This window comes from Ranitomeya imitator, chromosome 1 (assembly GCF_032444005.1).
Source record: "Ranitomeya imitator isolate aRanImi1 chromosome 1, aRanImi1.pri, whole genome shotgun sequence".
Lineage (NCBI taxonomy): Eukaryota > Metazoa > Chordata > Amphibia > Anura > Dendrobatidae > Ranitomeya > Ranitomeya imitator.
The window spans coordinates 1201175127-1201319305 of record NC_091282.1 but is presented as its reverse complement, the minus strand read 5'-3'; the positions used below and the strand labels follow the sequence as shown (position 1 = coordinate 1201319305).

General features: G+C 43.1%; 2 protein-coding genes across 4 annotated transcripts; one reads left to right on the top strand and one right to left on the bottom strand.

Annotated features, from left to right (window-relative positions):
* Window positions 1–28420: 28420 nt before the first annotated feature.
* On the bottom strand, window positions 28421–116154 carry FAM53A (family with sequence similarity 53 member A). Of its 3 annotated transcripts, none has more exons than XM_069744900.1 (5): window positions 116076–116154; window positions 82903–83128; window positions 72571–72625; window positions 69137–69942; window positions 28421–30055 (listed from the first exon to the last, which is right to left on the bottom strand). In XM_069744900.1, exons 2-5 carry the CDS (start codon window positions 83017–83019, stop codon window positions 29777–29779), a joined length of 1257 nt encoding a protein of 418 aa, XP_069601001.1. In that variant the 5' UTR covers window positions 83020–83128; window positions 116076–116154; the 3' UTR covers window positions 28421–29776. The 3 variants fall into 3 exon arrangements, with proteins under 3 accessions (XP_069601001.1, XP_069601002.1, XP_069601000.1); XM_069744901.1 differs by lacking the exon at window positions 116076–116154 and adding an exon at window positions 108313–108381; XM_069744899.1 differs by lacking the exon at window positions 116076–116154 and adding an exon at window positions 97801–97884.
* On the top strand, window positions 104983–106222 carry LOC138657078 (uncharacterized; the record flags this gene model as incomplete). Its single annotated transcript, XM_069744600.1, has 2 exons — window positions 104983–105294; window positions 105932–106222. Coding segments are annotated over 2 exons (603 nt in total), but the record flags the coding sequence as incomplete, so codon positions are not given.
* Window positions 116155–144179: the final 28025 nt, after the last annotated feature.

The following is a 144179-nucleotide window of genomic DNA, read 5'->3' as shown; positions in this document are numbered from 1 at the left end:
CTTGGCTAAATTGCCTTCCTCCTCTGATTTGGTACCTTTGTTCTTTCAGCATGTGGTTCGGTTGCATGGCATTCCTGAGAATATTGTTTCTGACAGAGGTTCCCAGTTTGTTTCAAGGTTTTGGCGAGCCTTTTGTGGTAGGATGGGCATTGACCTATCCTTTTCCTCGGCTTTCCATCCTCAGACTAATGGCCAGACCGAACGAACCAATCAGACCTTGGAAACATATCTGAGATGTTTTGTTTCTGCAGACCAGGATGATTGGGTGTCCTTTTTGCCGTTGGCTGAGTTCGCCCTTAATAATCGGGCCAGCTCGGCTACCTTGGTTTCTCCATTTTTTTTGCAATTCTGGGTTCCATCCTCGTTTCTCTTCAGGACAGGTTGAGTCTTCGGACTGTCCTGGTGTGGATTCTGTGGTGGATAGGTTGCAGCAGATCTGGACTCAGGTAGTGGACAATTTGATCTTGTCCCAGGAGAAAGCTCAACTTTTCGCTAATCGCAGACGCCGTGTGGGTCCCCGACTTCGTGTTGGGGATCTGGTTTGGTTATCTTCTCGTCATATTCCTATGAAGGTTTCCTCTCCTAAATTTAAACCTCGTTTTATTGGTCCGTATAGGATTTCTGAGGTTCTCAATCCTGTGTCTTTTCGTTTGACCCTCCCAGACTCCTTTTCCATACATAATGTATTCCATAGGTCGTTGTTGCGGAGATACGTGGCACCTATGGTTCCATCTGTTGAGCCTCCTGCCCCGGTTTTGGTGGAGGGGGAATTGGAGTATATTGTGGAGAAGATTTTGGATTCTCGTGTTTCTAGACGGAAACTCCAGTATCTGGTTAAGTGGAAGGGTTATGCTCAAGAAGATAATTCCTGGGTTTTTGCCTCTGATGTTCATGCTTCCGATCTTGTTCGTGCCTTTCATGCGGCTCATCCTGGTCGGCCTGGGGGCTCTGGTGAGGGTTCGGTGACCCCTCCTCAAGGGGGGGGTACTGTTGTGAATTCTGTGGCTGAATTCACTCCTGTGGTCACAAGTGGTACTGCAGCTTCTGAGCTTCCTCCCTCAGGTGTTCTGGTGAGCTCGTTAACTGCTTCATTACTTAACTCCGCCTGGAGCTTCTCCTGATTGTTCCTGTGACCTGCTGCTCTGTATAGCTAAGTGCTTTTTGCTTTTTTGTTGCTTTTTTTCTGTCCAGCTTGTCTTTTGTTTTGCTGGAAGCTCTGAGACGCAAAGGGTGTACCGCCGTGCCGTTAGTTCGGCACGGTGGGTTTTTTTTGCCCCCTTTGCGTGGTTTTGCTTTAGGGTTTTTTGTAGACTGCAAAGTTCGCTTTACTGTCCTCGCTCTGTCCTAGAATATCGGGCCCCACTTTGCTGAATCTATTTCCTCCCTACGTTTTGTCTTTTTATCTTACTCACAGTCATTATATGTGGGGGGCTGCCTTTTCCTTTTGGGAATTTCTCTGGGGCAAGTCAGGCCTATTTTTCTATCTTCAGGCTAGCTAGTTTCTTAGGCTGTGCCGAGTTGCCTAGGTAGTTGTTAGGCGCAATCCACAGCCGCTTTTAGTTGTGTTTAGGATAGGATCAGGTGTGCAGTCTACAGAGTTTCCACGTCTCAGAGCTCGTTCTTGTATTTTTGGGTATTTGTCAGATCACTGTGTGCGCTCTGATCGCTAAGCACACTGTGTTTCTGGATTGCCTTCATAACACCTGTCATTAGCAAACATAACAGTAACGCACTCAGTTAACGCTGCTATTAACCCTGTGTGACCAACTTTTTACTATTGATGCTGCCTATGCAGCATCAATAGTAAAAAGATCTAATGTTACAAATAACCAAAAAAATAAAAAAATCGTTATATACTCAACATCCGTTGGCCCCCCGGATCAGGAAACGGCCATTCCCGCTCCTCGTGACACCCCGGTGACCGCTCCATGCATTGCGGTCTCACGAGATGATGACGTAGCGGACCGCAATGCACTCTTCAGACCGGAGCGCGCGAGGAGCGTCGGTAACCGCTTTGATCCGGGGGCCAACGGAGGGTGAATATATAACTATTTTTTATTTTAATTCTTTTTTTTTAACAGGGATATGGTGCCCACATTGGTATATACTGGGTGGGCTGTGCAATATATTACGTGGGCTGGGCAATATACTACGTGGGCTGTGCTACATACTGCGTGGGCTGTGCTATATACTACGTGGGCTGTGCTATACACTACGTGGCCTGTGTTATATACTGCGTTCGTGGTACTGCGCGGGCTGTGCAATATACTACACGGGCTGTACTATATACTCCTCGGGCTGCGCTATATACTCCGTGGGCTGTGCTATATACTATGTGGCTGTGCTATATACTACGTGGCTGTGCAATATACTACGTGGCTGTGCAATATACTACGTGGCTGTGCAATATACTACGTGGCCGGCCACGAACAATCAGCGACAGGCGCAGTCCGGCCGCGAATTGGCGCGGGATTTGAACCATGCTTCGCTAATTGGTCGCGCCCGGCCGGCCAAATCCTGTGTATCCAATGCATTATTCTAAAATCTTCATAAATAAACTACATACATATTCTAGAATACCCGATGCGTTAGAATCGGGCAATCGGGCTACCATCTAGCATATATACATATATATATATATTTAAATATATATATATATATATACTAGATGGTGGCCCGATTTTAACGCATCGGGTATTCTAGAATATGTATGTCCACGTAGTATATTGCCCAACCATGTAGTATATTGCCCAGTTACGTAGTATATTGCCCAGCGACGTAGTATATTGCCCAGCCACGTAGTATATTGCCCAGCCATGTAGTATATTGCCCAGCCACGTAGTATATTGCCCAGCCACGTAGTATATTGCCCAGCCACATAGTTCACGTATTATATTGCCCAGTGACATAGTATATTGCCCAGTCACATATAGTAGATAAGGAGTCTAAGGGGTTAATGGTGGGGCGGTGACATCAGAGGACAGGGCTGTGTGGCCGCCGCTCCTGTCTGTCTGGGATCATTGATGATTAGCCGCGGTCACGTGGTTACCTGGGGAGGAGGTGAAGTTCCGGCCAGCGCCGCTCACAGCCTGGATGTGGAAGTGTCGGACGGGCAGGGTGATGTCCGCCTGCAGCCCCGGCCCCCACACCAGGCTTCACTCCGGGCTCACAGCCTCCGGACACCCGGCAGCACGGAGGCTCCCTGCACAGAATAACAGGAGCAACGGCGTCATCCTCCTCCTGGTTGCATTGCGGTCTCGCGAGATGATGACTGTTGTGAATTCTGTGGCTGAATTCACTCCTGTGGTCACAAGTGGTACTGCAGCTTCTGAGCTTCCTCCCTCAGGTGTTCTGGTGAGCTCGTTAACTGCTTCATTACTTAACTCCGCCTGATGCTGCTATCCTTGCTCCTTGTCAATGTTTCAGTGTTGGATCTGAGCTTCTCCTGATTGTTCCTGTGACCTGCTGCTCTGTATAGCTAAGTGCTTTTTGCTTTTTTGTTGCTTTTTTTCTGTCCAGCTTGTCTTTTGTTTTGCTGGAAGCTCTGAGACGCAAAGGGTGTACCGCCGTGCCGTTAGTTCGGCACGGTGGGTTTTTTTTGCCCCCTTTGCGTGGTTTTGCTTTAGGGTTTTTTGTAGACTGCAAAGTTCGCTTTACTGTCCTCGCTCTGTCCTAGAATATCGGGCCCCACTTTGCTGAATCTATTTCATCCCTACGTTTTGTCTTTTCATCTTACTCACAGTCATTATATGTGGGGGGCTGCCTTTTCCTTTGGGGAATTTCTCTGGGGCAAGTCAGGCCTATTTTTCTATCTTCAGGCTAGCTAGTTTCTTAGGCTGTGCCGAGTTGCCTAGGTAGTTGTTAGGCGCAATCCACAGCCGCTTTTAGTTGTGTTTAGGATAGGATCAGGTGTGCAGTCTACAGAGTTTCCACGTCTCAGAGCTCGTTCTTGTATTTTTGGGTATTTGTCAGATCACTGTGTGCGCTCTGATCGCTAAGCACACTGTGTTTCTGGATTGCCTTCATAACACATGTCATTAGCAAACATAACAGTACAAGGAGCCTAACTAATGATTCTCAATAGAGGGAAAGAAAAAGTTCTGACATCATTTTTTTTTTTTCTTTTCCCCTAGACATTTGGGTGATTCTGGACACAGGTGTGGACATGGATATTCAGGGTCTGTGCTCTTCAATGGATAATCTCGTTATAAATGTACAAAAAATTCAAGATACTATTGATCAGAAATCTATGTTAGAACCAAGAATTCCTATTCCTGATTTGTTTTTTGGAGATAGAACTAAGTTTCTAAGTTTCAAAAATAATTGTAAGCTATTTCTGGCCTTGAAACCTCATTCTTCTGGTAATCCTATTCAACAGGTTTTGATTATTATTTCTTTTTTGCGCGGGGACCCTCAAGACTGGGCATTTTCTCTTGCGCCAGGAGACCCTGCATTGAGTAGTGTCGATGCGTTTTTCCTGGCGCTCGGATTGCTGTACGATGAGCCTAATTCAGTGGATCAGGCTGAGAAAAATTTGCTGGCTTTGTGCCAGGGTCAGGATGATATAGAAGTATATTGTCAGAAATTTAGGAAATGGTCAGTACTCACTCAGTGGAATGAATCTGCGCTGGCAGCTTTGTTCAGAAAGGGTCTCTCTGAGGCTCTTAAGGATGTCATGGTGGGATTTCCTATGCCTGCTGGTTTGAATGAGTCTTTGTCTTTGGCCATTCAGATCGGTCGACGCTTGCGCGAGCGTAAATCTGTGCACCATTTGGCGGTACTGCCTGAGGTTAAACCTGAGCCTATGCAGTGCGATAGGACTATGACTAGAGTTGAACGGCAGGAATACAGACGTCTGAATGGTCTGTGTTTCTACTGTGGTGATTCCACTCATGCAATTTCTGATTGTCCCAAACGCACTAAGCGATCCGCTAGGTCTGCCGTCATTGGTACTGTACAGTCCAAATTCCTTCTGTCCATTACCTTGATATGTTTTTTGTCGTCGTTCTCTGTCATGGCGTTTGTGAATTCGGGCGCTGCCCTGAATCTGATGGATTTGGATTATGCTAAACGTTGTGGGTTTTTCTTGGAGCCTTTGCGGTGTCCTATTCCATTGAGAGGAATTGATGCTACACCTTTGGCCAAGAATAAACCTCAATACTGGGCCCAGCTGACCATGTGCATAGCTCCTGCACATCAGGAAGTTATTCGCTTTCTGGTGTTGCATAATCTGCATGATGTGGTCGTGTTGGGGTTGCCATGGCTACAAACCCATAATCCAGTATTGGATTGGAATTCCATGTCGGTATCCAGCTGGGGTTGTCAGGGGGTACATGGTGATGTTCCATTTTTGTCGATTTCGTCATCCACCCCTTCTGAGGTCCCAGAGTTCTTGTCTGATTATCAGGATGTATTTGAAGAGCCCAAGTCCGATGCTCTACCTCCGCATAGGGATTGTGATTGTGCTATCAATTTGATTCCTGGTAGTAAATTCCCTAAAGGTCGATTATTTAATTTATCCGTGCCCGAACACGCCGCTATGCGCAGTTATGTGAAGGAATCCCTGGAGAAGGGACATATTCGCCCATCGTCATCACCACTGGGAGCAGGGTTCTTCTTTGTAGCCAAGAAGGATGGTTCGCTGAGACCGTGTATTGGTTACCACCTTCTTAATAAGATCACTGTTAAATTTCAGTATCCCTTGCCATTGTTATCTGACTTGTTTGCTCGGATTAAGGGGGCTAGTTGGTTCACTAAGATAGATCTTCGTGGTGCGTATAATCTTTTGAGAATCAGGCAAGGAGATGAATGGAAAACTGCATTCAATACGCCCGAGGGTCATTTTGAGTATCTAGTGATGCCGTTCGGACTTGTCAATGCTCCATCTGTGTTTCAGTCTTTTATGCATGACATCTTCCGTGAGTATCTGGATAAATTCCTGATTGTTTACTTGGATGACATTTTGATCTTCTCAGATGATTGGGAGTCTCATGTGAAGCAGGTCAGAATGGTTTTTCAGGTCCTGCGTGCTAACTCTTTGTTTGTGAAGGGATCAAAGTGTCTCTTCGGTGTGCAGAAAGTTTCATTTTTGGGGTTCATCTTTACCCCTTCTACTATCGAGATGGATCCAGTTAAGGTCCAAGCCATCCAGGATTGGATTCAGCCGACATCTCTGAAAAGTCTGCAAAAGTTCCTGGGCTTTGCTAATTTTTATCGTCGCTTCATCTGTAATTTTTCTAGCATTGCCAAACCATTGACCGATTTGACCAAGAAGGGTGCTGATTTGGTTAATTGGTCTCCTGCTGCTGTGGAAGCTTTTCAGGAGTTGAAGCGTCTTTTTGTTCTGCCCCTGTGTTGTGTCAGCCAGATGTTTCTCTTCCGTTCCAGGTCGAGGTTGATGCTTCTGAGATTGGAGCAGGGGCGGTTTTGTCACAGAGAGGTTCTGATTGCTCAGTGATGAAACCATGTGCTTTCTTTTCCAGGAAGTTTTCGCCCGCTGAGCGTAATTATGATGTGGGCAATCGAGAGTTGCTGGCCATGAAGTGGGCATTCGAGGAGTGGCGTCATTGGCTTGAAGGAGCTAAGCATCGCGTGGTGGTATTGACTGATCATAAGAACTTGACTTATCTCGAGTCTGCCAAGCGCTTGAATCCTAGACAGGCCCGTTGGTCGTTATTTTTTGCCCGCTTCGACTTTGTGATTTCGTACCTTCCGGGCTCTAAAAATGTGAAGGCGGATGCTCTGTCTAGGAGTTTTGTGCCCGACTCTCCGGGTTTATCTGAGCCAGCGGGTATCCTCAAGGAAGGAGTCATTGTGTCTGCCATCTCCTCTGATTTGCGGCGGGTGCTGCAAAAATTTCAGGCGAATAAACCTGATCGTTGTCCAGCAGAGAAACTGTTCGTCCCTGATAGGTGGACTAATAAACTTATCTCTGAACTTCATTGTTCGGTGTTGGCTGGTCATCCTGGAATCTTTGGTACCAGAGAGTTAGTGGCTAGATCCTTCTGGTGGCCATCTCTGTCACGGGATGTACGTACTTTTGTGCAGTCCTGTGGGATTTGTGCTAGGGCTAAGCCCTGCTGTTCTCGTGCCAGTGGGTTGCTTTTGCCCTTGCCGGTCCCAAAGAGGCCTTGGACACATATTTCGATGGATTTCATTTCTGACCTTCCCGTTTCTCAAAAGATGTCAGTCATTTGGGTGGTCTGTGATCGCTTTTCTAAAATGGTCCATCTGGTGCCCTTGGCTAAATTGCCTTCCTCCTCTGATTTGGTACCTTTGTTCTTTCAGCATGTGGTTCGGTTGCATGGCATTCCTGAGAATATTGTTTCTGACAGAGGTTCCCAGTTTGTTTCAAGGTTTTGGCGAGCCTTTTGTGGTAGGATGGGCATTGACCTATCCTTTTCCTCGGCTTTCCATCCTCAGACTAATGGCCAGACCGAATGAACCAATCAGACCTTGGAAACATATCTGAGATGTTTTGTTTCTGCAGACCAGGATGATTGGGTGTCCTTTTTGCCGTTGGCTGAGTTCGCCCTTAATAATCGGGCCAGCTCGGCTACCTTGGTTTCTCCATTTTTTTGCAATTCTGGGTTCCATCCTCGTTTCTCTTCAGGACAGGTTGAGTCTTCGGACTGTCCTGGTGTGGATTCTGTGGTGGATAGGTTGCAGCAGATCTGGACTCAGGTAGTGGACAATTTGATCTTGTCCCAGGAGAAAGCTCAACTTTTCGCTAATCGCAGACGCCGTGTGGGTCCCCGACTTCGTGTTGGGGATCTGGTTTGGTTATCTTCTCGTCATATTCCTATGAAGGTTTCCTCTCCTAAATTTAAACCTCGTTTTATTGGTCCGTATAGGATTTCTGAGGTTCTCAATCCTGTGTCTTTTCGTTTGACCCTCCCAGACTCCTTTTCCGTACATAATGTATTCCATAGGTCGTTGTTGCGGAGATACGTGGCACCTATGGTTCCATCTGTTGAGCCTCCTGCCCCGGTTTTGGTGGAGGGGGAATTGGAGTATATTGTGGAGAAGATTTTGGATTCTCGTGTTTCTAGACGGAAACTCCAGTATCTGGTTAAATGGAAGGGTTATGCTCAGGAAGATAATTCCTGGGTTTTTGCCTCTGATGTTCATGCTTCCGATCTTGTTCGTGCCTTTCATGCGGCTCATCCTGGTCGGCCTGGGGGCTCTGGTGAGGGTTCGGTGACCCCTCCTCAAGGGGGGGGTACTGTTGTGAATTCTGTGGCTGAATTCACTCCTGTGGTCACAAGTGGTACTGCAGCTTCTGAGCTTCCTCCCTCAGGTGTTCTGGTGAGCTCGTTAACTGCTTCATTACTTAACTCCGCCTGATGCTGCTATCCTTGCTCCTTGTCAATGTTTCAGTGTTGGATCTGAGCTTCTCCTGATTGTTCCTGTGACCTGCTGCTCTGTATAGCTAAGTGCTTTTTGCTTTTTTGTTGCTTTTTTTCTGTCCAGCTTGTCTTTTGTTTTGCTGGAAGCTCTGAGACGCAAAGGGTGTACCGCCGTGCCGTTAGTTCGGCACGGTGGGTTTTTTTTGCCCCCTTTGCGTGGTTTTGCTTTAGGGTTTTTTGTAGACTGCAAAGTTCGCTTTACTGTCCTCGCTCTGTCCTAGAATATCGGGCCCCACTTTGCTGAATCTATTTCATCCCTACGTTTTGTCTTTTCATCTTACTCACAGTCATTATATGTGGGGGGCTGCCTTTTCCTTTGGGGAATTTCTCTGGGGCAAGTCAGGCCTATTTTTCTATCTTCAGGCTAGCTAGTTTCTTAGGCTGTGCCGAGTTGCCTAGGTAGTTGTTAGGCGCAATCCACAGCCGCTTTTAGTTGTGTTTAGGATAGGATCAGGTGTGCAGTCTACAGAGTTTCCACGTCTCAGAGCTCGTTCTTGTATTTTTGGGTATTTGTCAGATCACTGTGTGCGCTCTGATCGCTAAGCACACTGTGTTTCTGGATTGCCTTCATAACACCTGTCATTAGCAAACATAACAGATGACATAACGGTCTCGCGAGACCGTACGTCATCATCTCGTGAGACTGCAATGCATGCAGCGGTCACCAGGGCGTCGCGCGGAGCAGGAAAGGCCGGTTCCTGATCCGGGGGGGCCACCGGAGGGTGAGTATGTAACAATTTTTTATTTTTTTAATTATTTTTAACATTAGATATTTTTACTATTCATGCTGCATAGGCAGCATGAATAGTAAAAAGGTGGTCACACAGGGTTAATAGCGGCGGTAACCGAGTGCGATACACCGCGGTCAACGCTGCCATTAACCCTGTGTGAACGCTGAACAGAGGGGAGTGTGCGGATGCCGGGCACTGACTGCGGGGAGGAAGGAGCGGCCATTTTCTTCCGAACTGTGCCCGTCGCTGATTGGTCGCAGCAGCCATGACAGGCAGCTGCCGAGACCAATCAGCGAATGAATAACCGTGACAGACAGAAGGACAGACAGACAGACGGAAGTGACCCTTAGACAATTATATAGTAGATATATACAGTACAGTTTAAAGATTTTTTTGCATTTTCATAACTATGAAAATTGTACATTCACACTGAAGGCATCGAAACTATAAATTAACACATGTGGAATTATATACTTAACAAAAAAGTGTGAAACAACTGAAATTATGTCTTATATTCTAGGTTCTTCAAAGTAGCCACCTTTTGCTTTGATGACTGCTTTGCACACTCTTGGCATTCTCTTGATGAGCTTCTAGAGGTAGTCCAAAGATGAATAAAGAACCAGCGCTCCATCCAGGTGTAGTATTCCAAAGTAGAAATTTATTGAGCCATGTTACAGCAACGTTTCGACCCGAAGGTCTTTTTCAAGCATAACAAACCATGTCAGGGGTCAGCTTTAAATAGCATCAATGCCACACAGTGCACCAATCGCAATCAAGCCACCTCCCACCATACAATATATCACAATTAAAATATAAAAACAAACATCAAATATACATATAATAAAAATCCACCACCGCAGATATAATCACCACATACAAAGTATGGAAAACATGTATATATACTTAAAGTTTCATAGGTTGTTTACATTTCTACTAGCCAATCAGCATAATGTGTCAGTCGTTACCATGAGAACAGTAGCCCAATCCAGAGAAAGCCATATACTATCTCATATGATGGATTAAGCCAATTGGTTACCTCCGAAAACGGCCCCTAAATGTACCTAATACCTATCAAAAGTCACATTACAACAATAGGTTCACAACCCAACCAATGAACCACAGTGTCTCATAACTCGCCACTCACGTCATATCCCTGCACTCAGGCTGCGTCATCCAACGCGGTCTAACATCCGCCTCCAGTCATGCAGACGTCACCGCAAGAGTGCGCACGCGCACAAACAGCCGGGAGAGAACACCGCTGTAAGCGGTGAAACCCAGCCGGCAGGAGTGCCCGCCCACACACACAGTGGCAGCATCACATGACCGTGGCCAGGAAGGGTTACCTAGGCGATACCAATAAACAAAAATCACTCTAGCTGCATCATCCAACGCAATTGGCTTCGAAACGTATATACAGTAAAGACCAAAAGTTTAGACACACCTTTCATTTAAAGATTTTTCTGTATTTTCAGGACTATGAAAATTGTAAAATCACACTGAAGGCATCAAAACTATGAATTAACACATGTGGAATTATATACGTAACAAAAAAGTGTGAAACAACTGAAAATATCTCTTATTTTCTAGGTTCTTCAAAGTAGCCACCTTTTGCTTTGATGACTGCTTTGCACACTCTTGGCATTCACTTGATGAGCTTCAAGAGGCAGTCACCGGGAATGGTCTTCCAACAATCTTGAAGGAGTTCCCAGAGATGCTTAGCACTTGGCCCTTTTGCCTTCACTCTGCGGTCCAGCTCACCCCAAACCATCTCGATTGGGTTCAGGTCTGGTGACTGTGGAGGCCAGGTCATCTAGCGTACACCCCATCACTCTCCTTCTTGGTCAAATAGCCCTTACACAGCCTGGAGGTGTGTTTGGGGTCATTGTCCTGTTGAAAAAAAAATAATGGTCCAACTAAACGCAAACCGGATGGAATAGCATGCCGCTGCAAGATGCTGTGGTAGCCATGCTGGTTCAGTATACCTTCAATTTTGAATAAATCCCCAACAGTGTCACCAGCAAAGCACCCCCAGACCATCACACCTACTCCTCCATGCTCCACGGTGGGAACCAGGCATGTAGTGTCCATCCGTTCACCTTTTCTGCGTCGCACAAAGACATGGTGGTTGGAACCAAAGATCTCAAATTTGGACTCATCAGACCAAAGCACAGATTTCCACCGGTCTAATGTCCATTCCTTGTGTTCTTTAGCCCAAACAAGTCTCTTCTGCTTGTTGCCTGTCCTTAGCAGTGGTTTCCTAGCAGCTATTTTACCATGAAGGTCTGCTGCACAAAGTCTCCTCTTAACAGTTGTTGTAGAGATGTGTCTGCTGCTAGAACTCTGTGTGGCATTGACCTGGTCTCTAATCTGAGCTGCTTTTAAACTGCGATTTCTGAAGCTGGTGACTTGGATAAACTTATCCTCAGAAGCAGAGGTGACTCTTGGTCTTCCTTTCCTGGGGCGGTCCTCATGTGAGCCAGTGACAGTGAACACCTGTGAAGTGAAAACCATTCCTGGTGACTACCTCTAGAAGCTCAAGAAAAAGAAAAAGACTGACAGCACTCACTTATTGGGGCGCCCGGAACAGATCCAGAGAACCTTACTGGATATTCCACATAGTCCAAAGATGAATAAAGAACCAGCGCTCCATCCAGGTGTAGTATTCCAAAGTAGAAATTTATTGAGCCATGTTACAGCAACGTTTTGAATCTCATCAAGAGAATGCCAAGAGTGTGCAAAGCCGTCATCAAAGCAAAAGGTGGCTCCTTTGAAGAACCTAGAATATAAGACATAATTTCAGTTCTTTCACATGTTCTTGTTAAGTATATAATTCCACATGTGTTAATTCATAGTTTTGATGCCTTCAGTGTGAATTTACAATTTTCATAGTCATGAAAATACAGAAAAATCTTTAAATGAGAAGGTGGGTCCAAACTTTTGGTCTGTACTGTACCAATCAGCCTAATATTGTAAACCTCCATGTGCCGCCAGAGCAACTCTAGTCATTTGCGGATTTGGCTGCCACGAAGAATGGTGTTGGGTTTGCACATATTTATGTAGGTGGTAAATGTCAGATTCACACTAATGCCAGGACTAAGGTTTCCCTGCAGGACATTGTCCCATCTCAATGCCTCCGTCAGTTTATCTTCTTTCTAATCTGGTGCCATCTATTTCCGGGGTAAGTGATGCACGTGCAGCCATCCACATGAAGTTAAAAAAATTTTTTTTAAATCATCGGAATATTTCTAGTTCTTTCCTAGCTCTATGTCCAGTTGTGATTCGCACGTGTCCATTGCAGGTACTTTCGGGGATGGAAATGGTCAACATGGACATTCCGAACATTGGTCTATACACAGCAATCCTCAGTTCGTCCACAGAATTTCTTTTATAGCCAGTATTTTCTATTTCAGGAATTTTCGTGGCATACAGCCTAGCTTTCTCCATATTAATGAGCCTGAAGCATCCATGACCCTGTCGCTATCTCACCACTATTCCCTTCTTGGACCACTTTTGGTAGGTACAACAACAAACTAAGAACACCCCAAAATACATGCCATTTTGGACACTCCGCTATTGTCGAAGTCGTTCAGGTCCTGTGATCCATCATTGTTCTGCCTCCAACACAACAACTTCAAAAACTGTTTACATGCTTCCTAATATATACCACCCCTGGTGGATGCCATTGTCGCAAGATATGGATTTATTAAAGGGAATCTGTCAGTAGAGTTTCACTCGCTCCAAACTATTTATATGTGCATGTAGCTCTTTCATAGACAAGTCCAGCAATACCTTTACATGGTCAGTCTGTTCTTCCGATACTGAGAAATCAGCGTTTCAATTAATATGCAAATAAGTATGAGAGACTATAGTAGATCTGAAGCCTCTGTCACTCCAGCTCTAGTCCCCACCCAACAACACCTCTTCCTGCTTGATTGACAGCTCCTTTGCCTGAAGTCACACAGCAAAGAGACTGTCAGTCAAGCAGGAGGAGTCGGCACTGGGAAGGGAATAGAGCTGGAGTGACAGAGGCTTCAGATCTACAAACAGCTCTTCAGCCTCAATTTGCAGCTCAATTCAAACGCTGATTTCTCACTTACAGAGGAATGGACAGTGGACTTGTCTTTGAAAAAGCTGCGTGTGTATATAAATAGTTTGGAGGGTAAAGTCCTGCTGACAGATTCCCTTTAAGAAAGTATAAGTGTTTTCATTCTTTGATGCCAATTTCTACATTAGTTCCAGTTTCTTTATCCCTTAGAAACCTCCTTTAAATTTAGTATTGAGAGCAGAAAATCACTTTTTAATTCAAGCAACGGCACTCATTGCACTCTTGATGTGGCTAAGTAGTAAAGTGCATGTTACATACAGAGGGCTCACTCAGTGAGGCAAATCCTCTAAGGTCTGGGTGGGAACACGGGGCTCGGAGAAGCAGCCAGATGGTCCACGTGGAACACAGACACATAGAATACAAACGAGAAGATTAACAAAATCCTGGAAACCACAAGCGGACAGGAGATATCCTGAAACCACAGGCGGACACAAAAAAGGCAAACTAAAAGTCCGCATAAAGTACTGGAAACCAGAAAGTAGCAGGCAGAGTGGAAGACATCCAGGAGACCACAGGTAAGCAGGCAGGATCCTGGCAACCTCTGGCAGGCATGAGACATCCAGGAAACCAGAGACAAGTAGGCGAGATGCTGGAAACTGCTGGCAGGCAGGAGACATCTAAGAGACCACAGGCAAGAAACAGATGGTAAGCAGACAGGATGCTGGAAACTGCTGGGAAGCAGTGGACATCCAGGAGATCCAGGCAAATAGTAGAGTTACTGAAGACCTCGAACAGATAGCGGAGTAAATGAACAACGTTGGCAAACAGGAGGTGTTATGGAGATGCAGACAGGTAGCAGACAAAACTCCAGAGAATCAAAAAAGTCTAATACCATGGAAGCAACAGAAAGCCAAGAAGACATCCTGAATACCGCAGGTGGACACATAGAAGAGGTCCTAGAAGAAAGGAGACAGAAAGAAGACAGAGTATAAGAGAGAAACCGTAAAGTCTGAATACCTTGGAAGCTGCACACAGCCAGGATACTGGAAACTGTAGACAAATAGTTAGCAATACTGGAAACCGCAGGCAGGTAGGTAACTGGAACTGGAAGACATCCTAGAATCAGCAGGCAGATTGATCAGAGTTACTGAAGAATGTAGGCAGACAGGAGGCATCATTGAAATGCAGAAATGTAGTAGACTAAACAGGCAAAAAAAAGTCTAATATTATGGAAGTCGCACATAGCGAGGAAACATCCTGAAAACCACAAGCAGGCACACAGAAGAGTTCCAAGAAGACAAGGGACAGGTAGCAGACAAAACTCCGAAGTGACAAAACATTCTAATATAGAAGCCACAGACAGCCAGGAAGACATCCTGGAGACCACAGGCAGATGGATACTGGAAACCCAAACAAGTAGGTTAGCACTACTGGAAACAACAGGCAGGTAGGTGACTGGAACTGGAAGCAGTAGACAGCCAGTCAGATGTCCTGGAAACCACAGGCAGGTTGATACTGGATGCCGCAGGCAAGTAGGAATCAATACTGGAAACTGCAGACAAGCAGGTGAAGTCCTTTACTGACAGGTAACAATATTACTGGAAACCACAAACAAGCAGATGAAGTCCTCCATTGACTGATATGTTACTGGAAACTGCAGACAAGTAACTCTGGAACTGGAAACCACAGACAAGCAGGAGACATCCTGATGACTGTTGACTGGAACTGCGCACAGAAAACTGAAAGAGTTACTAGCAAGTTGTAGAGCAATACCAAGATACAGGTGTGAGCAGTGTCGCATTGGGGTGCCAAGGGCCCACCACTAACTGACTTCAGGGCCCCACTTTTCACTTACATGCAAACGTGACATCATCCTCAATCACAAATTTATATGAAAATAAATTGGGTAGATTTTTAAATGAATAAGATGCTGCCTTTGTCTATACATAGTGATTAGTGATGAGCGAGTAAACTCATTGCTCGGGTTTTCACGAGCACGCTCGGGTGGTCTCCGAGTATTTATGACTGCTTGGAGATTTAGTTTTCCTTATCGCAGCTGGATGATTTACGGCTACTAGCCAGCCTGAGTACATGTGGGGGTTGCCTGGTTACTAGGGAGTCCCCACATGTAATCATGCTGCCTAGTAGCAGCAAATCATCTAGCTGCGGCAAGGAAAACTAAATCTCCGAGCAGTCATAAATACTCGGAGACCACCCGAGCGTGATACAAGTATATTGCGCCAAGTACTGCTCATATAAGAGGGTGGTGACCCACTCCTGCACCGGAGGATTCTCCTGTTCTCCTGTGGGCCATTCCAAGCCTAGATGTGAATCTAGGGAGTCTTAAATCACAGAGTGATCTATTTCAAGTGTTTATTTCTGTTAATGTCGATGATTATCGCATACAGCCAATGAAAACCCAAAAGTCATTATCTCAGTAAATTAGAATAATTAACAAAAAACACCTGCAAAGGCTTCCTAAGCATTTAAAAAGGTCCCTTAGTCTGTTTCAGTAGCTCCACAATCATGTGGAAGACTTCCGACTTGACAGATGTCCAGAAGGCGGTCATTGACACGCTGCACAAGGAGGGGAAGCCTCAAAAGGTCATTGCTAAAGAAGCTGGCTGTTCACAGAGTGCTGTATCCAAGCATATTAACGGAGAGTTGAGTGGAAGGAAAAAATGTGGTAGAAAAGGGTGCACAAGCAACCGGGATAACCACAGCCTTGAAAGGATTGTTAAGATTAGGCAATTTAGAAATTTGAGGGAGATTCACAAGGAGTGGACTTCTGCTGGAGTCATTGCTTCAAGAGCCACCACACACAGACGTATCCAGGACATGGACTACAAGTGTCACACTCCTTGTGTCAAGCCACTCATGACCAATAGACAACGCCAGAAGCGTCTTACCTGGGACAAGGAGAAAAAGAACTGGACTGTCGTCAGTGGTCCAAGGTGATGAAAGTAAATTTTCCATTTCATTTGGAAATCAAGGTCCCAGAGTCTGGTGCAAGAGTGGAGAGGCCACAATCCAAGCAGCTTGAGGTCTAGTGTGAAGTCTCCACAATCAGTGATGGTTTGGGGAGCCATGTCATCTGCTGGTGTAGGTCCTCTGTGTTTTATCGCGACCAATGTCAGCTCAGCCATCTACCAGGAAATTTTAGAGCACTTCTTGCGTCCCTCTGCCGAAAAGCTTTTTGGAGATGGAAATGTCATTCTCCAGCAGGACTTGGCCCCTGTCCACACTGCCAAAAGTACCAATACCTGGTTTACAGACAACAGTATCATTGTGCTTGATTGGCAGCAAACTCGCCTGACCTTAACCCCATAGAGAATCTATTGTCAAGAGGAAGATGAGAGATACCAGACCCAACAATGCAGAAGAGCTGAAGGCTGCTATCAAAGCAACCTGGGCTTCCATAACCCCTCAGCAGTGCCACAGGTTGATCACCTCCATGCACCCCGCAATGTTGCAGTAATTGATGCGAAAAGAGCCCCAACCAAGTATTGAGTGCATTTACTTTTTGTATTCGAGAACTGAAGTGAAATAACTTTTTGATGATATTCTAATTTAGTGAGAATCACTTTTAGGCCGGGATCACACATGCGAGAAATACGTTGGAGTCTTGCATGGTAATACCCGGCATTGCCGCCGTCACTCAGGAGCGGAGAGTGCGGCCACATATCAATACATGCGGCCTCACGCTCCGCTACTGAGTGACAGCGGCAATGCCGGGTATTGCCATGCGAGACTCGGACGTATTTCTCGCATGTGTGATCCCGGCCGTATACTTGTTCTCCTTTTCCTTGATTGACAACTATGACTTTATAGGGGTCAGAGGATGGTGGAGAAAGAGGGAAAACAATTAGGTGACAAAGTTGTACATGCCAAGGGTACAGCGAGTGCACGTGCTTGGTTTGAACAGTCATTTTGTTCTGACAGACTCCCATTCATTTTTTACGGTGGAGCTTCTTGTCCTGTCACTTGAAAAGTGAACTACTGCCAAACATTTTAGAGCGGACATCAACATTACGCTCTTCCTATGCGTTTGTTTCCTAATGTGAATCAAGATATTGCTGAGGAAGTTCATGAATTCGTCAGTGGTTGATTCATGACGAGTCCACCCGATTGTCACTTTCATATTCTACAAGGGCAATGCTCACATTTCTTTCTTTTACTATTTAGTGCAAATCAGTGTTTTTAAAATATTCCTAATGTTCTTAACTTTTCCGCTTGTCGTCACAAGCAACACCCAAGGAGGACATTTTCTTGGAAGGAATGTGCCCATTGTGACAATAGGAAGTCAACCTACAAGTATGTTTTTGGATTTAAAGACAAAGCCCCTATAAGGGTCAGCAGAGAAATAACGAGGGGCCCCAGTGAGAAAAATGATAAAGATTCTGGTGGGATCCTGTGGAGCCTTGATTTGTAGACAGTATCTTTATTAAAGAGGACCTGTCACCACTACTCCTCCTTGAGTATTTTTTTTTATTCAGTTATATGCTTCTAGAACTATGGGTCTAATTATTTAGTGCTCATTTTTATGGTCTTTACTAGAGGGGAGCGGATCGCTTCATGGGACTACAGCCCAGTGTCCAGCTCAGTGATATCTGTTAGCAATGTACGGTAAGTAGTGTGTGAAAAAAAATGAAAATAAACTTAAAATCAGAGTTTTAAGAAATAAAAGATAAAAAAACAAAAACAAACACAAACTACATGTACAGTTATATGAAAAAGTTTGGGCACCCCTATTAATCTTAAGCTTAATGTTTTATAAAAATTGTTTTTTTTGCAACAACTATTTCAGTTTCATATATATAACTGTTGGACACAGTAATGTTTCTGCCTTGAAATGAGGTTTATTGTACTAACAGAAAATGTGCAATCTGCATTCAAACAAAATTTGACAGGTGCATAAGTATGGGCACCCTTATCATTTTATTGTTTTAAATACTCCTTCCTACTTTTTACTGACTTACTAAAACTCTTTTTTTGGTTTTCTAACCTCATTGAGCTTTGAACTTCATAGCCAGGAGTATGCAATCATGAGAAAAGCTACTTAAAGTGGCCACTTGCAAGTTGTTCTCCTGTTTGAATCTCCTCTGAAGAGTGGCATCATGGGCTCCTCAAAACAACTGTCTAATGATCTGAAAACAAAGATTATTCAACATAGTTGTTCAGGGGAAGGATACAAAAAGCTGTCTCAGAGATTTAACCTGTCAATTTCCACTGTGCGGAACATAGTAAGGAAATGGAAGAACACAGGTACAGTTCTTGTTAAGGCCAGAAGTGGCAGGCCAAGAAAAACATCAGAAAGGCAGAGAAGAAGAATGGTGAGATCAGTCAAGGACAATCCTCAGACCACCTCCAGAGAGCTGCAGCATCAACTTGCTGCAGATGGTGTCACTGTGCATCGGTCAACTATACAACGCACTTTGCACAAGGAGAAGCTGTATGGGAGAGTGATGCGAAAGAAGCCGTTTCTGCAAGCACGCCACAAACCGAGTCGGCTGAGGTATGCAAAAGCACATTTGGAGAAGCCAATTACTTTTTGGAAGAAGGTCCTGTGGACTGATGAAACCAAGATTGAGTTGTTTGGTCATACAAAAAGGCATTATGCATGGCGGCCAAAAAACACAGCAATCCAAGAAAAACACTTGCTACCCACAGTAAAATTTGGTGGAGATTCCATCATGCTTTAGGGCTGTGTGGCCAATGCCGGCACCGGGAATCTTGTTAAAGTTGAGGGAAGCATGGATTCCTCTCAGTATCAGCAGATTCTTGACAATAATGTTCATGAATCAGTGACAAAGTTGAAGTTACACAGGGGATGGATCTTTCAGCAAGACAATGATCCAAAACACCGCTCCAAATCTACTCAGGCATTCATGCAGAGGAACAATTACACTGTTCTGGAATGGCCATCCCAGTCCCCAGACCTGAATATCATTGAACATCTGTGGGATCATTTGAAGAGGGCTGTCCATGCTCAGCGACCATCAAACTTAACTGAACTGGAATTGTTTTGTAAAGAGGAATGGTCAAAAATACCTTCATCCAGGATCCAGGAACTCATTAAAAGCTACAGGAAGCGACTAGAGGCTGTTATTTTTGCAAAAGGAGGATCTACTAAATATTAATGTCACTTTTCTGGTGGGGTGCCCATACTTATGCACCTGTCAAATTTTGTTTGAATGCAGATTGCACATTTTCTGTTAGTACAATAAACCTCATTTCAAGGCAGAAACATTACTGTGTCCAACAGTTATTAGATATATGAAACTGAAATAGCTGTTGCCAAAAAAACAATTTTTATAAAACATTAAGCTTAAGATTAATAGGGGTGCCCAAACTTTTTCATATATTTGTATTTGACATTCCCTCATTCGTAACGACCCTTTCTATAAAGCTATATCATTTTTAATCACGTACCGTAAATTCCGTAAAAAAAAAAAAAAATTATCAAACACTTTACCATAATTGTCATTTTTTTCTGTTAACCTTGGCTCAAAAAAAAAATATTCATGTGTTCCAAAATGTTACCAATAAAAACTGCAGCTCTTATGGAAAAATTTTTTTTTTAAAAAATCCACATACAGTTCTGTAAACAGAAAAATGAAAAAGTCCGATCTCTTACTATATGATGACCAAAAAAACTCAATTTTTTATTTAAAAAAAGTTATTTTTGTGACAAAGTAGTTAAATGTAAATAATGTATAAATTGGATATCGACCCACATAAACTCTGTAAAAAATGAAATGTAAAAACAATGACATATTTACTGCTTTTTTTTTTATCAACCTCCCTGCCACAAAAAGTTAAACAGTGATCGAAAAGTTGGATGTCAATCAAAAATGGTTCCAGTAAAATCTGCAACTAACCCCACAAAAAAAAACAAGCCCTCATACAGGTCCGTCTATGGGAAAAAAAGAAATAAAAAAGTTATGGGTGTCAGAATATAGTGACAAAAATAATTTTACTTTAAAAGTCTTGGGTAAAAGTAGCAAAACATAAAAAAAAAACATGTAAAACATAAAAAAACAAAAAATAAAAATAAAATATAAAACAGTTTTTATTGTTTTTTCCTCCCTAAGAGTAAATAAAAAGTGATCATAAAGTCACAGGTAGCACAAAGTGGGACCACTAAAAATTGCAGCTTGTTGCGCACAAATAAGTCCACGTCCAGCTCCTCTGGTAAAAAATTGTGAAACTTACGTCTTTGTGAATACAACGACCCGAGGACAATTTTTTTTTTTTTTTCAAAAAATCTATCAATTGTACCAAAGTAATAAAACATATATAAAACTATATCCACAAAATAATAGCGCAAACTTTAAAACACAAAAAATGACTTGTAGCAGAATTATTTTGTTTATATTACTTTCCATGATGAGTTAATAAGTTTGGGAAAATGAAGCCATGGACTAACAGAACTTGTACCCCCCCCCCCCCCCCCAAAAAAAAAAAGTTAAATAAAAAAGTTATGGCTCTTGGAAAGTTACAATTAAAAAGTGGAAAAAATAAACTGTGATAAAAGTCAAAACTGGCTATGATGCCAAAAGGGTTAGAGGCCCTTCTTATTCGTGTACGAGTCATTTTATATTTTTACAGCCAGATAAAGGTGTTCGGACCGGAGATGAGAGCGATCTTCTAGCCATATAAGACAGGCGATACCATAAAAACAAAAAGTGCATTCCGAAAAAAAAATTAAACTTTCATATTACTCCATAAAGTTGTATAAAAGTTTATAAACTTTTATGTAACTTTTTTCATAACGTCACCATTAACCCTTCAGTGGATGATATGTCAGACGGGGTACACTGAATTCTCAGCTCCACAATTTTTTTTTTTTTCTTTTTTTTTCTCTGACCTTGCTTTGCGAGGATTTTTTTTTTTAATCTGAGGTGCATCTTTTTTTTTTAAACCCCTTAATCCCCGGGCAATTTTCCATTTTTGTTTTTTTTTGCTCCACTTCTTCCCAGAGTCATAACTTTTTTATTTTTCAGTCAATATGACCATGTGAGGATTTTTTTCTTTGCAAAACAAGTTGTACTTTTGAACGACAACATTGGTTTTAATATATCATGCACTGGAAAATGGGAAAAAAAAATCCAGGTGCGGTGAGATTGCCCAAAATGTGCAATTTCACAGTCGTTGTTTTTGGTTTTTTTTTTACCGTGTTCACTAAATGCTAAAACTGAAGCGCAATTATGATTCTCCAGGTCATTACGAGTTCACAGACACCAAACATGTCTAGATTCTTTTTTATTTAAATGGTGAAAGAAAATTCCAAAATTTGTTTTAAAAAAAAAAAAAAAAAAAAATTACCGAGACACATAGCATCTCCATTTTTTGTGATCTGGGGCTGGGAGAGGGTTTATTTTTTGCGCACCAGACTGATGGGGTTTTTTTTTTTACAATTTTGGTGTACATACTGTACAATGTTTTTATTTCCTGTTATTGCATTTTAATGCAATGTTACGGCGACCAAAAAAAACGTAATTCTGGGGTTTTGAATTTTTTTCTCATTACGCCGTTTAGCGATCGGGTTAATTCTTTTTTATATTGATAGATCGGGCGGTTCCAAATATGTTTACTGTATTTTCTGGCGTATAAGATTACTTTTTAACCCCTGAAAATCTTCTCAAAAGTCGGGTGTCGTCTTATACGCCAGGTGTCGTCTTATAGGGCAGATGCAGAGTAATCTGCGGTCGCCGCATATTGTGGGGGGAGTGGTCCCAATGACGAGGTGAGGGGGCACCTCACCGGGAAGGTGTAAGTGAAGCAGAGGCAGAGAAGGAGATAATAGGATACAAGGGTGAGCCAGATTAGTGAAAGAGGAGTGTTTTTCTAGGCACAGCACCGCTCTCTCTCTTTTTTGCATACCCCTGGCATCCCAGACGCTGACAGTTTGCTTCACTTACACCTTCCTGGTGAGGCGCTCCCTCACCTCGTCATCAGGACTACTCCCCCCCACTATATACGTCGACCGCAGATTGCTTCGCACCCACCCTATAAGACCACACCCGGTATTATAAGACAACCCCCGACTTTTAAGAAAATTTTATATTTTAACTGGAAAAGTTGGGGGTCGTCTTATACGCCGGAAAATACGGTATATATTTTTTTATTTACTGTCCCCATACCCCAGTCTCAATACATCATCTTTTACTCCCTCCACCCTCAAAATTCATCGTCATTTGCATTCCCCCAGTCCAAAAGTCATCATTTACAGTCCCCCTTCCACCACTTCATCATTTACAGTCCCCCTACCACCACTTCATCATTTACAGTCCCCCTCCCCTCCCTTACTTCATGTGTAGTCACCCTTCCCCCCACTCACTTCATCATTTGCATTCTCCCTCCCCCATTTAATTCATTTTATAAAGAAAAGGGGAAAAAAACAAAACTTTTTCATACTTATCTGACGATCTCCTGCAGTCGCAGCTCTGCTTCTGGTGTCCTCGTACACGTCGTCACCTGACCGCAAATCTAGAGGTGGCAGGAGTTGGATCTGCACAGCCGTTGAGGTTAGTCGGTCGTGCAGCTGCGGGAAAGCTCCCAGCGCCGAGGTGTGCACCACCCACAGCACTTTATTACACGATGGGGCCCGGTGAGCAGAAGGACAAGGGGTGGGGCTCGGGCCCCCCTCTGTACTGCTGCTCACCAGGCCCCATACAGCAGTAAGGCCAGTAATGCCCCGATGGTGGCCCTGGATAAACATGCAAATTAGGAAGGGAGCAAACACTTTTTCACAACTGTATATGTAGGCTTTGTATTAGGCAGCTTTCAAGACATACATCAGGGTATGCTCCTGCAAGAACTAACACAGGACAGTCTTGGGGACCTGTGATAGAATCCAAGGTTGTTTGTTATAATTGTTTGCTATTGATTGTGGTCCAAAAAGGAATAAACAGCCACTCCCTCTGTTGTAGGTGATAGCAACAAGCGCACCAACAGCTCCTCCAAATCACAGTACCAAAATGCATATTGCTGATTCTCGGAGACGTACATTTAGAGTGTTTGGCGCCAAATGGGTATAAAAACTTCCCTTGTGACATCTCTACTGCATAGGGGGCAGGACTGCAATCCTGGATCCTTGTGTCATGCACCGCCCCTTCGGCTTTGCACTCGTACGCTATGCCGTAATAACTGGAACCATCTGTTGTGTTCGGTGACATAAATACAGTAACATTTAGTGCAGTGTCAGACTTTTACTGTAAGAGCACTGGGGACATTCAGGGTTTGCAGAGAAGTCGCTCTGGTTCCAGCCGCTGGTTTCCTGTTTGGGATATTTGCATACATTTTACTATTGCTGACTGGAACCAGATGTTTGTTATACGTTACATGGGAAAAAGTAAGGAACCATTACAGAACGTAGGAGTTAAATGTATCCAAAAGGTGTATGAAATAAAAAAAAAACTATACTAGGGGCCCTCGTTGGTGCAATGATTTGTAGGATCTAAACCAAGTATAGAAGTAAATACAAGTGATCGATTGAATTACCCTTGATTGCCATTCATTTATCACCACCCTGCACAAGATGCCGATTTCCCATCTCGATTTCCATCTGTGGCCGGACTTTGCAACCACTTTGTGGCCTTCTAGAAAAAAAAAAAAGCCTACCCAGAAAAGCCCCACCACCACACATAAATGTGAAGATTAGTGTAGTGTACCCAGTCCCAGACCCTTGGTGCGCCTAATCCCACCATGTCAATCTTTAGCTCTTTCTCTTTCAGCAGATTCCATTTCCACCACTAGATAAACACACAACCCCATTTTCTTCGGCTCAGCATTCCGCATCTACACACCATATGCTCGTTAGTTCTTGCGGTTCAGACTCTTTCAAGGGACTTTTAACATTTTCAGCAAATTTTGCAATATTTTTACAAATCACATAATTCTCTTGCACAAATACTATATAATGGTGGTGGGGCAAGTAAATAGGGTCTATAATAGTAAAAGATATCCCTTTGGGGTGCTTTCAGACTGCGATTTTTGTCCTAGATTCGTAGATCCCGTCAGGACTTATGTCCAAACTCCCCCGCAGAACCAGAATAGGGCATATGCGCCGATGGGGCCATTGACTATTACCGCGTTCTCTGATGTGCTTCATTTTTGCTTGTGTATGACTACTGAAGGAAGATACCCAAAAGCAGTCTACTATGTCCGAGTGTTCGTCTCCAGTAGGGGTACATGCCTCAAAAATGATGCACAACAGAGCACACAGTGACTCCGACCATTATAGTCAATGGTCCCATTAGCGCACATGCCCAAAAACAGTTGATGGGACCAACGAACTTGTCGAAGAACGCATTGAGAAAAGACCCTTAGTGTTCGCTCGCACTTTGTATTCCATACCTATAAGATCAAAGGCAAGTCAAAATCGTTCTCCATAGTTATTTCAGAACGTAAGCCTTGTTAAGCCCAGGAAGACTGAAAAAAGGTAAATTGAAAAACTAGTTTCGTTTAATTTCCTTGAGACCCCTCTCCACCCTCTGAGCATCTACTACTTTTGGGTCTACACTCAAAGTGAAACTCAGCTTTGACTCCTCCATTTGCGATTAATAGATGTGATTTCTTAAAAGGTGACTGATCGCAAAATTTGGGCCTTTTTGCTTTAACAACTTAGTAGTTAAAGAGGATTTTTCACCAAATATTTCTTGCTGAACTGGACACGTCTTAAAAAAATTTCCCCTCTCTGTTGGGAAGATATTCGCAATGAAAGCATTTGATAACTAATGAGTTCTTTTTTGTTAAGTCCATGACGGCTCAACAGAATTTTCAATGGGGGGGGCGTTACCTTTTCTCCTGTATGATGTTGACCAATCATAAGCAGGCAGTAACACACAGGAGAAAGAACACAACTCCACCATTGCTTAGAGCTGGCTACTCCTGTGTGAGACATATCACAGAAAGGCCGGCTTCACACTTGCGAGTTTTACGGACGTAAGAGCGCAGAAACTACGTCCGTAAAACTCGCAAAAAATACGGCACAATTATTCTCTATGCCCCTGCTCCTATCTGCCGTATTTTACTGATCAGTATTATACGGCTTTCTACGGCCGTAGAAAATCGCAGCATGCTGCGTTTGTCACCGTACTGCGCAAGAAATACGCCAATGAAAGTCTATGGAAGCGTGAAAAATACGGATTACACACGGACAAGCAGTGTGACTTGCGAGAAATACGCAGCGGTGTTAGAGAGAAAAGCCGGCAATTCAGTGCGGTGTACAGTAAAATCACACTGACAGCTTCCAGTCCAATAGGTAGAATAAATGTGAACACATAGAATAGATATATATATATATATATATGTCAGTGAGACACATATATGTATATATATTAATATTTATTCCAGCGCTATACAGCTTGAAAGCCAGTAATTCAATTACCGGCTTTTTCTTTCTCCTTCCTAAACCCGACATGATTTGAGACCTGGTTTACATACAGTAAACCATGTCTTCTCTCCATTTTTTTTGCAGATTCCACACTACTAATGTCAGTAGTGTGTATCTGCAAAATTTGGCCGTTCTATCTACTAAATTAAAGGGTTAAATGGTGGAAAAAATTGGCGTGGGCTCCCGCACAATTTTCTCCGCCAGAGTAGTAAAGCCAGTGACTGAGGGCAGATATTAATAGCCTGGAGAGGGTCCATGGTTATTGGCCCCCCCCTGGCTAAAAACACCTGCCCCCAGCCACCCCAGAAAAGGCACATCTGGAAGATGCGCCTATTCTGGCACTTGGCCACTCTCTTCCCATTCCCGTGTAGCGGTGGGATATGGGGTAATGAAGGGTTAATGCCACCTTGCTATTGTAAGGTGACATTAAGCCTAATTAATAATGGAGAGGCGTCAATTATGACACCTATCCATTATTAATCCAATTGAATGAAAGGGTTAAAAAACACACACACATTATTAAAAATTATTTTAATGAAATAAAAACAAAGGTTGTTGTAATATTTTATTTAACGCCCAATCCAATCACTGAAGACCCTCGTTCTGTAAAAGAAAAAACATAATAAACCAACAATATACTTACCTTCCGCAGATCTGTAAAGTCCAACGATGTAAAGCCTGCGAGAAAACCACGCAGTACGGATGCCATACGGATTACATACGGAGGATGCCATGCGCAAAAAACGCTGACACACCCTGCCTACGGAGGAGCTACGGACCACTATTTTCGGGACTTTTCAGCGTATTACGGCCGTAATATACGGACCGTATTTTCATACGCTGAGTGTGAAGCCGGCCAAAGGCTGATCTCGCTGCAGAGGGATGACAAGCTTGTGTGAGCACAGCAAACCTGTGATTACTAACACTTGAGCTTTCATATGGCAGTCTGGGTGGGGGTTGGAACAAAACAGCTGAGTTTAGCTGTGTCAAATTATAAACACTCCTATCAGCACTGTCATCTTTGCTAATATGCAGGTCATCATCCGACATCTCAGCAGAAGCAGATGCGGTTGATATAGCATACAGGCACGAGGGTGGTCCTACACAGTACTGAGTCACATTATGAGTTGAACTACTGAAATTCATGCAAACTGGATCCACCTGTAATTTAAACTTTCACCGCTTTTTGGGGGGTGGTTTGGAACCCAGCTCAGTAGGTTAATTAATCTTCTTTCCATTGACCATCGATATGTCTTTTTTCATCTTGAATCTTTTGTTCACGATCCGATGTGTGTTTTCAAAGTTCCTTTAATTTTTTTGAGAACTCTATTTGTGGAAGAACTTTTATTTTTTACTTTTGAAAGTGGAACAAAATAGAAAAATAGTAAAAAAAAACTCCACCATTGATTTTTGGGTTTGTTTCTCCAACATTCACAGGTAAGTGTGTATGATAATTTAATCAGGATGATAATGAAAGCCAATTTGGCTATAAAAAATGTATTTATTTTTTTTTTTTTTTTTTTTTTTACATTTTATTGCCTTTATTTACATCTTTTTTTATGTTTCCATTTTGTGAGAACCAGAACACTTGTTTATTTGCATGACTAGTTTTATTTTTTACTGGTACAATTTGGGTGTGCATCAGACATTTTCGGCAATTCCGCCGTGTATGGGATAAATTTTGCTTTCAGTTTATGGGTTAACAGTACTGATGAGCGAATATACCCGTTACTCGAGATTTCCTGAGCACGCTCGGGTGACCTCCGAGTATTTTTTAGTGCTCGGAGATTTAGTTTTCTTCGCCGCAGCTGAATGATTTACAGCTACTTGCCTGCTTGATTACATGTGGGGATTCCCTAGCCACCAGGCAACCCCCACATGTACTTACCCTGGCTAATAGCTGTAAATCATTCAGCTGAGGCGAAGAAAATCTCCGAGCACTAAAAAATACTCGAAGGTCACCCGAGCGTGCTCGAGAAATCTCGAACAACAAGTATATTCGCTCATCATCACTAGTTAGCAGCATGGTGGCTCAGTGCTGTGGTCCTGGGTTCAAATCCCAGCAAGAACAACATCTGCAAGGAGTTTGTATGTTTTCCCCATATTTGTGTGGTTTCCTCCCACACTCCAAAGAAATAATGGTAGGGAATCAAGATTGCGAGCCCAAATTGGGATGGTGATGACCCCACAAAGAAAGGTAGCATCAGATGTGCACACTCAACACCATTCACTTCAATGAAACTGAACTGTAATTATAGACAACTTATGGATTGGGGGTGGCACTGTATTTGGAACAAGTCAGCCATGTTTTTCTCCCCCTAGACAACTCCTCTAAGCTAGTGGTTAACTTGTAAACGTCACCCAATCTTCTCAGCATTCTTACTTTTTTTTTTTTGAACCACTGTTTCTTTAAAGGGTATGGAAATCTTCAGGTCTATTTCCCCCAAGAATACATGAATTTTGCGCTAAAAATCATTTCTGCATTAGGATTTACGAAAAATTTCACAGTTTGGCTTTTTACGTGCGGTTTTGTTTCCCAGCACAATGTGTTAACTAAGAATCAGTCTCTCCGCTCATCCTGACAGGACATTTGTAACCCTCTGACCTGTCTTTTTCTGAGCTCCTCTCAGCTGATCTATGGCCACATGGAAGTTGAATTTACATGTAAAGCGCCATGGAATAAATGGCGCTAGAATGATAAATAATAATAATAATTATTCAACTTTGTGGTCAGAAATCAATAGAGGGGAGCTAAGAAAAAAATAAAGATAATTTCTAATTTTTTTAGAAAACCTGTAATTTCTGGAATGAAAAAACAAAAATCAGACAAAGGAGATGCAATGCAAATTCATTTTTTTTTATTTATTAAAGGACAAAATGCCTTCTATTGCTGAGGGTGTGACCTTTTCCTGTGGAATTGATCATTACTTTACAAAGTCCCTGTCTAAAGTTCAAGTGCTCCAATACATTCTTTTTCCTTTGAACATAAAAAAAAAAAAAAAAAAAAAAAAAAAGAACAACAAAAAAAAACGTAGTAATGACCTACGAGGCATGTAACTACTCGTACTTATAAATGCGCACAATGCAAAAAAAAAAATCATTGCTTTGTTCAAAGGTAAAAAAAAAATAAAAATAAAATACCCAATTAAAGAAGCCAAGTTTGCAGGGAGCTTTTCTTTCCCTCATTAACCCTTTAAGGTCACTAGGTACATCTTTATTAACGTACATAAAAAAACGGAAAAAGTTGTACATAGTTCTGTAACCGCATTATTTATATATATATATATATATATATATATATATATATATATATATATATATATATATATATATATATATATATATATATATATTGCAGTTAGTTTTGGTATTTTGGACCAAGTGTAAATGCTAGACGACATCTTAAGTCGACTATTTTGTCTTTTTTTTTTTTCTTTTTTATTATTTTTCCTGTAGAACTTTAAGTTCTTTTTTCTTTTTTTTTTTTCAAATATAGATCATATACCTGCACCCGAATCACGGCAGACAGATTGTATATTATAGAATGCCCTTCTGAAAAATTCATTCAAAATAGAGATGCCTTTTATTTTTTCCAGAACTGTAAAAGCCATAGAAATGCAAAAAAATACCTATTTTTTTAATTATTTTTAATTTATTTTTTGTAATTTTTTTTTTTTTATAAATGTTTCCTTGAAACGCTTCTGCTGTCTTCTCTGACATATAGCAACCTAGTATGTGCGACGTGCGCAAAAGTAAACAAATTGTACTCACTGAGACTAACACACCCCGCAAAAAGTGAGGTTGTATAATTACGAAACTAGCTTAAAATAGTAGTCTCCTTTCCCTCCCGCCCCTCACCCTACCCTATGTATTGAGCAAAAAAAATATATTTAGGCACTCGCTGTCAGCACTTGTAAATACAATTTCCCTTCCCCTCCTTTCTATAGGAAACCTGTTGAGTACATTCACATCTATTTAGCTTTGTACGGATAGCCCCACATACTAGGCCGCGCAGCAAATACAGCCAAGGTTGAAACTTTTTAATGCTCAGTCTTTATCTTTGTCCGTTTTATGAACTAAACAGGTGAACTAAGCCGCAACTCTTTCCACTGGGCTCCTCAAAAGAGGGCAATGGCAACAGAAGGCACGCATCTACCAGGGAGGACACCTTGTCCTACTGAGGCAAAGAGATTCAGTTGTTCTCTATTTCTTCCAGATCCAGCTCCTCGCAATCTATAGGAAATGTGGCGCTCTCACAGTCACTTAGGTCTTCCTCGCTTTCGCTCACGGTCGCCTCCCTCGAGCAGCCGATGAGGCAGGTTCCTCTTCCGTCTGGGGTCTCCTTGATGGGGCTGGAGCCAGGAGTGATGATATTCATATGGTCGTTGGAATCACATGGGGAGGAGACGATGGTTTTGAGGTGGGGATCATCTTCATCTTCATAGTCCAAAGAGCACAGGCTTTTCGAAGTCTATAAAGAGAATAGAAAGGAACATTAATACAAAATGTCCATAGACTTGAGCTTAATTGATTCTGCCAATAAGTTCTGGGAAGTCGGAAGGTCACATCTAAAATTCAAGCATAGATAAATCACCATTCCACTTGATTTACAGTCTTTGGTCCAGCAGAAGAAAACTGGGCACTGATCAAAGTGTGTGAACAGCAGCTCATGGTCTGGAACTTTTTGCTGGAGGGGAACAAAGGTCTACCCATTGTAAAATATGGTGGAAGATCCAACATTAACAACCACGAAGATCAAATACCTTTCTGATAATTAGAAATGGGAGAATCGATTTGCAGGACTCCGTTCCATCAGCCAGGTCAGTAGTGGGAGGCCTACAAATCGACTTACCTTCTTAGCTTTACATTTGATTTGCCGGGTTGGTATGATGTGTGTACGTCATGCCACAGTAATGCAATGCCAGTCCGGCTAATCAAAAGAAGAGCAGGTAAGACCCGGAAGTAAGGAAATTTACAGGCTTTCCCTTCAGTGGTCACAAATTACTGACCTGGACGATGGACCTGAGTCCTGCAAATCAACTCTCTTTAGAGAGTTTAGAAAATGAAAAGCTAAATGGGTTTGGAGTTTGACAACTTTCTTTTCTAAATCAGAAATATGCTTAGAGCAGTTGTCACTTTTGTTCCGGCACCACATAAGGGGGCCATGATGACTTTTGAGGGTACAACACATACGTGGTACGTAAGATGCCACTACTACTACTAAGGGTATCACTTACTTCTTGATTTCCACAGACCTTGTATAACAGTATTATTCCGACAACGTATAACATTGGCATTAGCGTACATTTGTGGCGCTATCACTTTATCGCTGTATGTCGTCATTCTGTGCCACTTTGATTTATGCACTGTACAGTATATTTTTGTAGTAGTTTAGAAGCGTTATAATTTTCCTTCCACCTGCTGACGCTTTCTATAGAAGGGCATTTAGGTTCATGTTTATTCTCCTCATATGTAGACGGTAGCTGGCATCGGCATCCTTAAAGGCTGTTGTTGCCATTTTAGCCTAAATTAGCTTATAACGTTTACATTGAAGACAGAATTAATTAATTTCCAGATTAATTCTAACCAACTTTTATTTGATGTGCTGCCAGATTTGCTGAAATGGTGGAGCTTTTCAAGGGAATTCTTATAAAGCGCAAAAAAATTGAATGACTTGCCGGCCAACTCGAAACATAAAAAAAGATTTAGTACTTGTACAAGTGCTTCTGTCAAATTATGCGTTCACGTATATATATCTTGTGTGCATGTTAAAACTGAAAATTTTGACAAAACGGTGCTTAAACAAAAATACTATCACACTCTCTCAAAGATCATGACGTCCAAACACTCATACAGACATCTTTGCAAATCGGTTCAATCTCAGACCACAATGCATGGACCAGAGTGTGAAAGTCTCATAGAAATACAAGAAGAGGTCATGCTCCGGTCAGGAGACTCGCAGCCAGTCCATGCATTAGCGGTCCGAGACCAAACAGAGATCCACAGACATCTGAAAGAGCCCTAATCTCTTCTAACTGCCCCATACACATGGACATTCGACTTGACCGAGCATTCATGTATTTTCACTGTGGAGAAAGCTGCTGCTAGACATATCTCGTTGTGGTTACCTCCTGGTAGAACAAAAAGATCAGGTGCCCAACTCTAAACTGCCTGATCCTCATCAGACGTCTCATACAAACTAGATGATCAGTGGATTCTGCCAACCTTCAAGTGTCTAGGGGCCAATAGGCAGCCCGTAAATATTCAAAAATCGCATTTTCACATTGTAGAGACTCTATCATCAGTTTATATTCATGTGGTTTAACTGTGAGTAGTAGACATCCTTTGGAGTAAAATTAAGTGTGGTGAGCTGCCAGAGAAATGAAACTAGATGGACATAAGTCCATCTAAAGTTTTTGTTCAAAACATGAACCTCTTGCGTAAAGGTAGCCCAAAGACAAGCAGATAGCTCACCAACAATCTTCTGTATCTAGTAAGACACTGGCTCAGGCTTAGCCCAGGGAATTAACTAAATCTTCAAGAAAGATGATACACCATCGAATGTGTCGTCTACTGTCGAAAGCCCAGGTGATTTGCCCTCACACTACTGTCCATTCTAAAGTTAACATTCGGCTGGGTATTGATGTTGCCGTTGTCTCCGAATAAGTAAACTTTTTGTGGTGTGATTTATCCACTCTAGAAACACCAAGGTCTGATGTTGCTATTGCTCTACCTCTCATCTTGAAAGATGTGGTCAACAGGTGGAGAGCCACGTTCGCAGCAAACTACGGTTATCTTTAACTTTTTACTGCACACAATAAGACAATGTTGGAACAAATCTCTCTAAACAGAACATCTAAACAAGCTGGGCATGTACCAACAAGAACACAACATAGCTAATGTAAAGCAGAGCAGGCCAAACCAAAGAAACAAAAGCCGACAAGTATCGGGAAGAAATGTGCTGAACTGGCATTTTCTTCTGAAGTACTCAGTTAAGTGTGTTCAACACATTAGGATATAGTAGATCTATCCCATTTAAAGGGAGCCTGTCAGCAAAAGATAGAGCTGTCAATCAAGGAAGACGTAGGAGATAGACGAAACAAGTAGGTTGGAAGGCACACTGGAGTTTTTGGAAAGGGGTGCACCTGTGCTTGGGTTGAAAAGTGTTTTTTTCCCTTAACTCTAAGATGGACTCTTAATTTCTTCCCACTTTTGCTCCTCCTGACTCCTCACAGCAATTTCCAAAATAAAATAAAAAGTCCATAATGAATTTTAGGGGGCTAAGAAGTTTTCTTAACAGTTGTAAAGAACGGTCGGAGAAAGGGGAACTAAAATTCAAGTATATGCCTTGATAACCTAAATATAAAAGGTGGAATCTGACTTTAGAGACTTAAAATTAATTCTTAAAACGCTTTTTGCTACATCTCAAACAGAATGGACAACTTTATGATCCTCGCCGGACTGGGTAGCGCTTCAACATTTCGTCCTGCATCGGATCACACAAAAATAAATACTTGTTCAGAAGGGAAGAATTTAACAAAAAAACAACAACCTTGCAGTGAGTTCAAGACCAGCTGGGTGTGGTAGCGATGTCTGGGTTATTTTTCACTTTATCGGTGACTGTCTATCTCTACCATAGTCAATGTTGTATGGTGTATGTTTTCTATTCATTCTTCATGTCCCACCAGACTAAAGTCCTAGTCCATTGTCAAGTTAAGCTTCCTGAAGCTGGAGAAAACCATTCTTTACAGTCAATAAGATGATGAACTTTTTTGGTCTATGAGTGATGTTGGCAGCCTGCACACAAAATAAACATAGTGCTCCCCAGGTCTACACAACAGAAGAGAGCCCCAGACTCTATTCAGCTCGGAGGAACTGCAGTCTCCACTGCAACTGCAAGCCGAGGCAAGACACAGTCTAAAGACCGCAGGCATATTAGTCTTCGACAGCCAAACAGCATTTTATCAATAGGCCCGGATTACATTCTTCATCGTGACAGCGAGTTACAAGTGCATCTACTGTTGGCTTTTTAGTGGAATGTCTGGGTTAAAGTGCAAGTCAGAGAAGATAGATTGAATGTGCTAAAAAATTTTTTTGCAAAGCCAGCTGTTATGACTTCTTAAGGAAAATGACTGTTCTAGAAAGCTGAGAAAGCAGAACCAGCATGTTCTTATATATTAACTGCTTGATTATTTAAAGGGCGTGCTCCGATCTGGTCGATTGTTATATTTTTGAAGAGTTCCTTCACAAGAAAACTTTAACATTTTTATCTTTCTGGAACTTCCATCTGGAACCAATTGTACTCTATGAGGACACTTGCTAGTAAGTGATCCATTTCCCTGCAGCACTCCCAGAGGTCAAGTTAAGCATTACAGCGCTAATTAAAGTCAGGTCCTCCAACACAAAAGGATGCTTTATGTCAGGGGTCCCCAACTCTAGTCCTCAAGGCCCACCAACAGGTCATGTTTTCAGGATTTCCTTTGCATTGCACAGGTGATGCAATTATTACCTGGGCAAGACTAAGGAAATCCTGAAAACATGACATGTTGGTGGGCCTTGAGGACTGGAGTTGGGGACCCCTGCTCTATGTGACCACATTTCTCTCAGGTCAAATGAGGATGCTGAACGATGGACCCATTCCATTTATTAACATATACTTGCCTATAAATGGGTTCTCTAAATTAAAATGCTTTAATGAAGAAATTCCATTTCCTAACCATTAAAATTTACATAATACATCAGGTCTTCATTAGAGTAGAGGTGGTCATTTGTTTGTGCCACTGTACAATTTTCTCATTAGCTATTGCAGGTCTACAAAAAATTAAGGAGGTATGTCACCAAATCATAAGTGGTCATTTTTTTTACTCTATTTTATCCTCATTGTTCTCTTGAGTATTTTTTTTTTCCAACACACGATTATAGAGAAGTGGGACTTTTGATTCGGTGATCAATTTTATGGTCTTTGCCAAGGGGGGCAGGGCTCTCAGGATTCCCCGGAGGCGTCTTTAAGCTGCTATTCATTATTACACTGTGAGTGATGCCCACTTGCTAAGACCATAAAAATTAGCATGAAATAAAAAGGCTCATAACTCAGGAAATGTATGGCGGTTCAGGGTAGCTGTCGGAAATAAAGCATAAAAATTAAGTGTACATATTGTTTCCCGATTAGGAGTCCACTTTAAGACCCTTTCAAAAAAGGCCAATAACGCTTGTTTCCCAACAAACATATTGAAAAAGAATCTTTTTGCAAAAGATTCTTTTTGCAAAAGATTCTTTTTTCAACGCTGGTTGGTGGGTTTATTAAAGATTTATTATTAAAATTATTTATTACACGGATATACACTGTAGGATTGAAAAAAAACAACAACAATTGGCCGAGAGAGCAAAGTCTAACGGGATTGAATACAGGAGCAAATTTGCCTTTTTTTTTTTTTTTTTTTTTTTTTAATTATGCTGAAAAGTTTCAGAAACAGATATATTAGATAACCACTTTCCAAGCATGTACAAGCCACCAACCATAAAACATCTACTCACCTATATTAGAAAATAAATAAAAACATTTTTTTACCCAATATAACAAAGATGGACTAAATTATTAGTCCATCTTTATTATATTGGGTACTTTTTTTTTATAATTCTTTGGCCTTTTTGAACATTTTGAAAAAGCAAAACTGTTGGCAACATGTTATGTTAATGGCTAAATTAAATTCCAAAAAAGAAAAATGAGAAGCTCATTTTGGGTTTATCAAGTCTAAAGGTATTGTCTGAAAAGAAAAATCTAAAGTTTGCGCATATAAAAAAAAATAAATAAAAAATCTCCAGATGGAAGAAGTCCAACCTTCACGGCACACAAAAAAAACGTTCTTTGCTTGTATGGAAAGAAAAAAAAAAAAAATGAGACATCTAATGAGATGTATTTTCTTGTGCAAACCCCAGAAGCTCTCACCCTGGAGCCTTTCATTTACTGTGAACACACAAAAAAAAAAAAAGTACAGAGCACAGAGGCTCACTTCATTAAATGCCATTTTGGGCCTAATTTCACATTGTGATCTCCTCCTCTGCTGTTTCTAAAGGCTACGGAGCAGCAGATGCTCGATGTGGATGCCACCTCCAGAAGCGGTTTTTATTCAATGTTCCGCAAAGAAAGAGGCTTCAAGCTTTCATTCAGAGCTAAGTGCCCCCAGTGTGTTTGTTCCTGTCAGAGCACAAAGTGCTGGCTTGTCTACAGATCACTTTTGATTCCCGATTATTATCTCCGAGACCGGCCATAGTGCTATCGGCTTTCGGGGTTTTTTTTTTTCTCTCCAAAGCCTGCTGGAATTTGAACTCCAAATGGGTATCCCTCCTAGGCAACAATAGATAAAAAGGAGGCCTTTGACTGTTTATGCGTTGCCAAAAAGAATGGGCCCGAGTCTATCCTAGCAGGGACCTGTCAAGCACAGCACACTTCTCGTTTCGGCATGTCCCCATTGCAAAATAGCCACTTATTCAACATGGACAGCGTCTACTTGGCCTTTCGAGAAATAAAAATAAAAGTGGGGGTGTGAAAGGATTCTATCGGTTGCTGCGAATGGATAGGCTTACTAAACCACTAAATAGCACTAGGGGCCCTCGAAGCCTTGGAGGGATTTATGAGGCTTTTTTCTATTCAAAGAATGGAGAATAAACATTAACATTCGGACCCGCGCTCGGCATAATTATTGGCACATGCCATCTGTGTTCCAGTTTGACGTGCTTTGTGTAAAGGGGCAGGAACCGGAACAACCCATACTATCCCTCCTCTGCCGCCATCCTTGTTCAGTCAGGGTAATGATGCAGATATAACCGTGAACTTCATTGATAGATGCTCCCGACCGTATAGCATCTCAAATGCTTATCAAAAGGACTGACTGCCCCATTACTAGTAAGCTGTCCAAACTCGGAAAGCCAAAATAATCTAAAATGGCCTGCGGCAAACCAGAAAAACTTTGCAGAATTTTACGGATAGGCTTGGGTACTACTTTATCATGTGTGTAGGTCTTCCCGACTCTACCTCCGACAAATAGTTTCAGGAAAATAGAAGGATCGGACATGCTAAACTTGAATGCCCGACTAGGCTTTTGTTCTCGAAGAGGGTAATCAATTATCTGGCAGCAGCTTAACGCCCCATTTTCCCCCTTGCAACCCATGCACACTCAAGCCTACTCGAGGGTGCATATGTATAAAAATGGAGCAGCAAATAGATGTCAGCCCATACCAAACCCACAAGAATGGCTTTTAAAGTGGTCAACTTATGAAAACATGTTCTAAGAAAAGTTTTTATGGGTTCTGAGCCTCCCTGAGCAGAGAAAGTGTGTTTATTACTAGGGCTTGTCGATATATCCAACGGATGGTCATGCATTTTAAAGGCTGCCATGTAAAACTATACACCCTCCCCCAGTAGTGGACATGTGAATAAAGTTAACAAGGATCAATTGATGGACAGCTTCAGCTTCCAAATGAAAAAGGGACTGTTCATGGTGAAACACCCCCAATAAATACGGTCTTATCCACTACTTTTTATTACTTGAAAAGTAAGCCCATGGTGGTCCTAAAAAAAAAATATAAAAAATACATTTATCTTCTAGGCTCCCACCACCTTTTCTGAACTGCTGGCTGTGTCTCCCGCTAGCCTCCTAGCTTCCTTTGCCAGCGGAATGCCATCACATGACCGCTGCAGCCAATCAGCAGCCTCGTGCCGTAGGAGCCTAATAAGAGATAAACTTTCTTCCCTTTTAAGCTGAACATTGGCATTGGTAGTTTACTGCGTAATCCTAAAGATTGTGGGAGGGAGCCCATCGTTCCTCATTTTAGGTCTGATGTCAGGTCTTTTTATTGTTTTTTTTCCTAACACTACCTTTGTGGAAAACTTAATAATTTGTTTTCATATTATAATATTTATATTATTTTATTAATTAATAGGACCATTATTATTTCCAAGTACCCCAAAGAAATTTGGGGAACTGGCCAGAGAAGAAAAAAAAAATATCTAGGCCTTGAAATAATGTCCATGCAAGAACATTATTAAAAACTTTTAATGTTCACTTTAGAAAACATTTTCTAATACTGACGGGGTTATTTCAGAACAATGAATATTCAATTCAGAGACACAAGCAAGAAAAAAAAAAAAAATAAGAAATTTCCAACAAATGATACAGTCCCCCCCTGGAAGGGAACGCGCCAAGTTTCCCCCTCATTAAACCCATAGATATTTTGTAACAAGCGCACTCTGTCAGGCCACACCACTTTTCTATAGGGGATGTGACAAGTGTCGGCAGCTGCTAGATCAGGCACTTTGCTGCACAAGAGGTGAGATGAAAGGACAGCTGCTGTCCGGGGAAAGGAACGCCCCTCCCCCCCCCAAAAAAAAAAGTTAAAATAAAAAAAATTAAAATCGTCAAATTAACTCTTCAAGCACGCATTAATATTCTGCTCTTGGCAGGAGACCCAATACTGGTGGCGGCGGCCCCCTCCCCTCAGCGCGACAAGAGGACAATGAATGAGGAGACGGCAGGTCTTTTCAATTCTGCTTGGAGTATCGCTTTGATTACTGGCATACTAATTAAAAAAGACGGCGGACAAAGCAGAAAAAAAAAATGGAAAGTGGAATTGTGACAATTGGCATTAAAAAAAAAACCCCGCAAGATTCGAGGGTTAACACGGGTCCACAGCTGGAGGATGGACAAAAGTTTAATACAAACTTTATAAACTTTCTAAGCCCAAATCTGCTTCTGACCTGATCGATCGTTTGAGGAACCATAATTAGTAGCGATACTCTCATCGCTCTGTCACCGAGTCCCTGAGGCTTCATAGAAATGCATCGTTCCTCTATATAAAGTTTGACAAGTCTAAAATGAAGATTTAGAAGGAGGAGAGAACGCTCCTTCTAAGTCTTCATTTTTAGACTTGTCGAACTTTATATATATTCCTTAACCCCTTCACCCCAAAGCCTGTTTTCACCTAAGTGACAGGGCCAATTTTTACAATTCTGACCACTGTCACTTTATGAGGTCATAACTCTGAAACGCTTCAACGGATCCCGGTGATTCTGACATTGTTTTCTCGTGACATATTGTACTTCATGATAGTGGTAAAACTTCTTTGATATGACTTGCATTTATTTGTGAAAAAAACAAAAATTTGTCGGAAATTATGAAAATTTAGCAATTTTCAAACTCTTAGTTTTTATGCCCTTAAATTAGAGAGTTATATCACATAATATAGTTAATAAACAACATTTCCCACATGTCTGCTTTACATCAGCACAATTTTGGAAACATAGTTTTTTTTTGTTAGGACGTTATAAGGGTTAAAAGTTGACCAGCGATTTCTCATTTTTGCAACAAAATTTGCAAAACCATTTTTTTACGGACCACCTCACACTTGAAGTGACTTTGAGGGGTCTATATGACAGAAAATGCCCAAAAGTGACACCATTCTAAAAACTGCACCCCTCAAGGTACTCAAAACCACATTCAAAAAGTTTATTAACCCTTCAGGTGCTTCACAGGAATTTTTTGAATGTTTAAAAAAATTGAACATTTAACTTTTTTTTCACAAAATTTTTACTTCAGGTCCAATTTGTTTCATTTTACCAAGGGTAACAGGAGAAATTGGACCACAAAAGTCGTTGTACAATTTGTCCTGAGTACGCCGATACCCCATATGTGGGGGTAAACCACTGTTTGGGCACATGGCAGAGCTCGGAAGGGAAGGAGCGCCATTTGACTTTTCAATGCAAGATTTGCTGGAATTGAGATCGGAGCCCATGTCACGATTGGAGAGCCCCTGATGTGCCTAAACAGTGGAAACCCCCCACAAGTGACACCATTTTGGAAAGTAGACCCCTTAAGGAACTAATCTAGATGTGTGGTGAGCATTTTTAACCCCCAATTGTTTCACTAAAGTTTAGAATGTAGCATTGTGAAAATAAAAAAATCATTTTTTCTTTCCACAAAATGATGTTTTAGCCCGCAATTTTTTTTTTCCCAAGGGTAACAGGAGAAATTGGACCATAAATGTTATTGTCCAATTTGTCCTGAGTACGCTGATACCCCACATGTGGGGGGGAACCACCGTTTGAGTGCATGGCAGAGCTCGGAAGGGAAGGAGCACCGTTTGAAATGCAGACTTAGATGGAATGGACTGCAGGTGTCATGTTGCATTTGCAGAGCCCCTGATGTACCTAAACAGTAGAAACCCACCACAAGTGACCCCATATTGGAAACTAGACCCCCCAAGGAACTTATCTAGATGTGTTGTGAGAGCTTTGAACCAACAAGTGTTTCACTACAGTTTATAACGCAGAGCCGTGAAAATAAAAAATATTGTTTTTTCCACGAAAATGATATTTTATCCCCTATGTTTTTATTTTCCCAAGGGTAACAGGACAAATTGGACCCCAAAAGTTGTTGTCCAACTTGTCCTGAGAACGCTGATACCCCATATGTTGGGGGGAACCACTGTTTGGGCACACAGGAGAACTCGGAAGGGAAGGAGCACTGTTTTACTTTTTCAAAGCAGAATTGGCTGGAATTGAGATCTGACGCCCCCTGATGTGCCTAAACAGTGGAAACCCCCAATTATAACTGAAACCCTAACCCCAACCCCAACCCTAGCACTAATGGGAAAATGGAAATAAATACATTTTTTTACATTTTATTATTTTTCCCTAACTAAGGGGGTGATGAAGGGGGGTTTGATTTACTTTTATATCGTTTTTTTGGCGGATTTTTATGATTGGCAGCTGTCACACACTAAAAGACGCTTTTTATTGCAAAAAATTGTTTTTGCATCACCACATTTTGAGAGCTATAATTTATCCATATTTTGGCCCACAGAGTCATATGAGGTCTTGTTTTTTGCGGGACGAGTTGACGTTTTTATTGGTAACATTTTCGGGCAGATGACATTTTTTGATCGCTTTTTATTCCGATTTTTGGGAGGCGGAATGAACAAAAACCAGCAATTCCTGAATTTCTTTTGGGGGAGGCGTTTATACCGTTCCACGTGTGGTAAAATGGATAAAGCAGTTTTATTCTTCGGGTCAGTACGATTACAGCGATACCTCATTTATGTAATTTTTTTTATGTTTTGGCGCTTTTACACAAAAAAAACTATTTTATATAAAAAAATAATTGTTTTTGCATCGCATTATTCTGAGAGCTATAACTTTTTTATTTTTCTGCTGATGATGCTGTATGGCGGCTTTTTTTTTGCGGGACAAGATGACGTTTTCAGCGGTACCATGGTTATTTATATCCGTCGTTTTGATCGCGTGTTATTCCACTTTTTGTTCGCCTGTATGATAATAAAGCGTTGTTTTTTGCCTTTTTTTTTTTTTTTGCGGTGTTCACTGAAGGGGTTAACTAGTGGGATAGTTTTATAGAGCGGGTCGTTACGGACGCGGCGATACCAAATATGTGTACATTTATTGTTTTGTTTTTTTTACATAAATAAATGGATTTATTGGGAAATGTTTTTTTTTTTTAATTTGGGGATTTTTTTTATTTTTTTTTACACATTCTATTTTTTTTTTTTTTTACCTTCTAACATTGTCCCAGGGTGGGACATCTCTGTATTAGATCAGATCGTTGATCTGACAGTGTGCATAGCACACTGTCAGATCAACGATCTGACAGGCAGCTTAGCTGGCTCTCCAGCGCCTGCTCTCAGCAGGCGCCGGCTAGCCAGGTCACTTCATGACCCGGAAGGAGTCCGGCGGCCATCTTGGATCCGGGGACTCCTTCCGGGTCACCGGAGCAACGCGATCTCATTGCGTTGCTCCGGTGGGAGAGCGCAGGGAGCCCCCGTCCCTGCGCGATCCCCCTCTATGCCGCTGTCACTACTGACAGCGGCATCAGAGGGGTTAAATGCCCGCGATCGGCGATAGCGCCGATCGTGGGCATTGCTGCGGGGTGTCAGCTGTCGTATACAGCTGACACCCGCACCCGATCACCGCGGCGCTCAGCGCGAGACCGCGGTGATCGGTGCGCCGTACTAGTACTGCTGCTGGCACTAATGCAGTGCCGGCAGCGCAATACTAGTACGGCGCATGTCGCGAAGGGGTTAAAGCGTGACCTTCGCTTTATTTTTTATATCATACATCAATTGCATACGTGAAAATATGCAATTTTGTAATATATCTTTATCGTAGAAATCGGCTTCTTTCTCCTCCTGGGCTGATCCTTCTTTCTCAAAATCATATAAAATCTGTCGTCGGTGAAGACAGATTATCCCATTCCTGAGATAGGAGATGACAGCTGGTGCTCATAAAGTTCTATGGAAGTAGAGGAGACAGAGGCCGACACAGACATTCTGCTGCAAGTTCTCCTGAAATGGAACTTTATGATCAACTGTCATCTCCTATCTCAGCAATGGTAAAAAAAAAAATCTGTCTTCACCGAAGACAGATTTTACATGTGAATTTGAAGATTTTGAGAATGAAGGATCAGTCCAGGAGAAAATGGTGGACTGAAATTTTTTTCTCTTATCCAAAAATAAAACTGACGTTTGAATGAAGATTGAAAGAATAATCATTAAAACTTTTATCCTTTTTTCATAGATAAATAGTACACGTGAAAATAAGAACATTTATAGTATTTTTTTTTAGACAAGTCCACCATTTTCTCCTCCTGGACTCATCATTCATTCTCAAACTCTTCAAATTCACATGTAAAATCTGTATTCAGTGAAGACACATTTTTTTTACCATTGCTGAGATAGGAGATGACAGTTGATCATAAAGTTCCATTTCAAGAGAACTTGCAGCAGAATGTCTGTGTCGGCCTCTATCTCCTCTACTTCCATAGAACTTTATGAGCACCAGCTGTCATCTCCTATCTCAGGAATGGGAAAATCTGTTTTGCTTCAGGGTTAAAATAAAACAAAAATTACATATAAAACTGCTCAGATATACTAAAAAAGAAAAGAATGATATTGAATGAAAAATGATACTCACTGGCACCTCCCTTTCTGGCGCTTACCCGGCCCATGCTGATTTATGCTTCCTGGCACCGCCCTCAACACACAGCCAATCACTGACTGAGGTGAGCCACTGCCGTAGGCAATGATTGGCTTAGCAGACATTACTGATGTGTCGAGGACATGACCAGAAAGCAGGGACCAAAGGGGACTACATATGAGAAAGAACAGTAGATGCAGGGGGAGTATCATTTTATAATTCGTCTGAATCCTATCCCAAAAAAAAATATATATAAATATATTGTAGTGAATGGAAAGCCCCTTTAGGTATGTTGACCAGACATGGACTGTAAAAGCAAACTAGGGCAGGTCAAATTAGTTTCCGAATTAAAAAAAAAATAGTGGCAAATTAAAGAATAGAATTTGCTGCAGTTACGGAGCTAAATAATAGATCTTGAGGACATTAGTGAAGGAGACTTAGCATGTAAGTATAGGAAGTGCCCATGACCCTGCCCGAGCTTGAGATGCTATAGTTTGGCATGAGCTCAAGACAGAAAAATCGGTCCACGTAAAAACAAGGGACGTTTACACACTAATCGGTTTTACACAATATTCCTGGGGACGGAGTCATCTCAACGCTCTGCTGTACGTGAAAACTCAGCATTTTCAGCTCCTCCAGAGGGCTGCATTTTGCAAAGTCTGGTATTTTTGTGCAAAATGCACTGGGATAGCATCTAAAGGTTGTAATCGCACTCATTTCCTGAAAACAAAATAGTAACTTGCACAGAGGCCTCGTAAAATCGATATCCAGATAACACGTGTTACAGGCGCAGCAGGGCTCAGCTGCTTCTTAAAAGTGTTTACTACTTGCCCTAAATGAGTGCTTCCCCCCCCCTTTCTTACCAAGGGTTCTGGGAACTTATAATAGGCTTCTATTTCCCCTCTTCACTACGTGTAAGAAATTCACCACCGACGCATCCCTCTAAATTGAGCTCTGGGTAATAAAGAAAAACACAGGCCGCCCTGTCAATATAATACTGGGCTTGGAGGTGTTCCTGTCAGGAAGGTTTGTTATGGTCACTGTTATGGCAACGGGCTTTCCTTCCAAGGTCTCCAGTGAGAGATCCTGTGACTGACATCTTGCTTCATCTGGTCGTTAATGCTTGTTATTACTATTGCGTTTCTGTGTAGTCATGATAAATTAAATAGAAGGCTGTCAGGGCTGTGAAACCGGAGCGGATCAAGTCCTAGCAGAGGAGATGGGTGGCATCCATCTGCTAAGACGGGCGACACATTCTCAGCTTCCACGTGTCGTCTCGCGGCCATGATCGGACCCTCCTGAGGAGCATCAATTCGCTGCTGCAAGACAATATCCTCTTCGTCTATCATCCATATGTGAAGCATACGTAGATGCTTAATACCGTGAGAAGGTGCCCATAGCAAAAAGGGGTATCCCACTGTGGTGGCCTCTTCACCGCACAAACCTTCATTTTAAGGCCATGAGCTACTAAACTTTCCTCCTCATCTCCTTTGAACTTTTTGTAATCATAGATGGAAGGCATGACTGATCCAGCCCCGAAGAAAATTGAGACAAGCAAAGCTGGGCATCTACTTGCAATGGGTCCCGTACCACCACATTATCAAATTAGGATATGAAATGGAATAAAACCGGGCACCCAATTCCCTCTCAAAAAAGCTGTTCTATCTGGATTCTAAGGTGATAAGAACTTATTTCCCCATATAAAAGCTGACCATAAACATGAGAACTCTCCGACAACTGACAGCCATCTTTTTATCTTACTTGACTTCCCCCTCAAACACTTCAGTTGATTAAGTCTTTTCAAAAAGGAAAAAGCAAAAACTCCCGCCATGCTTCCCTGGCAGCGGCTTATCTACCCTGGAAACTAAACGTGTTGAAGTTCCAACTGCTCAATCTTTTGCTTCCCCAACATCAGCTGTTTGGGGAGAGTGGAAAGGCCCCCCATATATCAGGTTGGGCAAAACTCATCTAATATGTATGGGAGCCTTAAAGGGTTATTACCAACATATAGTTATCCACTAACTTATTCATAGCTAAGGAAATAATACTCTCCACCCCCAATTCCAAGCTTGGGGTTCCGGAACATGGCAGAGATCTTCGCTCCATTCACCATCTAATGGAGAAAATCGAGCTCAACCCCACAAAAATAAGTACCTTTCAATAGCAGTCATAATTCTGCACTAGGGCATGGGTCTGTGCCTAAATAAGATAAAAATGGTCCGATTACAGTAAATACTGTACTATGACTACCAATCTGGGCGAACACATGGTTCTCCAGCCTGGGTCCAGCTGCAGAACCCGGGTATAGGGCAGAACAGAAGGCAGGGCATTAGGCAGGGGGTAAATCAATTTTGTTATTCACATTTCGGTTCACAAATCTGACCATGCAGGGGTTGACATTTGGTATAAAATAAGCAAAGAAGGTGGTGTTAATGATGAAGCACGTTTCTCATTGCCAGACTATGGCAAGCGGGACACAAACTAAACTTAGAAGTTTCCTTCAAAAGCTGGAAGTCCATGTTTTCAGCATAGATACAATAGAATTGCAGACAGCAGACCGTGCATGTCAGAGATCAGGAAACGAGGGGCGAAGCACTGTCCGTGCCAACAACCTGTCAACAGCATCTATAGTGTTTAACTCTTTGGATGAATTTATTTGAAAAAAAGAATGGCTGTAATGGTAGAAGCGACAGCCAGGCTCCGAAATGTGTTGGCTACCTGGAGAATGCCACGCCATTGCTCTTCAAGTCGGGGGTCTGTAATGTCTGTTTAAACCAAGCAGGGCAACCTTGGGACGGTCGAACAGTTCAGCGCCCCTGCATCATCCTATCTACTCACTTCTGTCTGCTAAAAAACCAGTGCGGTCAATGGAAGAATTGGGCAGAGACAGATTGAAAACATGGAGGTGGAAAGGTGTCCTAATCTGTTCGGCCACAACAAGGGTGTTCAGAGCGCCGATGCTTGGTTTGAACAGTTATTTTGTGCCTCCAGAGTCCTTTCTAAGAAAATTCTGAGAGGTTTATTTCATCAGATTTAAACAGTGTTGGCGAACATATAGTGTAACTTGGCCCTGAAACGCGTGCACCGTACTGAAAAGCCGTTTAGCCTGAAATCCACCATGATTAATGAATTTTGGCAAAATCTACAACAATTGCAAATGTTTCACACAGATCAAATGCAAACGTTGCTCAACCCCATCACCCACCAGCTTCAAAAACAGAGCAGCAGGTGTGAGAAGCAAGCACTTAAAATGCGTTTCCACCTTACATCAAATATTCCTTCAGCCATGACAGCCTTCATTCCTTAGTCGGTTTCTCGAAGAGTTAGGGACACTGTATTAGTGTCTAGAAAAACTGCTTGACACCTCCTACAGAATATGCGATGGCAGCCACATGTTTTTTTCCCCAGGTTTTCCAGAAATAACTGGAAGACGACTTTTCAACTTAATTTGAGATTTTTTTAATTGATTCAATTTTTGAAAGCCCAGTATGCTCCAGGCGAAGCTAACACTTTATCATCTCAGTGGTTTAAATTGATGGACTTTATGCCACTTCCAGAATGGGCTCATTGTTTACGCTCGACAGGCTAGAGCATTCAGAACAAAAACTATGGAAAATCACAAGATCGACTGCGCCAGTAATCTTATTTGTTTATCACTGTCAGAAATAGAGATACAAGGACATGGCGGAGGTGGTGGTGGAGGGGGGACACTTAACACTGTAGTTGTTGCTGGAACAAAAGCAGGAATAGTGAAGAAAACGTCAGCTGGGTCACGGCCATGAGCATGCTCTGACCTGGGTCACCACAGCATATGGTGTGGATCTGTGCCTTTCCACAGTTAAATGGGAAGATCATCTTAATGAGGTTGTCCAGTGAGGAGGAATCATCTATCCACATGATCTGATGAGGTCCGACCAAAGGAATCCCCACCGATCCGCAAAATGAGGCACTTTTATCCCCGTGTTAGAACACGCATTGCCCCACCACGCTCCATACATTCTCTATGGGGTTGCTGAGCTCTGCACTCAGGCAGCCCCATAGGTAAAGAAATGGAGCGGCGTTCATGAGCACTGCTGCTCCTTTCTAATTGGGATAAGATTACCAATCCCAGCGGTCGGACCCCCACCAATCCATAAATTACCAGCTATGCTCTGCATAGGCATATACTTATTTTCACAGGCTAACCAGTGGTCTTACGAAACATTCTTAGGAAATAACCAATATCTGCTAGATGCAGGTCTCACATTTGCTTCCTATATTGGGTGCCCCCAGCCCGATTTCTCTTCGGGCTTCGTCCAGCCAGCAGTGAGTGATTGTGTGCTCACCTGTATTCAGATCTCACGTATCAATGAATGGAGGGAGACGGCAGATGGCCACCTCTCTGTGACTGCTAGTCGGCTGCCATCTGGAAAAGTGGATCAGGGGAACCCCATTTATGAAAAAAGGGGTGGAACAGTTGACAGACCATTATCAATGGATAAACCATGAATATCTCTCATAAAAACTCATTTTATGCTGTCTGTACAGTTTAAAGCAGTTGTCCAGATTTAGAAAAACATGGAAAAAAAAAGAACTTTATGAAGCAGTAGGTCCAGTTATAAGGTTCTTCTTACAGTTATTAGATTCTTTAGAAGGACATAGATCTGGGGCTTTAGTCTGACGGAATATAAGCTGAACTGGATGGACAAATGTATTTTTTCGGCCTTGCTAACTTTGTTACTATGTAGGTCAGGACAGTCTAATTGGGTTAAAGATCTTTCCACGTGAGTGTCCTTCAACTGGGATATTGAGATTCAACATGTAAGACTCAGTAGGTTTGAAATATATACACAATAGATAGCTGTAGGCCAAATGATTGTTTGGCCGACAGCTGACTCCTCTATACACAGGAGCGCCCAACTCTGCCCTTTTTAACGAGACAGCTTATCTCTCTGAGAACAAAAGGTTAGTCAGACCGAAAGTGGACATGCTGGATACTTACCACTCCTCAACATCGTGTCGTGGGAGAGACAGGAGGCCCTCATTCACATAAGGGTACCGTCACACTATACGATTTACCAACGATCACGACCAGCGATACGACCTGGCCGTGATCGTTGGTAAGTCGTTGTGTGGTCGCTGGAGAGCTGTCACACAGACAGCTCTCCAGCGACCAACGATGCCGAGGTCCCCGGGTAACCAGGGTAAACATCGGGTTACTAAGCGCAGGGCCGCGCTTAGTAACCCGATGTTTACCCTGGTTACCAGCGTAAAAAAAAACAAACAGTACATACTTACATTCCGGTGTCTGTCCCTTGCCGTCTGCTTCCCGCACTCACTGACTGCCGGCCGTAAAGTGAAAGCACAGCACAGCGGTGACGTCACCGCTGTGCTCTGCTTTCACTTTACGGCCGGCAGTCAGTCAGTGCAGGAAGCAGACGGCAAGGGACCTGACGGACACCGGAATGTAAGTATGTACTGTTTGTTTTTTTTTACATTTACGCTGGTAACCAGGGTAAACATCGGGTTACTAAGCGCGGCCCTGCGCTTAGTAACCCGATGTTTACCCTGGTTACAAGCGAATGCATCGCTAGATCGGTGTCACACACACCGATCCAGCGATGACAGCGGGAGATCCAGCGACGAAAGAATGTTCCAAACGATCTGCTACGACGTACGATTCTCAGCAGGATCCCTGATCGCTGCTGCGTGTCAGACTCAGCGATATTGTATGGATATCGCTGGAACGTCACGGATCGTACCGTCGTAGCGACAAAAGTGCCACTGTGTGACGGTACCCTTAGACTGTTGTCCCAGCCAGTCTATAACGGAGGATTCAGCCATTGTTAGTGGGAGATGTAGATTTGTTGACCTACTCCTTTAAGAAATGGAACAAATAGAGCAGAATGGAGGCTCTGTGGTTAGCACTGTTGCGTTGCAGGGCTGAGGTCCTCGGTTCAAATCCCACCAAGGACAACATTTGTAAGGAGTTTGTTCGCCCATTGTTTGCGTGGGTTTCCTTCGGGGTCTCAAGTTTCCTCACACTCCGAAGACATACTGATAGGGAACGTAGATTGTGAGAGCTGTAAAGTGCTTTGGAATATGATGGTGCTATGTAATCAATGCATAATAAATAATCTCCTCTTTGAACCAGTAGGTCATGATAGTCTAGTTGGGTGAGAGATCTTACCACATGGGAGTCCTTGAACTGGGATCTACATATTCATGATGCAACCCATGAGGAAATTATGGCGGTTTAGACTGTCAAGTCATCGGTTGTATATACAACTATGTTGGTTCCATCGCCTAGAAAATGGCTAAAGGTACAATATTCGGAAGCGAGGAATGTTGATTTTGTCGACCCCTGACTTACTCGGTTTTGCTGTGCCTACAAAGTACAGGAAGAGGATGATCAGCGATTATATAATGAACAGAAAGGAAATTGGCCTCTGACACATCTGACTCACATTTTAGATATTTTTACAAAGTCTGTAAAATTTCCAAACTGGAGAAAGCAAGCGCTCGACTCTTCTTTCCTGGCACAAACTATCCCAATATGAAACACAGGCATCTTACACACGCCACCTGGCTCTGCCGTGACAAAGCCCCGGCCAAGGCTACTACTCTTTCAGTGCAGAGAAGTTTAAAGGCCAAGAAGCAGAGTCGTGTTACACCTGTCTATGTACTCAAGACAAGCTCTGCAGTTACAGGGCCAGATGAGGTTTGCGTATGGAGAGTTGAAGGCAGATCTGCATGTCTCAGATCTGAAGACTGGAGGGGTGAAGGCATGCCAGAAAATACTCTGGACATGTACTCATTTTACTGGGGGAGGAAAGAACATAAACAGTTATGGTTTGGATTACCAACACTCGTTAAACCTAAGGAGTCATGACTCCTGCCATTACTACAGAACATTAAAGGGCAATTCTGGTTACTATCGATATTCACGTCAATGATGCACGAAAAGCTGATCAGATTTCCAAAAAACAGATTTAACAAAAGGCAATTTTTAAAACGTGAATGTTGCTGCATTTATACCTGAAGAGGAGGGGAGGAGCTTTCTGCCATGCCCTTTGAGGATCCATGTTGAGTAAATATTTGGGAAGGAACCTTTTTTTTAGGGTCAGTGGTTGTCACATTCAAAACCCTATTAAACATTGATCTGGTGAATACTACCCCCCCCCCTACGGTCAGAAAAGAGATAGAGGGGGAAGGAGCTTGCAAAAAGTCGAAAAAGTGGCATACACTAATTCCTTAAAGGGTTTCTCCACTACTTTGTGACAATCTTCATGGACCATCCTGTTGGGAGGCATCACATGCTGGCTGCTGCATTGATATTAAGCCTGAGTAGAAGAAGATAGTGTGGTGGATTGTGAAGGCTGCAGCCAATCATCACCTGCTGCCTCATACCAGCAGGGGGGACACAGCACAAGAATGTAGAGGAGACGCGCCAATCCCAGTAAGGAGTATAGACTTTATTCACTTTCCTACTTCAAACTGGACCGATCAAATTATATGGTGGATTAGAACCACTTTAAAACAAAGCTCAATTTTAAAAAGGTGCAAGGAACGGCCATTTAGTATGGTCAACACTTTCTCAAGTAATTTTTTTTTTTTTTTAAATACCAGTGGTTTATGTTGTGGGTGTATTCCTGATGTATACCTCTGATGGAAGCTATAAAAAATTATATGTGAACAGAGCCTTATATGGGCTGAGCGCCACTAAGAGAGAAGTGCTCATTCATACAGACCTCATTAGGAATCACCTGTAGGAAAACGTTATTTAGAGGTAATGGCGTTTATCGCTTTAAAGTGGTATAATAACAGGGCAATAATCTGCAAAGTCAAAGGAAATCATTTCAGGAAATGCGCAATCTGGTGCCCTAGATCTCTCCTTACAACTAAGGTGTGTGTGTGTGTGTACTGATCAAAGGGAAGCCGGAGATAAAGACGCAGCAGCTGCTTCACTGAAGAAAAGGCAGGTGTGTTCACGTACAACTTTTAACCCCCTCGAGTCAAAATACCCAGTGTCTTTACACTTGTAAGATAAAAATTATTTAAAAAAAACCCAAATTTTACACTATCCTTAAATATATTTAAAAAAAAAAATGAGATATCTTCCCTGGTACCATGGAAATCTATATAAATATAACAGAATATCAATATTTTACCATCCAGTTGGGACACAAAATGGTGATGGGTATCAGATCGCTCAGCCAAGAACTACCCTTCTCTGACACTAAATATCTCTACTGACCGCTAAAATGGTGGAACCAAAGAGTTCAGGCGAGAATGGCCCTTTTCTCAGACTAAAGAGATCTGTACTAACCGCTAAAATGATTGAACCAAAGCGCTAAGTTGAGAACCGCCCTGTTCCAAGACTAAAGAGATCTCTATTGATCAGTAAACCTATGGAACAGAAGAGGTTAGCCAAAATCTGCCCTTCTCCGAGACTAAATAGATCTCTACTGATCGCCAAAATGATGGAACCAAAGCTCTCAGCCAAGAACTGCCCTTCTCCAAGAATAAAGATACTTCTACTGATTGCTAAAATGATGGAACAGAAACTCTTAGCTGAGAACTGTTGTTCTCTGAGACTAAAAACATTTTTACGGATTGCAAAAATGATTTAACAGAAGAGCTCACCCAAGCACTACTCTTCTCCCAAGACTAACATTGGCTTCTGAATTTCACAGTCCATGTCCATATGGCTGTTGAACTTGGGTCTGGTGAGTCAGACAATGACACTCAAGATATTTAAGGTCAGCCTTAGACAAAATCTTCAGCCAGTCTTCAGTCTCGATGAAAGGGATGAGAGCTGTTGCTTTAGCAAATCTTCAAAAGGTTTCACACCACTGTTGGAAAATCACAACTTGTAGGCATTTCTAACAAAAGAAAAGGTAATCATTTCAGGATTCAATGTCTTTGAAACACCAGTTTCAAAGAACTAGGAGGCAACCTAAATTTGAGAGGCCGGAGCAGTTTCATTGGTATCTATGGAATGTTTTTTTGTGGCGGTGAAAAGTGGTACTGCAAATGAAAATTAATGTAAATTGTATTTCCAATATATTCTGAGATACGATTTCTGCTTTAAGTAATGCCTAACCCACAAATAGACTTTCCTTACATCTGCACAACATTATCTACGATATTGTAGATGATTCAACGTTGTGCAACACTAAATGGTTTTGCGTTTATGAATTCCATAACCATGTACAGTCCGATCCGACTATTTAAGCCTTGCGTCAAATGGGGCTTAGACCGATGCTATATGTAGTTTGATTTAATTCCATGCAAAACTTAAACTTCTCACCCACTAAAGACAGTGTTTGGACTGTGCTCGTCATTACAAAAATACTGCTACGAGGACTGTCTCTGTATTATAAACACAGACATTTGCTCTGTGAAAGCATAAAAAGGAAATCTCACATGTTCGGGGTCACAGACATCGCAGCATTTCCTTCATGGAGTCTAAACATGAAGCTGATGCATGAGGAGAAGAATTAGGTAATGCAACAAAGAAAAGTCAAGCGAGTTCATCTGATCAGATGCCAAAAAAAAAGTTCTTATAGGACTGAAGAACTTTACATTTCACCCTATAGATGCACGACCCTTACCAAACATGGAAGAGAACCCATGGATTTGGCTGCTAGTTGGAGCAAAGTGACTATATGGACAATAAGAGTGGCCTACTCATTACGCGAGAGAGTCCTCTGACCCTAGGAAAGAACTCCTCATACATGATCTTAGTGACAACCAAAAATTTCGTAAAAGAAAAAAAAAAAAATTGTGGCACCTCCTTCCAATCCTAAACAGGGTGTGATGGGAAAACTATTAGCAAAATGAGCTGGATCACTACCAAAAATCCAGATACCAGCTGCTTTTTTGGGTGGTGGCAACTTTTCATGGTGGTAACAAGTCATGATCAGAAAAATACAGGACCAGCAAGAGCCTGAGGGGTTTGACCAGATAGATAGATAGATATTTTTGCTTTCCCAGTTTGGTTTTAATTTTATAGCCCACCACTGAAAAGGAGAAAAAAAAACATGGATTACATAGTCAATGGCTTATGTAATACATGGGACTTTTATGAAAATTATCAAACCTATAAATATTCTTATATCATGCATTGTAAGATTTCTGGTTAATTTGTGCAATTTTCTTGAAACAATCGCTCACTTTGGATCCATAGTAGAAAAGGAATAAACGCACAGCTGTGGGGAAAATTGCAGAATAAGCTAAGAATTTGTCAGTGAGCGCCTTCTGACCAACAGCTCCACTTTCTTTTTTTACTGAATGCTTCTGTGCCGATTTAAGACCACATCAAAGTTCATCTCAACATTAATGTAGAATAAAATCATAAATGAGGACTTTTTTCTGCACTACTCTGTGCTGATTTAAGACCACATCAAAGTTCATCTCAACATTTATGTAGAATAAAATCATAAATGAGGACTTTTTCTGAACTCCTCTGTGCTGATTCATGACCACATCAAAGTTCATCTCAACTTTTATGTAGATTGAAATCATAACCGAGGACATAGGAGTTAAGTAAAACATTGATAAACGAGTTAACTAAGAATCCATCAGTTCTGACAGAGTTTAAATAATTCTCTGCACAATGCCAGCAACAGAATGAGTTAACGCAGAATCCAGTTGAGGCAAATAACTTAAGGGTAGGTTCACACGACCAATTTGACCACATAAATGAAAAATTGATGATTCTGATCATCGTTTGACCAAAGTTGCATCAGTTTTTCTCATATATGAAGAGGGGGAAAAAAAAAAAAAAAGATTCTACGCTCTTCTGAAAGCCCATGAAAATTGGACCCATAGACTTGCATCACCAATTTTGATCCAAACGTTTGGATCAAAATCAGACAGGTCTCAAAATTCTTTCCACACACCTCTTGGTCGGAGGAAAAAAATCAGACAAGTGCACAGCCCAATAGAATCTCACAGGCACGAGTGCTTCACCATGGATAGCTCTCGTATGAGAAAATCAGTCATGTGAAGAGCCTTCACTCTTATCTTTTACTTAACTGCTGTCCCCTCATTCATGACCACATCAAAGTTGAGCTGAACTTAGATGTGGTCATAAATTAATACAGTAGTTCAGAAAAAGAATATAGAGAAGCTGACTAACCGATTCTTCGTTAATTCATTCTGCAGGCTGTAAGAGGCAAATAGTGCAAAAATTTTTAATGAAACCAAATTTAAAATGTTACATAGATGTATTATTGGGCTAGAGTTAAGTAAAAGGAAACTTTCCCCGAGGGTGTGGATTTCCTTTAAAGGAATCTAACTTTTTTTTTCTCTATGAAGTAACTTATTACATGCACACTATAACGAAACCTAAGCTACTATAGCAACATATTACTGTTTTTTTCTACGCTGGTGTTTTGCAAATCAGAGATGAAGAGGAAGTAAGGTTTAGTGGTTAGAGCTCTCCGAGCCATGATGCGTTTACAGCCAAATAAACAGCCTCTGGATTAAGACCCACATTCCCTTACAGGGTGGCAGAAAATAAACATATTGCGGTAAGAGAGTAAAGTTTCATTTTTAAAGTCCAGCGCTCGTTTTTGGCAACCTGTTCAAGCCCATAGAAGAGCTACTAGAGTTGGTATTGATAGTCTTTGGGGAGAGTTTTTGTTTCGACTAAAGGGATGGTCTTCACAAAAAAAAAATATATATATATATATTGCGTGAATGGCTGTTTGAAGACTTGGCTTATTGCAGAATTCACCTAAATAAGCCAATATAGGAAAAATGTAGTGCGACGAGCCGACCACTTAAATGTTAATGTCGCTTCTCTTCTAAGTGGAGGGTTTCTAATTGTAGACGTCTTATCTCCATATATATGCCCATTAGTAGTAGTGGCATTCTTTCACTATTTTTAACCCCTTCATGACCCAGCCTATTTTTACCTTAAAGACCTTGCCGTTTTTTGCAATTCTGACCAGTGTCCCTTTATGAGGTAATAACTCAGGAACGCTTCAACGGATCCTAGCGGTTCTGAGACTGTTTTTTCGTGACATATTGGGCTTCATGTTAGTGGTAAATTTAGGTCAATAAATTCTGCGTTTACTTGTGATAAAAACGGAAATTTGGCGAAAATTTTGAAAATTTCGCAATTTTCACATTTTGAATTTTTATTCTGTCAAACTAGAGAGTTATGTGACACAAAATAGTTAATAAATAACATTTCCCACATGTATACTTTACATCAGCACAATTTTGGAAATAAAATTTTTTTTTGCTAGGAAGTTATAAGGGTTAAAATTTGACCAGCGATTTCTCATTTTTACAACGAAATTTACAAAACCATTTTTTTAGGGACCACCTCACATTTGAAGTCAGTTTGAGGGGTCTATATGGCTGAAAATACCCAAAAGTGACACCATTCTAAAAACTGCACCCCTCAAGGTACTCAAAACCACATTCAAGAAGTTTATTAACCCTTCAGGTGCTTCACAGCAGCAGAAGCAACATGGAAGGAAAAAATGAACATTTAACTTTTTAGTCACAAAAATGATCTTTTAGCAACAATTTTTTTATTTTCCCAATGGTAAAAGGAGAAACAACCACGAAAGTTGTTGTTCAATTTGTCCTGAGTACGCCGATACCTCATATGTGGGGGTAAACCACTGTTTGGGCGCACGGCAGGGCTTGGAAGGGAAGGAGCGCCATTTGACTTTTTGAATAAAAAATTGGCTCCACTCTTTAGCGGACACCATGTCACGTTTGGAGAACCCCCGTGTGCCTAAAAATTGGAGCTCCCCCACAAGTGACCCCATTTTGGAAACTAGACGCCCCAAGGAACTTATCTAGATGCATAGTGAGCACTTTGAACCCCCAGGTGCTTCACAAATTGATCCGTAAAAATGAAAAAGTACATTTTTTTCACAAAAAAATTCTTTTAGCCTCAATTTTTTCATTTTCACATGGGCAACAGGATAAAATGGATCCTAAAATTTGTTGGGCAATTTCTCCTGAGTACACCAATACCTCAACATGTGGGGGTAAACCACTGTTTGGGCACATGGTAAGGCTCGGAAGGGAAGGAGCGCCATTTGACTTTTTGAATGGAAAATTAGCTCCAATTGTTAGCGGACACCATGTCGCGTTTGGAGAGCCCCTGTGTGCCTAAACATTGGAGATCCCCCACAAGTGACCCCATTTTGGAAACTAGACCCCCCAAGGAACTTATCTAGATGCATATTGAGCACTTTAAACCCCCAGGTGCTTCACAGAAGTTTATAACGCAGAGCCATGAAAATAAAAAATAATTTTTCTTTCCTCAAAAATGATTTTTTAGCCTGGAATTTCCTATTTTGCCAAAGGTAATAGGAGAAATTGGACCCCAAATGTTGTTGTCCAGTTTGTCCTGAGTACGCTGATACCCCATATGTGGGGGTAAACCACTGTTTAGGCGCACGGCAGGGCTCGGAAGGGAAGGCACGCCATTTGGCTTTTTAAATGGAAAATTGGCTCCAATCATTGGCGGACACCATGTCACGTTTGGAGAGCCCCTGTGTGCCTAAACATTGGAGATCCCCCAGAAATGACCCCATTTTGGAAACTAGACCCCCAAAGGAACTAATCTAGATGTGTGGTGAGGACTTTGAACCCCCAAGTGCTTCACAGAAGTTTATAACGCAGAGCCATGAAAAAAAAAAAAAAAAAATTATTTTCTCAAAAATGATCTTTTAGCCTGCAATTTTTTATTTTCCCAAGGGTAACAGGAGAAATTTGACCCCAAAAGTTGTTGTTCAGTTTCTTCTGAGTACGCTGATACCCCATATGTGGGGGTAAACCACTGTTTGGGCACATGCCGGGGCTCGGAAGTGAAGTAGTGACGTTTTGAAATGCAGACTTTGATTGAATGCTCTGTGGGCGTCACGTTGCGTTTGCAGAGCCCCTGATATGGCTTAACAGTAGAAACCCCCCACAAGTGACCCCATTTTGGAAACTAGACCCCGAAAGGAACTTATCTAGATGTGTGGTGAGCACTTTGAACCCCCAAGTGCTTCACAGAAGTTTATAATGCAGAGCCGTGAAAATAATAAATACGTTTTCTTTCCTCAAAAATAATTATTTAGCCCAGAATTTTTTAATTTTCCCAAGGGTAACAGGAGAAATTTGACCCCAATATTTGTTTTCCAGTTTCTCCTGAGTACGGTGATACCCCATATGTGGGGGTAAACTATTGTTTGGGCACATGCCGGGGCTCGGAATTGAAGTAGTGACGTTTTGAAATGCAGACTTTGATGGAATGCTCTGCGGGCGTCACGTTGCGTTTGCAGAGCCCCTGATGTGGCTAAACAGTAGAAACCCCCCACAAGTGACCCCATTTTAGAAACTAGACCCCGAAAGGAACTTATCTAGATGTGTGGTGAGCACTTTGAACCCCCAAGTGCTTCATAGAAGTTTATAATGCAGAACCGTGAAAATAATAAATACGTTTTCTTTCCTCAAAAATAATTATTTAGCCCAGAATTTTTTATTTTCCCAAGGGTTACAGGAGAAATTGGACCCCAATAGTTGTTGTCCAGTTTCTCCTGAGTACGCTGATACCCCATGTGTGGGGGTAAACCACTGTTTGGGCACACGTCGGGGCTCAGAAGGGAAGTAGTGACTTTTGAAATGCAGAATTTGATGGAATGGTCTGCGGGCGTCACGTTGCGTTTGCAGAGCCCGGGGAGCACGGGGAGGGTGATTGGAGCACGGGGGTGAGCGGACAAGAGCACGGGGGGGGAGCGGAGCACAGGACGGAGGGGAGCGGGGCAGTGTACCGGGCAGATCGGAGGGCTGTGGGGGCGATCGGTGGGGTGGGGTGGGAGCACATTAGTATTTCCAGCCATGGCCGATGATATTTCAGCATCGGCCATGGCTGGATTGTAATATTTCACCCGTTATAATAGGTGAAATATTACAAATCGCTCTGATTGGCAGTTTCACTTTCAACAGCCAATCAGAGCGATCGTAGCCACGGGGGGTGAAGCCACCCCCCCTGGGCTAAACTACCACTCCCCCTGTCCCTGCAGATCGGGTGAAATGGGAGTTAACCCTTTCACCGGATCTGCAGAGACGCGATCTTTCTGTGACACAGCATATGCGTCACAAGTCGGATTGGCACCGACTTTCATGACGCATACGCTGTGTCACAGGTCGGGAAGGGGTTAAGGGGCGATAGAAAATATATCTGCCAACTTTAGCCAATTGGCATCACAAGTACTAGATATCAACGGTATGCAAGGTGTTCAGACAAAAAAGTTTTGGCTAAAGTTCCACCCCACTTACAATCATTCCCCACCCATTTTCTGCCCAGGATCCCTCGAAGCAACATAGCACTGGAAACCTTCAAAGATGGTTGAGTTTCCGAAAATTTCAACAGGGAGAACTTTGCCGATACTTCCTAGAGGTCTCAAGTATGATGAAAATTTCACAAGTCTTACAAAAATAAAATTCTTGGCCATTGAACAGTATGGGGAAGAGTTATACGGTTCTATATCCTAGCTTCGGTGTGGCAAATTATTTACTAAGCCACTGGTTTCATCTAAAGTCCATCGTCTCTTACAATAATCGGACATTATATGATTTCCAGTAAACCATCATAGAAAAGATAACGTAGAACGACTCTCAAAGCTATTCGCATGACGTCAAGGTGAAAGTCCACATTCCTCAGGATGATCCTACCGAAAGAAACGTTAATATAAACCACCCTGTAGTCACGATGGCAAGAGTGGCAACCGGTTCAAGGAAAATGGATTACAGACGCCTCTTTCTTTGTATCACATTGTGAAAGTTGAGCTCCTCCAATAGTTGTGCAAGTTGCCAAGGATCTCTAAAAGTCAGCCAGGGTGATTCATTGTCTTCTCAGTCTGATAGTAGACCACTAATTTATGTAAATTAGTTTGCAGAGAGTTGAGGGTAGTCACATTTTTGGAGTGTAAAATTGAAAAAGGCAATACTCACTAAATAAACTACCTGAAGTTAAGATGTTCAGTGCAGGTGAAAAAGGAGGTGAAGAATTTCTCCAGGACCCTTCTTAGAATCTGGTCTTCATTGGTGCAGATGAAATATAGCATTCACCTAAAAATATTTTAGTTGTTTACACTCCTATAAAGTATTTTAAGGTCACCGTAACAATGTCATGGAGGCCATCCTTAGGCTATACTACATATTTTCGACAGGTATGTAACACATTGTCATGCTCGTCAGCCAAAACACTTAAACAACCAGGACCTGGACTGAGATGCACCAGACAGGGTTATGTAAAGTGTGATTAAGCCTACGCCAGCCACGTCACATCTACAGAAGTTTATCGGTTGGATCAGTTATGACAGTGACAAACTAAGTGACCCTGTTCTTAAACACTTCAAAGCCTTTCCAAAGCTATGAACACCTTTCTGACCCACCTGTCTAAGTGGATAAAAAAGAACAGAATTGTGACCAGAGTCACATAATTGAGTTTGAAATGAAGATGAAGATGATGAAGCCACCACTACTTGGCCAAAGGTTAATACCCAGCTGCATTGAAAGCTTGGCAATTCATAAGTGAAGCGGTGTGTCGTTTGCTTGAGTCCCCCTCCTACCGCCTTCCTATGTAACAAATGAGTGTTGTCATTGATGGACTGGCCCAAAGAGAGAGGATCCCCCACTCAGGATTTATTTTTCTGACCAAGAATGAAGTCCTACTTTTGTTGACTCAATCCATAGAATCATAGAATGTTAGACTTGGAAGGGACCTCCGGGTCATCGTGTCCAACCCTCTGCTCAATGCAGGATTCACTAAACCATCTCAGACAGATGTTACATAGATAACTATAGTCGTTTGAATGTCCACCATATACTACCCCTTCTTAATATCGGACCGAGAGCCGGGTATAAAAAAAAAAAAAAAAAAAAACAAGACAGAGCTGGCTGCCTAAAGGTTCTCTCAGATGTTCCCATTCAATAAAAGCAACTCCGCACCTTCAATCACAAAAACAGGGATCCGTCCCATGGTTCACAGTAAGTATGAAGCAACACTGCACATGTATGATCACTCGTTTGTTAACGGTTTGTAGTAGTGGTTGCTGGTCGCACAAGCTCACTGTAGCTTCCATTCACGCAGGGGACTCTGGGCCCTCAGGATCAGTGGGGCTCTCGGTAGCGAGACACCCAGCATCATACAATTGGTAACAAATGTTGCTTATGGGACAACCCCTTTAGGTAGGCGACGGTGAACTTAAGTATTAATAGGTCATGTGAGCCAAAAATGGGGGCTTACCAAGGTTTAAAGTTATCATCTAGCAGAGCCCCATTCTACGGATCGTTAGGAGTCCCAGCAGTTGGACCAAGAGCAATCAGCAAGTATGAACATGTGGTGACTAAGGCTTGATCTTTTTTGCCAACTTCGGCCATGAATCAGGTGGTGCTTCCAAAGATATGCCACTGCTAAATAGCAGCATAATGCAGGAGAATGATGCAAGTTGAAAAAAAGTTAAAAGCCGTTAGATTCTTTGCAAATTGCTCTTGGCATTAGCTTGAGATCTTATTCACTTGCGCTATGCCTTCAATGTAGCGGCGGCAGCAATCTGTCAACTTCGGCTACGCGGCCTGTGTCACAGCCCAAGTCAACGTGTAGCCCTAGCCTAAAACTTGGTACAACACTTCAATAATTGTAGGTGTAGGACACGGGACTCTCTGCATATGGACCCCAGTACATGAACTATGGCCTGCAGTTATAACCACCATTTATCTTTCCAATCATGCCATGCCTAAATGATGCCCCAATTTAAAGGGGTAACATTTTAATTCATCTGCTGCCAGTGTTTCGGGAGAGACCAGGGCAATGCATGCTGCTGAACACAGCTGACAGACTTGGTATTCTTGCGTTACAAGCCGATGTCATATTCAAGTGACCACAACCGTGCTGTCATCGGTCACTCATTCTGGAAAGGAGTCACAAGGAACCATATCTAGGTCTCCTCTGCTCTGTACATTTTCTATGGCGGAAGAGTCATTTCCATCATTGATCTCTGGGTTTAATAACCAAATATTACATATACATGATGCCGGGCAAGAATAAGAGCTTAAAAGACAGCACAGAACTTTGTTCCGAGTGACGACTAATATGGTTGACCAAGTTACGAGACGAGAGAGCTTGTTCCGCAAAACTTTTTTTTTTAATAACTATTTAATAAAGGTAGAAGAGGTTTCACCTTCCACATTATCCGCTTTTTACGAGAGAACGTGTGTGTGTAGATGTCTATATATATCCAACTCCGGGTCAAAGATCTTTTACTATACACTATGGTAACGCACTTATCTCAGTTCACACACGTCTCACCCAAGTAAAGGGAATGAAGGCATAAGGACGCCAGAGGGGCTCACTGTATGCCGAAAAAAAGCGCCAACAAACATTAGTATATTCACGTCTAATAACTGTATTTTATCAATTCGCTAGACAAATTTGCCCGAACCCAACCAATTACTCAACCTTCAGTAAAAAAAAATAATAAATAAATAAACATTTTCCCCAATTTTTTGGGATTGTTGGGTGCAGCTTAGAATTCAACAAGCCAATGAAACACAAGCTATGTGAGAATTCAAGGGGCTGTTCGCTACTTTCGTCATTAAGATAATGTTGCTTATAAAAAAACAGGTCTTGCTGCGTTTTTTTGTCCCTTTAAGAGGGCCTGTTACTTCCTATAAATGGGTATTTTTATCGCCTGCTGTAAGAGCAGCTATTCTCCTGAACCAAGTGTGGTTTTTCTTTTTTTTTTCTGCGCCTCTGCATTCTTGAGATATGGCCCCCTCTGTTCTGTATATATATCTTGACTTGCTAGTCAAGTAGGTGTGGTCTTTAACTCTTCTCTGTGAGAGTCTTTTCAGGACCTGGCCTAGTTGGCTAAAAGACTAAATTTAAAGATGGTGAAGAGAGGCCGACATCTCAGGAACGGAGAGGCGCAGAAACAAAAGAAAAACGGTACCGAATTCAGGAGAACGGCGGCATTTACACCAGGCAAAAAAATATATATATTTATGGCAAACGACAAATCAATTCCGCTTTAAAGAGGTATAGGATATCCAATGCCAAATATATACAGCAGAGTATGCCGCAGTTATGTTTTGATTCAATAGGAGCCGATGATTGTGAACATGATTTTCTGAGCCCTATATATAAAAAATCTGATAGAAAAAAGATCCAGCTCCTTCTGGTCGCCACCATCTTAGGCTGTAGATTTGTAGATTGGGTAGAGCTTTACGTAAAGGGTCAGGATTAGATTTTTGAGGTTTCCACCGCAGACCAATCAGAGAAATCTCTGCTCCATTCCAAATCATGATCGGAGTGACGTAATATGAAAAGTAAATCAAAAAGTTATGACTATTAAGACGAGAAAGCAAGAATGATCTGTGCTAGGAAAGAAGAACTCGAGAACAGGATATTTACTTTTCCCATGTGGAGAGATAAGTTCTCCGATTCTGTAAAACAGTGGTGAACATCAGAAAGGGCGGAACGTGAACCGTCTCCGTCTGTAAGACCATTCATGCATGAGCTGCCATGCTTATAAAAAAACAAAAAACAAAAAAGCATTAGCTTTTCAGAGGGTGAAACTTCTCAAACCTTCAGAAATGTTGTATAACAGGACAAATCCCAAGGGAAGTGCCACATTTTCCGGAGAGGTCGAACAGCTGTCTAAAAAATTAGCAGAATATTTTTTTTTCACTAAACCATTAGCTGGGGAAAGTATGAACGTCTTTCATTCACAGGGTCGTGTTTGCCTGAAACCCGATCCGCACCTTGGCTGACATTTCGCTGAAGATACAGGTGGCAAGTACCAACTGCAAAAACCCTCACATTTTCCTACACAAAGTAGAATTTTACTCACGTCACGTAGGCAAATCTGTGAAGAACTCAACAACGGCTGTTAACCCCCTCACCTCATGTATCAAGCTCCGAAACAAATTCCAACAAAGGGACATTTACATTACTAGTGAAAGAGCCTAAGTCGGCGTTCACGTAGTGAATGGTAATAGGAAAAACATGTCTCTTTTCTTACAAAAACAGCCGAATCCGGCCACAGGTTGTGTCAGGTATTGCGGCTCCATTCCATCTACATCAAATATACGGTAACCATAAAAGTCACAATCAAATGGCAGGTGTGGCACTTTGTGGCGAATTCTAGGGAAAGACCTCACTGGAGGAGAACAATCCTGTAATGGTGCTAAGATAGTACAGATATGTAAAAAGATTTGCAGGACCCTGGTCCAGTGGCCATGTCAGTGGATCGTGGCTGATGGACCAGAGCTTTGCGAAACTCCTTTTACTTTCCGGCAATCCTGGTGCCTCTTCTGATTAGTAGGCCAGCAGGACATCAACAATGCCAAGACATTGTGCCAAGGCTAAAGGACACCGGCAAGTAGAAGGTGGTTTGCAGGGCTCTCATCAGTCGGCCACAGACTACAGAGGTACCTACAAATCTTCCTGTTCAACTCTACCATGCAATAAATATAATTTAATTTGATCTATGGTTATCTCTCAGGCTACATCTTACCTGGAGAAAATCAAAATTACCACTCTTCCTGAGAGAGCTGACTTACTTCAGAATTTCTAGATCAATACATAGCATGCTGAAGATTTTTGATTCAATTAAACAAATCTACAATTATTTTTTTTCCCCAAGATGCCAAACAACTGTCGGCTAACAGATTGTTGGCCGCTCCTGTCAAAATCGGATGGTAGTAGCCTAAAAGCTGACCATACACGAAACAGCTGACGGACAAATTTTCATTCGGTTGATCGATATATCTTCCGATTGGTCTATATATGTGAGCACTCAGATGAGTGTTCATATGTTTTCAATGCCGGGTGGAAGAATAGAAAGCCACTGCCAAACTCCTCTGGTGGCAGCATATCTCCTCAGAGGGAAAAAACAAGGATTGGACATTGAACGTCCATCAGCCCAATTCTACTATTATACTACATCATCTGTCAGGGGCGAGTTGAGAGGTCCCCATACACATCAGATGGTTTGTTGGTTCGGTTGACTCGTGTTGTGTCTCTAGAGATCTAATAAGTGTTCAGGAGAGACCTCATTGGTAGACCCCCTCTACTACCCTTGGAAGTTCCAAGAGGCCATATGAAAACTGCTGTATTATACTGACTTCCAATTGACCAAGTTCCAACCACGGCAATAAATGGGTGCACGCCACTGCCACTAACAAGCTCGAAAAACTTACTTTGACTTAGTTTTTTGCTCCCCCTCCCCAACTTTTATATGTACCGTATATACTCGAGTATAAGCCGACCCGAGTATAAGCCGACCCCCCTAATTTTGCCACAAAAAACTGGGAAAACTTATTGACTCGAGTATAAGCCTAGGGTGGAAATGCAGCATTTACCGGTGAATTTCAAAAATAAAAATAGATCGTTATTTCCCCATAGCTGTGCCATATAGTGCTCTGCACCGTTCATATTGCCCCATATCTGTGCCCCATATATGCTCTGCACCGTTCATTTTTGCCCAATATCTGTGCCCCATACAGTGCTCTGCACCGTTCATATTGCCCCATAGATGCTGCACAGATGCCCCATACAGTGCTCTGCACCGTTCATATTGCCCCATAGATGCTGCACAGATGCCCCATGTATTGCTCTGCACCGTTCATACTGCGCCATAGATGCTCCACATAAATCTGTGCTGCTGCTGCTGCAATAAAAAAAAACAAAAACACATACTCACCTCTCTTGATTGCAGCTCCCGGCGTCCGGTCCCGGCGCCTCCATCTTCCCGGCGTCTCTGCTCTGACTGATCAGGCAGAGAGCGCAGCGCACACTATATGCGTCATCGCGCCCTCTGCCTGAACAGTCAGAGCACAGACGCCGGGAAGATGGAGGCGCCGGGAAGATGGAGCGACGCCCGGCGGCTGGAACGTGGACAGGTAAATATGCCATACTTACCTAGTCCTAGCGATCCTGGCGCTCCCCGCCTTCCTCCCCGTCTTCTGTGCTGCAGCCTCTTCCTGTCAGCGGTCACCGGCACCGCTGATTAGAGAAATGAATAGGCGGCTCCATCCCTATGGGAGGTGGAGCCGCCTATTCATTTCTGTAATGAGCGGTCCCACGTGACCGCTGAAGAGGGGAAGAAGCTGCAGCACAGAAGACCGTGGGACGGCAGAGGGAGCGTCAGGATCGCTGGGACTAGGTAAGTATACCTCAGCGCCCTCACCCGCCGACCCCACCGCTACCGTGACTCGAGTATAAGCCGAGAGGGGCACTTTCAGCCCAAAAATTTGGGCTGAAAATCTCGGCTTATACTCGAGTATATACGGTATTTCTAGAACCGAAAACAATATGGCCAAATCAGAAGCATTGGCTACGAGTTCCCTGTAAATCTGCATGTTGCTTCACCTCTGAGACTTGGTGACCGTTTTTAGATATTGGAGCAGTGATGGGAACGCTGACGCACGAGAACCAATGCCAGCTTCCAGACTTAGAAAGCGTATCACTCACTGTCCCAGGACTGACAAAGGGACTCCATGTTGCTATAAAGTGAATAGAATGATGCCTCCTCAAACACTTACTGTGAATGGGGACAACATGTAATCCCTACGCAAGGCCAACAACAATTTAAACTGCCTTGTAGATTGTGAGCCCTCGCGGGCAGGGTCCTCTCTCCTTATGTACCAGTCGTGACTTGTATTGATTAAGATTATTGTACTTGTCTTTTATTATGTAAACCCCTCCTCACATGTAAAGCGCTATGGAATAAATGGCGCTATAATAATAAATAATAACAATAAACTACAAAAATTTGGAAGGTCTTAAAAACAAAAAAAAAAAGTTTTGTGAGCCAAGGAGTTCGACCAGAGCTAAGAAACAATGACCAATCCTTATAACAGGTCATCAATATCAGACTGGTGGGGGATCAGACACAGGTCATCCTTACAATCATGTTTGGAGTGCACAGTGTATGGAGCGAGCACCGCACACTGTGTAAGGGCAGTTCTCAGGTACTGACGCTTTGCTCCCTTCCATTCAATAGGAACCGACCTGTAGGGACCAAGAACAGTTCTGGAGATCTGCGGTTCCAGCTCCATATACTCCATGTACATCCAGCCATGGTAGGACCTGTACACAGTGGCTCCAAGTAACCCACCCCCTCTGATCTGATATTGATAACCAATCATAATGATACAGCAGGCCAATTAGTCCTGGAAAATCCCTTTTATAGGCTACCGTTACAGTGAGAAGGGGTTAACTTGTAGTAAAAAAGTGCCATATCAATCCATCAACCTGCGCCGCTGATAAATTTGGCACGTCTTCAGCCTGCCTACCCCCAAGTTTACGCTAAGAGGTTGCGTTAATAAATGTTGGCCATTATTTTGTGTAGTAAACAAGATAGAGGTTACGTAAAGGAAAATCTAATTTAATACTGGTCAAGTTTCGACAAGTTCAGAGCTGAGAAACTCAGAAACCTCTGCCACATTACAGAGAAGACTCGGACCGGATGGGATAAAGTAAAGGAGACTCGTGGGTGAGCTATGCGACTCTTGGCACGCTGCTCTACTGCATGAGAAAGGGACTTTCCTATTTAATCACTATTCTCAGAGTGGAACTCGCCGAACGTGTCTCCGAGGGGTAGAGAAATGGATTCATTCTCAAGTTCTGTGAGGACACTGTATGAGCTCATGACAGAAGTTTCCACTTATATCTGCAACTGTTTAGGGGCAGGTTTTCCAGCGAGGATCAGAAACCGTAGATTGCTACGAACACCCTATAAGCAAATCCCCATGTTAGGTACTTAAAAGAAGGCGACCTTGTTAACCATACAAGGGCATAATCAGCCAAAAAGGTCCTACAGTATTCTAGGGAACCTGGTCTATAAATATTCCTTAGGTGGCATACACTTTAGATCAATTTTGACCAAAACTGCAAATTTAAGTAGGCTAAGCATACCATGTTGTGTATGAGGATGTCCTAAGACAGGGGTCCCCAACCTGTAGCTCGGGAGCCACATGTGGCTCGCGGTCCCATGAATTGTGGCTCGCGGCTGTCTGCCAGCTTGGTGCATTAGCTCCAGATATAGTAAACTGGTATGAAGAGCACATCTCAAAATGGTGAACTTTGTGAGTAGCCGTGCACAGAAGGGCAGATTTGGGTACACTTCTACTGGTCTTGGGGGTTTAGAGATAATTTACGGTAAGTATGGTATGCTGGGGACAGGATGATACTACCGGTCAGAGGAGGTGCTTGAAGATGGATGTGACTGTGTTGGGAGTGCGTGATGGGAAAATGCTGAATGTGGTGGGAACCCCTGGATCTTGGTATATTGCTTCGGGGTGATTTGTGTGGAAAAGCTTTAGTTATCATTGAACCCGTAATAGGGGCTTTGGTTGCCACAACTGTGAGGGGGGACAGGAGCTGGACGTGGCTCGCGACCCTCTTGGAGAGCTGAATGTGGCTCTCAAGGTCAGAAAGGTTGGAGATCACTGTCCTAATATTTCTTTTTTTTTCTCATTTTTTTCAGTGGCTTTCTCGCTCCTGTACGGAACATGTTCCAACCCGACCATACAAGTGTACTGTAGGTGATCGCAAGGAAAAGTTTCTGGCTAAACGAGCATTTAGGTAACCATTACCTAACGTGAAAGACCACTTACGAAGAGACAATAATTGGAAAATGAGGATCAAAAAGAAAGCCCTTTCCTGATCATTGCCTCATTTAAACATGCTGCTAATCAGCTGACAAAGGAGCAAAACACTATTTTGTCTGCTGATGTGTTAATTGATGCCTGCATAAAAATTAACACTGACGGCAGTACATTGCCTCTAGTAAATAACAGATGTGATGCTGACAACATGGGGTAAAACCGATGGCTCTGTCACCATACAGTTTTGTCTGTCCATGTGAAGAAAGTCATAAAATAGTATATAGCTGATCGGCGCTCATTTATGGGCAGAAATGGGTCTTAAGGCTATATAATACAAATATCAATTCAACCGAGAGCCTCATCCAAATGGAGGTAAAAAAGTAAATTGTTAAAGAGGACTTCTCACCAGCTCACAAAACTTGCAATAAAATACCTTGTACAAATCCTTAAGCTCCCCTGATTCTGCAGCTCTTTTCCGTTTTACTCTGCGTGGCTCCATTGCAGAGATAATCACATTTGATGCTGTTGGAGGGCAGTATTTGAAATCTCTGATTTTAACTGGGCGTTTCTTCAGAGTCTTCTCTGGGGGGGCGTGATGCTCAACAGCTGATCTCGCAGACTATCAATCTCAGACACAGCTGAGCTGTGACTGGCAGTGTCTGGGAGAGAGAGGTGAAAACACCCCCAGGGAAGACTGACGGCAAGGCCAGTTGGTCTGCAAGCTGAGATTTCACATAGTTCCCTTCAGAAGAAACAAATGTGAATATCTCTGCAATGGAGTGACGCAAAGCAAAACAGAAAAGAGCGTCAGAATCAGGGGAGCTAGAGGATTTTTACAACTATATTTTTGAACAAGTGACAGGTCCTCTTTAAACAGGAAGGACCACCACTATAATATAGGTGTTGGTCAAAGTTTATTTATATGCAGATATAAATAAAGTACACCACCCCATGGTTTATAAGTTCTTCATTCAGTCATGGGAATAACCAGGGAACCAAACTTATTTTTACAGACCTTTCCCCACATGGTGTTCAAACCGTACTGTGATTAATATGACCCTTTGCAAATTAGAAACTAGGGGGACTCAACTGCTGCCATCTTCCTACAGTTAGAGCTCCCAAGTCATGGTGGACAATATTTCAAGACCATCTCATTGCACAATTAGTGCATGGTTGTCCATGAGTGTCCATCATGTGGTAAAAAGTGTACAGAGTGGATAACTCCATAAGAACTTCCCCGTAGCTCACAGAAATGCAATTATAACAGGGATTTGCTATTTTTGCAGTAGCCTGATGTTCTACAAGTTTCTTTAAGTGTGGACTTTCCATCTAAGAGTTCAAAACATCTACTGAAAAAATAACCTTTTTTTGGTTTGAGAAAAAACTTTAAGATAGAGCTGACTTGTGCATCCGTCCTAAGCTTGCTTTCGTTTCCTGAACTGAGCGTTATGAATGGCAAAGCTTCCCATCTTCCCACAGCTCCACCTTAGACCGAGATAAAATGGACAAAAGAAAAGGAAAACTCCATAACAATGTGGACATATCTTCCCACCAGGTTGGAACAAACAGAACTACTAGTATCCCGATCGTATCATTACCATTTCCACTCAGGACGTACAAACATAGAAGATGGTTCTAATAAAGAACGGGTGAGAAGTCATGGACTACAGGGAGATATAAGGTAAACACCATTTAAGACAGAATTAAATTAACTCAATTTTACATCTTGGGTTGGGGCTACATGGCGGCTTTGGTCAGGGCCACAGATCGCATTATCGCTAAATAATTAAAGCGGGTGTGGTCCCGTTGCGGCCGCCAAGACACTTGAAGTCAAGCAGGTGTGTCGTAATAAGACAACATTCAATTACATTTTGGCCCATGTGGCATCGAGAATATTCAATGTCATGGCCAAAATTGCCGTGTAGCCCTGGTCTGGCGACAAGCACTTACCCGTGTCATTTTAAAGAAATCTAGAGATGGACGATTCCACCGGACGTCTTCGTCGCGCCTCCGCTTTAGTCGCGTTTTCCTCTCGTTTAACACACATGGCTGGGATCGGCACCTTAGCAATCCTTGGCGCCTTCTCAGCTCCGGGGTAGAGGTTGGAGTGCTGTTCGCAGAAGGCAATACATCTCCTGGTTCTGTGATGTGCTCCTGAGACAGAGATAGGCGCCTTCTTGGGTCGAAGTCGCAAGAACCTCCCGAGTTCCAGCGGATGCAGGAGTTTGTGCTTCCTTCACTACTGTCCACAAAGCCGCTGCTGGCAGAAGAAGGCCTTGGGATGGGGGACGTGTTACAGGTGGGGATTGTGAAGATATTGTTGTTTATAGATGGGGCATTCTGAGGCAGGCTGACGCTTGTGCTTCTCTGCAAGGTGGTGCTGCCGTGACTGTTACAGCGCTGTAAAGTGGCGCTGCCACCGCTGTTGCATCGTCTTTTTGACACGGGAGTCCAGACTTTGGAATTGCCTGGTTTCCAGGGGGATCGACAGCGAGACAGTTCATCTGGCTCAGACAATGACCTGCAATGTCTTTTCGTAGGGGGAGCCAGCGGCTGGCCAAGGCTATCATTGAGGTTAAGTTTGTTTATCAAACCAGATACCAACGCCCGATTTGAGGATTCGTTCTGCCATTGAAGATTAAAACTGCCGGGAGTGCCACCGGTGAAGGGGCACATGGGGAAAGCGAAAAACGTATTCTTGTTCAGTTCTGCCTGGACTGGACAAGCCCTGTCGATCACTTTCCAGCGACTGTGCTCTGTTAGGAAAAAGAAAAAGGAGAAGAGAGGGGGACAAAAAAAAAAAGAGAAAAAAAAAAGATTAAAACAATAGTCTCATTCTGAAAATGTCATATGTTACATAAAATAAAGCTCTCGGGGAGGAACTGACAGGTAATGGCACAGTCATATCAGTAGAGTCAGGTTTATTTTTAGTGATGGGAAACTGCCGAGCAGACAGATAACACTCCGCACGGGTCTACTCAAATAACACAAGAGGCTGAAAAAAGGGGAATTCTCAAAAGAATAGTTTGCCCTGTGAAACTATTATTTTTGGCTTCGTTAAACCATCATGTTGTAAGAGAAAACCATTCTCCCCTCAGTATTCTGTTTTGTATAGATGGAAATAAATCTCAAAGGACCAAGTAACTTTAACTTCCAAAATGATTTAAGAACAAAGATTTCTGGAATTTAAAGAAAAAAAAGTACAGGATAAATTTGTAGTTTGGGGGAGGCCTTGCGCAGTGGGTCACATCCCGGGGAGCCCGCGCCCAGTGGGTCACATCCCGGGGAGCCCGCGCCCAGTGGGTCACATCCCGGGGAGCCCGCGCCCAGTGGGTCACATCCCGGGGAGCCCGCGCCCAGTGGGTCACATCCCGGGGAGCCCGCGCCCAGTGGGTCACATCCCGGGGAGCCCGCGCCCAGTGGGTCACATCCCGGGGAGCCCGCGCCCAGTGGGTCACATCCCGGGGAGCCCGCGCCCAGTGGGTCACATCCCGGGGAGCCCGCGCCCAGTGGGTCACATCCCGGGGAGCCTGCGCCCAGTGGGTCACATCCCGGGGAGCCCGCGCCCAGTGGGTCACATCCCGGGGAGCCCACGCCCAGTGGGTCACATCCCGGGGAGCCCACGCCCAGTGGGTCACATCCCGGGGAGCCCGCGCCCAGTGGGTCACATCCCGGGGAGCCCGCGCCCAGTGGGTCACATCCCGGGGAGCCCGCGCCCAGTGGGTCACATCCCGGGGAGCCCTTACCCAGTGGGTCACATCCCGGGGAGCCCTTACCCAGTGGGTCACATCCAGGGGAGCCCTTGCCCAGTGGGTCACATCCAGGGGAGCCCTTGCCCAGTGGGTCACATCCAGGGGAGCCCTTGCCCAGTGGGTCACATCCAGGGGAGCCCTTGCCCAGTGGGTCACATCCAGGGGAACCCTTGCCCAGTGGGTCACATCCAGGGGAGCCCTTGCCCAGTGGGTCACATCCAGGGGAGCCCTTGCCCAGTGGGTCACATCCAGGGGAGCCCTTGCCCAGTGGGTCACATCCAGGGGAGCCCTTGCCCAGTGGGTCACATCCAGGGGAGCCCTTGCCCAGTGGGTCACATCCAGGGGAGCCCTTGCCCAGTGGGTCACATCCAGGGGGAGCCCTTGCCCAGTGGGTCACATCCAGGGGAGCCCTTGCCCAGTGGGTCACATCCAGGGGAGCCCTTGCCCAGTGGGTCACATCCAGGGGAGCCCTTGCCCAGTGGGTCACATCCAGGGGAGCCCTTGCCCAGTGGGTCACATCCAGGGGAGCCCTTGCCCAGTGGGTCACATCCAGGGGAGCCCTTGCCCAGTGGGTCACATCCAGGGGAGCCCTTGCCCAGTGGGTCACATCCAGGGGAGCCCTTGCCCAGTGGGTCACATCCAGAGGAGCCCTCACCCAGTGGGTCACATCCTGGGGAGCCCTCACCCAGTGGGTCACATCCTGGGAAGCTCGCACCCAGTGGGTCACATCCCGAGGAGCCTGCACCCAGTGGGTCACATCCCGGGGAGCCCGCACCCAGAGGGTCACATCCAGGGGAGCCTGCACCTAGTTCTTCACATCCCGGGGAGCCCATACCCAGTGGGTCACATCCCGGGGAGCCCATACCCAGTGGGTCACGTCCCAGGGAGCCCGCACCCAGTGAGTCACATCCCGGGGAGCCCGCAACCCGTGGGTCATATCCCAGGGAGCCCGCACCCAGTGGGTCATATGCCGGAGACCCCAAAACCCGTGAGTCATATCCCAGGGAGCCCGCACCCAGTAGGACATCTAGGGGCTCAAACATCTACGGGCATGTATGGGTATCATAAATAGAATAAGTCATGCTCATTTTCATACACTTTCTATCACTGCAGTATCTGTTCTCTCGTATACCGCAAATTTGTGGCCATTATTAGTATGACCAAAAGAAAAATAACACTTAAAAACTTCCTCAAACAAAGAAAAAATACTTAATAGGGAAGTAGATTTCATCATTTACGGGCAGTATCTGAACATTAAGAAGGGATTTCACTTTTTGTCTGGGAGTCTCGGCTGACACTTGCTGGTCCATTGAAACATCAGACGGATGGGACAAAATCTGCCGTCCGTCTCTACCAGCCAATGATTTAGACCCGGATTTATTATGCAAAGCCCTTTACAGGCATAAAATCACCATCAGCCCTGGATTCGAGGACATTGTTCTAGGACCAGTTTGAGCCAGCGGGTTCTCGAGCCACATTTTCAAGCCTATTTCTAACCTTGCATCTGTTTTGCAACAGAAAAGGATTCTTCTCTTTATCAGACACCTTGCTTTTTTGGAATTTAAAAAAAAAAAAAACCCTAAAGCAAAAAAAAACCGCTGCTTACGTTTCTTTTAAAAAAACAAAACTTACCATTGATTTCGTAAGGGAACAAGCTGCCTTCATTGTTCAGCTTCTCAGATGAGCGCTGAAATTAACCAAAGGGAAAGAAACTTCAACACCATACAACAAAGCACATGGTGTGAAAATATATAACATAAATCATAAATGTGAGTAGTAGGGATTATATATAAAAAAAAATATTCACTGGTATATGACTGTCCATTTCTAAGGGTAAAACTCCACAATTGCGGTATCCCAAATATTGGGGTAACATATCACACTCGTATAACAACATAACATTACAGAAGTAATAGATTCTTATATACACATTTCTAGAAAAATCAATCTGTATTATTAATCAGATTTTTCCCAAAAATACATAAAGAAAGAACTATGAAGGAAATTGAAATTATTGGGTCGTAGTTATCCTTTAGGTTGAGTCATGAAATGTTATCAGTCTGTAAATTAATCAAGAAATGTCATCAAACACCAGAAATCAACATTCATTACAAAACATTTTGTATTAAATGCTCCCCTTTGCTATTAAAAATCATACTATTTTGTGTATACAGCTCCCATGCAGAGTTATGTGTCGTCAGTGTTCATGCTACTCAGTTCCTTCTCCAACAGCTTCATGCTAACCCACATCGTAGAAAAAGGCAGAGAGAGCGAGGAGTAACATGGATCTGACTACACAGGGTTCGTCTGTAGTCTGTAACCATGGATACGAAACAGCAGTTTTTTAATCGACACTGATTGCAAAGACACTTTTTTTCATATGCTTCGAAGGAATACATTCATTTAGTTAGCGTATACATGACCTACACATTTCAAAATAATTCTTAAGGTCGTGGTGTAATAAGTATGAATATTTATCAGATTTAGAAGAGATGAAGGGGTTGTCCGGTAAAAAGACATCACCTATCCACGGTCTGACCGCAGGGACCTGCACCGATTGGCAGGACGGGGAACTTTCCTCCCGGTAAGTATAAAGCGGCAGTGCGCATGCGCAACCTCAGCTCCGCCCAATCTTTAAGGAGCTGCCGGGCGCTGTACTACGCTTTTTTTTTTTTTATGGCAGCCCAATTGGGACTGAATGAAGTGGCAGATAGGAGTCCGATCTGCTGCGCCATCTTGTAACGGGGACAAAAGCTCCCAGATCTGCCAAATCGGTGAGGAACTCAGCAGTGGCACACCCAACAATCAGCAAGTTATCACCTATTCGGCAGATAGGCGATAACTTGTTTTAACTTGACAACCCGTTAAAAAAAAAAATAACAGTGGTCTAGAGATGGCTCCTCTGAACAGACTCTCATCCAATCTGTCACTTCATGTGATCCCTTTCAACACAGCCGAGTGGCCAAGGTGGCAAATATAAGGGATGGACTTTTGATCTTTGCTGGTCTATACGTTTGAAGGCAAAATGTAAGGTCTGGGGCCCCAATGCAAAATTAGGCAAGATGGTTCCCATGCACCATTTGTCATTTATAATACTGGCACCTTCATGTGTGGCTTTACGCCTTGGTGTGCCCTCAGGAGCCTCTGCAACCTCCTAGAGCTACCGCTCCGCTCGGCACTGTCGAGTCCCCTACAATTGTGCCGTTTAGCTTGAATTTACAAGCGTTTGAGTCTATATTGATTTATGCAACAGAGCGAAACGTGCTTGATTAACAAACGTCCTTGCTCAGATGCCTTCTGGTTTCTGATTTACTCTTTGCTCCGCAAAAAAGATACCATTGTTCAGATGCTTCCTCTGAAATGATAGGAGAATTGTATTTTTTCTCCGCTGTGAACGTAAACATCCTTAAATACACTCTTTCGGCACTTAAAGGTCAGGGAGGAACCACAGAGTGTTCAGAGGTGGCCCTACCCATTGTACAAATTAACAAAAACATGGGGCAATAAGGCCCTAGGCATCCAACTATTCTGCCTAACCTTTGTCCTGGCCTTGATTGTCTCCAATAAATTATATAGTAATAAACACATTGTTCTGAACTCATGGGCCCTGATTCATTTTTGCCTTTGCCCCTGTTTTTTGTCTAGTTTTGTGCCTTTCAACTCGTTTGCACTCAAATATTCTGTTTTCGCATTTAAGTCTATTTCACACGTGTTCGCCATTTTTCTTGTTGTTTTTCGCTTTGTGGTCAGAGTTTAGCATTTCCCGATGTTTTTGGCCGACTTGCCGAATTTGGTGCAGGTCCACTGCAGTTTCACCCCCCCCCCCCCTCCCTTCCCAGGTGTATTTTTGAGTACGCCAGAATTTCAGCTCAATTTTTGTGCCCTTTGGTGTGATGAAATACTTTTGATCGCTAAAAACAGTTCAAGACAGAAAGAAAAGACCACTTCTTACTTTGCGACAAATTCATGAATCACATGCACCATTTTGAAATTATTGGCGTCGAAAACGTCATCTGATACTACAAAGACAAAAAAGGAAAGTGACTTCTAAAAAAACCAAAACACTAATGACAAATTGGGGCCATGGAGTTCATGAATATGATTTCCCCCGATTGTAGGATGATGACCCATTTTCACCTAGGTCGAATTCAGACATCTGTAGATCATGGTCCAAGTATGTTCCGTAATGCATGGAGCAACCACACGTCTCCTGACCCAAACACGACAACCTCATAGGCATATGGCAAGCTGTCGGATTCAACGACCAGTCCCGTACTTGGACTTTGATGTCTGAATTTGGGCCTGACCGTAAAAGCCCATTGGGTACATCAACAATAAATTGCCTAATTGGACTTTCTTGTCTATGAGCGATTCATGATCATTATTAGTGATGAGTGAACGGGTTGGGATAAGGTGTTATCCTCCATGATCGGGTGCTAACCGAGTGTCTTCGGCGTGCTCGAAAATCCCTGCATGTGTTGCAGCGGTTGAACAGCCTTGAGACATGCAGGCACGGGGACTCAAACTTAATCGAACCCGCCGAAGACAAACGGATAGCACCCGATCATGGCGGATAACACCTTATCCGACCACGTTCGCTCATCACTAATCATTACCCATGATACACATGACAGCGGAGGGAACAACAGGACAAAAGTTTGCTAATTTGCCATAGACCGCAGCAAAAAATGTAATTATTCAAGTCCCAAAAGAAACTTTTTGAAATTGAAATCATAAATTAAAGATTAATGTTTCCATTGTCTTTTTGCCAAAAAACATTTACACGCCTAATGGGATGTATAATTTTATTAGGAGAAAGTCATGAAAAAAGTTTCACATGTAAAACTGTGAGTGAGGAAGATAGTAAAGAGTGAAGATAATTATAAAAAAAAAGTCTCCTGCCTAAGCAGCGAACGTTCCCACGTAGGTAAGAACCGCATTGTTTTCAGATACTTTGCTACGAGGTGAATTAAAAAAGGGACACAAATTGCAGTCTGGCCTCGTTTTGCAATAGAGTGCATGCTATTGTTCTTTGTTACCAGCCGCAGCATAGGGGCGAGGCTCACTGGAGTATTTCTCAACGTCAAAAAATCTCAAGTCAAAAAACATTATATATAACTAGCTGTTGGCACTAGATTGTACCATCAAAGGGTGACCAGCATGGACCTATGTGTGGTACAGATGAGTAGGATTACCTGCTAGGTTATAAAATGTCTAGTAGTGCCATAGGGACACCTCAGTCCAATATTGTGGCCTACTAATACAGGGGTGTTAGCAGTCGGACCCATGGCTACCACTTTTGGCAGATGATGACCATTTTTCAACCAAAGTCAAAACCACTGAAGGTAAAGATGGCCATACACATGGGATAGCGGTCAGGCAAATGTTTGTTCGACAGGTAGCCCTCTCTCCGCACCTTGCCATATACAAGAGCTTGGCATAGCAAATAACCGTAGGTCACCCCATGCTGGCTACCTCATCTTCCCTGAAAGCAAAAATGTAGGGCGATTAAATTTCTTTTCCTCCATGTCGGGGAAGAATCAGGAGAAACTGATACACACTGGTTGGTCAACCGGTCCAAGCCAAAATCAGAGGTTTTGATCAACTTGTCCTGTGAAAAGAAGTTATCACCTTATAGGTAAGTAGGGGGGGATACAACTGCTGGGACCCCCCACCAAAGAGAATGGGTCACATATCACTGATAGAAAGGGTTGGGAGTCGCTCAGCCGATAGCCATCTCCGCAGACTCTGGTGTACACGATAGTGCTCGTTCAGTTGAGTGTTCCAGTGTTCTCTATGAGAAAGCCACCGACTGACATGTCGGCCAGTGACTTATCTCAGGAGAACAATGCAATCAACATCTCTTCCGACCATTAGTCAGCCGGCAACCCCCTACACGAGACCATAGTCCAAGCTAGTTGATATTGGCCGGTTCAGATGTCTAATGTTTATGGGCAGCTTAAGGGACTGTCGAATGCTTTGCTCGGGGTCATCCGGCAGCACCATATAGGATGAATAGAGCGGTACTCCAATATATGTGCTGATAAAAGTGCCCCGATCGGCCAGTCGGTGCGCGTCCCAGTGGTCAGACCCTCACCAATGTACCGTGAGGATCTGTCATTACTTCTTTACACTGGACAACTACTTTAAGGCTTTCCTAAGATTTAAAGATGAAGCCCCCTATAGAACACATGTCTAAGAAAAAACTGCAAGTATGTAAAAGGATCCAGAAAACTCTCGATCTTGTGAGCATTACCACAAACATAAAGGCAAAAAAAATAACAAAAATCAACAACCTATGTAGTGCATGCAAGATAAACGCTGTAAAGATCGGCGGGACCACGGCTCAGCGTCATCACAACAGGCTGGGAGTTGTAGTTATGCAGCTAGGAAGAAACAGGTTGCACACTACGGTTTTAACAGAGGAAAAGCGCCGTAGCTAGAGGCAAAGGGTTTTTAACAGTAGGACTATTCAGAACATATAGGATCCTCCCTATACGTTCATAGCGTCTCCACCGCACCCATCATATCACCATCCTGCAGACTCCCGAAGGGCAAGGTCACTGCAGTGAGTGCTGTTAACCAGTTCAGAACCAAAGCAATGACAAGCGTTCAAGCTTGTATGGTGGGGTGTCGTAACAATAAATAAAACCGTTATAATAAGACGCTACTATTTCCAGTGTGTATAGCTTCACTTTTATTGAAGACGGGCTGGTACTACAAAGTAGCCAGGCATTTTCAGGACTTTTTTTGTTGCTTCCAAAATAATACTATGCATAATAATAATATGCAGTATTCATCCAGTTCACTCCCTAAGAGAACCTGCATAATACTGCAATGATTTGCTGATATAATACAGCTATACAAAACTCATTTCAGTATTAATTTCTATTGTTGGGCAGAGATGTCAATTTATATGTGGGCTCTACTGGCCATGTAATGACAAATTCTATACACTATTCATAAACTTATCTCTTTACAGTCCACATAATACTGCCATATAGTTTCTAAATAGCGCTATACAATACTTAATTCCAATCTTGGATTGAACATAGTGATCAGTGTAAATTAATGTTTTTCCGGCCTCCTAACCACCACAATACGCAGTAGCCACATAATTATCTCTGAACCCACATAATGGTACTGCCATATAGTTTCTACATAATATTGCAAATATATGCTCAAATAATACCGCCATACAACATTAATTTCAATCTTTTGGCGGGCAGAGTTATCAGTTTAAATGACCACTTATGTCATTCTCCTAATTCCACTAAATATAAAAATATGCAATCACCATTATAGTTCCAAATGTGCAGTATTCTTATAGTACTCGCTTGAAGAGCTCACATAATACTGCCATACAGTTTCCGAATCATCCCGCAATTCTAGAGTTAATTTCAACCTATTTTTGATTACAAGGTCCGACTGGGAAATGGAATGTTTTTCCGCTCTACTCACATGGGTCCAAAACTTGGCAACCCCCATAGGAAACGGGAACCCTGGGCAAGTGCCCAGCTTGCCACACCATGAACTGGCCCTAGTATACATGGACTCAAGCTTATTTTAGCAGAGGGTCCTCATTACTTACATCTAATAGCTAGAGGGTCATTTAGGGTGAGGGAGTCAGTTTGGGCAACACCACCGCAGAAGGCTAATTTCTGACTGATAAAGGGACTGTACAGAAGTTTACAAGTTTAAAGACGTCTGGACGATGTGATCTTGACAAGATACCAAGAAAAAAAAAAAAAAAAAAGAACTTGAAATGTCCCCAAATTTCATGTGCAAGTCAGACACACAGTGTTCCCATTTATTAAACGATCTCGTCTGATTATCTCAATAGACGTGACCTCATGGCATGGAGTCCAGGGAGCTCATCTCACCGGGTATTACTGAGCCTTCTAATCCTATCCACCTAAAAAAATTGCAATGACTTGTAAATTAGGTCACTTGAGATCATCAGCTTGCCAATAAATCCCTAAACTGATGCTACTTCAGGAAAAACAATGGGTGGGACCAGTTATAATTTATATATTATAAAAGCTGATTAGCATAGGACACCAACCAGGCAGAACCCAGAGACTTCACAGGTGGTTACGTTCCCGGCAAAAGCTGCACCCCTGGGCTAATGAGATAATGATCGCTGACTGAAAACTAGATGGGGGAAAAAAATAACTTATTTTCCCATAAAGATGAATGTTAAAGCAACGCTCCAGCCTTGGGTTATTGTAGATAAATCTTAAAAACGAGTGGGGAAAAAAAGACCTTGCTTCAGGGGCCACATCTGTAGTCCATGGCTGCTGGATTGGAGCATTACATACCACCTCCGACCTGATGAAATCCTTGGCGCCTCTTCTGATTTGTAGGCCCAGCGTGACATCATGTGCGCAGAGCATGAGATCGCAGTGAGCCTACTACTTGGAAGTGAAGCAAGTGAGTAGGAGATGGTTCATAGGTTTCCCATCCGATGGTCAAAGATGACTAAAATGGTCACTGGATGGGAGATCCAGGAACAGTCTCCGAGCTGCTGGAATCCACGGAACGTCTTCTGATTTGTAGGCCCAGCATGACATCATGTGTGCAGAGCATGAGATAACAGTGAGCCTACTACTTGGAAGTGAAGCAAGTGAGTAGGAGATGGTTTATAGGTTTCCCATACGATGGTCAAAGATGACTAAAATGGTCACTGGATTTGAGATCCAGGAACCGTCTCCGAGCTGCTAGAATCCACGGAACGTCTTCTGATTTGTACGCCAAGTGCGACGACTTGTATGCATGACACTGTACCGAGCCTACTATTCAAAAAAGAAGGTGGTCTCCCAACTGGTGGTCAGACTGTAAAGGGAGTTAGTGGACAATATTCTGCGCTGCCAACAGAATGGAGACGTATATCCCAGTAAGTACAGTAAGGTGGTGGTGGTTTATTTCAACGCGTTCCGAAGTATAGAACTTCTTCAGGAAAAACCACATGTATCATACATGTGGCTTTTCCTGAAGAAAAAGTTCTATTCTTCAAAACGCGTTGAAATAAACCACCACCTTACTGTTCCATACTGGGATATACGTCTCCATTCTGTTGGCAGAACGGAATATTGGCCACTAACTCCCTTTAAAGTCTGACGCCTGATGGTCGCTTGCTGACCCGTGGATCTGCTGCGGATGATTTTCTACTTTATATGCGTTTTTAACAGATTGAATAAGTGAGTTTAATCTGAGTGCTAAACTAACTATTTCTCGGATAAGACCATATTTGAGGTGATCTCTCCTACAGTTTCTTGGTTTACTGGTGGTCAGGGAATACGGACATGGCCTCTGGACAAAAGCTCTACAAACCGCCTCAAACCTGCTAGAATTACCAGGGTCTCTTCTGGTTTGTAGGCCCAGTGCAACGTTGTGGCGTGATGCATCCAAAACGTTTAACCTGGGCTCGGAAGCGATGTCAACGAGTAGTTGGTGGTTTGCAGGGCTAATAACCGATGGACACAATACTGATGTGGCTACTGGACGGGAGCCCTACGAATCACTTTCGACCTGCCGGATTCCCTCACGTGTCTTCTGATTTGTAGGCCCAGGGTGAAGTCATTCTTAAAGCATCAAGTATTCATGAGGAGGCAAGGATGCCAGTAAAAAGTAGGCAGCTCACAAGACTCGCGTCTAGCGATCACAGACCACCTTGACCGCTGGACAGAGATCCTGGAAATCAATTACCGTATATACTTGAGTATAAGCCGAGATTTTTAGCCCATTTTTTGGGGCTCAAAGTCCCCCTCTCGGCTTATACTCAAGTCATACCCAGGGGTCGGCAGGGGAGGGGGAGCGGGGGGCTGTCTAATTATTCTCACCTGCTCCTGGCACGATCACTGCAGGTCCTTGGTTCCCTGGCGCCGCAGCTTCTTCCTGTACTTAGCGGTCACATGGCACCGCTCATTACAGTAACGAATATGCGGCTCCACCTCCCATAGGGGTGGAGCCGCATATTCATTACTGTAATGAGCGGTAACGGTGACCGCTCGATACAGGAAGAAGCTGCGGAGGTGGGGAACCAGGGACCTGCAGGGATCGCGCCAGGAGCAGGTGAGTATAATGGGGAGCACGATAGTCACCTTTCCTCGTTCCGGTGCCGCTCAGTCTTCAGCATCTTCTGCAGTGACGCTCAGGTCAGAGGGCACGGTGACGTGGTTAGTGCGTGCCCTCGGCCTGAACGTCAGTGCAGAAGACGCTGAAGACGGAGCGGCACCGGAACGAGGAAAGGTGAATATAGCAAGTGCCTGGGGGCCTGAGCGACGAGAGGTGAGTATGTGATTTTTTTTTTTTATCGCAGCAACAGCAAATGGGGCAAGTGTCTGTATGGAGCATCTTATGGGGCCATAATTAACATTTGTGCAGCACTGTATGGGGCAAGTGTCTATATAGAGCATCTTATGGGGCCATAATTAACGTTTGTGCAGCACTGTATGGGGCAACTGTCTGTATGGAGCATCTTATGGGGCCATAATCAACGTTTGGGCAGCACTATATGGGGCAAATGTGTCTATGGAGCATCTTATGGGGCCATTATTAACCTTTATGCAGGATTATATGGGGCATATTTTAATATGGAGCATCTTATGGGGGCCATCATAAACTTTATGGAGCATTATATGGGGCTCTTGATTCAATGTCAATATTCAAAAACACTTAACCTACTGATGTCTCAATTAATTTTTACTTTTATTGGTATCTATTTTTACTTTTGACATTTACCGGTAGCTGCTGCATTTCCCACCCCAGGCTTATACTCGAGTCATTAAGTTTTCCCAGTTTTTTGTGGCAAAATTAGGGGGGTCGGCTTATACTCGGGTCAGCTTATACTTGAGTATATACGGTAGATTAAGTCTAATATATTCTTGTGTATATCATGGAAGATACTCGCAGAACAGTAGATGCTCAGGATCAAAAGACAATAATGCCGGATTCAGGAGAACAGAGGAATTTACACCAGGGAAATAAAATATTACTTATGGCAAGTGACAGGTTCTCTTTAACTTAAAGGATTAGTTTGAAAAACATCACCTATATTGACCATGCTAACTATGAATGCACAATTTACCTTAGTAATTTGCTAGAAAACTGACCTGCAAACCACTAAGTGTAGATATTTTGTACTGCTGTTACTTTCATTATCTTTTTTTATTACATTACATTTTAATGACTATGAAATCATCTGATGGGATCCTTCTAGTCAAGCCAAAATCCAGGACTGCTTCACTAATCCTAAACAATGCCTACTCACAAGAAGTTGTTTGCCGAGTTAGAAGTCTCAATTACTTCCACGATGGCCACACACTCACATACTCCCATAATGCAGTGTAGTCCATTGAAAAAGCACTAGCTCATTTACTTTATTAAGGGGCTGTCCTTTAATCCTTTAAGAACAAACCCGTTCCCTATGCCCAATAATGGCATACTGATATCAGAGGAAGGATCCCAAACTTAGGACTCGGCACTATGTACCATAAAAAGTCACAAAAAAAGCCAATGTGTTACTTTGATCTGAAGGTCTTCCTGGGAATCGCTCCAATTGGGAAAACTCAAGACACTCAACAAGACTTATTCGACAACCTTTTAGGGTCAGCTTCCGACTACGAAAATTGGTCAACTGTTTTCCAAAAAGTTTTACGTGTAATTTCAATGAGGAATATTTAACCCAAGAACACTACTCCCACCAAAACCAACAAATGGCCAGAAACATGGAAATTTTCCCATCTGGAAACTTCCAGTGACCACTTCAGAACACATAGCTATAGGTCAAGAAAAAGTAGTCAACACATCTGGAAGAACCATAAGCCAGGTAAGTACAAGAGAAAAACATAAAAAAATAAAAATAAATGAATGGCTTTAAAATATGTAAACATAAAAATGTTTAACACAACACTCATTGTGTAATATCTCTACGCGAAGACCCCCAAATAATACAAGACGTACCAGATTAATATTATACGTTTTGCAAGACAGGTCATCCAAGCTTTGGTTCTGCAGCTTCTCTGTGATTAGTGTCACCATGGTAGGCCCCACTTCCGCGGTTCTCAAGCCGACGAGCATTGATCCTCTTGAATTAATACTGTTCAGACATTTCCGTTGTTTCCAGACTCGGGCTTTTCTTGTAGAGCGTTGTTTAGTTCATTTTAGCGTTGAAAGTCATGGTTTTCATCTGCAAGAAGAGGAGGGAGCCGGTTACGGTCATGTGTTCAGTGTACGCTCATCGCGCCTCTCTAATTTTCTTATGACATTACAGAGAAAATTACAAGGAGATACGAGACATTTACAACTTTGTGGCCTCGGCAGTAATCACAGAATATGTGAAATGTGTCGAGTTTCACTCTGACAGCTGCCGAACGCCAGAAACACCCACACCCTACTGTAGCAAGAGGCCTCAATGAGAACGGAAAAATATATTCTCACAATTATGAAATGTAGGACAGCTAGCTGATGTTGACCAAGGATTAGATAGCCGTGATCCTCAGATATAGGGCTTCTTTGCTTTTTTATATTTTTTGGGGTATGTACAGTAAGATCGGAATAAGGAAAGGCAGCAAGGAGCTCTAAAAGGTTAGGAATTTTCAAAGTCAAACTGAAGGACTACCAAGGAGATGACCACCTTACCTTAGACTAGTAACACGGATTTCATTTTTCAATTTGGGCTTATTTATCAATTCTGTGATAGATAAGAATATATATAACGACAACTGGATATCTTCAATAGGGTCCCGAGTTTTAAAGTGGGTGGTTTGAGTCTGCTACTATGGGCTCATAACCGAGGACTCCCCTCCATAACATCCACATACATTGATAGAGCATGAAGACTGCAGTTATCTTCAGGAGACAACAAAGATGTGTTCCTAGAATGGGTGTTGCAGATGGACCCAAAAAGTCCCTTACGTGAAGACTAGAGTTGATAAAAACTATTTGCAAAAAGTTGGCCCATCGCACATCTCGGTCCTCGATGGTCACCAGTTGAGCACAAACCACCTCCTAACCTCCAGGATCTCCAATGACTCTTCTGATAAGAAGGTCTGGTGAGACTTCGTAGAAGTGTGACACCACTGGTCCTAATAATCAGAAGAGAAGCCAGGAATGCTGGAAGGTAGCATGAAGTTCCAGACCCTTGCAGATCGTTTTCTCAACTCTATTGAAGACCCATGTTGGCGATTTTGAATTGAGAACAACGATCTTCAAGTTTTGACACAGACAACCCTTTCAATCAGACGGCTCTACTATATTACTAAGGATAGTAGAGTCAACCTGGGCAAATGCTGTACGGCACCATCTATGTATGGTATCTCCATACGGAGTAGAGTTATGTAGCTATTCTGTGTTACCTGCAGAAAATTCTTAAAAATGTAACCGCCAAATCAAAAAATGAAATACGGTACACATGTGAAATAAAACTCCAACCATCAGGAAATCAATGCCACATCTGATAAAGTAGCTTTAGGTGCCACCTCTTTCAACACCGCAGTCTTTCATATTAAACTCACTCGTAAAATCCCATTTTGTGGGAAACTTTAAATTCAGAAGGCGCTGCACAAAGTAGACACAGTTCCCTGATGTGGTCTTGGACTTTTGAATGACTACATGAAACGTGAAGAAATGACACTTTCCAGCTATAATGAATGCCTGGCTACGATCCCACACAACCCACTCATCCCTACTGCTTAGAGGTGTCAGCGGCAAACGGATAATGGTAAACTTTTCCACTCTCACAAAACTTGGTAATGCCAGAATAAATTCCAAAATGGCACGTAGATAAAAAATAAAAAAAAAAACTTTTGCGTTTCGGAATTCTTTAAATATTTAACTTAAGATTCTATTTTATTTTCTCAATTTTATGGGGGGGCAATATTGCTCTCTACTCCCCATTTACAACTTTATATTTGTACTTTTTTTCACTACCTTTTTAAGACTATTATTCATTTTTCTTTTTTAAAAAAAAATGGATAAAAAGTTTTATTCGATATTTTTTTTAAGATCTCAATGTATACAGCAATAAAAAAGGAACGGTATTTAAAAACAATAGTCAATAAATCCATTAGGAAAAAAAAATGTATACAAATATAAATGCCAAAAAAGGAGGACCAGGGAATGGCGCTGTCTTTACCACCGAGAAAAATCAAGGTGCAGAAATTTAAGGCTGCTTGTAAGTAAAATTTTATTCAAAGCGATAAAAGAAAAATTTGCACATTTCTGAATGTGAATGATTCAACGAACCATATTAAAATTCCGCTAAGTATTTGCAAGAAGCGATTTACAAAGCCGCTTTTATAAATCCGAGAGTGATAAACCAATATGCAAACAATGGACTGTATTGCACAATATCCAAATGGCAGTAAAATTTGAAAAAGAAAAACATTTGCTTTTCAGGGTAATTTAACAGGTAAATCATATTTTTTTTTTTAGACTTCAATAAAAATTTGTTTTGACGTTTGTCAGATGTATGTACAATGGTGGAGATTCCTGAGGGCATAGTGTAACATTCAAATATACGAGGAAACCTGCTTAGAACCACAGCAAGAACCTGTATGGGAATAGACGTCTTCGCCATACCGGAGCCATTTGAAAGAGGACCACTAAATATATATATTTATATATATACACATACACTAGATGGTGGCCCGATTCTAACGTATCAGGTATTCTAGACTTTGTAGGTAGTATATAGCACAGGTACTATATTGCACAGTGACGTAGTATATAACACAACCGACGTAGTATATAACAGAGCTACGTAGTATGTAACGCAGCGTACGTAGAATATAGCAGAGCTACATAGTATATAACACAGCCACGTACTATAGAACATAGCCACGTAGTATATTACACAGCTACGTAGTGTATTGCAAAGGCACGTAGTATATTGGTCAGCCACGTATTATAGCAGATCCACGTAGTATATAACATAGCCACGTCATATATCGTAGTATATTGCACTGCCACATAGTATATAACAGAGCCACGTAGTATATTGCACAGTCGACGTAGTATATAACACAACCGACACAGCCACATAGTATATTGCACAGCTACGTAGTGTACAGCACAGAGCATGTAGTATGTTGCACAGTCACGTAGCATATTGGACAGTCACATAGTATATTGGACAGCTACATAGTATATAGCACAGAGATGTAGTATATAACAGAGCCCACGCAGTATATAGCAATGTAGGCACTATATGCGTGGTTAAAAAAGACTTTAAATAAAAAATAAACATATACTCACCTTCCGAAGTCCCCTTGAAGTCCTGGCGCCTGTGTGCGGTGCACGCGGCAGCTTCCGGTCCCAGGGTTGGTATGAGCGCAGGACCTGTGATGACGTCGCGGTCACATGACCGTGCCGTCATGGCAGGTCCTTCTCGCATAGCATCCTTGACATCGGAACCTGCCACTTGCACTGCCGAGGACAGCATGCGACGTCGGAGGGTGAGAATAATGTTTTTTTTATTATTATTATTATTTTTAACATTAGATCGTTTTACTATTGATATATATATATATATATATATACACATACATATATATAATTTTTTTTCCCTACCTGGTGTACATGCCTCCGCTCTGAATCTGGCACAATTTTTCTTTTTTTTCCCTGTGACTCTCTATGCCTGAGATATAACCTGCTCATTTCTATACAAAAATCTATTGTTTTAGCCAACTGGGAGTAGAACCTAAGAACATGCCCACAAAGATCACTTCAAGAGCCTGCCCAGTTGGCTATAGATATTAGACTTAGAGAGGGCCATATATCAGGAACTAAGGGTCGCAGGAAAAAAAAGAAAAACAGCATCGGATTCAGGAGAACTGCGGCGATAACACCAGGTAAAAAAAAAAATATATATCTGAAATATTTTTTAAAAATATGCATCATTTCCCCATAGTTTGTAAGCTTGCGAGCAGGGCCCTCACTCCTCCTGGTATCTGTTTTGAACTGTATTTCTGTTATGCTGTAATGTCTATTGTCTGTACAAGTCCCCTCTATAATTTGTAAAGCGCTGTGGAATATGTTGGCGCTATATAAATAAAAATTATTATTATTATTATTATCATTTCAGTCAATAATAATGGCTACAGAATGAAAATACCCGCACAAAGACAAATAAAATAGATTTCAGAGAATATATATCTCTGATAGATTTTTAGTATGGATCCTGACTGATCCCAACACTACAGTATTAATGGAGGCCTGAAGATCCTGCCATTTTTTGTCAGCAAGACTATTCACAGGCCCGTGTGACAAAGTGAACGACGCAAATGGGAAAAAAGCTATAGAAATAAAAAAACGAATCTAAAATTTTATTAATTGGAGAAATATTTTATTTCCCGGGTATTACTTTACACTGATGTGCCTTCTGCAGACGTTTAGTAGGCAGTATGTGATATAGCGATTCAATAAGAGCACCGCACTGTGTCAAGATTCGACTTGTTAGGCCCAAAGAGGTTTTTGAAGTCTAGCAAACATGGCTCCTTTTAAAAATAATAAAAAAAAATAAAAAATAAATCGACTCCACAACACCACCCCTGCCTACAGGTTGTTCGTGGAACTGCAGGTTCTACTGTTGAAAACATGGACAAATCTGTTTCTGGAAGAAAGTAGTAGACTGTACGCTTTTAACTGAGTGTTCCTTTAAAGCCAACTAAGGCCACGCAAGGGTATCAAGGTCAAGACCCTCAGAATATGCCAGCTTTTGGAATACATGTCCTCAATGAATGAGGAAGTCTGCTCGGAGCAGATCGCCGCGTCTAAAAATACTGCACAGAGCAGAGAGGAAGCCTGTTTAAAAGCCATCGTGAGTTCTACCATATATATGTATATACACCAGGGGTGTCAAACTGTATTCCTCGAGGGCTGCAAACAGGTCATGTTTTCAGGATTTCCTTGTACTGCACAGGTGATAATTTAATCACCAACTCATTATTTGTGTAGGTGATTAAATTATCACCTGTGCAGTACAAGGAAATCCTGAAAACATGACCTGTTTGCAGCCCTCGAGGAATGCAGTTTGACACCCCTGATATACACACATACACGTGTGAACGTCTGTGTGTGTGTACCTGTGTATGTATGTGTGTGTGTGTGTGTGTGTGTTGGGGTCTCAAATTGTTGCGCCACAGCAGTTGCTGCTGTCTTGATGCCCCTGTGAAGTCCAGCCATAGCCTGGGCTTTGTAGAAGATCATTCATTTGAAAATACGCTGAAATAATGAGAATATAGTAAAAGCAATCAGTTGATAGCAGGTTCAAATGCCCAAATGGGAGACTAAAACAAATAAATAAAATAAAAACAAAGCATAAAAATCTAAAATACCAAATCAACTTAGATTGTGAGCCCTCGCGGGCAGGGTCCTCTCTCCGCCTGTACCAGTTGTGACTTGTATTGTTCAAGAATTATTGTACTTGTTTTTATTATGTATACCCCTCCTCACATGTAAAGCACCATGGAATAAATGGCGCTATAATAATCTACTATATAATAATATAATATATATAATATATATATATATATATATATATATTTATATATATATCTATATCTATATATATATATATATCTATATATATATATATATCTATATATATATATATATATATATATATCTATATATATATATATATATAGATATATATATATATATATATATAGTATATTTTAGCTATATACTATGTGGATGCTATATACATAAATACATATTCTAGAATACCAGATGCGTTAGAATCGGGCCACCATCTAGTATATACATATACACATGCATGTATATAAACACTTTTTTACAAATTAAAAAAAAATATCTTGGCTGACACGTGTTTCGCTGCAGCAACGTCAGCAGATTGTTATAAAAAACAGAAGTGAAAGTTGCCCTCCCCTGCCCCATAGTCCTCCCCATTGTTGGAGAGTGGCAGGCGAGGACGGATATTACGCCCTGCAGTAAAGATTACTGAGTAACACGGGGGCAGGTGATTTTTGGCAGGTTCTCCCTTTGTCAGGAGCGGTTACCTGTCCAGACGTTTGGCTGACAGGGTAAATACGTCAAACAGATGGAGCATTGTACACACCGGATTATGGGAAAAGGGGGAGAGGGACAGGGGGAAAAAAATGGTTGAAGACAGATTGGGAATGTTCAGAACTATCTGAAAAAGTCTAAACTACTATTTTTATTTTTTTTTTACCATACTCCCTGTTTTGTATGACAAAAAAAAAAATTCTTTGCCAAGTAGAATACTTTTGGCCATTTTTAGTTTTTATTTTTTACCAGAAATTTGACATTAATGGTTTGAAAGGTGCAAATTTTACGCCTTTTTGCGTTTTTTTTTTTTTAACAATACGACAACTCCGCCTAGTTTTAGAAGTGTGTGGAGATTAGAAGTACGGAGGGGGGTTGGGGGGGGGAACGGACGAGAACGATCAACAAATTTGTCATAATTTATTCCACAAAAGTGGTGGCCTTGATTGGCGCACATTTCTGAAGTCGGTGAGCCGAAATCATTAAGAGACGCACGCCTCTCAACGAATTTGAGGCATCTTACGCTAAGCGAGGCCTTTATCAGTCTTCGTGGCAAAGATTCACATATTTACTAGAAAAAATAAAATGGCTGAAAGGGCAGATTTATCATCGTCGCTGTCTTTGTTGCCCATAGCAACCAATTATAGCGCAGCTTTCATTTCTCCGGACCTGGGTAAAAAAAAAATGAAAGCTGTGCTGTGATTGGTTGCTATGAGCAATAAAGTTTTTCTCCTACACTGAGAAGGCCCATAAAATAAAAATGGCGGGTTTCGCGATAACATACCATCGGCCTTTGAGACGAGCACCCCTAGCGTTATCTTAGGGGCTCCCACAGAGTGCAGAATGGCGACGTTGCACTTTTCCTGACGAAGGCGAAAATGAATGAGCAGAGTAATCTCTGAATACAGCTATCTACAATTTTATAACTTGGAAAATACCTGTGGGGGCATTTTTTTTTTCCCAAACACGCTAAATATGTCCTTACTTCATGTTATCCCCCAAGGAAAATTCTCTCACCATTTATCTTTATGACAGAGAGCGCGTTTACCACATATCAGGCTTTTTAGGCCCTATGTGCAGCACTAATAGGAAAGACAGTGTAACGCATCATGGCGCCTCGCGAAATGTAGCTCCCTAACTACCGGAATATCAGAATACAGTACAACCTAGTGCCTGTCGGGATATATGGCAGCACAGTGTTGTATAATACCGTACAGTGTAGTAGAGTGTGGTAGCGAACAATATTACCTCAGATTTATTAAGTGTAGCACAGTACGGCGCAGTATATTGAAGTATACTACTAACGTGTACTACAGAAAAAAGTAGTATAGAAAATCGTATAGGATACAGCCCTCCGTAACTCCCGGCGGCCCTCCGTAACTCCCGGCGGCCCTCCGTAACACCCGGCGGCCCTCCATAACACCCGGCGGCCCTCCATAACACCCGGCGGCCCTCCATAACACCCGGCGGCCCTCCATAATATACTATTTAGATGGTATTTTTTAGCATAGTATATAGAATAGTGTACTACTGTATAAAATTGTGCACCGTGCTGCACCGCCATTGGTTAGTGAGCACTGCAGCCTTGCAGTACTGGGGTCTTGGGTTCAAATCCCTCCAAGGACAACATCTGCAAGGAGTTTGTATGTTCTCCCCGTGTTTGCGTGGGTTTCCTCCCACTCTCCAAAGACATTGATATGGAATTAGATTGTGAGCCCCAATGGGGACAGTGATCATAATGAGTTGCGGAGTTCATGTCACTATGCGAGTAAAATAGTGTAAAATATAAATTTGTACTGCACTAGTCCGGCATCTGGTAGGCAGCATGGCATATTGGGTGTTTTGATGTTTACTAGATGTCGGCCACCAAAGTGAAGACTGCCCTGATCAGGCTGCCACGGAGGTCCGGATTGGAAGCCAGACCAGGGCAGCAGAAAGTACCGTAGTTTAGAATGGCGTAGTACAGATTAATGCCCCACTGGGCAGCCCAGTGGTCAGCACTGTTTATTTGCGGCGCTGGGGTCCTGGGTTCAAATCCCACTAAGGACAACAACTGCAAGGAGTTTGTAGGTTCTCCCCGTGTTTCCTCTTGGTTCTCTGGTTTCTTCCCACTTTTCACTGATAGGGAATTTAGATTGTGAATGGGGACAGCGATGATGGTGTCTGTAAAGTGCTGGGAAGATGATGGCGCTATATAAGAAATGCATAATAAATAATACTAAATAGTGTAATTTAGCTTAGTAAATAAACACTGTAGTACAGCATGGTGTAGGGTTTGGTAGTAAGTTAGAGGTCACCTATTTGACAGGATGCCATATGCATTCACAGTATTGGGTAACCACATGCAGATTTCTGGCATGCCAAACTTTTTGGATATGGCAAATCCACCAATGCCTTCACACTCACACAAAATTGTATAATGAAAACTAGTGTACTTTAGAATAGAGTAGTGAAGGAGAGTGTAACGTACATCAGTGTACGAGTAGGTTGCTTAGTATAGAAAAGTCCAATAAAGGGAGGTGTAGTACATCATAACATTAAATAGTAATGTATAGAATTGCCATACAGTATGATAGAATAGTGTTGTGTAGTATGATTTAATGTAGTATAACAGTGTTCTCCAGCCTTTCCTGTTAACATACGTTCAACTTAAAGAAACTAACCCAGGGCAGCCATAAAACAGGATCCAACAACAGGCTTGCCAGGTCTTTACCAGCAGAACGAGAGAAGAGGGGAAACTAAATCATGTGCCATCATCTCTTCTCTATTGGCAACAGAGTAATTGGGTCTTACAAGGTCAATTGGTGACATAAGTGACAAGAGGCACAAAGTACCTTATACCTCGCTGCCTCCTAATGAACTGGCTATTGAATAAGAAGCCAAGTGTTCTTTCCAAAAAAAGCCCAAATAAATTCATTTTGGACAGGAAAAGCGTCCTCCGGTGTCATACATCTACTTGTACCATTTTGGGTAGACGTCAACCGTAATCTCCCTAAATGTCACATCCTAATTTGCCCCTAAAGGTCAAAAAATAATGAACGGCCCGGGCCTGATATTTGTTTTTCCTCCATTTCTAAGACGAAAAGAGCGGGGTTGAGATCGGTCCGGCTTCCTCCTGTTATTGGAACATATTTTGGATTCATGACCTGCTATGTATACTACTACTGAATGGAATATTTCAGCACAGATTTGACACGTCGCTCTCAGCTCTGCAAGTCAGAACCACAAAGTAACTCGCGGGAAGATGAAGGGATCTCGAGTAAATATCTCATCCGGACTTCTACATGGAGGTGTAAAAAAAAAATGCTCCAACTTGGCTAAAGGCTTCGGAGTTTCAAATTTTTTTTATATAAATTTTTCTAAAATACTATTCAATTTCTCCAATTGTAGGGCGCTAGAGGACGTAAAACTATGCAAAAACTAAAACATAAATGAATATTTAAAAATATAAAAAAGGTACTTTCTAATTTTATGTAAAAAAAAAAAAAAATTATGGGAACAGTCAGGGTTACACCTGGAAACCTACTGATGTTCTACAGAGCTGAGGGTATGTTGAAATGCATCGCTCTAGGCTCAAAAGGTACAGCAAAACTCAACTGGGTCGGGCGATGATAGATTTTTGCTGCAAATTTTTAAGGATTTTGCAAGGAAGAGATGCAGACCGCTTATTTATGCAAAGCAGCCTAAAGACAAGCCCCCAGGGAACTCTGAGCCATGCCCCATGGAAAGAGCATAAAAATTAGAACTAAAAAAGGCCCATACCTATGGAAATTTATGGTGGATTTACCAAAAAAAAACCTCAGGAGAAGCAGGAATAGAATAAGTAAAACAGGCCACTTCTAATCTGGTGACTGGGTCCTCTTTCAAGGGGATCTTCTCTGTTTTTTGTAAAAGTTAGAAAAGACCTTGACTACATGTAAGAAGAACTCCGAGTGATTGCCATTGACAGAAGCCTCAATTTTGTCTAATACATCAGGTGGGCAAAATCTCATCCATCAGCGAAAGCTAAACACGCTGTTCCAGAAGCTTCATAGACCAACATCGAAATTAATCAAGGTCTTCAAGGAGATTAATTTATAATATCATTGAGATACCTTTAAATGACGTATTGTTAAGTTGTTATCTAAAGAACAGTAGACCAAAGGGCAATACATCAACATGGCTGGAGAGCAAGTCATACAATGGAATGTTCAGAGGGAAAGGAACTGTCAATTACACCGGGGGAATTCCGAATGACTCTGGAAACTAAGGACCGGTGACAAACACATGAGGATCTGCACATTGACCCTTGAAACAAATTTTCAGCTTAGGAGGATTACAGTACCTCCCGGTTTTGGGTGCTCTTCCGAAGGCTAACCAAGTAAGGACATTTTCATGCAATGATGCATCTCATCTGCCTGGTAGGATTTTCAATTTATGGTCAATTCTACACGCAATATATTTTTTTCTACTTTGGATTAAAAGGCCGTGTGACACTATCGAGTCTTTGAACTACCTGCAAGAACGAGGTTGGTTCTGGTTCTTGCGGAAGTATGTTAGGTATTTCTGAAATAACTTGCATCCAAGGGACTACTTCTAATAGTGGGCTTCAGAAAGCAGGAGTTTGCGGGTGTAGGCCATAGACCACTGAAGTCACTAAACTAGAGCAAGTCTTACTACAAGTAGCCATATAGCCCTTACCTTAGATATGGATCAAGGACTAAACTGGGCAACGTTGGGACCACTAAAAAGGAAATGGAGGCTTAACCTTCTAAGTTCTTCAGGACATGTCTTGATATCGTGGGCCTTTCTGTTGTGGTTAAGGCCCACCAATATATCCTCCTATCCTCTTGACTGGACCAGCCCAACCCCAGCCTTAGCAAGAGGAGTACTCCAGTCACAACTCAAAGTAGTCATGCTCAAGCTGGAGTCCACAGAAGTTGTCTGAAGACCACACACATTTTCTTACTGAACAGGAGAAACGAAAAGAACACCTGGATCATTCATATAGTTCTGTCCAAAAACGTCAAGAACGGCTTACACAAGGAATGGGCAAATAATGCGGATTTCACAAGCAGAATAAAAAGGTTTAAAGGCCAAACAGAAAATGTGGTAGACCTTAACAGGTAGTGCCAAAAATATTAAGTGGTTTCTAATCCAACATTGGTGTTCTGAAACCCTGTAAGCAGTTCTGAAGAGCCCAGTATAGAGCGGAGTATGGGTGTCCCATTAATTGTCTAAGGATCTGCCAAAAATGGCCAAGTGCCCTGTAGACACGTGTTCCTGGATTCTAGAACTCGGGGTGGTGGCAGTTCCCATCAATCAGTAAGTTGTCCCCTATCCTGTGGCTAAGGGAGAACATAAGATTTTGAGGAAAATATACCTTTAATAAATGACTCAAAAAGTTAGGCACAAGTTGCAGAACTTATTGGCCACATGGCACCTTGGATTTCTCCACCCTTGGCTAAAAGTGCCCAAAAGGCATATGCCATTCTAAAAAAAGACTTGGTGGCTGTAAAATTTGTGTTTTCAAACTTTTTATTAATAGTGTTAAACTATGGCCCTAGTTAAAGGGAGTCTGTCAGTACAAAGCGTCTGTTCAAGCATAGGAGCTCGGACAAACATTTCAGTGCACCTTCCCAGCCATTTGCTTTTCATCCTTCTCCCCTCACTCGTCTTCCTTGAGTGACAGCTTTGGTCTTACATTAGAATGGCAGAGATAGATGAAAGACAAGTAGGTAGAAAGGTTTGAACAGTCATTTTGTGCTGACAGACTCCACATTATGACATTATTACATGGGTCCGACAACCTGTTTAAAGACCAGAACGAAAAGCATCATGGAGAATATATTGGCCTGATAGTTCAGGCTGGGATGTTGTCCCGCTTTGTTACGGTGAATTTGGGCATAAAGGGGACCTGTCAACTCCCCTGACAATAAAATCTTGCATTCCCTAAAAAAAAAAATCCAAAAGAGTCTTTTCTTAAAACAATGCATTGTGCCATTCCTCTGTAATTCCTCCTGCAAATATATAGGACTACATTGATAACTGGGTGTTACCAACTGGAGGCGTGTCTCACCTCGTCCAATCAGTGCAGAATGTGTCCGACTATGTAGGGACACACCCCTTTCGACAAAGAAAAGCACCCAGTAGTCAATTTACTGACAAATTTCAAGGAGGAATAACGGAGGAACAGCCCAATTCAGAGTTCCAATAAAATGTTCCCCAGAACTGCATTTTCACGGAGAATATAAGTATTTACTAAAACAGACGTTTCAGGAGGACGGATAGGATTCCTTTAAGGCCAGATTCGCTGTCATAATGCAACAGAAGACCCCAGAATTTTTTTTTTGACTCACTGTCAATGCAGAAACTTTTTATTTCAGGGAAAATATAAGTATTTTCTAAAACCGACCTATCAGGAGAAATGATAATTTCTCTTTAAAAGCACGCCCACAACCAAAGTACAAGTTATAAACCAACCCAAAACATACAATTCTAAAATCATTAAAAAAAAAAAAAGTTTGAAATTTTATTCCAAATGTACGGTATTTCATAATGAAATTAAAAGTTCAGATTAACAAAGCAAAAAAAAAAAAGTAAATAAAAAAAATAAAATAAAAGCATTACAAAAAATACCAGAAAATCAGAAATTAAATCACTATTGTTTGGCATGAAGATGTGGGGTCATCATATGAATGATTTTACAGAGTTATGGCAAATCCTTCAGTAAGAAAGGAGGGGGATTGCAGGCAAATATCCAATTTTTTTAGCACACTTTTTTTTTTTTTTTACAAGGTGATACATAGGGCTCGATGCCATGCTCGTAAAATAAATGAAAAAAACGGTATTGGAAAAGGGGTAGATTTCATACAAACTAAGGATGTTAAAAAAAACAAATAAATAAATAAAAAATGACAACCAAATAGCAATGGAAAAAAATATATATATTAAAAAAAGTATATATATATATATTTTTTTTTTATTATTATTTTATTTTTTTTCCTCTTTTTTTTTTCCTTGGCACCCACAGTGTCATTTACTCTTAGGCAAAAAGCCAGAATAAGTTTAACAATACCCAACCAGCCTCTCGCCCCCCTCCTCCATCCATAAGTGCGAACACATGTCCCAACCTAACATGCTCCTGAAAAAACGTGGTCTCCATGCCGAACATGGATGAAATTAGAGCGCTCTTTAGTGAGCTCTTAATGTAAACAGTTTCCATTCTCCCCCCATTCCTTTATGTCGATCCATGGCTTCTGCTTTATATTAAACCTCCAAACATTCCCGCCCCCCCCCCCCCGGGGTATAATATACTATTTAAAAAGTCCTTTTTTTAATAATAAAAAAAAAACTGTGCCCCTTTAAAGCTGTTCAAAAACAGAGGATTCTATTTAAAAAAAAATAAAAAATATACATAAAAAAAAAAAAAAATTCTCAGCAATGACAAAAACTGCGAAATCACAGGGGCGTTAAAACCCCGAAAAAACAGCCTGAGGAAAGGCCGAGTTTGCTCAGCAATCGCAAAGCACTTATTAATGGCTGCCTGGGCAAATCAGCTCGGCTGTAGGAAAAGCACGCGGCCGACGGAAGCAGCTGTTGTTTTCGTGGCCGTCCTGAGGCCTAGAGGAAAAACTAAAAAAAAAACTAAAAAAAAAAAAAAAAATCCTACAAGCCACCCTAGACCTTCCTTCATGTCTTACAGGTTTTCTTTGCCATTGCCTCCGAGAGGTTGCTATTAATATACAGCATGGGAGCTGCGTACTGTCAATTTCATGATGTCACGTCTCACCCAGCATAACCCCTCTGTCGAATAAAAAAAAATAAAAAAAATCAGCTGCCGCTTGCATGTGCCTGCACCGAAATCCCCCCTCCTGGTGGCACAAGGTGGACAAAAAGTGTTATGACGAGGCCTGGAAGAAGAGGAGCAGCGCCACCACGGTACAGGAGCCTCCCAGCACACCGGGGGTTAAGCAGAGAGGGGATCGTGAATCCCTCGGAGTCTAGGTCGCCTAACTGGTTAACCGTTCCCAAGGCAATATTTTATTTTTTTGGTTTTTTTTGCCTTTTAATAGAAATCCTTCTGCTTCCTCCCACATCTCGACACAACGGCAGAGTGGAAAAAAAAAAAATTACAATTCTTGACTCTCGGCCCGAGCATGATCAAAAAAATTAAATAAAATTATATATAAATTAAAAAATAATAATAAAAAAATATATATATAAATAAAAAAAAATGAAAAAAATTACAAGCAATAGTCATCAAAAAAATTAAATAAAAATTATATATAAATTAAAAAATAATAATAAAAAAATATATATATAAATAAAAAAAATGAAAAAAATTACAAGCAATAGTCATCAAAAAATTAAATAAAAATTATATATAAATTAAAAAATAATAAAATATATATAAATAAAAAAATTTTTTAAAAAAATTACAAGCAATAGGGAACTACGGAAGAGGGTCCAAAATCGAAGCGCGTCAGCAGCTGGATGTCAAAATTTCGTGCTTTGACGCTCCTTGTATTTGCTCTGGTGATTGTTTTTTTTTTTTCGAGGGGTGACAGATTGCCAAAAAAAAATAATAAATAAATAAGAAAAAAAAGGGACTGGGGTAAAAAGGAGCTTTTTTTTCTTTTTTACACAATTAAATTCGACAGGCGCAGATAGAAACGCTACAGAAGGCGTGACGACGAGTTGATAGAGGGGGGGATAAAAGCACAAAATTTAGGAGCGGAGAAAGGAAGAGACAAGGGTTAAAGGAAGGGATAGGGGGTTTTTGTTGCAAGCACTAGGAGGGGTAGTCCATATAGTCTATGTCCAGGCTGTCTTGGTAGTAAGGTGTACCTGTGCAGCACGCTCGCCTTCCCCCGGCTGCTGCTTCCATGCATATGACCACACAGCCTCAGCACAGGGAACTAATAAAGAGCACTATTCACCAACACATGCCCCCTCCCCACCCGGCTCCAGGGACGCCCACCACCCACTCTGATTGGCCAACGACACTCCTACGTAACTTTGTTCTTTTTTTTGTTTTTTTTTTTTACTTTTCAAAAAACTTTATCGTTCCTAACAGAACAAGCATGAATCCATCATCCAGTTCAGGATGTGCATGCACGTTACTCAGCATTTGCAAGAGCGATCGCTGCAACAGGGAACAAGGGTTAAAAGGCAAAAAAAAATTCCTTTAATCCAGCATTTAATAGTCTCAGAACGACAATTTTCGAAAGTCCTAAAAAATGGGGAAAAATAGAGGGGCTGAGAATAATGTTGGCTCATTTAGGGTAGATACGTTTTTGTTTTAAGCGACTTTTTTTTAATATTATTATTCCATATAGTGTTGTAAAAAAAAAAAAAAAAAAAGATTCCCCCCCCAAAAAAAAAATTTTTCAAGTCAGAACGATTATGGCGATATCAAACTATTGTTTTGTGATTTTTTTACTTTTTTTTTTTCTACTTAAAAAAAATCGGAACTTTGTAAAGAAAAAAAAAATAGTTTTTTTTGCCGTCGTTTTCCAGGATCGCGATTTTTTTTATTGTTTTTTTTTTTTTTTTCGCATGCAGAGTTGTAGTTCTTTATTGATACCGTTTTGGGGTACATAGGACAATTTTTTTTTTTTTAACCATTTTAGTCATTTTAGGGTATTGTTCACACACGTCTGTTTTGTAACCATTAGACGGTTCAAAAATCACTTTTTCGTTAGAGTTTGTCAAACTGCAGACTTCTTTCCACCCTACAGATTATTAGGACCTTTCTGGGGATAATTTTGCTGCGGCTTTCCCCACCATTTTTTTTTATAGGAGGACAGATGAAAAAGAAGTGTGAACAGACCCTTACGGGACTTGGACCTGCGCTCAATCATGCGTATGATATACGGCCTCATTATTGCAGTATATAGTGCAAATCACCGAGTCCTAGGAAATGATACGGAACAAATGTCCTTTAATCCGGAATCTAATAAACCAGCATTATACGGCGTATTTTTTAAATATATATATATATATTTTATGTAGATGTATAAAAAGCTGGAGGCCGTCACATGTACACTATACGCTTCGCCTAAACTTTCTCACGGTCTCCTAGTCGGAATATCCCCTGGAGACGAGAAAGAAAATAGCGCGTCTGTCTATAAATATATCAACAGGACAGTATTAAAGCGCCACATGGTGGAAAGAGGAGAAGGGAGCGCCCGGCCACACTGCTCCATGTGCACCAGGCCATAAGGAGGCCATGAAAGATTTACTAGGAGGGAAGAGATCAAAAAATCACCAATGTGGAGGCAGATATGGCAACACTCGCAACGCTATAGGAGTCATACAGCACCGAGCAAGAGGGAATATACATACTGCCAACAGGATAGATACATATACAACGAGAGAGGGAAAGAAAGAGCTAAAGAAAAAGAGAAAAGGGAAAGGAGGAAGGGAGAGAGGAAGGGAGAGAGAGGAGGAAGGGAGAGAGAGGAGGAGGAAGGGAGAGAGAGGAAGGGAGAGAGAGGAGGAAGGGAGGGAGAGGAGAAAGGGAGAGAGAGAGGAGAAAGGGAGAGAGGAGGAGGAAGGGAGAGAGGGGAGGAAGGGAGAGAGGGGAGGAAGGGAGAGGGGAGGAAGGGAGAGAGGGGAGGAGGAAGGGAGAGAGAGGAGGAAGGGAGAGAGAGGAGGAAGGGAGAGAGAGGAGGAAGGGAGAGAGAGGAGGAAGGGAGAGAGAGGAGAAATGGAGAGAGAGAGGAGAAAGGGAGAGAGGAGGAAGGGAGAGAGAGGAGGAGGAAGGGAGAGAGAGGAAGGGAGAGAGAGGAGGAAGGAAGGGAGGGAGGGGAGGAAGGGAGAGAGAGGAGAAAGGGAGAGAGAGAGGAGAAAGGGAGAGAGGAGGAGGAAGGGAGAGAGAGGAGGAAGGGAGAGAGAGGAGGAAGGGAGAGAGGGGAGGAAGGGAGAGAGGGGAGGAGGAAGGGAGAGAGAGGAGGAAGGGAGAGAGAGGAGGAAGGGAGAGAGAGGAGGAAGGGAGAGAGAGGAGGAAGGGAGAGAGAGGAGGAAGGGAGAGAGAGGAGGAAGGGAGAGAGAGGAGGAAGGGAGAGAGAGGAGAAAGGGAGAGAGGAGGAGGAAGGGAGAGAGAGGAGGAAGGGAGAGAGGGGAGGAAGGGAGAGAGGGGAGGAAGGGAGAGAGGGGAGGAGGAAGGGAGAGAGAGGAGGAAGGGAGAGAGGAGGAGGAAGGGAGAGAGGAGGAGGAAGGGAGAGAGAGGAGAAAGGGAGAGAGGAGGAGAAAGGGAGAGAGGAGGAGGAAGGGAGAGAGAGGAGGAAGGGAGAGAGGGGAGGAAGGGAGAGAGGGGAGGAAGGGAGAGAGGGGAGGAGGAAGGGAGAGAGAGGAGGAAGGGAGAGAGGGGAGGAAGGGAGAGAGGGGAGGAAGGGAGAGAGTGGAGGAAGGGAGAGAGTGGAGGAAGGGAGAGAGGAGGAAGGGAGAGAGAGGAGGAAGGGAGAGAGAGGAGAAAGGGAGAGAGGGGAGGAAGGGAGAGAGGGGAGGAAGGGAGAGAGGGGAGGAAGGGAGAGAGGGGAGGAAGGGAGAGAGGGGAGAAAGGGAGAGAGGGGAGGAGGAAGGGAGAGAGGGGAGGAGGAAGGGAGAGAGGGGAGGAGGAAGGGAGAGAGAGGAGGAAGGGAGAGAGGGGAGGAAGGGAGAGAGGGGAGGAAGGGAGAGAGGGGAGGAAGGGAGAGAGGGGAGGAAGGGAGAGAGGGGAGGAAGGGAGAGAGGGGAGGAGGAAGGGAGAGAGGAGGAGGAAGGGAGAGAGAGGAGGAAGGGAGAGAGAGGAGGAAGGGAGAGAGGGGAGGAAGGGAGAGAGGGGAGGAAGGGAGAGAGGGGAGGAGGAAGGGAGAGAGTGGAGGAAGGGAGAGAGTGGAGGAAGGGAGAGAGGAGGAAGGGAGAGAGAGGAGGAAGGGAGAGAGAGGAGGAAGGGAGAGAGGGGAGGAAGGGAGAGAGGGGAGGAAGGGAGAGAGGGGAGGAAGGGAGAGAGGGGAGGAAGGGAGAGAGGGGAGAAAGGGAGAGAGGGGAGGAGGAAGGGAGAGAGGGGAGGAGGAAGGGAGAGAGGGGAGGAGGAAGGGAGAGAGAGGAGGAAGGGAGAGAGGGGAGGAAGGGAGAGAGGGGAGGAAGGGAGAGAGGGGAGGAAGGGAGAGAGGGGAGGAAGGGAGAGAGGGGAGGAGGAAGGGAGAGAGGAGGAGGAAGGGAGAGAGAGGAGGAAGGGAGAGAGAGGAGGAAGGGAGAGAGGGGAGGAAGGGAGAGAGGGGAGGAAGGGAGAGAGGGGAGGAGGAAGGGAGAGAGTGGAGGAAGGGAGAGAGTGGAGGAAGGGAGAGAGGAGGAAGGGAGAGAGAGGAGGAAGGGAGAGAGAGGAGGAAGGGAGAGAGAGGAGAAAGGGAGAGAGGGGAGGAAGGGAGAGAGGGGAGGAAGGGAGAGAGGGGAGGAAGGGAGAGAGGGGAGGAAGGGAGAGAGGGGAGGAAGGGAGAGAGGGGAGAAAGGGAGAGAGGGGAGGAGGAAGGGAGAGAGGGGAGGAGGAAGGGAGAGAGGAGGAGGAAGGGAGAGAGGGGAGGAAGGGAGAGAGGGGAGGAAGGGAGAGAGGGGAGGAAGGGAGAGAGGGGAGGAAGGGAGAGAGGGGAGGAAGGGAGAGAGGGGAGGAAGGGAGAGAGGGGAGGAAGGGAGAGAGGGGAGGAGGAAGGGAGAGAGGAGGAGGAAGGGAGAGAGAGGAGGAAGGGAGAGAGGGGAGGAGGAAGGGAGAGAGGAGGAGGAAGGGAGAGAGGAGGAGGAAGGGAGAGAGAGGAGGAAGGGAGAGAGAGGAGGAAGGGAGAGAGGGGAGGAAGGGAGAGAGGGGAGGAGGAAGGGAGAGAGGGGAGGAGGAAGGGAGAGAGGGGAGGGAGAGAGGGGAGGAAGGGAGAGAGGGGAGGAAGGGAGAGAGGGGAGGAAGGGAGAGAGGGGAGGAAGGGAGAGAGGGGAGGAAGGGAGAGAGGGGAGGAAGGGAGAGAGGGGAGGAAGGGAGAGAGGGGAGGAAGGGAGAGAGGGGAGGAAGGGAGAGAGGGGAGGAAGGGAGAGAGGGGAGGAAGGGAGAGAGGAGGAAGGGAGAGAGAGGAGGAAGGGAGAGAGGGGAGAAAGGGAGAGAGGGGAGAAAGGGAGAGAGGGGAGGAAGGGAGAGAGGGGAGGAAGGGAGAGAGGGGAGGAAGGGAGAGAGGGGAGGAAGGGAGAGAGGGGAGGAAGGGAGAGAGGGGAGGAAGGGAGAGAGGGGAGGAAGGGAGAGAGGGGAGGAAGGGAGAGAGGGGGAAGGGAGAGAGAGGGGAGGAAGGGAGAGAGGGGAGGAAGGGAGAGAGGGGAGGAAGGGAGAGAGGGGAGGAAGGGAGAGAGGGGAGGAAGGGAGAGAGGGGAGGAAGGGAGAGAGGGGAGGAAGGGAGAGAGGGGAGGAAGGGAGAGAGGGGAGGAAGGGAGAGAGGGGAGGAAGGGAGAGAGGGGAGGAAGGGAGAGAGGGGAGGAAGGGAGAGAGGGGAGGAAGGGAGAGAGGGGAGGAAGGGAGAGAGGGGAGGAAGGGAGAGAGGGGAGGAAGGGAGAGAGGGGAGGAAGGGAGAGAGGGGAGGAAGGGAGAGAGGGGAGGAAGGGAGAGAGGGGAGGAAGGGAGAGAGGGGAGGAAGGGAGAGAGGGGAGGAAGGGAGAGAGGGGAGGAAGGGAGAGAGGGGAGGAAGGGAGAGAGGGGAGGAAGGGAGAGAGGGGAGGAAGGGAGAGAGGGGAGGAAGGGAGAGAGGGGAGGAAGGGAGAGAGGGGAGGAAGGGAGAGAGGAGGAAGGGAGAGAGAGAGGAGGAAGAGAGAGAGAGGAGGAAGAGAGAGAGGGGAGGAAGGGAGAGAGGGGAGGAAGGGAGAGAGGGGAGGAAGGGAGAGAGAGAGGAGGAAGAGAGAGAGAGGAGGAAGGCACAGAGAGGAGGAAGGCACAGAGAGGAGGAAGGCACAGAGAGGAGGAAGGGACAGAGAGGAGGAAGGGACAGAGAGGAGGAAGGGACAGAGAGGAGGAAGGCACAGAGAGGAGGAAGGCACAGAGAGGAGGAAGGCACAGAGAGGAGGAAGGCACAGAGAGGAGGAAGGCACAGAGAGGAGGAAGGCACAGAGAGGAGGAAGGCACAGAGGAGGAAGGGACAGAGAGGAGGAAGGGAGAGAGGAGGAAGGGAGAGAGGAGGAAGGGACAGAGAGGAGGAAGGAAGAGAGAGAGAGGAGGAAGGAAGAGAGAGAGGAGGAAGGAAGAGAGAGAGAGGAAGGAAGAGAGAGAGAGAGGAAGGGAGAGAGAGAGGAGGAAGGGACAGAGAGAGGAGGAAGGGACAGAGAGAGAGGAGGAAGGGACAGAGAGAGAGGAGGAAGGGAGAGAGGAGGAAGGGAGAGAGGAGGAAGGGAGAGAGGAGGAAGGGAGAGAGGAGGAAGGGAGAGAGGAGGAAGGGAGAGAGGAGGAAGGGAGAGAGGAGAAAGGGACAGAGAGGAGAAAGGGACAGAGAGGAGAAAGGGACAGAGAGGAGAAAGGGACAGAGAGGAGGAAGGCACAGAGAGGAGGAAGGCACAGAGAGGAGGAAGGCACAGAGAGGAGGAAGGCACAGAGAGGAGGAAGGCACAGAGAGGAGGAAGGCACAGAGAGGAGGAAGGCACAGAGAGGAGGAAGGCACAGAGGAGGAAGGGACAGAGAGGAGGAAGGGAGAGAGGAGGAAGGGAGAGAGGAGGAAGGGACAGAGAGGAGGAAGGAAGAGAGAGAGAGGAGGAAGGAAGAGAGAGAGGAGGAAGGAAGAGAGAGAGAGGAAGGAAGAGAGAGAGAGAGGAAGGGAGAGAGAGAGGAGGAAGGGACAGAGAGAGGAGGAAGGGACAGAGAGAGAGGAGGAAGGGACAGAGAGAGAGGAGGAAGGGAGAGAGGAGGAAGGGAGAGAGGAGGAAGGGAGAGAGGAGGAAGGGAGAGAGGAGGAAGGGAGAGAGGAGGAAGGGAGAGAGGAGGAAGGGAGAGAGGAGAAAGGGACAGAGAGGAGAAAGGGACAGAGAGGAGAAAGGGACAGAGAGGAGAAAGGGACAGAGAGGAGAAAGGGACAGAGAGGAGAAAGGGACAGAGAGGAGAAAGGGACAGAGAGGAGAAAGGGACAGAGAGAGGAGGAAGGCGCAGAGAGGAGGAAGGGGTAGAGAGAGAGGAAGGGGCAGAGAGAGGAGGAAGGGGCAGAGAGAGGAGGAAGGGACAGAGAGAGGAGGAAGGGACAGAGAGGAGGAAGGGACAGAGAGGAGGAAGGGACAGAGAGGAGGAAGGGACAGAGAGGAGGAAGGGACAGAGAGGAGGAAGGGACAGAGAGGAGGAAGGGACAGAGAGGAGGAAGGGACAGAGAGGAGGAAGGAAGAGAGAGAGGAGGAAGGAAGAGAGAGAGAGAGGAGGAAGGAAGAGAGAGAGAGGAGGAAGGGAGAGAGAGAGAGGAGGAAGGGACAGAGAGGAGGAAGGGACAGAGAGAGAGGAGGAAGGGACAAAGAGAGAGGAGGAAGGGAGAGAGAGAGAGAGGAGGAAGGAAGAGAGAGAGAGGAGGAAGGGAGAGAGAGAGAGGAGGAAGGGAGAGAGAGAGAGGAGGAAGGGACAGAGAGAGGAGGAAGGGACAGAGAGAGGAGGAAGGGACAGAGAGAGAGGAGGAAGGGACAGAGAGAGAGGAGGAAGGGACAGAGAGAGGAGGAAGGGACAGAGAGAGGAGGAAGGGACAGAGAGAGAGGAGGAAGGGACAGAGAGGAGGAAGGGAGAGAGGAGGAAGGGAGAGAGGAGGAAGGGAGAGAGAGAGAGGAAGGGAGAGAGAGAGAGGAGGAAGGGACAGAGAGAGAGGAGGAAGGGACAGAGAGAGAGGAAGGGAGAGAGGAGGAAGGGACAGAGAGGAGGAAGGGACAGAGAGGAGGAAGGCACAGAGAGGAGGAAGGCACAGAGAGGAGGATGGCACAGAGAGGAGGAAGGCACAGAGAGGAGGAAGGCACAGAGAGGAGGAAGGCACAGAGAGGAGGAAGGGACAGAGAGGAGGAAGGGACAGAGAGGAGGAAGGGACAGAGGAGGAGGAAGGGACAGAGGAGGAGGAAGGGACAGAGGAGGAGGAAGGGACAGAGGAGGAGGAAGGGACAGAGGAGGAGGAAGGGACAGAGGAGGAGGAAGGGACAGAGGAGGAGGAAGGGACAGAGGAGGAGGAAGGGACAGAGGAGGAGGAAGGGACAGAGGAGGAGGAAGGGACAGAGGAGGAGGAAGGGACAGAGGAGGAGGAAGGGACAGAGGAGGAGGAAGGGACAGAGGAGGAGGAAGGGACAGAGGAGGAGGAAGGGACAGAGGAGGAGGAAGGGACAGAGGAGGAGGAAGGGACAGAGAGGAGGAAGGGACAGAGAGGAGGAAGGCACAGAGAGGAGGAAGGCACAGAGAGGAGGAAGGGACAGAGAGGAGGAAGGGACAGAGAGGAGGAAGGGACAGAGAGGAGGAAGGGAGAGAGAGGAGGAAGGGAGAGAGAGGAGGAAGGAAGAGAGAGGAGGAAGGAAGAGAGAGAGAGGAGGAAGGGAGAGCGAGAGGAGGAAGGGAGAGAGAGAGGAGGAAGGGACAGACAGAGAGGAGGAAGGGACAGAGAGAGAGGAGGAAGGGACAGAGAGAGAGGAGGAAGGGACAGAGAGAGAGGAGGAAGGGACAGAGAGAGAGGAGGAAGGGACAGAGAGGAGGAAGGGACAGAGAGGAGGAAGGGACAGAGAGGAGGAAGGGACAGAGAGGAGGAAGGGAGAGAGAGGAGGAAGGGACAGAGAGGAGGAAGGGACAGAGAGGAGGAAGGGACAGAGAGGAGGAAGGGAAAGAGGAGGAAGGGAGAGAGGAGGAAGGCACAGAGAGGAGGAAGGCACAGAGAGGAGGAAGGCACAGAGAGGAGGAAGGGACAGAGAGGAGGAAGGCACAGAGAGGAGGAAGGGACAGAGAGGAGGAAGGGACAGAGAGGAGGAAGGGACAGAGGAGGAGGAAGGGACAGAGGAGGAGGAAGGGACAGAGGAGGAGGAAGGGACAGAGGAGGAGGAAGGGACAGAGGAGGAGGAAGGGACAGAGGAGGAGGAAGGGACAGAGGAGGAGGAAGGGACAGAGGAGGAGGAAGGGACAGAGGAGGAGGAAGGGACAGAGGAGGAGGAAGGGACAGAGGAGGAGGAAGGGACAGAGGAGGAGGAAGGGACAGAGGAGGAGGAAGGGACAGAGGAGGAGGAAGGGACAGAGGAGGAGGAAGGGACAGAGGAGGAGGAAGGGACAGAGGAGGAGGAAGGGACAGTGGAGGAGGAAGGGACAGAGGAGGAGGAAGGGACAGAGGAGGAGGAAGGGACAGTGGAGGAGGAAGGGACAGTGGAGGAGGAAGGGACAGAGAGAGAGGAGGAAGGGACAGAGAGAGAGGAGGAAGGGACAGAGAGAGAGGAGGAAGGGACAGAGAGAGAGGAGGAAGGGACAGAGAGAGAGGAGGAAGGGACAGAGAGGAGGAAGGGACAGAGAGGAGGAAGGGACAGAGAGGAGAAAGGGAGAGAGAGGAGGAAGGGACAGAGAGGAGGAAGGGACAGAGAGGAGGAAGGGACAGAGAGGAGGAAGGGACAGAGAGGAGGAAGGGAAAGAGGAGGAAGGGAGAGAGGAGGAAGGGACAGAGAGGAGGAAGGCACAGAGAGGAGGAAGGCACAGAGAGGAGGAAGGCACAGAGAGGAGGAAGGCACAGAGGGGAGGAAGGCACAGAGGGGAGGAAGGCACAGAGAGGAGGAAGGCACAGAGAGGAGAAAGGCACAGAGAGGAGGAAGGCACAGAGAGGAGGAAGGGACAGAGAGGAGGAAGGGACAGAGAGGAGGAAGGGACAGAGAGGAGGAAGGGACAGAGAGGAGGAAGGGACAGAGGAGGAGGAAGGGACAGAGGAGGAGGAAGGGACAGAGGAGGAGGAAGGGACAGAGGAGGAGGAAGGGACAGAGGAGGAGGAAGGGACAGAGGAGGAGGAAGGGACAGAGGAGGAGGAAGGGACAGAGGAGGAGGAAGGGACAGAGGAGGAGGAAGGGACAGAGGAGGAGGAAGGGACAGAGGAGGAGGAAGGGACAGAGGAGGAGGAAGGGACAGAGGAGGAGGAAGGGACAGTGGAGGAGGAAGGGACAGTGGAGGAGGAAGGGACAGAGGAGGAGGAAGGGACAGAGGAGGAGGAAGGGACAGAGGAGGAGGAAGGGACAGAGGAGGAGGAAGGGACAGAGGAGGAGGAAGGGACAGAGGAGGAGGAAGGGACAGAGGAGGAGGAAGGGACAGAGGAGGAGGAAGGGACAGAGGAGGAGGAAGGGACAGAGAGGAGGAAGGGACAGAGAGGAGGAAGGGACAGAGAGGAGGAAGGGACAGAGGAGGAAGGGACAGAGAGGAGGAAGGCACAGAGAGGAGGAAGGCACAGAGAGGAGGAAGGCACAGAGAGGAGGAAGGGACAGAGAGGAGGAAAGGACAGAGAGGAGGAAGGGAGAGAGGAGGAAGGGAGAGAGAGGAGGAAGGGAGAGAGAGAGAGGAGGAAGGAAGAGAGAGAGAGGAGGAAGGGAGAGCGAGAGGAGGAAGGGAGAGAGAGAGGAGGAAGGGACAGAGAGAGAGGAGGAAGGGACAGAGAGAGAGGAGGAAGGGAGAGAGAGAGGAGGAAGGGACAGAGAGAGAGGAGGAAGGGACAGAGAGAGAGGAGGAAGGGACAGAGAGAGAGGAAGGGACAGAGGAGGAAGGGACAGAGAGGAGGAAGGGACAGAGAGGAGAAAGGGACAGAGGAGGAAGGGACAGAGAGGAGGAAGGGACAGAGAGGAGGAAGGGACAGAGAGGAGGAAGGGACAGAGGAGGAAGGGATAGGAGGGATAAAGGAGGAAGGGAAAGGAGAAAGGGAAAGGAGAAAGGGAAAGGAGGAAGGGAAAGGAGGAAGGGAAAGGAGGAAGGGAAAGGAGGAAGGGAAAGGAGGAAGGGAAAGGAGGAAGGGAAAGGAGGAAGGGAAAGGAGGAAGGGAAAGGAGGAAGGGAAAGGAGGAAGGGAAAGGAGGAAGGGAAAGGAGGAAGGGAGAAAGGAAGGAAAGGAGGAAGGGAGAGAGGAGGGGAGAGAGGAAGGGAGAGAGGAAGGGAGAGAGGAAGGGAGAGAGGCAGGGAGAGAGGCAGGGAGAGAGGAAGGGAGAGAGGAAGGGAGAGAGGAAGGAAAGGAGGAAGGGAGAGAGGAAGGTTTCTTTTGACACCTATAGTCGATTTTACCATGTGAGCTGCAGGGACAGAGATAACTATTGGTGGCTGTAGAAGCAGTAGATAAAGAATCATGTACACAGAGATATTGCTGATAGACAGGAGAGATACATCTAGAATATCGTCCTTAATTTTGCAACGCACCAACTAACAGGACGCAGATACCAGTGATTACACGCTTCCGGGAGACGTGGGACACGGTGCAGGGTCCAGCTGTAGGATGAATAGATTGTGAGCTGTTCAGGTAAATTCAATAATACAATAACCAAACTTCTAAGGCAAATTTTTGCAGCAATTATCCCGGATTCTAGAAATCTATGCAGCCCATCTGTAATTAGGAGCGGCTGGGATTACAGTGGCCATGCCCCATCCATATGCTCCTGCCCTGCCCGCTGCTGTGAGATTAGAATAGTGGAGCAGGGCACAAACCACCAGGCCGAGAGATGACAAGCATAAAGGCCGGGAGCACGGGCCGTGCTGTTATGATGCAGCATGGTGAGGGTTAAGCATAGGTGTGTGGTGACCCCGCCACCATTCCTGTGGGCCCAGGAGAAGAGTTTATGAAAGCAGCTGCTCAGGCGTTGGGTTACACGCAGTAATTCAAGCCCTGGTGCTTAATACTCAGGAAGTAGCTGTGCAATCCACTGACTGGGCAGGAGGAGGCATGAATGGAGGGCCGAGGGGGCGCAGAGACCGGCCACAAACCGATGGAGACATTAGATGTGGAATCATACCTCTATGGGGCTAGGAGGAGTCCGCAGAGCGCAGGCCGGGACCGGCGGGAATGTCACACATCACAAGATAGATATTGGATGATAGGCAGATATTAAGAGGTTTCCCAAAAAAATATGCAGAGCAGCGGTCAGGTCAGTAGCCCATCACTGCCGGGCCAGAACCCTGCGAAACCTCCGACCCATCGCGTCATATTGGCGCAACATTTGAATCCAATTTATACCACCTCACGTCATCTCCCAGGCCCAATATCTACCTATACTAGTGCATAGAGGCAGGGGTGCAAGGGTTACACTCACACCCGGGCCCTGGAGCCTACGGGGCCCTAAAAGAAAAAAAAAAGACTACTGCTATTAAAGATTTAAAATATTTGGGGGCCCCGTTGGAGCTTTCGCATCAGGGCCCATGAGTTTCGAGGACAAATAAGGAACAGATCGATATATTTATGTTAGAACAGGAGGAAAGAAAACATCTGCAAGCAGAGAGCTCCGCACCTGGCGTGCACCCAGATATAGAGAGTAGACCCAGATATAGGGTGCACAGAGATATAGAGAGCATATGCAGAGTGCACAGAGAGAGTAAACCCAGATATAGGGTGCACAGAGATATAGAGAGCATATGCAGAGTGCACAGAGAGAGTAAACCCAGATATAGGGTGCACAGAGATATAGAGAGCATATGCAGAGTGCACAGAAAGAGTAGACCCAGATATAGGGTGCACAGAGATATAGAGAGCATATGCAGAGTGCACAGAGAGAGTAAACCCAGATATAGGGTGCACAGAGATATAGAGAGCATATGCAGAGTGCACAGAGAGAGTAAACCCAGATATAGGGTGCACAGAGATATAGAGAGCATATGCAGAGTGCACAGAGAGAGTAGACCCAGATATAGGGTGCACAGAGATATAGAGAGCATATGCAGAGTGCACAGAGAGTAGACCAAAGATATAGGGTGCACAGATATAGAGAGCATATGCAGAGTGCACAGAGAGTAGACCCAGATATAGGGTGCACAGATATAGAGAGCATATGCAGAGTGCACAGAGAGACTAGACCCAGATATAGTGTGCACAGATATAGAGAGCATATGCAGAGTGCACAGAGAGAGTAGACCCAGATATAGGGTGCACAGAGATATAGAGAGCATATGCAGAGTGCACAGAGAGTAGACCCAGATATAGGGTGCACAGAGATATAGAGAGCATATGCAGAGTGCACAGAGAGTAGACCCAGATATAGGGTGCACAGAGATGTAGAGAGCATATGCAGAGTGCACAGAGAGTAGACCCAGATATAGGGTGCACAGAGATATAGAGAGCATATGCAGAGTGCACAGAGAGTAGACCCAGATATAGGGTGCACAGAGATATAGAGAGCATATGCAGAGTGCACAGAGAGTAGACCCAGATATAGGGTGCACAGAGATATAGAGAGCATATGCAGAGTGCACAGAGAGTAGACCCAGATATAGGGTGCACAGAGATATAGAGAGCATATGCAGAGTGCACAGAAAGAGTAGACCAAAGATATAGGGTGCACAGAGATATAGAGAGCATATGCAGAGTGCACAGAGAGTAGACCCAGATATAGGGTGCACAGAGATATAGAGAGCATATGCAGAGTGCACAGAGAGAGTAGACCCAGATATAGGGTGCACAGAGATATAGAGAGCATATGCAGAGTGCACAGAGAGTAGACCCAGATATAGTGTGCACAGAGATATAGGGAGCATATGCAGAGTGCACAGAAAGAGTAGACCAAAGATATAGGGTGCACAGAGATATAGAGAGCATATGCAGAGTGCACAGAAAGTAGACCCAGATATAGGGTGCACAGAGATATAGAGCATATGCAGAGTGCACAGAGAGTAGACCCAGATATAGGGTGCACAGAGATATAGGGAGCATATGCAGAGTGCACAGAGAGAGTAAACCCAGATATAGGGTGCACAGATATAGAGAGCATATGCAGAGTGCACAGAGAGAGTAGACCCAGATATAGGGTGCACAGAGATATAGAGAGCATATGCAGAGTGCACAGAGAGAGTAGACCCAGATATAGGGTGCACAGAGATATAGAGAGCATATGCAGAGTGCACAGAGAGTAGACCCAGATATAGGGTGCACAGAGATATAGAGAGCATATGCAGAGTGCACAGAGAGAGTAGACCCAGATATAGGGTGCACAGAGATATAGAGAGCATATGCAGAGTGCACAGAGAGTAGACCCAGATATAGGGTGCACAGAGATATAGAGAGCATATGCAGAGTGCACAGAGAGAGTAGACCCAGATATAGGGTGCACAGAGATATAGAGAGCATATGCAGAGTGCACAGAGAGTAGACCCAGATATAGGGTGCACAGAGATATAGAGAGCATATGCAGAGTGCACAGAGAGAGTAGACCCAGATATAGGGTGCACAGAGATATAGAGAGCATGTGCAGAGTGCACAGAGAGACTAGACCCAGATATAGGGTGCACAGAGATATAGAGAGCATATGCAGAGTGCACAGAGAGAGTAGACCCAGATATAGGGTGCACAGAGATATAGAGAGCATATGCAGAGTGCACAGAGAGTAGACCCAGATATAGGGTGCACAGAGATATAGAGAGCATATGCAGAGTGCACAGAGAGTAGACCCAGATATAGTGTGCACAGAGATATAGAGAGCATATGCAGAGTGCACAGAGAGAGTAGACCAAAGATATAGGGTGCACAGATATAGAGAGCATATGCAGAGTGCACAGAGAGTAGACCCAGATATAGGGTGCACAGAGATATAGAGAGCATATGCAGAGTGCACAGAGAGAGTAGACCCAGATATAGGGTGCACAGAGATATAGAGAGCATATGCAGAGTGCACAGAGAGTAGACCCAGATATAGGGTGCACAGAGATATAGAGAGCATATGCAGAGTGCACAGAGAGAGTAGACCAAAGATATAGGGTGCACAGATATAGAGAGCATATGCAGAGTGCACAGAGAGTAGACCCAGATATAGGGTGCACAGAGATATAGAGAGCATATGCAGAGTGCACAGAGAGAGTAGACCCAGATATAGGGTGCACAGAGATATAGGGAGCATATGCAGAGTGCACAGAGAGTAGACCCAGATATAGGGTGCACAGAGATATAGAGAGCATATGCAGAGTGCACAGAGAGAGTAAACCCAGATATAGGGTGCACAGAGATATAGAGAGCATATGCAGAGTGCACAGAGAGAGTAAACCCAGATATAGGGTGCACAGAGATATAGAGAGCATATGCAGAGTGCACAGAGAGAGTAGACCAAAGATATAGGGTGCACAGATATAGAGAGCATATGGAGAGTGCACAGAGAGTAGACCCAGATATAGGGTGCACAGAGATATAGAGAGCATATGCAGAGTGCACAGAGAGAGTAAACCCAGATATAGGGTGCACAGAGATATAGAGAGCATATGCAGAGTGCACAGAGAGTAGACCCAGATATAGGGTGCACAGATATAGAGAGCATATGCAGAGTGCACAGAGAGAGTAGACCCAGATATAGGGTGCACAGAGATATAGGGAGCATATGCAGAGTGCACAGAGAGAGTAAACCCAGATATAGGGTGCACAGAGATATAGAGAGCATATGCAGAGTGCACAGAGAGTAGACCCAGGTATAGGGTGCACAGAGATATAGAGAGCATATGCAGAGTGCACAGAGAGTAGACCCAGATATAGGGTGCACAGAGATATAGAGAGCATATGCAGAGTGCACAGAGAGAGTAGACCCAGATATAGGGTGCACAGAGATATAGAGAGCATATGCAGAGTGCACAGAGAGAGTAGACCCAGATATAGGGTGCACAGAGATATAGAGAGCATGTGCAGAGTGCACAGAGAGTAGACCCAGATATAGGGTGCACAGAGATATAGAGAGCATATGCAGAGTGCACAGAGAGAGTAGACCCAGATATAGGGTGCACAGAGATATAGAGAGCATATGCAGAGTGCACAGAGAGACTAGACCCAGATATAGTGTGCACAGAGATATAGAGAGCATATGCAGAGTGCACAGAGAGAGTAGACCCAGGTATAGGGTGCACAGAGATATAGAGAGCATATGCAGAGTGCAGACCCAGATATAGGGTGCACAGAGATATAGAGAGCATATGCAGAGTGCACAGAGAGACTAGACCCAGATATAGTGTGCACAGAGATATAGGGAGCATATGCAGAGTGCACAGAGAGACTAGACCCAGATATAGGGTGCACAGATATAGAGAGCATATGCAGAGTGCACAGAGAGACTAGACCCAGATATAGTGTGCACAGATATAGAGAGCATATGTAGAGTGCACAGAGAGACTAGACCCAGATATAGTGTGCACAGATATAGAGAGCATATGCAGAGTGCACAGAGAGAGTAGACCCAGATATAGTGTGCACAGATATAGAGAGCATATGCAGAGTGCACAGAGAGAGTAGACCCAGATATAGGGTGCACAGATATAGAGAGCATATGCAGAGTGCACAGAGAGACTAGACCCAGATATAGTGTGCACAGATATAGAGAGCATATGTAGAGTGCACAGAGAGACTAGACCCAGATATAGTGTGCACAGATATAGAGAGCATATGCAGAGTGCACAGAGAGAGTAGACCCAGATATAGTGTGCACAGAGATATAGGGAGCATATGCAGAGTGCACAGAGAGAGTAGACCCAGGTATAGGGTGCACAGAGATATAGAGAGCATATGCAGAGTGCACAGAGAGTAGACCCAAATATAGGGTGCACAGAGATATAGGGAGCATATGCAGAGTGCACAGAGAGACTAGACCCAGATATAGTGTGCACAGAGATATAGAGAGCATATGCAGAGTGCACAGAGAGAGTAGACCCAGGTATAGGGTGCACAGAGATATAGAGAGCATATGCAGAGTGCAGACCCAGATATAGGGCGCATATAGAGGGCGCACACAGATATAGGGAGCATATAGATATAGAGAGTATACACAGTTGAAGAGCACACATATGAAGAACACACCTAGATAGAGGGAGCAAACACAGATATAAGCCGCAAATAGATATAAGGTGCATACACAGATGCAGAGCGCACAGATATAGAGAGTACACACAGATGAAGAGCGCACATAGGCACATAGAGGGTATACATATACAGAGAGTACACACAGATGAAGAGCACACATAGGTGTAAAGTATACACAGATGTTGAGTGCACACAGATGCAGAGTATTGCTACAAAGATGTATAGTGCACATAGATGCAGCATACCCATACATGTACAGTACATAGATGCAGCGTACCCATACATGTACAGATGTATAGTGCTCATAGATGTACAGTACATAGATCTATAGTGCTCATACATGTACAGTACACAGATCTATAGTGCTCATACATGTACAGTACACAGATGCATAGTGCAGACAGATGCAGGGTACCCATACATGTACAGTACATAGATCTATAGATGTATAGTGCACACACATGTACAGTACAGAGAGCACAGTGCACAGCTCTATAGATGTACAGGACACAGATGCACAGTGCACATAGATGCAGGGTACCCATACATGTACAGTACACAGATCTATAGATGTATAGTGCACATACATGTACAGTACAGATCTATAGATGTATAGTGCACATACATGTACAGTACAGATCTATAGATGTATAGTGCACATACATGTACAGTACACAGATCTATAGATGTACAGGACACAGATGCACAGTGCACATAGATGCAGGGTACCCATACATGTACAGTACACAGATCTATAGTGCACATACATGTACAGTATATATATAGTGCACATACATATACAGTACACAGATCTATAGTGCACAGACATATACAGTACACAGATCTATAGTGCACATACATGTACAGTATATATATAGTGCACATACATATACAGTACACAGATCTATAGTGCACAGACATATACAGTACACAGATCTATAGTGCACATACATGTACAGTATATATATAGTGCACATACATATACAGTACACAGATCTATAGTGCACATACATATACAGTACACAGATCTATAGTGCACATACATGTACAGTATATATATAGTGCACACACATGTACAGTACACAGATCTATAGTGCACATACATATACAGTACACAGATCTATAGTGCACAGACATGTACAGTACACAGATCTATAGTGCACATACATATACAGTACACAGATCTATAGTGCACAGACATGTACAGTATATATATAGTGCACATACATATACAGTACACAGATCTATAGTGCACATACATGTACAGTATATATATAGTGCACATACATATACAGTACACAGATCTATAGTGCACATACATATACAGTACACAGATCTATAGTGCACATACATGTACAGTATATATATAGTGCACATACATATACAGTACACAGATCTATAGTGCACATACATATACAGTACACAGATCTATAGTGCACATACATGTACAGTATATATATAGTGCACACACATGTACAGTACACAGATCTATAGTGCACATACATATACAGTACACAGATCTATAGTGCACATACATGTACAGTACACAGATCTATAGTGCACATACATGTACAGTACACAGATCTATAGTGCACATACATGTACAGTATATATATAGTGCACACACATGTACAGTACACAGATCTATAGTGCACACACATGTACAGTACACAGATCTATAGTGCACAGACATGTACAGTACACAGATCTATAGTGCACATACATATACAGTACACAGATCTATAGTGCACATACATGTACAGTATATATATAGTGCACACACATGTACAGTACACAGATCTATAGAAGTACAGAGCACAGCTGGGCAGCAGCTCTGCACACAGAGGACGGTGCAGGTGACAGCAGCAGTTTGTGGCCTGAGGTTACTTTGCCATCCTCTGGTATTATTGATAACCCCGCTGCTATGTGCCGCTCTGGCCGCTAGAGGTCGCCTCACAGCCCCCGTGTGTGACTAGCGCTCCTGACATGAGGTCTCCACAACAATGGGCGCCGGGCACCGGGGTCCTCACAGCGCACGGAGCAGATCCAGACCCTTCCTGCACTTATACCGGGACACTACGGAGGAAACGGACTAAGAAAGCACAACAAGCAGACAGACCAGCGAGCGCCCATCCCCCTGCTGTCTACACACCTCTGCCTCCACTGCTGTCTGTGAACTTCTGAGCTGCAGGCTTACCAGGCAGGGCGTTATAAAACTTCCGGCGATACCATAGTGAACTAGGGGAGGACAACTGAAAATGAGGTAAAATAATTAACCTTACGTAGACAAATCTGTGCTTCTTCATATAGGATTCCACTATAAAACAATACGTGGGTCACAGTCCACCGGTAGAGAAGAGGCCTCACCTTACTGGTGTCAGCAGCGAAGCGCTGGGGAGGAAACTATACACCCCTATACTGGAAATACAATAGTACGTCCCGGTCTGCAGATTATAAACAAAGAACCTCGTGGGAACCTGGGAGTCAGTAAGTGAGTGAGGAGTCAGTATGTGGGAGAGGAGGAGGAGAGGAGAGGGAGGAGGAGAGGGAGGAGGCTGCACTAATACTACTGATACTGCAGTACTACATACTGATACTACTGCTACACTAATACTACTGATACTGCAGTACTACATACTGATACTACTGCTACACTAATACTAATACTACTGATACTGCAGTGCTACATACTGATACTACTGCTATATTACTACTAATACTACTGATACTGCAGTACTACATACTGATACTACTGCTACACTAATACTACTGATACTGCAGTACTACATACTGATACTACTGCTATATTACTACTAATACTACTGATACTGCAGTACTACATACTGATACTACTGCTACACTAATACTACTGATACTGCAGTGCTACATACTGATACTACTGCTACACTAATACTACTGATACTGCAGTACTACATACTGATACTACTGCTATATTACTACTAATACTACTGATACTGCAGTACTACATACTGATACTACTGCTACACTAATACTAATACTACTGATACTGCAGTACTACATACTGATACTACTGCTATACTAATACTACTGATACTGCAGTACTACATACTGATACTACTGCTATATTACTACTAATACTACTGATACTGCAGTACTACATACTGATACTACTGCTACACTAATACTACTGATACTGCAGTACTACATACTGATACTACTGCTATATTACTACTAATACTACTGATACTGCAGTACTACATACTGATACTACTGCTACACTAATACTAATACTACTGATACTGCAGTACTACATACTGATACTACTGCTACACTAATACTACTGATACTGCAGTACTACATACTGATACTACTGCTATATTACTACTAATACTACTGATACTGCAGTACTACATACTGATACTACTGCTACACTAATACTAATACTACTGATACTGCAGTACTACATACTGATACTACTGCTACACTAATACTACTGATACTGCAGTACTACATACTGATACTACTGCTACACTAATACTAATACTACTGATACTGCAGTACTACATACTGATACTACTGCTACACTAATACTACTGATACTGCAGTACTACATACTGATACTACTGCTATATTACTACTAATACTACTGATACTGCAGCACTACATACTGATACTACTGCTATATTACTACTAATACTACTGATACTGCAGTACTACATACTGATACTACTGCTATATTACTACTAATACTACTGATACTGCAGCACTACATACTGATACTACTGCTACACTAATACTACTGATACTGCAGTACTACATACTGATACTACTGCTACACTAATACTAATACTACTGATACTGCAGTACTACATACTGATACTACTGCTACACTAATACTAATACTACTGATACTGCAGTACTACATACTGATACTACTGCTACACTAATACTACTGATACTGCAGTACTACATACTGATACTACTGCTACACTAATACTAATACTACTGATACTGCAGTACTACATACTGATACTACTGCTATACTACTACTAATACTACTGATACTGCAGTACTACATACTGATACTACTGCTATACTAATACTACTGATACTGCAGTACTACATACTGATACTACTGCTACACTAATACTAATACTACTGATACTGCAGTACTACATACTGATACTACTGCTATACTAATACTACTGATACTGCAGTACTACATACTGATACTACTGCTACACTAATACTAATACTACTGATACTGCAGTACTACATACTGATACTACTGCTACACTAATACTACTGATACTGCAGTACTACATACTGATACTACTGCTATATTACTACTAATACTACTGATACTGCAGCACTACATACTGATACTACTGCTATATTACTACTAATACTACTGATACTGCAGTACTACATACTGATACTACTGCTATATTACTACTAATACTACTGATACTGCAGCACTACATACTGATACTACTGCTACACTAATACTACTGATACTGCAGTACTACATACTGATACTACTGCTACACTAATACTAATACTACTGATACTGCAGTACTACATACTGATACTACTGCTACACTAATACTAATACTACTGATACTGCAGTACTACATACTGATACTACTGCTACACTAATACTAATACTACTGATACTGCAGTACTACATACTGATACTACTGCTATACTACTACTAATACTACTGATACTGCAGTACTACATACTGATACTACTGCTATACTAATACTACTGATACTGCAGTACTACATACTGATACTACTGCTACACTAATACTAATACTACTGATACTGCAGTACTACATACTGATACTACTGCTATACTAATACTACTGATACTGCAGTACTACATACTGATACTACTGCTACACTAATACTACTGATACTGCAGTACTACATACTGATACTACTGCTACACTAATACTAATACTACTGATACTGCAGTACTACATACTGATACTACTGCTACACTAATACTACTGATACTGCAGTACTACATACTGATACTACTGCTACACTAATACTAATACTACTGATACTGCAGTACTACATACTGATACTACTGCTACACTAATACTACTGATACTGCAGTACTACATACTGATACTACTGCTATATTACTACTAATACTACTGATACTGCAGCACTACATACTGATACTACTGCTATATTACTACTAATACTACTGATACTGCAGTACTACATACTGATACTACTGCTATATTACTACTAATACTACTGATACTGCAGCACTACATACTGATACTACTGCTACACTAATACTACTGATACTGCAGTACTACATACTGATACTACTGCTACACTAATACTAATACTACTGATACTGCAGTACTACATACTGATACTACTGCTACACTAATACTAATACTACTGATACTGCAGTACTACATACTGATACTACTGCTACACTAATACTACTGATACTGCAGTACTACATACTGATACTACTGCTACACTAATACTAATACTACTGATACTGCAGTACTACATACTGATACTACTGCTATACTACTACTAATACTACTGATACTGCAGTACTACATACTGATACTACTGCTATACTAATACTACTGATACTGCAGTACTACATACTGATACTACTGCTACACTAATACTAATACTACTGATACTGCAGTACTACATACTGATACTACTGCTATACTAATACTACTGATACTGCAGTACTACATACTGATACTACTGCTACACTAATACTAATACTACTGATACTGCAGTACTACATACTGATACTACTGCTACACTAATACTACTGATACTGCAGTACTACATACTGATACTACTGCTATATTACTACTAATACTACTGATACTGCAGCACTACATACTGATACTACTGCTATATTACTACTAATACTACTGATACTGCAGTACTACATACTGATACTACTGCTATATTACTACTAATACTACTGATACTGCAGCACTACATACTGATACTACTGCTACACTAATACTACTGATACTGCAGTACTACATACTGATACTACTGCTACACTAATACTAATACTACTGATACTGCAGTACTACATACTGATACTACTGCTACACTAATACTAATACTACTGATACTGCAGTACTACATACTGATACTACTGCTACACTAATACTAATACTACTGATACTGCAGTACTACATACTGATACTACTGCTATACTACTACTAATACTACTGATACTGCAGTACTACATACTGATACTACTGCTATACTAATACTACTGATACTGCAGTACTACATACTGATACTACTGCTACACTAATACTAATACTACTGATACTGCAGTACTACATACTGATACTACTGCTATACTAATACTACTGATACTGCAGTACTACATACTGATACTACTGCTACACTAATACTAATACTACTGATACTGCAGTACTACATACTGATACTACTGCTACACTAATACTAATACTACTGATACTGCAGTACTACATACTGATACTACTGCTACACTAATACTACTGATACTGCAGTACTACATACTGATACTACTGCTACACTAATACTAATACTACTGATACTGCAGTACTACATACTGATACTACTGCTACACTAATACTACTGATACTGCAGTACTACATACTGATACTACTGCTATACTACTACTAATACTACTGATACTGCAGTACTACATACTGATACTACTGCTACACTAATACTACTGATACTGCAGTACTACATACTGATACTACTGCTACACTAATACTAATACTACTGATACTGCAGTACTACATACTGATACTACTGCTATATTACTACTAATACTACTGATACTGCAGCACTACATACTGGTACTACTGCTATACTAATACTACTGATACTGCAGTACTACATACTGATACTACTGCTACACTAATACTACTGATACTGCAGCACTACATACTGATACTACTGCTATACTAATACTAATACTACTGATACTGCAGTACTACATACTGGTACTACTGCTATACTACTACTAATACTACTGATACGGCAGTACTACATACTGATACTACTGCTATACTAATACTAATACTACTGATACTGCAGTACTACATACTGGTACTACTGCTATACTACTACTAATACTACTGATACTGCAGTACTACATACTGATACTACTGCTATACTACTAATAATACTACTGATACTGCAGTACCACATACTGATACTACTGCTATACTAATACTAATACTACTGATACTGCAGTACTACATACTGATACTACTGCTACACTAATACTACTGATACTGCAGTACTACATACTGATACTACTGCTACACTAATACTAATACTACTGATACTGCAGTACTACATACTGATACTACTGCTACACTAATACTAATACTACTGATACTGCAGTACTACATACTGATACTACTGCTACACTAATACTACTGATACTGCAGTACTACATACTGATACTACTGCTATACTAATACTACTGATACTGCAGTACTACATACTGATACTACTGCTACACTAATACTAATACTACTGATACTGCAGTACTACATACTGATACTACTGCTACACTAATACTAATACTACTGATACTGCAGTACTACATACTGATACTACTGCTACACTAATACTAATACTACTGATACTGCAGTACTACATACTGATACTACTGCTACACTAATACTACTGATACTGCAGTACTACATACTGATACTACTGCTACACTAATACTAATACTACTGATACTGCAGTACTACATACTGATACTACTGCTACACTAATACTACTGATACTGCAGTACTACATACTGATACTACTGCTATACTACTACTAATACTACTGATACTGCAGTACTACATACTGATACTACTGCTACACTAATACTACTGATACTGCAGTACTACATACTGATACTACTGCTACACTAATACTAATACTACTGATACTGCAGTACTACATACTGATACTACTGCTATATTACTACTAATACTACTGATACTGCAGCACGACATACTGGTACTACTGCTATACTAATACTACTGATACTGCAGTACTACATACTGATACTACTGCTACACTAATACTACTGATACTGCAGCACTACATACTGATACTACTGCTATACTAATACTAATACTACTGATACTGCAGTACTACATACTGGTACTACTGCTATACTACTACTAATACTACTGATACGGCAGTACTACATACTGATACTACTGCTATACTAATACTAATACTACTGATACTGCAGTACTACATACTGGTACTACTGCTATACTACTACTAATACTACTGATACTGCAGTACTACATACTGATACTACTGCTATACTACTAATAATACTACTGATACTGCAGTACCACATACTGATACTACTGCTATACTAATACTAATACTACTGATACTGCAGTACTACATACTGATACTACTGCTACACTAATACTACTGATACTGCAGTACTACATACTGATACTACTGCTACACTAATACTAATACTACTGATACTGCAGTACTACATACTGATACTACTGCTACACTAATACTACTGATACTGCAGTACTACATACTGATACTACTGCTACACTAATACTAATACTACTGATACTGCAGTACTACATACTGATACTACTGCTACACTAATACTACTGATACTGCAGTACTACATACTGATACTACTGCTATATTACTACTAATACTACTGATACTGCAGTACTACATACTGGTACTACTGCTATACTACTAATACTACTGATACTGCAGTACTACATACTGATACTACTGCTATACTAATACTAATACTACTGATACTGCAGTACTACATACTGATACTACTGCTACACTAATACTACTGATACTGCAGTACTACATACTGATACTACTGCTATATTACTACTAATACTACTGATACTGCAGCACTACATACTGGTACTACTGCTATACTAATACTACTGATACTGCAGTACTACATACTGATACTACTGCTATACTAATACTACTGATACTGCAGTACTACATACTGATACTACTGCTATACTAATACTACTGATACTGCAGTACTACATACTGATACTACTGCTACACTAATACTACTGATACTGCAGTACTACATACTGATACTACTGCTACACTAATACTACTGATACTGCAGTACTACATACTGATACTACTGCTATATTACTACTAATACTACTGATACTGCAGCACTACATACTGATACTACTGCTATACTAATACTACTGATACTGCAGTACTACATATTGATACTACTGCTATACTACTACTAATACTACTGATACTGCAGCACTACATACTGATACTACTGCTATACTAATACTACTGATACTGCAGTACTACATACTGATACTACTGCTATACTACTACTAATACTACTGATACTGCAGCACTACATACTGATACTACTGCTATACTAATACTACTGATACTGCAGTACTACATACTGATACTACTGCTATATTACTACTAATACTACTGATACTGCAGTACTACATACTGATACTACTGCTATACTAATACTACTGATACTGCAGTACTACATACTGATACTACTGCTATATTACTACTAATACTACTGATACTGCAGTACTACATACTGATACTACTGCTATACTAATACTAATACTACTGATACTGCAGTACTACATACTGATACTACTGCTATACTACTACTAATACTACTGATACTGCAGTACTACATACTGGTACTACTGCTATACTAATACTAATACTACTGATACTGCAGCACTACATACTGGTACTACTGCTATACTAATACTACTGATACTGCAGTACTACATACTGATACTACTGCTATATTACTACTAATACTACTGATACTGCAGTACTACATACTGATACTACTGCTATACTAATACTAATACTACTGATACCGCAGCACTACATACTGATACTACTGCTACACTAATACTACTGATACTGCAGTACTACATACTGATACTACTGCTACACTAATACTAATACTACTGATACTGCAGCACTACATACTGATACTACTGCTATACTAATACTACTGATACTGCAGTACTACATACTGATACTACTGCTACACTAATACTAATACTACTGATACTGCAGCACTACATACTGATACTACTGCTATACTAATACTACTGATACTGCAGTACTACATACTGATACTACTGCTATATTACTACTAATACTACTGATACTGCAGTACTACATACTGATACTACTGCTATACTAATACTAATACTACTGATACTGCAGTACTACATACTGATACTACTGCTACACTAATACTAATACTACTGATACTGCAGCACTACATACTGATACTACTGCTATATTACTACTAATACTACTGATACTGCAGTACTACATACTGATACTACTGCTATACTAATACTAATACTACTGATACTGCAGTACGACATACTGATACTACTGCTATACTAATACTACTGATACTGCAGTACTACATACTGATACTACTGCTATATTACTACTAATACTACTGATACTGCAGTACTACATACTGATACTACTGCTATACTAATACTAATACTACTGATACTGCAGTACTACATACTGATACTACTGCTACACTAATACTAATACTACTGATACTGCAGTACTACATACTGGTACTACTGCTATACTAATACTAATACTACTGATACTGCAGCACTACATACTGGTACTACTGCTATACTAATACTACTGATACTGCAGTACTACATACTGATACTACTGCTATATTACTACTAATACTACTGATACTGCAGTACTACATACTGATACTACTGCTATACTAATACTAATACTACTGATACCGCAGCACTACATACTGATACTACTGCTACACTAATACTACTGATACTGCAGTACTACATACTGATACTACTGCTACACTAATACTAATACTACTGATACTGCAGCACTACATACTGATACTACTGCTATACTAATACTACTGATACTGCAGTACTACATACTGATACTACTGCTACACTAATACTAATACTACTGATACTGCAGCACTACATACTGATACTACTGCTATACTAATACTACTGATACTGCAGTACTACATACTGATACTACTGCTATATTACTACTAATACTACTGATACTGCAGTACTACATACTGATACTACTGCTATACTAATACTAATACTACTGATACTGCAGTACTACATACTGATACTACTGCTACACTAATACTAATGCTACTGATACTGCAGCACTACATACTGATACTACTGCTACACTAATACTACTGATACTGCAGTACTACATACTGATACTACTGCTACACTAATACTACTGATACTGCAGCACTACATACTGATACTACTGCTACACTAATACTACTGATACTGCAGCACTACATACTGATACTACTGCTACACTAATACTACTGATACTGCAGCACTACATACTGATACTACTGCTACACTAATACTACTGATACTGCAGTACTACATACTGATACTACTGCTATATTACTACTAATACTACTGATACTGCAGTACTACATACTGATACTACTGCTACACTAATACTACTGATACTGCAGTACTACATACTGATACTACTACTAATACTACTGATACTGCAGTACTACATACTGATACTACTGCTACACTAATACTAATACTACTGATACTGCAGCACTACATACTGGTACTACTGCTATACTAATACTAATACTACTGATACTGCAGTACTACATACTGATACTACTGCTATACTACTACTAATACTACTGATACTGCAGTACTACATACTGATACTACTGCTACACTAATACTAATACTACTGATACTGCAGTACTACATACTGATACTACTGCTATACTAATACTAATACTACTGATACTGCAGTACTACATACTGATACTACTGCTATACTACTACTAATACTACTGATACTGCAGCACTACATACTGATACTACTGCTACACTAATACTACTGATACTGCAGTACTACATACTGATAATACTGCTATATTACTACTAATACTACTGATACTGCAGTACTACATACTGATACTACTGCTACACTAATACTACTGATACTGCAGTACTACATACTGATACTACTACTAATACTACTGATACTGCAGTACTACATACTGATACTACTGCTACACTAATACTAATACTACTGATACTGCAGCACTACATACTGGTACTACTGCTATACTAATACTAATACTACTGATACTGCAGTACTACATACTGATACTACTGCTATACTACTACTAATACTACTGATACTGCAGTACTACATACTGATACTACTGCTACACTAATACTAATACTACTGATACTGCAGTACTACATACTGATACTACTGCTATACTAATACTAATACTACTGATACTGCAGTACTACATACTGATACTACTGCTATACTACTACTAATACTACTGATACTGCAGTACTACATACTGATACTACTGCTATACTACTACTAATACTACTGATACTGCAGTACTACATACTGATACTACTGCTATACTACTACTAATGCTACTGATACTGCAGTACTACATACTGATACTACTGCTATACTACTACTAATACTACTGATACTGCAGTAGTACATACTGATACTACTGCTATATTACTACTAATACTACTGATACTGCAGTACTACATACTGATACTACTGCTATACTACTACTTATACTACTGATACTGCAGTACTGCATACTGATACTACTGCTATACTACTACTAATACTACTGATACTGCAGTACTGCATACTGATACTACTGCTATACTACTACTAATACTACTGATACTGCAGTACTACATACTGATACTACTGCTATACTACTACTAATACTACTGATACTGCAGTACTACATACTGATACTACTGCTATACTACTACTAATACTACTGATACTGCAGTACTACATACTGATACTACTGCTATACAACTACTAATGCTACTGATACTGCAGTACTACATACTGATACTACTGCTATACTACTACTAATGCTACTGATACTGCAGTACTACATACTGATACTACTGCTATACTACTACTAATGCTACTGATACTGCAGTACTACATACTGATACTACTGCTATACTACTACTAATACTACTGATACTGCAGTACTACATACTGATACTACTGCTATACTACTACTAATACTACTGATACTGCAGTACTACATACTGATACTACTGCTATACTACTGCTAATACTACTGATACTGCAGTACTACATACTGATACTACTGCTATACTACTGCTAATATTACTGATACTGCAGTACTACATACTGATACTACTGCTATACTACTACTACTAATACTACTGATACTGCAGTACTACATACTGATACTACTGCTATACTACTACTAATACTACTGATACTGCAGTACTACATACTGATACTACTGCTATACTACTACTAATGCTAATGATACTGCAGTACTACATACTGATACTACTGCTATACTACTACTAATGCTACTGATACTGCAGTACTACATACTGATACTACTGCTATACTACTACTAATACTACTGATACTGCAGTACTACATACTGATACTACTGCTATACTACTACTAATACTACTGATACTGCAGTACTACATACTGATACTACTGCTATACTACTACTAATACTACTGATACTGCAGTACTACATACTGATACTACTGCTATACTACTAATACTACTGATACGGCAGTACTACATACTGATACTACTGCTATACTACTGATACTGCAGTACTACATACTGATACTACTGCTATACTACTAATACTACTGATACGGCAGTACTACATACTGATACTACTGCTATACTACTACTAATACTACTGATACTGCAGTACTACATACTGATACTACTGCTATACTACTAATACTACTGATACGGCAGTACTACATACTGATACTACTGCTATACTACTACTAATACTACTGATACTGCAGTACTACATACTGATACTACTGCTATACTACTACTAATACTAATGATACTGCAGTACTACATACTGATACTACTGCTATACTACTACTAATGCTACTGATACTGCAGTACTACATACTGATACTACTGCTATACTACTACTAATACTACTGATTCTGCAGTACTACATACTGATACTACTGCTATACTACTAATACTACTGATACGGCAGTACTACATACTGATACTACTGCTATACTACTACTAATACTACTGATACTGCAGTACTACATACTGATACTACTGCTATACTACTACTAATACTAATGATACTGCAGTACTACATACTGATACTACTGCTATACTACTACTAATGCTACTGATACTGCAGTACTACATACTGATACTACTGCTATACTACTACTAATACTACTGATACTGCAGTACTACATACTGATACTACTGCTATACTACTACTAATACTACTGATACTGCAGTACCACATACTGATACTACTGCTATACTACTACTAATACTACTGATACTGCAGTACTACATACTGATACTACTGCTATACTACTACTAATACTACTGATACTGCAGTACTACATACTGATACTACTGCTATACTACTAATACTACTGATACGGCAGTACTACATACTGATACTACTGCTATACTACTACTAATACTAATGATACTGCAGTACTACATACTGATACTACTACTAATGCTACTGATACTGCAGTACTACATACTGATACTACTGCTATACTACTACTAATACTACTGATACTGCAGTACTACATACTGATACTACTGCTATACTACTAATACTACTGATACTGCAGTACTACATACTGATACTACTGCTATACTACTACTAATACTACTGATACTGCAGTACTACATACTGATACTACTGCTATACTACTACTAATACTAATGATACTGCAGTACTACATACTGATACTACTGCTATACTACTACTAATGCTACTGATACTGCAGTACTACATACTGATACTACTGCTATACTACTACTAATACTACTGATACTGCAGTACTACATACTGATACTACTGCTATACTACTACTAATACTACTGATACTGCAGTACTACATACTGATACTACTGCTATACTACTACTAATACTACTGATACTGCAGTACTACATACTGATACTACTGCTATACTACTAATACTACTGATACGGCAGTACTACATACTGATACTACTGCTATACTACTAATACTACTGATACGGCAGTACTACATACTGATACTACTGCTATACTACTACTAATACTACTGATACTGCAGTACTACATACTGATACTACTGCTATACTACTACTAATACTAATGATACTGCAGTACTACATACTGATACTACTACTAATGCTACTGATACTGCAGTACTACATACTGATACTACTGCTATACTACTACTAATACTACTGATACTGCAGTACTACATACTGATACTACTGCTATACTACTAATACTACTGATACGGCAGTACTACATACTGATACTACTGCTATACTACTACTAATACTACTGATACTGCAGTACTACATACTGATACTACTGCTATACTACTACTAATACTAATGATACTGCAGTACTACATACTGATACTACTGCTATACTACTACTAATGCTACTGATACTGCAGTACTACATACTGATACTACTGCTATACTACTACTAATACTACTGATACTGCAGTACTACATACTGATACTACTGCTATACTACTACTAATACTACTGATACTGCAGTACTACATACTGATACTACTGCTATACTACTACTAATACTACTGATACTGCAGTACTACATACTGATACTACTGCTATACTACTAATACTACTGATACTGCAGTACTACATACTGATACTACTGCTATACTACTGCTAATACTACTGATACTGCAGTACTACATACTGATACTACTGCTATACTACTAATACTACTGATACGGCAGTACTACATACTGATACTACTGCTATACTACTACTAATACTACTGATACTGCAGTACTACATACTGATACTACTGCTATACTACTACTAATACTACTGATACTGCAGTACCACATACTGATACTACTGCTATACTACTACTAATACTACTGATACTGCAGTACTACATACTGATACTACTGCTATACTACTACTAATACTACTGATACTGCAGTACTACATACTGATACTACTGCTATACTACTACTAATACTACTGATACTGCAGTACCACATACTGATACTACTGCTATACTACTGCTAATACTACTGATACTGCAGTACTACATACTGATACTACTACTAATACTACTGATACTGCAGTACTACATACTGATACTACTGCTATAGTAATACTACTGATACTGCAGTACTACATACTGATACTACTGCTATACTAATACTACTGATACTGCAGTACTACATACTGATACTACTGCTATACTACTACTAATGCTACTGATACTGCAGTACTACATACTGATACTACTGCTATACTACTACTAATACTACTGATACTGCAGTACTACATACTGATACTACTGCTATACTACTAATACTACTGATACGGCAGTACTACATACTGATTCTACTGCTATACTACTACTAATACTACTGATACTGCAGTACTACATACTGATACTACTGCTATACTACTAATAATACTACTGATACTGCAGTACCACATACTGATACTACTGCTATACTACTACTAATACTACTGATACTGCAGTACTACATACTGATACTACTGCTATACTACTACTAATACTACTGATACTGCAGTACTACATACTGCTACTACTGCTATACTACTACTAATACTACTGATACTGCAGTACCACATACTGATACTACTGCTATACTACTGCTAATACTACTGATACTGCAGTACTACATACTGATACTACTGCTAATACTACTGATACTGCAGTACTACATACTGATACTACTGCTATAGTAATACTACTGATACTGCAGTACTACATACTGATACTACTGCTATACTACTAATACTACTGATACTGCAGTACTACATACTGATACTACTGCTATACTACTACTAATACTACTGATACTGCAGTACTACATACTGATACTACTGCTATACTACTACTAATGCTACTGATACTGCAGTACTACATACTGATACTACTGCTACACTACTACTAATACTACTGATACTGCAGTACTACATACTGATACTACTGCTATATTACTACTAACACTAATACTACTGCTATATTACTGCTATATTACTGCTAACACTAATACTACTGCTATACTACTACTAATACTACTGATACTGCAGTACTACATACTGATACTACTGCTATATTAGTACTAACACTAATACTACTGCTATATTACTGCTATATTACTGCTAACACTAATACTACTGCTATACTACTGCTATATTACAGCTAACACTAATACTACTGCTATATTACAGCATCAATAATGCAAGTGCTACTTCTACTGGTATAATACACCATGAATACTTCACTGCTAACACTATTACTACTGCAACTGCTAAAGCTACTTCTATACTACACCATCATTACTGCTAATACTACTGCTATATTACTGCTAACTCTATTACTACTGCAACTGCCAATACTGCTATACTACAGCATCAATACTGCACCTGCTAATACTATTATTACTGCTAATACTACTGCTATGCTGCTGCTATATTACTGCTAACACTAATACTACTGCTATACTACAGCATCAATACTGCTACTACTACTGGTATAATACACCATGAATACTTCACTGCTAACACTATTACTACTGCAACTGCTAAAACTACTGCTATACTACACCATCAATACTGATAATACTACTGCTATATTACTGCTAACACTATTACTACTGCAACTGCTAATACTACTGCTGTACTACACCATCAATACTACACTGCTAACACCATTACTACTGCAACTACTGAGATAGTACACTGCTAACACTATTACTACTTGCAACTGTTAAAATTACTGCTATACTACACCATCAATACTGTTAATACTACTGATATACTACCCTGCTAACACTACTGCAACTGATAATACTACTGCTATACTATACCATCAATACTACACTGCTAACACTATTACCACTGCAACTGCTAATACTGCTATACTATATATACTGCTTGCTGTCTCCTGCAATATATTCAAATGGTACAACTTCCCACCTCTGATTGCTGTCTCATCTGCTGCTATAGACTCTAATGGTATAAATTCCCTGCCTGCTGTCTGCTGTCTGTCATCCGCCACTCTACCATCTAGCAACATATTTTAATGTGCCTGCTTAATGATTGGTATCATTTATTTGTTGCATTCTACGTTTTACTCATTGTTTGATGTATACCCATGACTGTGGTCACTCTAGATATTACCTGGTTGAAGGTGTTGTAGCATATAGATGTTGCCAGCCCTGGTGTGCTGGCCCCAGCTGCCAAATTATCCCCAACCAGTTTCCACAATCCATCTCTTCTGACCCAGCATTCTGGACTATAAATTTAGAAACATCCTTAGGTGTGCACGCATGTGGGGGTGCACTCAAGCATCCCGAAGCAAAGCATCACGAAGATAAGCTTTGTGATACAGCAGTTATTCCATGGCAGTCAGCCAGGGTAGGAGTCAGGTAACCCACACTCTTCTCTCCCTTCTATCCATGTGCTTTATTTCAATCCTTCTATGTTCCGTTGCAGTCCACATTCACCGCCCAATACCCCTTCCATCACGACTCATATACATCAGTGTTGTGAATTCTGTGGTCAAGCTCCCTCCTGTGGTCATGAGTGGTCCTGCGGCTGGTTCTGTCTATGAGCTTCCTCTGGTGGATGTGAGTGGGGCTGCGGCTTCTGAGTTTCCTTCCTCAGGTGACGAGGTTAAGTCGTTAGGTGCTGCTCTATTTAACTCCACCTAGTTCTTTGTTCCTGGCCTCCAGTCAATGTTCCAGTATTGGTCTTGCTCTCTCCTGGATCGTTTTTGTGGCCTGTCTTCACTGCATAAGCTAAGTTCTGCTTGTGTTATTATTGTTTGCTATTTTTTCTGTCCAGCTTGCTATATTGGTTTTTCTTGCTTGCTGGAAGCTCTGGGACGCAGAGGAAGCACCTCCGTACTGTTAGTTGGTGCGGAGGGTCTTTTTGCGCCTTCTGCGTGGTTGTTTGTAGGTTTTTGTGCTGACCGCAAAGCTATCTTTCCTATCCTCGGTCTATTCAGTAAGTCGGGCCTCACTTTGCTAAAACCTATTTCATCTCTGTGTTTGTATTTTCATCTTTACTCACAGTCATTATATGTGGGGGGCTGCCTTTTCCTTTGGGGAATTTCTCTGAGGCAAGGTAGGCTTATTTTTCTATCTTCAGGGCTAGCTAGTTTCTCAGGCTGTGCCCGAGGCGCCTAGGTCTGGTCAGGAGCGCTCCACGGCTACCTCTAGTGTGGTGTGATAGGATTAGGGATTGCGGTCAGCAGAGTTCCCACGTCCCAGAGCTCGTCCTATGTTATTATTAACTATCAGGTCACTTTGTGTGCTCTTAACCACCAGGTCTATTGTGTTTCTGAATCACCAGTTCTTAACAGTACTGGAGGCCCAAAGTACTAATGCATCTTAATAGAGGGAAAAGAGAAGTTCTGAGACCATTTTTTTTCTCTGCCCTGTGTTTTGCCTTTCTTTTCTCCTAGACATTTGGGTGGTTCAGGACACAGGTGTAGTGATGGACATTAAAGGTCTGTTTTCTTGTGTGGATCATCTCGCTGCAAGAGTACAAAATATTCAAGACATTGTGGTTCAGAAATCTATGTTAGAACCTAGAATTCCTATTCCTGACTTATTTTCTGGAGATAGAGCTAAGTTTCTGAATTTCAAAAATAATTGTAAACTGTTTCTGGCTTTGAAACCCCGCTCCTCTGGTGACCCAGTTCAACAAGTTAAGATTATTATTTCTTTTTTACGTGGCGACCCTCAAAACTGGGCATTTTCCCTTGCGCCAGGAGATCCTGCATTATGCGATATTGATGCATTTTTTCTGGCGCTCGGATTGCTGTATGATGAACCTAATTCAGTGGATCAGGCAGAAAAAAATTTGCTGGCTCTGTGTCAGGGTCAGGATGAGGTAGAGATATATTGTCAGAAGTTTAGGAAGTGGTCTGTGCTCACTCAATGGAATGAATGTGCGCTGGCAGCAATTTTCAGAAAGGGTCTCTCTGAAGCCCTTAAGGATGTCATGGTGGGATTTCCTATGCCTGCTGGTCTGAATGAGTCTATGTCTTTGGCCATTCAGATCGATCGACGCTTACGTGAGCGTAAAAATGTGCACCATTTGGCGGTATTATCTGAGCATAAACCTGAGCCTATGCAATGTGATAGGACTTTGACCAGAGCTGAACGGCAAGAACACAGACGTCGGAATGGGCTGTGTTTTTATTGTGGTGATTCCACTCATGCTATCTCCGATTGTCCTAAGCGCACTAAGCGCTTGGTACGGTACAGTCGAAATTTCTTTTGTCCGTTACTTTGATCTGCTCTTTGTCATCCTATTCTGTCATGGCATTTGTGGATTCAGGCGCTGCCCTGAATTTGATGGACTTGGACTTTGCTAGGCGCTGTGGGTTTTTCTTGGAGCCCTTGCAGTATCCTATTCCATTGAGAGGAATTGATGCTACGCCTTTGACCAAGAATAAGCCTCAGTATTGGACCCAATTGACCATGTGCATGGCTCCTGCACATCAGGAGGATATCCGCTTTCTGGTGTTGCATAATCTGCATGATGTGGTCGTTTTGGGGTTGCCATGGCTACAAGTCCATAACCCAGTATTAGATTGGAAATCTATGTCTGTGTCCAGCTGGGGTTGTCAGGGGGTACATGGTGATGTTCCATTTCTGTCTATTTCATCATCCACCCCTTCTGAGGTCCCAGAGTTCTTGTCGGATTACCGGGATGTATTTGATGAGCCCAAGTCCAGTGCCCTACCTCCGCATAGGGATTGCGATTGTGCTATCGATTTGATTCCTGGTAGTAAGTTTCCTAAAGGTCGACTGTTTAATTTATCTGTGCCTGAGCACAGAGAAGGGTCATATTCGCCCGTCATCGTCGCCATTGGGAGCAGGGTTCTTTTTTGTGGCCAAGAAGGATGGCTCGCTGAGACCTTGTATTGATTACCGCCTTCTAAACAAAATCACAGTCAAATTTCAGTACCCCTTGCCGCTGCTGTCTGATTTGTTTGCTCGGATTAAGGGGGCTAGTTGGTTCACCAAGATAGATCTTCGTGGTGCGTATAATCTTGTGCGTATTAAACAGGGCGATGAATGGAAAACAGCATTTAATACGCCCGAGGGCCATTTTGAGTACCTGGTTATGCCATTCGGGCTTTCTAATGCTCCATCAGTATTTCAGTCCTTTATGCATGACATCTTCCGAGAGTACCTGGATAAATTCCTGATTGTATACTTGGATGATATTTTGGTCTTCTCGGATGATTGGGAGTCTCACGTGAAGCAGGTTAGAATGTGTTCCAGGTCCTGCGTGCGAATTCTTTGTTTGTGAAGGGGTCAAAGTGTCTCTTTGGTGTTCAGAAGGTTTCATTTTTGGGTTTCATTTTTTCCCCTTCTACTATCGAGATGGACCCTGTTAAAGTTCAGGCCATTTATGATTGGACTCAGCCGACATCTCTGAAGAGTCTGCAAAAGTTCCTGGGCTTTGCTAATTTTTATCGTCGCTTCATCAATAATTTTTCTAGTATTGCTAAACCGTTGACTGATTTAACCAAGAAGGGTGCTGATGTGGTCAATTGGTCTTCTGCTGCTGTGGAAGCTTTTCAGGAGTTGAAGCGTCGTTTTTCTTCTGCCCCTGTGTTGTGCCAACCAGATGTTTCGCTCCCGTTCCAGGTCGAGGTTGATGCTTCTGAGATTGGAGCAGGGGCTGTTTTGTCGCAAAGAAGTTCTGATGGCTCGGTGATGAAACCATGTGCCTTCTTTTCCAGGAAGTTTTCGCCTGCTGAGCGTAATTATGATGTTGGCAATCGAGAGTTGCTGGCCATGAAGTGGGCATTCGAGGAGTGGCGTCATTGGCTTGAAGGAGCTAAGCATCGCATGGTGGTCTTGACTGATCACAAGAACTTGACGTATCTCGAGTCTGCCAAACGGTTGAATCCTAGACAGGCTCGTTGGTCGCTGTTTTTCTCCCGTTTTGACTTTGTGGTTTCGTACCTTCCGGGCTCTAAAAATGTGAAGGCGGATGCCCTGTCTAGGAGTTTTGTGCCCGACTCTCCGGGTTTGCCTGAGCCGGCGGGAATTCTCAAAAAGGGGGTAATTTTGTCTGCCATCTCCCCTGATTTGCGGCGGGTGCTGCAAAAATTTCAGGCTAATAGACCTGACCGTTGCCCAGCGGAGAAACTGTTTGTCCCTGATAAATGGACGAGTAGAGTTATCTCTGAGGTTCATTGTTCGGTGTTGGCTGGTCATCCTGGAATCTTTGGTACCAGAGATTTGGTGGCTAGATCCTTTTGGTGGCCGTCTGTCGCGGGATGTGCGTTCGTTTGTGCAGTCCTGTGGGATTTGTGCTCGGGCTAAGCCCTGCTGTTCTCGTGCCAGTGGGTTGCTTTTGCCCTTGCCAGTCCCGAAGAGGCCCTGGACACATATCTCTATGGATTTTATTTCGGATCTCCCCGTCTCTCAAAAGATGTCAGTCATTTGGGTAGTTTGTGATCGCTTCTCTAAGATGGTCCATTTGGTACCCTTGTCTAAATTGCCATCCTCCTCTGATTTGGTGCCATTGTTTTTCCAGCATGTGGTTCGTTTACATGGCATTCCAGAGAACATCGTTTCTGACAGAGGTTCCCAGTTTGTTTCGAGGTTTTGGCGAGCCTTTTGTGCTAGGATGGGCATTGATTTGTCTTTTTCCTCGGCTTTCCATCCTCAGACAAATGGCCAAACTGAACGAACGAATCAGACCTTGGAAACATATCTGAGATGTTTTGTTTCTGCTGATCAGGATGATTGGGTGTCCTTTTTGCCTTTGGCTGAGTTCGCCCTTAATAATCGGGCCAGCTCGGCTACTTTGGTTTCGCCGTTTTTCTGCAATTCTGGTTTTCATCCTCGTTTCTCTTCAGGGCAGGTTGAGTCTTCAGACTGTCCTGGTGTGGATACTGTGGTGGATAGGTTGCAGCAGATTTGGACTCATGTAGTGGACAATTTGACATTGTCCCAGGAGAAGGCTCAACGTTTCGCTAACCATAGGCGCTGTGTGGGTCCCCGACTTCGTGTTGGGGATTTGGTTTGGTTGTCGTCTCGTTATATTTTTATGAAAGTTTCCTCTCCTAAGTTTAAGCCTCGTTTCATTGGTCCGTATAGGATTTCTGAGGTTCTTAATCCTGTGTCTTTTCGTTTGACCCTTCCAGCTTCTTTTTCCATCCATAATGTATTCCATAGGTCATTGTTGCGGAGATACGTGGCACCTGTGGTTCCATCCGTTGATCCTCCTGCCCCGGTTTTGGTTGAGGGGGATTTGGAGTATATAGTGGAGAAGATTTTGGATTCTCGTATTTCGAGACGGAGACTCCAGTACCTGGTTAAGTGGAAGGGTTATGGTCAGGAAGATAATTCCTGGGTTTTTGCCTCTGATGTTCATGCTGCCGATCTGGTTCGTGCCTTTCATTTGGCTCATCCTGGTTGGCCTGGGGGCTCTGGTGAGGGTTCGGTGACCCCTCCTCAAGGGGGGGGTACTGTTGTGAATTCTGTGGTCAAGCTCCCTCCTGTGGTCATGAGTGGTACTGCGGCTGGTTCTGTCTATGAGCTTCCTCTGGTGGATGTGAGTGGGGCTGCGGCTTCTGAGTTTCCTTCCTCAGGTGACGAGGTTAAGTCGTTAGGTGCTGCTCTATTTAACTCCACCTAGTTCTTTGTTCCTGGCCTCCAGTCAATGTTCCAGTATTGGTCTTGCTCTCTCCTGGATCGTTCTTGTGGCCTGTCTTCACTGCATAAGCTAAGTTCTGCTTGTGTTACATTTGTTTGCTATTTTTTCTGTCCAGCTTGCTATATTGGTTTTTCTTGCTTGCTGGAAGCTCTGGGACGCAGAGGAAGCACCTCCGTACCGTTAGTCGGTGCGGAGGGTCTTTTTGCGCCCTCTGCGTGGTTGTTTGTAGGTTTTTGTGCTGACCGCAAAGCTATCTTTCCTATCCTCGGTCTATTCAGTAAGTCGGGCCTCACTTTGCTAAAACCTATTTCATCTCTGTGTTTGTATTTTCATCTTTACTCACAGTCATTATATGTGGGGGGCTGCCTTTTCCTTTGGGGAATTTCTCTGAGGCAAGGTAGGCTTATTTTTCTATCTTCAGGGCTAGCTAGTTTCTCAGGCTGTGCCCGAGGCGCCTAGGTCTGGTCAGGAGCGCTCCACGGCTACCTCTAGTGTGGTGTGATAGGATTAGGGATTGCGGTCAGCAGAGTTCCCACGTCCCAGAGCTCGTCCTATGTTATTATTAACTATCAGGTCACTTTGTGTGCTCTTAACCACCAGGTCTGTTGTGTTTCTGAATCACCAGTTCATAACACATCAGCTCCTCTCTCCTTCCCTCTCCCATGTACAGCTTCCATGCACTTCTCACCTTCCTGAAAAACCTCAGCCCATCTTCCCCAAACACACTGCACAAAATAACTTCATACAATTCCAAAAACTTCTTGCTCTTTATCTTCCTACTCCTACTGATTTCAGGGGACATCTCCCCCAACCCTGGTCCACATCCCCCAACCTCAACCCCTACCCTACCTCACATCGAAACCTTAATAATCTTACTAATATTATTTGCACTCCTTCATCTCCTTCTTTTAATTGTGCCCTTTGGAATCCATGGTCTGTTTGTAACAAGCTTCCTTTCGTACACAATTACTTTCTGAAAAACTCTCTTAATCTGTTGGCCCTCATGGAAACCTGGATTCAGGATTCCGACACTGTCTCTCCTGCTTCCATTTCCCATGGTGGCTTACAATTCTCACATTCCCCGAGACCCACAAACAGACATGGTGGTGGAGTTGGCATACTCTTGTCCCCACAATGCACTTTCCAGGTCATACCCCCAGCTCCATCCCTCTTATTCTCTTCTTTTGAGGTCCACACCATCAGGCTCTTTTGTCCCCTCTCCCTCAGAGTAGCGGTCTTATACCGGCCCTCAGGCTCACCCACCCACTTCCTGGACCATTTCTCTGCCTGGCTGCCGCACTTCATGTCCTCAGAAATACCAACTCTTATCCTGGGAGACTTCAACATCCCCATTAACAGCCTCACTTCCACATCTGCATCCCAGCTTCTATCACTAACCACTTCTCTAGGCCTCTCACAGCTCTCAACCTCTGAAACACACAAAGACGGTAACACCCTGGACCTGGTCTTTGAGAAAATAGATAACATCTGTCAGGAAATCCGCTTCCAGACACCAAGTGCAATGACTCCCATCCCTCCCTGCATCTCCCCTGGCTCACTCTCCACATTCAATCCCATCACAGAAAAAGAAGTCTCCAGGCTCCTCTATTCTTCTCATCCAATTACATGCACTACCGACCCCATTCCCTCTCATGTCCTCTAGTCTCTCTCTCCAGTCGTCACAACTCACCTAACTACAATCTATAATCTCTCCCTCACCTCTGGCATTTTCCTCCCCTCCTTCAAACACTCTATCATTACTCCATTACTAAAGAAACCTGCCCTCGACCCATCCTGCACAAATAACTACAGAGCGGTCTCCAACCTCCCCTTCATCTCTAAACTCTTGAAGCGCCTGATCTACTCCCGCCTTACCCGTTACCTCTCCACTCATTCCCTCCTAGACCCTTCACATTCTGGTTTCCGCCTCCTACATTCAACAGAAATGGCACTCATCAAGGTGACCAATGACCTTCTGACAGCAAAACGTAACGGTGACCACTCTCTGCTCATTCTTCACGACCTTTCAGCAGCTTTTGACCACCCTCTCCTACTCTCTTGGCTCCAGTCACTAGGCATTAAGGACACTGCTCTCTCCTGGTTCTCCTCCTATCTTTCTGACCTCTCCTTCAGTGTTCTGTTCTCTGGCTCCACTTCATCTCCTCTTCCTCTCTCTGTCGGGGTGCCTCAGGGCTCAGTCCTTGGCCCCCTTCTCTTCTCCCTCTACACGGCCCCAATTGGACAGACCATCACCAGATTTGGCTTTCAGTACCATCTTTATGCTGATGACACAAAACTATACACGTCATCCCCCGACCTTACTCCCGCTGTACTACAAAACACCAGTGACTGGCTGTCCGCAATCTATCTGAAACCCAACCTCTCCAAAACTGAACTTCTGCTCCCGTCATCTACTAAGCTCCCTAAACCTCACATTTTCCTCTCCGTGGGTGACACCATAATAACACCCCGGCAGCAGGCACGCTGTCTGGGTGTTATGTTTGACTCCGATCTCTCCTTCACCTCCCATATACAATCTCTTGCCCGCTCGTGCCGCTTACACCTAAAGATCATCTCTAGAATCCGTCCTTTTCTCACCATGGAAACAACAAAACCCCTCACTGTCACCCTGATCCACTCCCGCCTGGACTACTGCACTCGACTTTCCCCTCTCCAGTCCATCCTTAATGCATCAGCCAGGGTCGTCCATCTGGCTAATCGTTACTCGGACGCATCTGCTCTTTGCCAGTCGTTACACTGCCTGCCTATTCATTACAGGATACAATTCAAAGTACTTGTTCACACCCACAAAGCTCTCCACAGTGCGGTACCCCCTTACATCTCCTCCCTCATTTATGTCTATCAGCCTAACTGACCTCTGCGCTCTGCAAACGACTTTCGACTAACCTCTGCGCTAATCCGAACCTCCCACTCCTGACTCCAAGACTTCTCCTGTGCTGCGCCAATCCTCTGGAATGCTCTACCCCAAGATATTAGGACCAGCCACAATTTGCATAGTTTTAGGCGCTCGCTCAAAACACATTTGTTCTGAGTGGCCTACCATATTCAGTAATCAAAGTCATTTTATGTTTGTGTGTAGCCCATTCACTATCCACATCTATCCCCCACCCCCTGAAGATGGCGGGACCATCATTGTAAATACATCATTGTAAATACACACCTGTACTTTGTATCTCCCCCACCTCCTTGTAGATTGTAAGCTTCTCCCCGCTTAGGCATAGTTTTGCCAGCTCTCCCACCTTACTAACAACGTCGCCTCGTACCTTCGCCTACCTTGTGAAATTGTCGGATCTATATGTGCATCTATCATTGACCACATTGCGGCCCCAGCACTACTCCCACTTAAAGTGCCATATTACCAATGATCAATCCTGCGATTCCAGTTCATATTTGATCCAGTGTGGACATACCCATCACATATACCTTTTCCCAAAGGGGATATACAAGTACAACTTGTTAAAGTAACATTACAACGCGACATTGTGATCAAGGCCACAGAGTGGCCGAAATGTCAAATTACCTGTCGCTTATCACCTATAAATTAAAATATTCACTTGAAGCAAGCTTCTATATCACACTACACTGCTGCGCTACAGGCTTCTATATGACACTACACTGCTGCTCTACAGGCTTCTATATGACACTACACTGCTGCTCTACAGGCTTCTATATGACACTACACTGCTGTGCTACAGGCTTCTATATGACACTACACTGCTGTGCTACAGGCTTCTATATGACACTACACTGCTGCGCTACAGGCTTCTATATGACACTACACTGCTGCGCTACAGGCTTCTATATGACACTACACTGCTGTGCTACAGGCTTCTATATGACACTACACTGCTGTGCTACAGGCTTCTATATGACACTACACTGCTGTGCTACAGGCTTCTATACGGCACTACACTGCTGCGCTACAGGCTTCTATATGACACTACACTGCTGTGCTACAGGCTTCTATACGGCACTACACTGCTGCGCTACAGGCTTCTATATGACACTACACTGCTGTGCTACAGGCTTCTATATGACACTACACTGCTGCGCTACAGGCTTCTATATGACACTACACTGCTGCGCTACAGGCTTCTATATGACACTACACTGCTGCGCTACAGGCTTCTATATGACACTACACTGCTGTGCTACAGGCTTCTATACGGCACTACACTGCTGCGCTACAGGCTTCTATATGACACTACACTGCTGTGCTACAGGCTTCTATACGGCACTACACTGCTGCGCTACAGGCTTCTATATGACACTACACTGCTGTGCTACAGGCTTCTATACGACACTACACTGCTGCGCTACAGGCTTCTATATGACACTACACTGCTGCGCTACAGGCTTCTATACGACACTACACTGCTGCGCTACAGGCTTCTATATGACACTACACTGCTGTGCTACAGGCTTCTATACGGCACTACACTGCTGCGCTACAGGCTTCTATATGACACTACACTGCTGTGCTACAGGCTTCTATATGACACTACACTGCTGCGCTACAGGCTTCTATATGACACTACACTGCTGCGCTACAGGCTTCTATATGACACTACACTGCTGCGCTACAGGCTTCTATATGACACTACACTCCTGCGCTACAGGCTTCTATATGACACTACACTGCTGCGCTACAGGCTTCTATACGACACTACACTGCTGCGCTACAGGCTTCTATATGACACTACACTGCTGTGCTACAGGCTTCTATATGACACTACACTGCTGCGCTACAGGCTTCTATACGACACTACACTGCTGCGCTACAGGCTTCTATACGACACTACACTGCTGCGCTACAGGCTTCTATATGACACTACACTGCTGTGCTACAGGCTTCTATATGACACTACACTGCTGCGCTACAGGCTTCTATACGACACTACACTGCTGCGCTACAGGCTTCTATATGACACTACACTGCTGCGCTACAGGCTTCTATACGACACTACACTGCTGTGCTACAGGCTTCTATATGACACTACACTGCTGTGCTACAGGCTTCTATACGACACTACACTGCTGCGCTACAGGCTTCTATATGACACTACACTGCTGTGCTACAGGCTTCTATACGACACTACACTGCTGCGCTACAGGCTTCTATACGACACTACACTGCTGCACTACAGGCTTCTATATGATACTACACTGCTGTGCTACAGGCTTCTATATGACACTACACTGCTGCGCTACAGGCTTCTATATGACACTACACTGCTGTGCTACAGGCTTCTATATGATACTACACTGCTGTGCTACAGGCTTCTATACGACACTACACTGCTGCACTACAGGCTTCTATATGATACTACACTGCTGTGCTACAGGCTTCTATATGACACTACACTGCTGCGCTACAGGCTTCTATATGACACTACACTGCTGTGCTACAGGCTTCTATATGACACTACACTGCTGTGCTACAGGCTTCTATACGACACTACACTGCTGCTCTACAGGCTTCTATATGACACTACACTGCTGTGCTACAGGCTTCTATACGACACTACACTGCTGCGCTACAGGCTTCTATATGACACTACACTGCTGTGCTACAGGCTTCTATACGACACTACACTGCTGCGCTACAGGCTTTTATACGACACTACACTGCTGTGCTTCAGGCTTCTATATGACACTACACTGCTGCGCTACAAGCTTCTATACGGCACTACACTGCTGCGCTACAGGCTTCTATATGATACTACACTGCTGTGCTACAGGCTTCTATACGACACTACACTGCTGTGCTACAGGCTTCTATATGACACTACACTGCTGCGCTACAAGCTTCTATATGACACTACACTGCTGCGCTACAGGCTTCTATATGACACTACACTGCTGCGCTACAGGCTTCTATATGATACTACACTGCTGTGCTACAGGCTTCTATACGACACTACACTGCTGTGCTACAGGCTTCTATATGACACTACACTGCTGCGCTACAAGCTTCTATATGACACTACACTGCTGCGCTACAGGCTTCTATATGACACTACACTGCTGCGCTACAGGCTTCTATATGACACTACACTGCTGCGCTACAGGCTTCTATACGGCACTACACTGCTGCGCTACAGGCTTCTATATGACACTACACTGCTGCGCTACAGGCTTCTATACGACACTACACTGCTGTGCTACAGGCTTCTATATGATACTACACTGCTGTGCTACAGGCTTCTATACGACACTACACTGCTGCTCTACAGGCTTCTATATGACACTACACTGCTGTGCTACAGGCTTCTATATGATACTACACTGCTGTGCTACAGGCTTCTCTACGGCACTACACTGCTGCG

Bases quoted from the DNA above. Each gene is read 5' to 3' on its own strand.
- FAM53A (XM_069744900.1), bottom strand. From the start codon at position 83,019: ATGCTCGTCGGCTTGAGAACCGCGGAAGTGGGGCCTACCATGGTGACA. The intron at 69,943-72,570 runs GTAAGTTTTGTT...TTTTCCTAACAG, and splicing joins GTTCCCTTACGAAATCAATG to AGCACAGTCGCTGGAAAGTG. The intron at 30,056-69,136 runs GTAAGTGCTTGT...TTCTCTTTATAG, and splicing joins ATTTCTTTAAAATGACACGG to ACTTCGAAAAGCCTGTGCTC.